At 38.0% G+C, this 144,179-nt stretch overlaps 3 protein-coding genes and 1 long non-coding RNA gene across 9 annotated transcripts; 3 read left to right on the forward strand and 1 right to left on the reverse strand.

The window, feature by feature from the left end:
* The first annotated feature begins 5,445 nt into the window (after positions 1 to 5,445).
* oafa (OAF homolog a (Drosophila)) lies at positions 5,446 to 26,053 on the forward strand. The gene is made up of 4 exons (XM_027173971.2): positions 5,446 to 6,054; positions 21,805 to 21,939; positions 22,709 to 22,889; positions 23,911 to 26,053. The coding sequence occupies exons 1-4, from the start codon at positions 5,845 to 5,847 to the stop codon at positions 24,183 to 24,185; spliced, it is 801 nt and encodes a 266-aa protein (XP_027029772.1). The 5' UTR covers positions 5,446 to 5,844; the 3' UTR covers positions 24,186 to 26,053.
* On the reverse strand, positions 21,810 to 46,900 carry LOC113660458. Its single transcript, XR_003444809.2, has 3 exons — positions 46,415 to 46,900; positions 22,108 to 22,211; positions 21,810 to 21,951 (listed from the first exon to the last, which is right to left on the reverse strand). It is a non-coding gene; the product is annotated as an uncharacterized LOC113660458 (long non-coding RNA).
* On the forward strand, positions 27,934 to 30,605 carry tlcd5a (TLC domain containing 5a). 3 transcript variants are annotated; one of them, XM_047820841.1, is made up of 4 exons: positions 27,993 to 28,089; positions 28,589 to 28,772; positions 28,849 to 29,058; positions 29,354 to 30,605. In XM_047820841.1, the coding sequence occupies exons 3-4, from the start codon at positions 28,863 to 28,865 to the stop codon at positions 29,887 to 29,889; spliced, it is 732 nt and encodes a 243-aa protein (XP_047676797.1). In that variant the 5' UTR covers positions 27,993 to 28,089; positions 28,589 to 28,772; positions 28,849 to 28,862; the 3' UTR covers positions 29,890 to 30,605. The 3 variants fall into 3 exon arrangements, with proteins under 3 accessions (XP_047676795.1, XP_047676796.1, XP_047676797.1); XM_047820839.1 differs by lacking the exon at positions 28,589 to 28,772 and having other exon boundaries at positions 27,934 to 28,089; XM_047820840.1 differs by lacking the exon at positions 28,589 to 28,772 and having other exon boundaries at positions 27,962 to 28,080.
* Positions 32,476 to 86,760, forward strand: arhgef12a (Rho guanine nucleotide exchange factor (GEF) 12a). 4 transcript variants are annotated; one of them, XM_027173969.2, is made up of 39 exons: positions 32,476 to 33,709; positions 50,387 to 50,407; positions 52,387 to 52,481; positions 59,550 to 59,648; positions 60,291 to 60,340; positions 61,523 to 61,580; positions 63,013 to 63,176; positions 63,420 to 63,497; positions 63,977 to 64,057; positions 66,793 to 67,017; positions 67,130 to 67,228; positions 67,320 to 67,430; positions 68,523 to 68,621; positions 68,935 to 68,977; positions 69,960 to 70,065; positions 70,837 to 70,974; positions 71,059 to 71,091; positions 71,532 to 71,646; positions 71,750 to 71,867; positions 72,844 to 73,050; positions 75,666 to 75,795; positions 76,563 to 76,598; positions 76,752 to 76,885; positions 77,017 to 77,163; positions 77,254 to 77,339; positions 77,451 to 77,576; positions 78,901 to 79,015; positions 80,576 to 80,676; positions 81,081 to 81,158; positions 81,581 to 81,656; positions 81,800 to 81,967; positions 82,045 to 82,132; positions 82,280 to 82,357; positions 82,459 to 82,538; positions 82,633 to 82,800; positions 83,830 to 83,991; positions 84,404 to 84,618; positions 84,743 to 84,809; positions 86,083 to 86,760. In XM_027173969.2, exons 1-39 carry the CDS (start codon positions 33,678 to 33,680, stop codon positions 86,091 to 86,093), a joined length of 4,038 nt encoding a protein of 1,345 aa, XP_027029770.2. In that variant the 5' UTR covers positions 32,476 to 33,677; the 3' UTR covers positions 86,094 to 86,760. The 4 variants fall into 4 exon arrangements, with proteins under 4 accessions (XP_027029770.2, XP_027029768.2, XP_027029769.2 ...); XM_027173967.2 differs by having other exon boundaries at positions 32,477 to 33,709; positions 84,401 to 84,618; XM_027173968.2 differs by having other exon boundaries at positions 32,477 to 33,709; positions 84,401 to 84,618; positions 86,178 to 86,760.
* The last annotated feature ends 57,419 nt before the right edge of the window (positions 86,761 to 144,179 follow it).

Here is a 144,179-nt window from a genome sequence, read left to right on the forward strand (position 1 = left end):
TACCTCTTTTTTTGTGTGTGACAAAAATTGCACTACAAATGCACATTCAATCACATCTAGACTTTGTTTATAATAGTCAATAACCGGTATAGTTCATTTCAATCAGATTTATATAATTCTGTTCTTAGTCTATTCCATTTTGATTTTTTGACACTGACAGTCAAAAAAGCATTTCATTAAATGTCGTATTGTGTATGGTTGTACACAATACAAATTTTATTTGTATTTGAATTTGAAGATTCTTCCATCTTCATTCACTGCTTTATTCTGGTCCACACGCCAAATAGGACACCGGTCCATTACAAGCTCATTCACACCTCAGTTTATCGTATGTAGTTCATAAGCTGCAGTTTTTCGGTATGAAATGCTTGTGTAAGCAAGTAATGTTTTTAAGCTCTCAAGTGATGGTACAGAAAACATTTGCCCAATTGTTGGGAATTTGAGAGTTCAAAACTCAGCAATGCCATATCTATGTCCAGGAGTCCAAAAGAGTAAAATTGGCTATAATCTCTGGATGAGAACGATCATATTCTCTTTCCTATTAGTCAGTTAATTGTCTAGCCTCTGTGGGTTCATGAATGAAGATAGAAGAAGAAGATATTTGATTTACCTCAGATGAGAAGTCAAACATTTTTTCCATTTTTTTAAACATGTTCAACCTCTGATTGTTCAAATGACAAAGTGGTGAAAAAAACATTCATTCATTCATTCATTCATTCATTCATTCATTCATTCACTCATTCATTACCGCTTATCCGAACTTCTCGGGTCACGGGGATCAGGCGTCATCGGGCATCAAGGCAGGATACACCCTGGACGAAGTGCCAACCCATCACAGGGCACACACACTCTCATTCACTCACGCAATCACACACTACGGACAATTTTCCAGAGATGCCAATCAACCTACCATGCATGTCATTGGACCGGAGAGGAAACCGGAGTACCCGGAGGAAACCCCCGAGGCACGGGGAGAACATGCAAACTCCACACACACAAGGCGGAGGCGGGAATCAAACCCCCAACCCTGGAGGTGTGAGGCGAACGTGCTAACTACTAAGCCACCGTTCATCTTTTGTTAGCAACAATATGGCCAACTAATTGGGATGAATGGTGCATATTTTGCTATACACTAAACTGTATAATCATACTATAAATGTTATAGATTGAACAAGCAAATATGTCTGTAGGTTGATTGATCTAAAGCATATATACAGCATTTAAAGGTAAGCGTGGTACAGCATTTAAATGTACTGGTGTTCCCTGCTGATGCTGTGAGCGACCATTTTGAGTTGATGTCACATGCTGAGTTTAGAGTTTAGGAGATAATCAGTGAGTAGGAGTTCCTCATTGAGGAGGCATTTCTTTTGTTTCTTACTTGGAAATGCTACCTTATGATCTTTAGTTGAATGGCTTTATGTCTCTAGACAGCATGTGATAACTTCACCCATCCAGGATGGTCTCTGTTATGTGTCAAGCCCCTCACCCCCTTCAACTTTAGTCAACTGCTTGGTCATGATATGAGTAAAACAGTCTTTTGTTAGCTAAGTTAGTTTTTTTTCAGCAGTGCTTCAATGAGAAATAGTGCCAAATGTTATATTCATAATAAATAAATGAATATTCATGTTGATTTGGAAAAGAGACTCAAGAGACTCGCCTTTTTGGAAGCACCACCAGGCAAATATGTTGAGCTGCCAGAGAAAAAGAAAAGAGCTTTTATAAAGCATTTACTGTGGTACCTTTTTCAATGAAACTGAAGCTTCACAAGCCCTTATGATTTTCTGCTGATTATTATGGAACGGAAACAGCTAGGGAATGGGGACAGGAGTTGTCAGCGCATGTCCCACTTAAAATATTGACATTATTGTACTGTGCTTCAAACTTACAATTTGCTTACAACAAACATGCATGACTTATCTGCTACATGCAAAGAAATGACATAAAAGCAGTACAGCATGCATCTGTTAGTCTTTCTGGAATAATCAGCACTTTACTGTAGACTGTGTTGCTTCCTCTGGAATATGATCTCCTCAAAAAAAAAAAACTGAAATGACTTGGAAAGGAGAATTTAAGAAATACTGAAAATTTTATTACATCTGGAAATATCAGTCAAAGCATAATGGCTTTATCATGTCTTATATAAATATTCAACCCCTTTGAACTTTTTTGCACATTGTGCAATATTACAACCTGGAATTTCTGATGACACCAGAACAAATTTCCTTTGTCTTTTTATCTTTGCGCATCAATATGAAAAACCTCCTTTGGTTATAGTATCTCCTTTATCCATAAACCTTAATTGAAGCAATAGATACATTTGAAGTCAGTGTTTAACCTGTATAAGTATAAAATAACTTTGAGACAATTACACATATTCAAGATAAGCTGGTGTCTTAACAACTTCGTAACAGTGTCAAGAACAAATGTAAAAAAGACAGAATACAAGACAAACTGTATGAAGCGTGAATAACGCAATCTGAAGTGACATAAATATGTAACTACAGAAAAGTAAAAAGATGGACCATGAATTAGAAAAGCTTATGTCCATGTGACTAACATCTGCAACAGACAGACAGATCTGGCACACAGATGGTGTCAGTAAGCTACTTTTTTAGTTCCAATACAGACCAATAACTTGGCTCTTTTATGGCTATGGAAGTGTTTTAGTGGTTTAAACACTCTTCTGCTATATAAGTAAGATGGGGCTGTAGAGTAGCGTGTGTGTGTGTGTGTGTGTGTGTGTGTGTGTGTGTGTGTGTGTGTGTGTGTGTGTGTGTGTGTGTGTGTGTGTGTGTGTGTGTGTGTGTTTGTGTTTGTGTGAAGGCATGTTTTTATGTCTTGATGAGCACCAAACATCCCCACAGGGATAGGAATATTTGATAGATTTTCCCCTTGTGGCTGAACTCCCCCATGGTGCAGTTTTTTAACTGCTATTTATATATGTAAAAACTAAAGTAAGTGTGTGTGAGTGTGTGTGTGTGTGTGTGTGTGTGTGTGTGTGTGTGTGTGTGTGTGTGTGTGTGTGTGTGTGTGTGTGTGTGTGTGTGTGTGTGTGTGAGTGCGCGCGTGTGTGTGTGTGTACAATTGTCTGATGACTGTATGACTTGAGCGCCGAGTTAATCATAAACACAATGTAAACAATGTGATAAGGACAGAATAAACTCTGCAGTGTACTATGGACGCTGAGGACCATAGAGTTTAATAACATTGCGTGTAATATTTAACTTCCCTATACTTTCATATATAAAGGAAAACAGGAGAAGAAAAATATAACCGTGTCAAAAATATTGATGTATAACTGCCAGCAAAGTTGCATCTATTTTGGCTTCAAAATCCCACAAAAGGAGATATGTTTACCTGACCCCTTCCTCACACTGCAATGACCAGAGTACTGGGCCACATGACACTGTTTGATGACATTCAGAGCCTGTGTGTTTGCTCTCTGTCCTCCATCACAACCCTCCTCCACACACTCCCACTCTTGCATGGTTTTCTCCATGGTGGCCTACCCTACCTGGGCCACCCAGCGAGAAGCTCAGCACCTGGAAAGACGAGCAATCTAGTGCAAAGTCTGAGGAGCGTCTTCTCATTCTGAAGCAATTCACTAGTTTCAATGTGTCACTTTGATCACTGTAAACATTTCCAGATGTTGCTCTTGATGTGTGGCACTATCTTTTTTTTTTTGCAGTGTTGTCAGATGCTCCCTAAGGGATGTAATAAAAAATAAAGCAGTGGAGACATTTTAATTACCAGTGTTGGCAGACAGCATGAATAGGCTATAGTGCATTCACTAAATAATTTACGGCCAAAATATTTGTCACTATACGTCCCAGTGGGTTAAAAAAAAAACGTCTTCCGGATACACAATACCGTTCATTTATATACATACATATATAGGAAAAAGAATCATTAGAGTATGCCAGTGCCAGTAAAGCAAAAAGTAAGTATAGTACAGAAGTTTTCAGAGAACTATACTTCATAATTCATAACATTTCTTTTTTTCAGTATTTCATAGCAGTGTTAAGTTTCCAAATCTGATTGATTAATTTTCTGTAACAGCATGCCTCAGGTAGTAGTGCTTTTTGTTTTTTCAGTAAAATAACAAGCATTTTTCTTTTATTAAATAGAGAAAAAATGATGGGCAAAGACATGACCATTTACAGCTGTCCTGACTTAAAGGACAACAGAAATGTATAACGGGACATTTGCACATTACACAAGCATATTGCTGATTATTTTCCTTTATCAACACACTTTATTATATTTATTACTCATTTAATTCCTATGCATGGTTTATTGGATGATTGTAATAAAAGTTTGTCATTTATAGGATAAGCTCAGTGAGGATGAAAATGTACCATTTTTCATTCATTTATAAAAATAAATGTTTGTTGGAACATTGCTGTGGAATGAGAGGAATTAAACACATATATCTGGGACATGCGGTTCTAGAAGTCTTTTTATGGAATATAACAGTAATTCTGCTTTCAGTTAGGCTGCATCACACTACCATGTGGCTGATTATTTGTATCTTGTAATTGCATGCTTCAGTAAGCTAGCTGCACATCTGGAACCTGTAAATCATTCTTCCATTTTTTGTAATTCATTCATTTTATCCTGTCATGATATAACTGTGATGGGGCATCAAGAAACTGCTCTTCTTTGTTGTTTGCATAATACCATTGCTACTACCACGTTTGTAGTCGTTTCAGGAGTTTAGTATTATCATCTACATTATGTTGGATTTTCAAACTCAATGAAATTTGATTTTTTTGGGGGGTTTTTGACATTACCAAAGCTTTGTTGAATACAGCACACTTTGCTAATCATTGATTTTGACTCAAGACCAAAAATGATACTTTGGTGGATGCAATCACTATATTAAGGCTCTTAATCATTAGTATATTGTTCTAGTATAAGAGGAATAAAACACTTTAGGTCATGCTTTATTTCCTTATGTTTGTTTTATAAGCGGATTGAATTTTTATTTTTAAACTCAAGACCGAAGATGATCCTTTGATGGCAGCGATCACTACCTTAAGGCTCTTAATCATTAGTATATTGTTCTGGTATAAGTGGAATAAAACACGCCAGGTCACGGTTTATTTCCTTATGTTTATTTTATGTGCTGACTGTATTTTGTTTTTAAACTCAAGACCGAAGATGATCCTTTGATGGCTGCGATCACTACCTTAAGGCTCTTAATCATTAGTATATTGTTCTGGTATAAGTGGAATGTTTGCTTCATGGGCTGATTGTATTTTTTTTTTTTAAAGTTGGCATTTTTAAGACGAGTTGAGTGAGGATTTGTCAGGGCACTGTGCCTTTAAGAGCTGGCAGCTCAGAAACTTTGGAGGCCGCTTGAGTGCGGAGTTGCACTTTGGCTTGGTGAAGGAAGTGGCAGCTCTCGGACGGCGCGTTCAAGTCAAAAAAAGCGAGGAGGTGGAGGTGTAGGAGGAGGAGGAGGAGGAGGAGGAGGAGGTAAACAGAAACTACAACTGAAGTAAGCTTGAAGCGCAGTTAGTGTGAGCTGCCACTCGCGTAAGCAGCGTGTTTGCTTTCAGTCACGTCCTTCTCACAGCTCACCGAGTCAAACGCTGAGATTCATCGACAACTTCTTTGTTTGTTTACATTATAGACGGATGGTTTCTGTCATTCCGGCACGAGAACATGGATGAAAAGCTTTAAGAAAACCCCTGTGAGGTTGTTGGGGTTTGTGTGTATGTGTGTGGGAACTCGGTGGAATGAGGCGAATCGGTTCACCGCCGCTTCACTCGGAGACGGTTCTGTGGCTCGTCTCTGTGCGCTTTGCGGTTTGAGTGCGCGTTTTCGCTTCGTTTTGGGATGTTTGCGCGTTCATTAGGAGTCATCTTGTTCCTCTGGGCTTTAGTGCTCAGAGCTGGTTTGTGCTCCGAGCTAAAAGTAAGGGTTCGACTCTCTAATGGCCAAATCGCTGAAGAGCTGCTGGAGGCGGACAGTGACAGAGACTCCATCACAGTGGAGTACCGGCAATCTGATGGCACACTCATCACTTTCGTGGCAGATTTTAAACAGGTGAGATCAGGAAAACTCCCAAACACACCGTCTTCATTCATATTACATCATATCTATCTTTTCAATAGAACTCAGCTGAGATCCTTTGATCACTGGTATGATTACTGTTAATTGTTCTTAATATTTACGCACACGTGTTTTGTCCTTAAAAAATAAAAAGTTTATAAAAAGTGCGTCAGTATGCTTTCAAAACTTTAGGTGCCACCAAATAATGTTTTTGAGCAACATCAATAAAGAACTATATGGATTTTTTTTTAAGTGGACGACTTTTTTGGTGGAAAAACTGTTTTCAATTGTTGTTGTTCTTTTGTTTGGAGACTTCCCTTAAGCCACTGTGTGCACTGTGTGTTTTTCTTTAGGTATATATATACACACACAAATATTTGTAGTAGGAAAGAGTTCAGATGGCATATTTCATATTATAATATTTTCATATTATGAAAAGCAAAGCATCTGTTTTAAGGATTTAAAGGTGATCCCAGAAGTGCACACTAAAAATGAAGCATATATTTTTCCAAAGACTGTAGACATTTCGACATGCCCGGAGCAACTAAAAACTGTCAGTGATTTATCATTACCTTGATGTATTTTATTAAAGCTGTGGGGTCGATCCTGAGCTTTGGTTACTGTCTATGGATGCTTTTCCCCTGTCTGTGTTGAGGTTGTCTGTTTTCCTCCCACCTCAATAAAACATGCCATTATGTGGATTGGCTATGATAAATTGCTTATAGGTGTTAAGTAGTGTGTAAATGTGTGTGCTCTTTGATAGACTGACTTAGAGTGTATCCCCTCTTCCAGATCCACTATGAATGAATGCATGAATGAAAGAAATTTGTCTGACAATTTCTAACAGGCCTATAACCCTATAACCATATGCACAATATCAGACCTTTTATTTATGAAAGAAGCTGTGAATTAAATTACTTTTGGGAACTCTCAGACACAATTACATGAATTAGGTCTTATCTGAACTTGTAGCAATAAGATCCATGTTTCCAGCTTGACCCAAGGCTAGCTCTCACCGGATCTCCTCCCGGTGATGTACCTCCTTCCTGCTGACTTTAGTTTCAACCCAACTTGTGCACTGCCTGATTGAGCAACCTCTATAATAATACTCCATTTTCTCAGGTCTTTTAGATTGTGTTGTATGTATCACTTATTCAGTCATCAAAAACATTTATGGCCGAATGATATTACTGTATGCAATAACCATTTTGGATGCTTCATAAATGTGATTGATTTACATATGTCTCTAAGATTAGTAGTTTAACTCCCGCAGTAGGAATGCTGACTGTCATTTTCCTTTTTTTTCACTCAGCCTCTTTCTTTTTCCACTTTTTATCAGTTCCACACAGAGTCCCGTCTCCTTCTTTCCCCTCACATGTGTTTCTCATCTATGTCATCTGCAAGGATTTATGGAAACTTGAATTAACTCTGACTTGCAGCTGCCTTCTCGGATTTACTGCTTACTGGTTAGCGAGTAATTTTACGGCAATGCCAAAAGATAGACTTTCATACAGCCAGACAATGCTGCGTGTCAAGTAGCTGTGTAGACACCAGGTCTCCAGGCATGACTGGGGCTGTCAAATTAACTTTTGTGCACTTTCATTTGAAAAGATCTCAGTGTTGTTGTTGATTTTCCAATTACTGGATCTACCAACATGAACCTGATGAGTCTTTGTGTGTTTCTACTGTGCCTGTTAAAGTTGTTAGAGTTTTTTAGATTTTGCCAAAATTTGCTTCACTTCTGTACTTTGTCCAGCTGAATAAAGTTGTAAAGTTATATATAAATGCATATTTATTAACCAAAGGGCAACCATTGTATGCTTGGCATGACAAGTTTTTGCAAAACAAAAGGGTTTTTTTTCAGTGATGGACTTAAAAGGACTGTGAAACATTGAGCTTTGCAGTGTAAAGGAATTGTCGTTTGTCTTCTTGGCAGATCCATTTGGCTGGGAATCAAACAGGACACGGATAAATGCAACAAACTGGATTCCTGTGTATATTTATTAGATCCTTGAGCTCTTGTTCCATATAGGAGGGGTTCAGAAATGTAGCCATTTTCTTGTTCTAAATGTATGATGTCTTGGAAGAGATTCTATGAGATTTTATGGCTGCCCAGTGTTATCTTAATATTATCGTCTGCATTAGAAATCACAATTTGTGAGTGCTATACATTACTGCTTGTTATATCATGCAACTAAAAGTTCAAGGCATATCACTATCAAAATAAGCACAACATATTTACTGTAAGGAATGAAACATGACTGACTGCATTGTTATAGATATCCTTGTCACCCTCAAGTGGATTATTTTCCCAATGCAATGCATCCTGAAATGTTTATTCCAATGATTTACTAATGACTACAATTTATAGTTTATTAATGAGCCACACACCCTTTATTTGAACCAAACTGCAATAAATTTAGCAGCTTTACAGAAATATAAAAATGTAGAATTTTAATTTCCCCCAAATGAGCAAGCCATGTGGCAAGGACATGAGGAATGGTGACACCAGATAGATAACTTTAAATCCTGCTTTATTTTCATTAAGAGTTGCATATATTGTTCAGGAAAGTTTAGTTGGCATTAGAGCATCTCGTTCCCACACCAACATTTTCCCTCAGTCACTTTTGCAAATTGATAAGACACAAAAACGCAACATTTAAAGCGCTCCTTCGCCAAGGCTCGCCAATGGCACGGACACCCAAGACACCTCCCATAAAATGAGAAATAATAAAGGATAAATCTTTGAAAGCTTTGCAAAATTAATAGCACTTAACAAATTAACACCATGATAGAAGTCTCTGTGATGATTCTGTGTATGGTGGTGTGTGTGATCAAGAAAATGTTAAGTTTGAAGACCATCGATCTCACCTTACGACCAAAGGTTATCCTTTAGGATGTGCAAATTGTGCCTGTGACAGCTGACCAAATTTCGTAAAGCGTAAAGTTGGCTTGGGTGATACTGTAGCTTATTAAATGAAAGACATGTTCTCTTGTGAAAGTGTGATTAAAATAGGCTCAATAATAATAATATTAATCACTAGAATCCTAATTCTCACACAAACCCTACTCTACCAGCCCGCACTGCTCCTAGGTGATTGGGATGCATCAAAACAAATCAGAGGTGTCTGAGGTAACAGGGCAGTAATGTCACAGAGTCCCAAGAATGTGCTATAAACATGCAAGTGTGAATACTCACACTGGCATTGTCTTAAATCATTCTTTTATCCAGTTCTAACTGTATCATGTTTCTGGGTTCCCTCCCTTCATGCCCTTAGGCTGTTTAATATCCAGGCTGTGTTCAAAGGAAAAGAGGCGACTATGGAAAAAGCCTACACAGTATGCGCTGATGAATGTGAATTGATTCATTTCACCTCACACCCACTGCTGAGTGTAGTATCTGGCCCTTTTGTGCATTTCCACACTGGGGTATCCTTGAAATACTTGGCAGTGACCCATCCTTCCTTCTTATTTTTCTTCTTCTTCCTTGTCTTTTATCGAAGCTACATATATTGCAGTAACCTTGGCCATGGTGCTGGAAACCTGCACATCATCAATACGAATGTAATGGGTGTTTTTTTTTTTCATTCAGTTTAAAAAAAAACCTACTTGTTGTTTCCTGGTATTCCATTTTCATTCCTAAGACTTTGTAAGGCCAGTAATCTAGCAACGACTAACAAATGTCTTACTTAGATTTACATTGATTCAGTTCCTGGCACTTTTATCCACCATGGCAGAACCTGCTGTAGATCTAAAACTTTCAGATGAGATGATTACAGTGATTCAAATGCCACAAGATACAACTTTTAAGAAAAAGAAAGGTGTAGCTAAAAACGTCAATTTATATGAAAAACATAGTCTTAGGGCATTTTGCTTTGTGTTTTCTCACTTGGTTTAGTTTGTTTAGATTATTTTATATAAACAAGAATGATTGATTGATTTCTCAAATGCATGCAATCATGTTTGTTATATATATACATATATATAAAACGAGTTTCGGTCACAGACCTGATGCCTATGAACTGTTGGTATCTGATCATATGGCACAAAAAATTGGAAACACTTCAGGAGTCTTGAAGTTGTCATCTGATCGGTTGGATTCTACAAGATTTCCAGGAGATGTGTCACATTTTCTAAAAGTCCACAAGCTGTCAAGACGTTCTACTTGTCTCATGGAAAAAGGAATCTGTCACTTTCTATCGCAGCTGTGACAATAAGCACTTATGAGTTCCAGCCTAAACACTGGATTTTCAAAATTATGTAAAGTCTACAGTCTTTACAGTATGTAAATTGTAAAGTCTGTGTCTCTTCTCTGAAGCCACTTTGTTGTCCAGATGACACATTGATTCCCACTCAAATTTGTTACACTAAAAATCAGGGATACATTAATGCACACGAAAATACTTTTCACATATCTCGGGTTAGGAAGTTAGGATCATAGTTCAGGGTCAGTCATGGTACAGTGCCTGGAGAGAGAGGGTTGGAGAGAGAGGGTTAAGAGCCTTGCTCAAGGAACCAACAGAGACTGCTTGGTGGTGCTGCCCTTCCCTTCCAATCAACAACCCAGAGCCTTAACCATCTGAGCCACCTGTAACCCATCAATATAATGAATACAGTTCAAAAGAAAGCCACAACAAGCTAATGAGCTGTCAACTATCCATCTTGAATGCTATGAGCAGAACCTTGGAACATAAACAGGTTTACTCTGATCAGTGAGAGAACCGTTTCCCTGCGCAAACACATGTAACTCTGGCATGTAAAAGCAAACTAGGCCAAAAAGAAAATACAACATTGTACCAATTGAAGTTCACAAGTTTGGAGCAAAGCACTTATCTATACGTCTGAAAATACGGTTAATCTCGGCTCCAGCAGAACAGTATGATATGACATGCTAAGTGACTTCACAGGTGGTCAATAAAACCAGTGTATTGTCTTCAGGAAAATAGCAAATGACTCATCCAGTACCAAAGAAAACGGATAGTTGAGTCCACAGACTGTGCTCGTCATTGTTGTTTCATTGTTGACTGTATAGTAAGGGTTTTATCTCTGTGTGCTTATGTGCTTGTATATCTACATGGGCTGCCTGCCATTATCCTGCCTTGCCTTGTTTGGCAACAGGAAACTCAGGATGTGGAGTCGCATTCATTAGAGTAAACCCCCCGCACCAACATGTTTATTGCCTGAAAGGTTTGTGTTCTCTGTCTGGATGCAGAACTCTTCCAAACAGTGGTGTCACTTGCATGGACATGTCGTGGGTGTTTTGTGCTCATGTCACTCTTTCCACACAGAGAGGGATGTGTTTAGATGCCTTCAAATTAGGCAATATGAAAAGTAACCTTGTGCTGCTGAGTCACTCTATTTTCATTTCCAGAAATCGAATGTGACTGTGACTTCATGTGAACTTGCGTCGATTATGAGTAATGTAACCGAATAGACTGAATAGAAACTGAACATTTTTGCGAAATCCTTTGCAACCTTTGGCCATTTATGTCAAATAGGTATTATCAGCACTTCCTCTCCTATTAGTAGGTTTGCCTCAACTAACGTTAAAAATGACTCAATTGGGTTTGACAACGCATACATGATTTACTTGGCCTAGGAACATGAAGATAGAGCTAATATAATAAGCATAGATTATATAGCGGTAGATAAATAACTTGCTTGGGAGAAACAGATTTTGTATACAGTAGATGAGTGTTGATTTAACGGACAATGGCTTTTTTTATTTTTACTTCATTCATCCAATCATCAGAGAATGCTGAGCTAAAGCTCTACTGACATGTACATTAACATTTATGCCGTTTGGCAGAGTCTCTTATCCAGAAGTTCTTTGAAGTCTCAATGAATACATCTATGGTGGTTCACTGGGTCACGGACTAATAACATAAGTTTAAAAACACTATTTGAGAGGTAATACAGCAAATAAAAGTACACAGACAACGCAAGTTTTAGTTTTAAGTGTCCGTTTAAGTACTTCAGGACGAGAGGTTTTTGGACGTTTGGTGGAAGACCGTTTGCTCTCAGACATCTTGAGGTAGTTTATTCCACTTTCCAGATATCAAAACAGAGACGAGTCTCGATACGTACTGCTTTGTACCCTGTGAGATGGTGGAACGAATCGAGTAGTGGTGAATTCTGGGTTGGGATAAGTGCATTGAAGTAAGTTGTTACTGGTTCGTTTTTGCCATTGTAGGAAACCATCAAGGCATGTGCAAAGTAAACATTCTAGTTGATGTTTGTTTAAACTTAGCGTGTCACATGGTTTATATGTATATTACTGTGCAGAGCCACAAGACGCCACAAAATGGTCTGGATGTTGGTAGGAATTCTTATTTGGCATAGTTCACTTGAACAGATGCTGAACAGTATTTACAGAATAAGGTAGGAAGGTAAGGTATGTAGAAAAAAGTAACAAATTTCAACAAAAATAAAGCAACTTTACATAACTAGTGCTAACAGAACATACAGTCTGTTACAGGTGAGTATGCATCTGTTACACCATAGCACATGACTGACATGTTAGCTAAAAAAACATTTTTGCCTATTTGTTTAGGGCTTAAACAGGATGTGCTATCGATTCAAGTACTATTTTCTTTTCTTTCTGGTCGATAAAGTTAATTCATTTTAATCTAGGTAATTGAGATAAGCATAACATGACACATGAGGCAGTCCCATGACGGTGATCTTGTGTTAACATAATAACATATTAATGATTGATAGATTAAATATTAATGTTATTATGTTCAGCAAAGCTTTTCAGTCCCCAGTGTCTTGAATTTCAGTTTCAGCCAAGAATTTTCATCACTAGTTAAATCACATTTTCATAGCATCCTGACCGCACACTCGCATGACTTTTCGGAAAATATCTGACCACTCGGTTTGCTTTCCCTGAGCTGTGATGGCTGCTCTCACAGCTGCCTAAACAAAGATCTCAGCAGTCTCCTAACCAGTTTGGAATTATTTTCCCATCCATTGTGTCAACTGCAAGCGCTTTCCCCGAGGACACCTCAGCGGCTCTATTCACCATACTCTGATATCTTTATTCAGACTGGAGCCAAGCCTTGTTGGCCTTTTGAGTGCCACAGATAATGAAAGAGTCCTGATCCCAGAGAGATCAGCAGACGAAGCTAAGCGCAATGCCTCCTCATGACCCGGTACTCGGAAACACATTCCACCCATGACAGTGATTGAGTGTGTTGTGTTAAGGTTAGAACTGCCATTCATGGTACCATGGTGTCACTTCTGATTGGAGATTACTGTGAGGAAATTCTTTAATGTTGGTGCTGGTGGTCTGGTGTATATTCAGTTCTGTATTTTCATGATCTAAACTTTCTTCTTCTTCTTTTTTTTTTTTTGTAGAAACCCTGGTCAAATCTGTTTCTTTGCCCAACCCTTAAAATTATTTTTATTCATCAACTTCCATCGGTTTTCTGTTCGGGTTCCCTATTTCAACAAAGCGTCTTTGTAGATCCGAAAATGCTTCAGCAGGAAGACCGTCATGTTCCTGAAGTTTAAAAACCTCACATGTGTACCTCCTCCACTCTCCGGCTTCACCCCCTCTTTCTCTTGTGCAACAGTTTGGCACGATAAGCACCGTTGAAATATTGATCTGAGTGTGTGGATATTATGAAACCAGTTTCATGAACTTGATTTATTATTGAGTGTGTGTGCAAAAACTACAAGAGAGTTTTCCGCCGAGATGGGGGGTGCTGGGGGTGGGGAAGTTAATTAGCCGTGCTACACCATGCAGTGTTTTTGGCTTCCGTGCTCATTAGGTCTTGCTAGGTCACGCGTGTTTTGGGGCTGCTTGGAGGAGAAAAGGCTTCAGTAAAGCAGAACAGTCAATGTTCCATTGAGCACAAACAGGCAGTCGGCTGAAAGCAAACAGTCTTCTGTTAGCCACACAAGTAGAGGTCACAGATCACATGTCACAAAGCGGATGCTACTGGAGTGTCATTTTCTAATGTCCCTTGTTGAATGTGACCTCAGAGAAGTACTACTCTTGATGCTTCCTCTTGTGGTTTGTTTCTGCTTTTAGCGAAACGTTTTCTGACCCCAGGCCTGGGAAGCTTGCGGATTGCTCGACGACCAAGCCGAGTCGGCTTTAACAATTAGCAGGCAAAACACGATTGTGAAACACCGACTTTGTTGTTGTATAAGAAATATCCAAATCTGTGTCCCTCTTTGCTTCCATTTGGGTTTCCATGTTAAGCAGGATTATGCTTTAACATGTTTCCTCCTTCACATTCTTGGTGTAATTAGCCTCAACTCAAGCATTTCTCGCCAGCTTGGCTTCCTCCCCCCTTTTACGTGCCATTGTGAGAAATCCCTAGTCTTTTACAAGTAGAGTTTAAAAGGACGCTTCGCACCTGTGCCTTTTCACTAGGCCGCTTCATCCGCTATAGTGCAAATACCTCCGCTGTAGACGAATGACCCATAATCCCCAGCGCTTCTGCGAGAGCAATGTCACACAATACCATTTTTCTTAATTTCTCTTAGCAAGCATTAAACCACCCTAACCGTAAACATATTAATCTCTAAACTTTCTGCTCGCCTTACAGTTTGTTTGCTTGATTCTTTGGCTCCATGCCACAGTTAATTCTCAGGCTTTTCTTTCTGCATATATGCTTTGCTAGATTAAACCTGATGGATATTTATATTTGTGAGATTTTTTTTTTCCCCCAGCTCAATGGACAAAGGTTTGACCAAGCAGGCAGATTGGGGTGTCAGGTGAGCAGGCCTCATTAAAGAGACCTGCACAGTGAGGGGGCTGGAAAACAGGAAGTGCAGCAAGCTCTCCTGGGATGTTCCAGATAAAGCTGCATTATACATGATAAGAGACAGCTGTGTGCCTGCTGAGGGAGGTGTTCAGACCCCCCATACACACAAAATAAACGTCACGAATATTAGTTTGTCCTTAAGGCGATGTTCATGAGTTCAGCTCCTCTCTGTAAAATGCAGGTCGCCTACAAGTACGTGTGCGCAAGAGAACCCTCGGGCTGTTTAAGCAGCTTGTTTTCCTTCCATGTTCAAAGAGACCGTTTAACAAAGGCACTTAATATAACTTCCACGTCAATTGTGTGCTCGATTTGGCCATTTAACAATGCCACAAAGTCCTCAGACATCATTATATAACCGGCATACAGAGCAAGCTTCTTAATTCTGTTCAAGTTGCTATTTTAACATCTGCTAGAAAAGTTCAAATAGAGAAACCTGAGAACAGAATAAATTGAAGTGCAATAAAGAAACCTTCAAAGTGCGTCACTGTTTATTAATTAAACTACTGTATATCATAAAATGTGGGGGATGTCATTTTAGAGCCCTATAGTTACTATGTAGTAAATTACAGCACCAGTGTAATTTATCAGACTGCATGTAATAAAATGCATGTCATGTGAGAGAGTCTGGATGGCTGTAGAGTACAAAAAAGTACTTGTTAAGACCGAAATGCCAAGATGTTTGTGGCACCGATTGTTGGGATTCTGATTCACTAATGACCAGCAGTGTTGGTCATTTGCCATGCATTTAGAAATGACTCAAGCCATCATGGTTATATTGTGTTATTATGAACGGCTGGCCAAAAAAGTATTCCATACAGTTTATTTTTCTTCATCTTAACTTTAAAAGAGGGGAAAGCAGAGCTGGGGAAGGAACGACTATTCCTGGCCATGATGATGCAAGCGAAAAGAGAAACGCACTTGTCTCACACACAATAAACAACCTTTGGTGTAACTATAAAATATTAGAATGTTTAATAAGTCATTTGTTAATGAATTACAAACTTTGTAAACATTGATACTTTTAAAAGGAAACCCTTTGGCACAAATGGTATAACGGAAGCTGTAGGTCACACATGGATGCCCTTGCGGTTAAACGTCCCGGGCATGGATTTTTTGCAGGTTCTCACCCTTTTTCACCGAGCGATCTCATGCTGTAGACTTGTGCTGCTGTGCCTGTGCAAACCATGATGCTCATATTCATCCTTTTCAGCACACTCCATTCTGTTTGACATTATAATACACAATTGTCCAAGAGTAAAGATTTGTAATCTCACTATTAAGAGAACGGGTTCTGGTGTGCGTCTGGTTCTTCTCATGGTTTCTTCCTTGTGTCCTTTCTGGAAGTTTTTTTTTAATTACGGTTATAACCTTTTGGTTGTAAACTGAGCTCTTAAAAGATATAAATCTACATCCGGATTTTTGTAAAGCCACGTCGTGACAATGCCAGTGGCACAAAAAAAAAACACTATTCAAATAATATTGTATTGAATTCAAATGAATGGAAGCATTACACCATTCTGATGATTATTTTCCTATAGCAACACGTTCTGTCGTGTTTTATTCCTTGCTTACATTGCGTACACAACATTCCGGTTTTTCAGCTAGACTTTGTCCGCTTTGTGCCGAGCTGCTCACAATCTGATTGGCTGTGCACACTTCCTTGTATACCTGCTTACGTTCAGTGGATTCCAGCAGGCACTTTTGAACTCCACTTTTTTTTGCCAAATTGGGATCCTTTATACTAACCTGTATCCACAGTTTATGTACACCTGACCATCACACGTGCTTTTCGAACATCTCATTCTAGATTGAACCCCCCTTTGCTGTCTTAATAGTCTCTATTCTCCTAAAGAGGCTTACCACTAGATTTTGAACCGTGGCTGTGGGATTTGTGCTCATTCGGCCTCAAAAGCATTAGTGAGGTCAGGTATGCCCCTTTTCCACCAGAAATAACCGGGTGCTGTTTTCAGAGCTAGTGCTGGTGCTGGTTCAATGCACCAGCTGGCGAGCTTTCTAAGAACCGGTTTGCTTTTCCATGGGCTAGAGAGCCATCACAGAGTCAAGTGTTACGTCACTGTATACGTCTCATCTTTCCCAGCAACGTTAGCGCAGCAGCGGCAAACACAAACACATCAACAATGGCGGATGTTGCTTTACTGTTAATGCTCATGGCTTTGTGAGCCTACATTGGCATCCAAACATGGCGAATTCAATGTGTACGTGCAGTTCCATGTAATTTGTTTAAACGGAGGTTGTAATCGAGAAAGTACATAAAATTATTTTATGATTAACACAGAAAAAAGTTAGCCTTAGCATGTGGCTTCCTACTATCATGTGTGCTGATAATTGATCATATTGCGGTAAAGTAGAAGTGTATAAAATATTAGTATACTTAAGGTACATTATCAAACGCGCTAACAGTAGCCCCGCCCCCAGCCCCGACACAAGCGGTTCTTAAGTCTAGACCAGCAATGTTTTGGTGCTACTTAAGAACCACTTTTCCTGGTTCAGAGCCGGTGCTTTGGGTGTCGAAAAACAAAGAACTGATTTGAAATTAGTCTCTGGCTCCGAACCAGCACTCAAACTGCCTCGGTGGAAAAGGGGCATAAGAAGTGTCTGGGGTGCAGTCAACATTCCAGTTGATCCCAAAGGTGTTCAGTCATAGTCAGGGTTCTATGTAGGACCCGCAGGTTTTTCTGCAATGTGCAATTTTTGCACATTTCTTTTTAGTCTGCTGCTACAAACAAACGCTGTATGGACGACCTACAACATTTTGTGTGTTCATATTCATAGCATGATACTGTTGCACTTTATTCATTACAAAACTGTCTTGCACTGGTTGCACACTTAGTTCTGTGTTGTCTCATGTAGTTTTATGTAGCTCCACGGTCCTGCAGGAACGTTGTTTTATTTTACATTGTACTTTACCAGCTGCAAATGGTTGTAATGACAAAAAGATTCTTGATTTGTCTTTACATGAGCAACCATGACATGTCTTCATCGCCCTTGCTTGGTGCATAGGGGCATTGTCATGGCTGAAAATGTTTGGGTCACACTGTTGCATACACTGACATCCTGTTTAAATGTGTGATTCACACTTTGTAAAAACATTTCGGGGAAGAACGAACATATGGGTGTGAAGTTTTTAGCATCCACAAAGCCATATAATGTAATCAGTGTTTTTGCCCAAACTGTTCTTGGCCTTTTTTTTTTAAACCAAACTCCAATATCAACCTCATAAAACTTGTTGTAGTCTGGTGCAAGTTTAGATCATCAAGAAACAGAATATGGGGCTGAAGCCAGGATGCTAAAGCTGTTCTGTGTAGTGTAGCTAGCATGGTCTCGGTTACTACTTGCACGATGGTCATGCTTGTGAACTGGTACGCTCATACTAGCTGATTTTCAGCGTCAGACCTGACAATTAAAACACGGCTCAGAATGTGTTGGCTCGTTAAAGTGTTGGAAATGGGGCAGAGACTGAAGGTCAACGTGGCTTTGCAGTGGTGTGTGGTATGGGTTTAGAGTGGTGTGCTGTGTATGTAAAATCTGTAGATTTTCTTGAATATTTATTTCATTTCTATTATATTTATCAGTGTTATGGTTGTTTTTAAGTTGTGATGTCTTAATTAAAGTTGATATTGTTCAGAATGGCCTGGTGCCATACTGGCCTTTGCACCACCGGTCTGTCTCTTCATGCTTGATCCACAATCGGTCCACAGTTTGAGAATGAGTTAGCATTCGGTGCTGTGTGGTGAGACATGCCAAGCTCTGCTGGTAGCTGGCTCTCGACCGGCAATAAGACAGATGATGGCATATTTCAAACAAACACTCCACAGGCACTAGCAGAAGTACAGGCCCCTGATGTTTTTCTTGCTTTTGGAGATGACACCCAACCAGTTAAAATAAACCTGCTGTGCATCATGGTTTGTGTTTAGTCTTGTGACTTGCTTCTTCTTAGTGCTGATATTTTACCAAGGTGGAACTGAGGGTGTCTGTTGCACCACTATTTACTACACTGTGTGTGTGTGTGTGTTTGTGTGTGTGTGTGTGTGTGTGTGTGTGTGTGTGTGTGTGTGTGTGTGTGTGTGTGTGTGTGTGTGTGTATTATCGTTGTGTTTGTGTCAGTCTCTTTATGTTTGTGGGTGTGGGTCTGTGAGTCTGTATGTGAATTTGTCTGTGTGTGTGTGTGTGTGTGTGTGTGTTTGTGTGCTTATATGTGTTTGTGACTATCTTTGTGTGTGGGTGTTTTGCGAGTATCTGTTTGAGAGAGGCTGTGCTTGCAAGTCTGTGTGTGTGTGTGTGTGTGTGTGTGTGTGTGTGTGTGTGTGTGTGTGTGTGTGTGTGTGTGTGTGTGTGTGTGTGTGTGTGTGTGTGTGTGTGTGTGTGTGCGTGTGTGACAGTCCGTATGTGAATCGGTGTTTGTGTCAGTCTCTTTGTGTTTTGTGGGTGTGGATTTGTGAGTCTGTATGTGAATTTGTCTTTGTGTGTGTGTGCGTGCGTGCTTACCAATGGGAGAAGGAAAGATGGACAGAGAGTCTACGGAAGAGGCAGAGTGAATGAGAGAGTCAAAGAGTCAACTGATATATGGGTTGGTCATGATGAGGACCAGCAGGCTGCAATGTGTTTGACAGGGGACTGAAACTGGAGTCCACAGTGAATAAATAATAGGAATAAAGGATAAACATTAGGATAACGAGAGGAAATTGTCAGTCAGTGAAGATACGGCTTTTTGCATAACAACAATAAAGACTCTGATATATTGATGTGATGTCACCAGAGCAGAGTAATGACAAACCTGTGTATTGTATCTGCGTTTATAAGCACAGTCGGGTCAATTAGTTCTTTTCTCATTCCCTTTCTCCATAACTGGGAGGTCTTCTTTCATCTCTTGTGTTCCACTGATTGTTCTGTCATCTGAGACATGTGTATTCAGGAGTCATGTCCCGTGGCACCATGGTCTCTTTACGGGCCAGTTCTTTTCCCCCACTGACGCGAAAAATCTGGACGTTTTGATCAGCGCTCAAATGAAATAGCAGAAAAGGCTGAGGGTTTCTTGGCTGCCTGTGTGTCTGGACTGTAGGGAGATATCTGCTAACTGCATGCAGAGGTGTTTTGTTATTTTGCTGACATTGAAACGTTCTGTGCGGAAAGTTGGAGGTGATTAATCTCCAGACCAAAAAAATGTCAGCTGGTCTCTGTTAGTTTTGATTGTGCAGAAAGAACAAGGCTCCTGAAGGCCTCTGCTTCTGCTGCCCTTATGCTCTGAGACCTTGGTGTGTGACCGTGTGTGACCGTGTGTGTGTGTGTGTGTGTGTGTGTGTGTGCGTGTGTGTGTGTGTGTGTGTGTGTGTGGGACAGACAGTTGATGAATGAATAGTGCTCTCGCGCTTGTCTGTAGCTTCCCATCATTCCCTCACATGGAACTCTTTATAGATACAGAATCCTTGCCAGGGTTCCGGTCGTGTTGCCAGTGGTAACCCTGTAATGTTCTGAAATATACAGCGCCTCTCCACTTCTCTGGCTCAGAACTCTATAAATCTGTTACTCACACACTAAACTCTGTCTGCTGTTTCCTCACTTAAGGGCAACTTTTAAAAAAAAGTTTCCTCACACTCTACCAAGAACTTGTACACAACCAATTGTGCATATATAGTATACATAGCATTTAATTTGAGCTTTGGTTCGTTATCACGCTGGGATTTATTTTTCCATTATTTAACCGGCTTAACAAAGGCCTAACTAAAGAGTTCAGTCCTGGCTTAAGAGAAGATATATTGGATATCTTCGATATCTATCCCTATCTATGTCTATTTATATCTATGTCTATATCTATATCATGTCTAATATTTTCTCATCAGCTTCATGGTTTGGGGTAAAATAAGTGGGCTTGAATGTTTGTTTTTTTATTTTATTTAAAATTCTTTTCCCCTATTATAAAAGGCAATAAAGTAATAACTTCAGAAGAAAAATACAAACATTTTGGAATGACCAAAATGTAGACTTTTTAAAGTGTCCACGCTCCTGCGTTGTCTCCTCAACAAAACATAGAAGAGCTCTTATACACTGAGCACAGATAACTGATGACAGATGACTACAGATAAGCATTTAAAATGATTGACATGTTGAACAGAACTGCCTGAATTGATCTGAGACTTTTTTCCTCAATAATGTTGGCACGAACAGAGATCACTCAAGTTATGGGACAACGATGTGTTTTAATGTCGTGAGGGACTTTTACCACAGGCAACAAGTCAGTTTATCAGCATCGTCCATGTCAGGATATGCCATTGATCAGCAGTGAAGCAATTCTGATTGTAAATTTGACTTAGATTATACGTGTAGAGGTAGCCGGGGTTTCCTTCTGTGGAAACTCGATGGAATATTTAAATGCAGCTTTTCCTTTTGTTATTCAGCAGAACTGCACTATAAAGCAAAATGTTTCTGGATGACTGAACTTCACAACCATATGTGGTTCTTCCCAAAACATGTTGCCACAATGTTAAAAGCATGCACTTGTCTTGAATGTCTATTTATGCTGTAGAATTACAATTATCTTGGAATTGGTTCCTAAACACATGGTTTGCCAAGCTTGGACTGGAAGAACTTGACTGTCCTACACAAAACCCTGACCTCAACCCAACTGAACCTCTTTGGAATGAATGACTACATCTCCTCAGGCAAAATCAGTGCCTGACCTCACTAATGCTCTTGTGGATGAATGCCATGAAATCCTCACAGCCACCCTTTAAAATATAGAGGATGGCCTTGGTAGAATAGTGTAGACAAGTGGAGGTTATTATAACGGAGTGGGATAAATATGGAATGAGATGTTCACAAAATAAAATGTGGGTATTGGATGGTCAGGTGTCTATATACTTTTGGCCATATAGTGCAGATATAGAGAAGGGTTTTTTCCAGGCCACCTCACATATGAATACAAAATTGTGTTTCCCTTTTTGGTCAGGATGTGAAGATCTTCCGGGCATTGATTCTAGGAGAATTGGAGAGAGGGCAAAACCAGTACCAGGCACTGTGCTTCATCACACGCCTCAGCCACAATGAGATCATCTCCAGCGAGTCCATGGCCAGACTCCGGCAGGTCAGTGTCCTCCTTCAGAGACACACAGCAGGGAGAAAGAAGAGAGTGAGCCTGGAGGGGTGTCTCAGAGAATCAGGGGTTTAAATTGATTATAAGAATAATAATATTACATACACTAGTCTATGAAGTAGTTTGGGGATAAAGCAACATAAATAAATATCCACCCACCTAGCAGCATTTCCTCCTCATACCCCTTCATAAATTAACCTCAGATCAAATGAAATGGTTTAAAAGACATTTGTGCTGTTTACATTTTCTTGGTCAGGAAGAACCTGAAGAGAGAAACAAAGCTAAAGATTAATTTTTTATACCACCATATCCGTTTTCTGGCTTAGTACAGGGGTGAGCAGAGATTAGACTAAGGAACCAGGAGCAGATTAACATTAACGATTAACATTGACAGGTACACATGCTAATGTAAACATCATTGAAGCAGCATTACTGCTTGCAAGTGCAGCTTTATTTTGTGTGTGTGTGTGGGGGGGGGGGTACCTTGTACAGGTCAGATTCTCAATCTTTTTTTACCCCTATTTGAGTTGGCGTACTGTATGTGTGTGTACATGTGTGTTTGTGTGTGTACACGTGCGTGTGTGCGTGTGTGTGTGTGTGTGTGTTCCAAGGTGCGTGGTTATTACATGATGCAAAGGGCAGACCTATAATGATTGCTTTTAGGGTCAGAGCTTAAAATGTGTAACCAAAATGAAGCTTTTGTGTTAGTTTGAACATGCTGGCAAGTTTAGTTACTGAATTCGCATTGGGTTGTGCACAGAAAAACCCATACACCGTAAGAACGGCGGAGGAGAAGAAGCCAACAGAGACGCTCAGCATGAACGTGGCGGTTAACGTGATGCTGGCATGGCAGCTGAGTTCCCTCGTCTACAACACATGCAGTGTGGCGCACGACGCCGTGTACACGCGTGAGACCGACATGCACCACTGGCTGGACACAGGCAAGTGCTTCTAATTATAGCCTGCCAAAAACACACACTCTAATTGAGTCTACTGCCATTTTCCTTTTAAAGGATCTGGCCCAGTCATTTTCATTCTTTAGTGTCAGCATAACTGCAAATAGCAAATACACAAATGTACATATACAGTGAAATGGCATACTTTATTTCCAGTGTACACAGATGTGGAGTGTTTCTGTAATGTTAGTGTTAGAAACATTAAAAACAACAGCTGAGAATGTAGAAAGTTGAAGAATGTATTATTTGACATTTGCCTCCATGGTACAAATAACACCGCAATGCTTTATTTCATCACACACTAACCTTCAATTATGGGCTTGGGAGGACGCTTGAGATTCTAGAGGAGAACTTGGAGCTCAGTACAAAATGAGAAAATAGTGTGCCTGAATAATGTTAAATAAATGTCTGGCATAATAATTGTTCATATGAGTAGAATCTTGTGTTAAAAACAAACAATTAGAAATGGGATGTGATAGAAAAGGAAAAATCTGTCGCAATAATGTAACGACATGTAGATTGGGTTTAAAATACTTTAGAATACAAAATGTGTGAAAACTCTTTGACATGGGAGTGCGTACAATGTGGCTTAAGTAGCTTAGTGGTTAGCACATTTGCCTCATACCTCTAGGGTTGGAGGTTTGATTCCCAGGGTTTCCTCCAGGTACTCCAGTTTCCTCCCCCAGTCCATAAAGCATTTGTGCGATTGTGCCCTGTAATGTGTTGCTGCCCCATCCAGGGTGTCTTGTGCTCCCTAAACACCCCGTGCTCCCCCCCCCCCACACCCCCCCCCATGACCCCGTACACAAAAAGTGATACAGAAAATGATTCCGTTTATTGACTGTTTAACTTCGCCATACATTTTAATCATAAGTGAGTTTTGTATGAACACTTTTCTTTTCTCAGTACACTGAAATGTAAAAATGCTGTTTGTATTAATCTCACATCCACTACAGTTTTCGTTTAAGTATGCATTGTTCTAAATGCCTGTGCCCTGTTTTTGTAGGTATTGAGAGCTCCGTGTTTGAGACTCTACCGCAGGCTGTTGAGGTTCCTGGACTGAAGAGCTGCCGCTCCGTGACGGATCTTTGGCAGGCCTGCTCCTGCAGTTACAGCATGAGGCTCGAGTGGTACCCATGTCTGCTCAAGTACTGCCGAAACAAGGATTCCTCAGGACACAGTGCCCCGTACAAGTGCGGCATCAAGAGCTGCAGCAAAGGCTATGACTTTACATACTACACGCCTCATAAACAGCTGTGTCTGTGGGAGGAGGAGACTTAGCGATGCATGCTCAGCTTCACAACGCCAATTTTTTTTTTTTTTGTTCACTCTTTGTTTGAGCCCCGAGCTATTTGAACTCAACTATCCATGCTTGAGAGTATGCATGACATAATCTTGCAGAAAACATAACACGAAGAACAGCTTTGTTTCTGTGAGTTCTTGTGAAATTTCAGCAGACTTTTCAAAAGGTTTCACTACGATTAACGGATTAACGGAGGTGGAAGGAGCGTCTACAGAACCTGCCGATCCACTTCCTGTAGACCAAGCAACTGTGAATCAAGTGATAGTCTAACAAGCTGTAATCTGTTGATTACCAAAAACATGTTCAGCAAGGATTTTCTGTTCACTATGTCTTCTAATTTATTGTTTGCTATGGGAAATTATTGAAAAAAGCACAAGTCTAATTTACATGTTCGAAAACATGTTCCTCACTTTTTTTTTAATAAGTATTTTGTTGCCCTTAGGTATCATGATCAGACTGATGATGTTATGAAGAATTGGGATAAGATTTCCTTTGCTGATATTTCAGTGCAGTATGAAACACTATCTCACTGTTGGGTTATAACTGTTTGTTTCACTCTTATTAAGTTCTGCGTATTTTAAAGAAAAATCCACCCTGAACAACTTGCCTTTTAACCTTTACAATTAACCTGTGACCTCCTGAGTTTAGTTAAATGGCTGCATCAGCCACAATGCTGTTCAATTACACCAATAGTCGTGCTAAAAGGATTAGTCTGCATGCCTGACTAAGGAGAGCATTGCAGTAGTGCTTTAATCCTTTTAGCATGTGGAGCGGTCTCACATCCTCCTAACAGATGCTAATACCATCGTCATCTACTAGATCGATAACTGGCCAAGCTTTATCTCGGCATAAGTGTGTCATGATATAGTATAATATAGATGCAATACATTCTGGAACTTTTGAGTCTAGCATTTGCTGTCTCTAATATTGCTAGGATGATTTTCATATTAATACGACATAAATGTCACTGGAAAATGGCAGATTGGGAAAATGCTCTTTAGGAGAAATTTCTCAGCAATTAAACACTGTTATAGTGTCTTGCTAAGACGTCATAGCAGGAGATTATTACTTATTACTAAACTATCCAAAAATACAACACTAACGAATGAATTGGCACTGAATAACAAACCCAATCAGATTCTAAATCTAAACATATTTCAGGGTAGAGTTTTTCTTACTGTTTATTTTTGTTATTATTATAAGGTTCTTGGAAATTAACATCACCAGTATTTTAATTTTCTTACAAAAACCCATTTTGATATGGGAAGCATTTTTGCCCCCTAACTATTCATTTAGTAGCCATGATTTCAAGGATATATATCTGCAGTGTGTTCAAAACAGACACCAATATTGTATTCACGGTTTTCCACCCAACACCGCCACCTCGTGGTGATTTTGTTTTCAACAAAACACAACAGTTGATCCCCAAATTACCGCAAGTGTTCTTGCTTAATAAACCGTTATAATCAAGCCAGCACATGTTTAACTATTATCAAGCAGGACCAAAAATAATATTGTGCTGAGAGAGCTTTGATTTAGCAAAGAATTCATTCTCTTAATTTGCAATTGTATTTTTCTATAGAAATGTGTTAATTGTTTACTGTACTAAAACAACTGATTCAGTTAATACAATCTCTTGCAAAAAAGTAAGGCAATGAGAAATTCTCAATGCCAAATTATACCTGCCCAAATTTAATTATGGGTATTTAAAGTGCCTTGACACATCAGTGTTTACTGATTTATTTTATAGGTAGATGTTATAGAATTGTGTAAAAAAATATTTTTTTACGAAAATGTTAAATGAGTATGAAGTAATAATTTGAAATAAAATCTATGTTCCAGAAAACCTTCAGCGTTATCTTTTTGATTGCAAATTATGAACCAGATGAAGTTCACAAGTTTTTAGAAGGACAAATATAGAACAATAAAGAACAAAATGTTTGTGTGTGTGTGTGTGTGTGTGTGTGTGTGTCCTGCCATAGACTGGTCGCCCGTTCATGCTCGTTATTTACAGGATAAGCTTGGAATCCACTGCAACCATGACCAGAATAAAGTGCTTACTGAAGAAGAGTGAATAGGAACAGCAGAAATGGTTAGTAAATCCTGGCCCCTTGGGCAGGATCCTAGGCATGGCTTCCTCTAAACCTTGCTAAGCATGAAATAATCCAACAAATCATCCAGTGAACAAACAGTGCAGCTCTTAAAAGACTGTCAGCATTGACTGCTGAAGACCATTAGTCTTCTTTGTCTTACTTTTGATGAAAATCTTTTTCCATCCTCTTTTATAGCTCTACTTTACAGCAGTTAGGCTTTTACAGACCACTCATTGGATAAAAATTCAGGCCCAGGCCATTATTACATCTCTGATTTACAGTCATTTTAGATTCTGTGATTATATTTATGGGTTCTTATTGTATGCATTGTGTTGTGGCAGAATATCGAATCCATCACTATATAAAAGGGAATAAAACACATTGGATCTTATGGTTATTAGAAAAAAAAATGGTAGTAACGACCATTTGTATTGTATCACACTATTCCGATTACTTTCTAAAAATTTCACATCTTGTTTTCTTATTCCTCAAACATTGCATTATATTATTCTTGTTGTATGGAGGTTTGTAACAGTCTGCTAGATTTCAAAATTCAAGTTACATTGTGTTACAGTAGTTTTTAAAGTCAACTCCAGGATTATTAAGTTTCAGTGAGGTGTAGCCACAGGGGCTGTGATTAGAGCGGAGGAAGTCACAAAGACTCCACCATCCTTGTTGCACAGACATGAGAAATGTGTCTATAGAAACACTGAAATGTCAAGTTTTAAATGGACAGATATGGTAAACACCCACTTATAAGTTCCCTAAGGAACTATATGGCAACATGAGCCACATAGACTCTAGGGGCTGGACAGTTGTCTCCCCATGTTTGATCAATATTCATGGTTGTTGACACTCCCTTGAAAACAGCCTTTCTCAAACAAAAAGTGGCATACAAATGTTAATGATTTCATTGTTTTATGTGAACGAATGAACAGGATGGTTTTCACACCAACGTTGTAACAAAGACTCAGTTAAAACAGACGAAAACAATTATGTACATAATCCAGGGCATAAAAGTCTGATATATGTTTTATGAATCTGTCTCAACATCTCAAATAAATAAATAAATAAATAAATAAATAAATAAATAAATAATTCTAAGCTTAAAAATTACAAACATACACATGCATGTTGCTGAATATAGTGTGGTAAGAGTTTTCTATTAATATGCATTAGGTAACTGAAATAGGAAGAATGTTCATCTCAATGGTCTTTAAAAAAAGGCATTAGACCTCTAAGGGTTTAAACAGATTGAATCTAAACTTCCGTAACCCAAAAACAAGCTTAAGTAATGTCAACTGAACTTGAATAAAAAAGCTCTATTATGTATAAGGCTAATTAGTGCTAATTTATAGTCAGATATTTGTATTGTTGGATTATATTCATGGGATAAAATAAATGAACATGAAGTAAATATGAAGTAAATTTAAAAAAAAAGAATAAATAAAACAAACAAACAAACAAACAAACAAACAAACAAACAAATAAATAAATAAATAAATAAATAAATAAATAAATAAATACTGAAAAGTTTAAGAACACCAAGTTTATACAGCAGAAATGTGCAGTGGAGTTTCCGAACCACCAGGGGCCGCTGTTGTTTTTAGACGTGTGGGCTGAGGGCGGAGCTTCAGGTCTCTTTTGGCTTCTATTCTGCCTTTGTTTGACGGTGCCTCGCTCCCCGTCTCCATGGAGACGAGGGAGCAGAAGGCGGTGACAGATTATGATGCAGACACAGGCGGATACGGCCATTATTGGGAAGCCACCGAGCTACAATGTAATTCAGGTGATTATTGCTTTTAATGGATGGTTGTATTCATGTGCAGGGTGCTGAAGGTTAAAAAAACAAACAAAAAAAAAACAGACATTTTAATTAACCGGCGTTAAAACAGTGTAGAAATTGATTAAAACGGACGAATGAGTAGAAAGTAGCTGACATGAGGAATGTATTTTGTTGTGTTTACATTAATAATGAATGTAAAGATATATACATTGCTTCGAATTGTGTTACAAATGGTACAATCTAAGGAATAAACGCACTATTATTTTTATACAATGCTTGTAATCCAGGGTATTAATGAAGAATCAAGTCTAATATTAATATAAAAACATAATTATATAATGATCATGATTGTACTGTTATGTTTTGATGTTTATAATATTATGAGGCACACATTCTTTTCCCTATATAATATAATTGGTATACTTGGTCTATGGATGGTTAAAGCCACAGTGGAACATCTAACTTTTTTTGGTATGTGAGACTTGCTGCTTTTTTGCCATAGTAACTTTTGGTCTAAATGCTGAAATCAACCAGATCCTAAGTGTTTCTCAATCCTTGCTGGGCATTGCTACTGTGTTCCTACACACATGCACACATGGGAGTGGTCTGAGGTCAGAGAAGGACTTCAAGTATTGATGTGATTATATAAAGCTTTGATTGTTTAGAAGTCTCACCAGAGTCTCTGGGTAAGTTTATTTGACATGACATTGCTTCGATTCGGCACTAAGAAAGCCTAGTGATATTTGTTTGTCAAAATCTTAGCCCACAGCTCAAAGATGTCGCCACTGGTTCTTGGAGTAGGTGTTTGCTTGGCTGGGTGGATTGCTCTGTATGCACTGCTGTGTTACACAAACGGCTCTTGTGGCTATGAATGGAACTGTCGGCTGGTCACACTGTTTCACGGCATCCTTGCAGTGTGTATAACTGCCTATATAGGCTACGTAGATGGACCATGGCCTTTCACCTACCCAGGTAAAAAAATCCAGTACACTAGAGATTAACCTTACAAGTAACCATGACTGATTATTGGATTGCCGTTTGATTTGTCTGGTGCTCTTTTATTGTAGAAATATACGATGTATAGATATTTAGGATTGTAGCAACCGACAGGTTTATACAGTACATAGATTTTATAGTACTTTCATTTTTAGTTTCTAACATAAAATGACAATGGAAAATACTTTCCAATAGGAACTATTATTAAAGTTTTCTTTACAAAATGTATTTTTTTTTTGGTACATATTTATACTATTTAATGTAATTCTAGGCACAAAGAACACCCCTCTCCAAATCACAGCAATGGTGGTCAGTCTTGGCTACTTCATCTTCGACATGGCCTGGTGTGTATACTTCCAGACTGAGGGTCTGGTAATGCTTGCGCATCACACCATGAGCATCCTGGGTATTCTGCTGACCCTGTGGCTGGGTGAATCAGGCATCGAGTCCTGCGCTGTGATCTTTGGCAGTGAGATCACTAACCCGCTGCTGCAGACCCGGTGGTTCTTGAAGCACTCTGGCCGCTACAACACTTTCCTGGGTGACTTGGTGGACGTACTGTTTGTGTTCTTGTTCGTCATTATGCGAGTATTCGTGGGCGGTGCCATGCTGTACTGCGAGCTGATCTCACCCAGGCCAAAGTTCATTATCAAGTGTGGTGGCGTGGCCATGTACATCTTGTCGTGGGTGTTCGTAGCTGACATTTTCCGTTTTGCATACCGTAAAAGCAGCGTGAAATTCCAGCACTGGAAGAGTCCAGTGCAAGTAAATACCGATGCCAACAGCCACGCAATTAAGAGAGACTAGTAGGGAAGTCTCTTCAACCTGGACATCATTTTTATCAGAATATACACCTCTACAGGTATTAATCAGATATCAACTTTGACTAACTTTGTTAACTATGTTTTTTATGAACATGAATGTAGAGGTATATGACAGAGACGGCTTTTATAATTGATTTACACTTGAAATAGTAGTTTTGCTTAATTGTTTAAGGAAATAATTATTTTTCGATTTTTTTAACCTCAAATTTTTAACTTTTGTAATAAAACACTAACTTGGCCAAGTCTTTTTTAGTCAGAATTTCAAAAGCCCTTCAAGCTTGATCCTGTAGAGAGTCTCCTAAGTCTCTTGCTCAGAACACTGAAGCATGGAAAATGTTTTTTTTTTTTAATGGTTATTACATAGAAATCCTTCAAATGAATTCTTAAACTAACATGATCCACGGAATTGGATGTTAAACTTAGAAGTCATTTTTCTGTTATGTCTTTTTTTTTTAACTCTATAACACACTGTATTAATAAGCAACACACTGTGAAGCATTCAAAAGTTTGCTTGCGTGAAATTAATTTTGTAATATCGTAATGTTGAAAAGCCACATTCGAGTTTTGACACTTTTTTAACTTGTGCAATATTCTGTGTGCATTTATTGTGGTGTTTACATTGTTTTTGTAAACCTAAGGATTTCAAATAATTTTGACAGTGATAATAAATGCCATTTCACTTCTTTTTGCACTAAAAAATTGTGTTTATTGTTTTTAAACAAAAACCAAAAAAAAAAAAAGGTTTGAGTCTATTCGGTTAGTAGTTATTAATAATCAGTCCAAAAAAGCCTGAACAAAAGATTTATGTAGTACTGAGGATGACCACCAGGTGGAGACATTGTACGCATGTTTGATGACTAAGCCACGTCCCAAACTTACTACATGTACACTAATATCATGGCATAGTTTTCTGTACAGTTTGGGCATAGCAATTGCATTGAATATAATTTGTAGAAAATTGTTTATGTATTTACAGTATGTTTATTTTGGGGTTATGTAGGATTATAATGAATTGTAAAATATTATTAGTTCAACCAGGAAAGCATGAGGCAGATTACTCATATTTGGGTGTGAAGTAAATATCTTATCATTTTCATAATATTTCTCATTGGCAATAATTTAATCTCAGTTTTGTAGATAGATTTATATATTTCCAGATGTAGTTTAGAAACTAGAATAATTTGTGTAGTGTTTAAATTGTTTAAGCTTTTTTTGCTTAAAAAAGACATGGGACAGGCAAAGATAAATTTATAGTTGAAAAAAAAAAACAGTAAACCCAACATATTCTCTCTCTCTCTCTCTCTCTCTCTCACACACACACACACACACACACACACACACACACACACACACACACACACACACACACAAACAGAAGATAGAAGTAGTTATTTGCATAGTAAAAAGGCTTTACATTGCAAAGTCTTTGTTAACAGTTAAATCACACACACACACATTTATACACAATTCAAATAAAGTAATAGCAATAAAAATGCTGAAAAAATGCATTTTACATTCTTAAAACCCGTCAACGTGCAGTGACCACTAGGTAAGTATCACTACAGGTGAGTATTAGTACAGGTCAGTATTAATACAGGTAAGTATTATTACAGGTCAGTATCGCTACAATATTAGTACAGTATCAGTATTAGTACAGGTAGGCATCACTACAAGTGAGTATTAGTACAGGTAAGTATTATTACAGGTAAGTATCACTACAGGTCAGCATTAGTACAGGTAAGTATCACTACAGGTCAGTATTAGTACAGGTAAGTATCACTACAGGTCAGTATTAGTACAGGTAAGTTATCACTACAGGTCAGCATTAGTACAGGTAAGTATCACTACAGGTCAGTATTAGTACAGGTAAGTATCACTACAGGTCAGTATTAGTACAGGTAAGTATCACTACAGGTCAGTATTAGTACAGGTAAGTATCACTACAGGTCAGTATTAGTACAGGTAAGTATCACTACAGGTCAGTATTAGTACAGGTAAGTATCACTACAGGTCAGTATTAGTACAGGTCAGTATTAGTACAGTATCGTACAGACAATCTTATAAATGCGTCCTTGACCCATGCCAATTTTGTGTAAATTCACATTATTAACATATTGTAATAAGCCATAATGTCCCACCAAACTCAAGAGTTATATTTCAGTAAAATAAAAAACATTGTTGTGAGCTATAGTGGTTAGCTGTGCTGCCCCTTCTGACTCAAGAGAATGAGTGTGTGTGTGTGTGTGTGTGTGTGAGAGAGAGAGAGAGAGTTTGTGTGTGTGAGAGAGAGAGATAGTGAGAGAGAGAGAGTGTGTGTAAGAGAAAAAGAGAGTGTTTGTGTGAGTGAGTGAGAGATAGAGAGAGAGAGTGCGTGTGTATGTGTGAGAAAGAGAGAGAGAGTGCGTGTGTATGTGTGAGAAAGAGAGAGAGAGAAAGAGAGAGAGTGTGTGTATGTGAGAAAGAGAGAGAGAGAGAGAGAGAGAGAGAGAGAGAGAGAGAGAGAGAGAGAGAGCGTGCGTGCGTGCGTGCGTGCGTGTGTGTGAGAAAGAGAGAGTGCGTGTGTGAGAGAGAGAGAGAGAGAGAGAGAGAGACGGTGTCAGCTCCGACTCTTTAACTCGACACCGCCGGACACACAGCTCGGCTCGGCTCGGCTCGGCTCAGCAGACCACACTTTCCCTATTATCTGGATTATCCGGAACGCAGTCGCTTTGTTTTGTTTTTTTCCTTTGGAAACACATTACAACGGACAAGTCTTACAAAATTAGTGTTACATTTGTTTCAGCGCACTTTGGTTTTCTCAACCCGAGCGTTTTTGTTTTTCAAGCTGTTTGTTTGCGCTTCATGGGAAAATCTCTGCACAGAAAGATTCACCCAAACTATCTATTGATGCCCGAACACAACAACAATAACAACTTTCTCTCTTTTAAAACAAATAACAGACACGGACAACAACACAAACGTGTGTCAGATTGATTTGTTTTGAAACGGCTCCCTCTTTCGCACTAACCTTCTGGATGCTAGCCGGAGTTAGCTTTAGCTTTAGTAGCTCTAACAACTGTTTTGGAGGCCTTGCAGAATGCAAATGTAACATGTGTGTATGTGACTTTTAGATTATAAACTGAGTTATTTATGCAGGGAAACAAATAGCTAAATTTTGTGCTGCTTTACATTTCGCGTTTGACGCCATTTTTTTGTCACACAGTAGAGAAGGAACAAGTTCTTGGTCTCTATATTGGATGTAAACAGAAAAATCTGGTTTGAAATATTCGAATAATCGCGTCACTCGCGTTGAGTTGTAGGGAAATGTAGGATAAGTTAAAACCCTCGTGGAGAGGAAAGTTTAAGAAAGCAAAGAATTCAGGTTTCAGATTACAGTCAAGCTGTTTACACTTACAACCGACTGGAACTGTCGACTAGTCAAGTGCAAGTGCTAGTTTTGCCTTCAGTTTCATCTGATCATCCATGCAGGAGTTTGGAAAAAAAAATTCGAGTATTTTTTTTTCCATCCCTTTAAATTGTACCTTGTTTCTTGTCTTGAGATAAACATGAGATAAAGTTACAGAAAGATGGTCTAGATTTTTCCCTCTCTTAATTATCATTTTATTTATTTATTTTTTTTTTGAATTTTTTTTGTTTATTTTTGTTTTATTTTTTTTATTTAATTTAATTTAATATTTTTTTGCTCTCCATCTCACTGATGCTCTGCACTGACCTGACAATAAATATGCCGGTTGGATTTAAATCTCAGAAAAGCTGTAAAACAGAAGCCCAATGAGCGACACACAGCCAACACTCAGTGAAAGGTAAGATCCATTTTAATCCATTCAAGTTTCCCTTACAGGATTCACTGTGCACATATTACAGCACGGCTCGCATGTGAACACACCGACTTTAGGATGTTATCAATCTTATCTACACTTTAAGACTTACGGTTGATGAGGATTGCAGCCGGAAACATGTCAGTAAATAAACAGTGATGTTAAAATATGTTTGGTTACTGAACAGATGAAGTGATATGGATTTAACAGCTAAAAGAGTCGATTAATACCGTGTATATGCGGGTAAGGATGATGTTATGGAATTTATTCAACCACTGAATTTTTCGTCATTTTCAGTCACTGCTTTATCCTGGTGAGGGTCATGATGGAACCAGAGCTTATCCCATGATGATGATAATAATAATAATAATAATAACAATAAAATGCTCAATACACACAGAACATGAATGAACATGAATGAAAGAACATGAACTACATTATATAACAATTATATAATAGTTAACTCTCAAATAACAAACGTTGCCTAAACTAATTTTCTTTTCTTGAGTTACACACTATTTACTTAGCCTTATTACATGCAATTTTGTAGTGTTTGTTAAATGTTTTTTATTTGTAAAAGTTTCCTCTTGTGGTAAATGTGTGAATAATGTCACTGTTAGCATCGTTGTCGTTTACTATTCTAGCCGACGTAGCTGACAGGTTTGTGCCGTGCGCATGGGTGTGGTGAGAAGTTCCAGTTCACAACAGACTCTCTTTTCAGAGCTCAGTAACTTTTTGTTTGGGGTTTTTTTCCCATGCATGGTGTGAGTTATTAAAAAAAAAAAAAAAAAGACTTCGTGTCTGACACTACAGAAAGGTCACTTGTGTCTGTTTTTATGCTCCTTTATTACTAGTAGGACATTTTGGTTCTCTTTTAGCTGAAAAAGTCAGTGAACTGTGGCAGTCTGCTCCGTGTAACCCTCTAAGTTTCATATCTCCTGTTGCTAAAATGGATACTGACCATTCAACCGTGTACCTAAGTCATCTTACACGGGTCCAAATCTATCAAATGGATAACGATCAGTCGATCTTTTTATTTTGAGTCTTGTATTCATGCCCAGTGTTCTCAGGATGGTCTTTGGATCTAAAGTGACCATGACTAGGGTTATTGAGATGCAGAAATTTCTTTGTGGGTCTCACCGTGTTTACCTGAGAACTTCTGACCTACAAACCTATAGATTCCGTTTTTTTTTTGTTTTTTTTTAAATTTCAATTGGCTTAGAAACAGCCAATGAGAATCTGGAAGGCAATCAAAAATCATCTAATGTCATGCACAGCAGATTCCTGAATCCGAGTTCTAATCATCCATATTAGTGTTAGAGGGTATGTGGATAAATGTGAGCACAATAATAGTGCTTTTGTAAGAAATGACCTGGCATGTCATTACCCAACTGGTCATACTGGTCATTACCCAACTGGTCATACCATTCTCACAAAAATAACGCAGGATTTGAGATTAGGCTTCATTGGGGATCTTTCTTGGTGGCATTTCCACATAACACCAGCTAGTGAAGTCGTGTAGCATCAGTGATTCTGGGAAAAAAAATCTTGTATAATCTATTGACGGGTTGTGATTTCTACAAAATTAAAATACTAAAAACGTATAAATAAATAAATGGCTATCTCTGGATTATACATTGAGCATCACAGATGTAGAGAAACCATAAAGATCTTGTAGCCATATTACTGACTCTGTGGTAATGCTTGTTAGAAGAAGCTTATGCAACATTGTAGAAATACCAGTGCAATTTTTTTTGCAGAATTTACTGTCTCGGGGAAGAAGATAGTTGACAAAGGGGTTTCAGTAACAAATGAACAAACCTGGATTGAGAACCTATACTAGTTTGTGTATAAATAACTGAGAGAGGAAAAGTACATGTGCTCTAATTTTTTTGATGAAAGAGCTATTTATTTGTTTTCTTGTCACTCAGAGAAGGTTGCATAACATCGTAAGGGAAATTTGACTCGGACCTTTACATGGTTGAAATTTGGACGTGTGTTCCTTTTATTTTGTCAGATCGGTCATGACACGGCATCTTTGGTGATTTTCACAATCGGTTGGTCTGGTTTCAGTCTCACCCGATTCTGTCCAGCTCCATTGCATTTGCATTCATCTCACGTTATCAGAAACGTGCGTGGAGAACACAAGGATTTTTTTTACACAATAAAAACATGTGATTTACTACAATGATATTTTGATTATTGAAAGCTCCTTAATGTTACTAGTTCTAAATCAAAACATGGGAAAGGGAAAACATATGGAAAATATAGCTGCAAGCAGCGAGGGCGGGCCCTCGCACGTTTTTTTATCGCTATACGCTGCCTCCCAGAAAACGATGCATGGTGGGCAAGTGCATCAAGTGGGTAAATATCAGTGTCACTGATATCACTTTCACAATTTTGCATTAGATTCAATCGCATGAATCCTCTAAATGCATACATAATTGCCCGATCTGTGCACAAACGTTTGTTTTTTCATTACAGGGGGCGCTACAGAGACCCCTGCAACGCCCGTATTCCAGCCTTTGCCCAAGCCTAGCGTCGCCCGACTCTGACATGTGTGCCAAATTTCAAGTTTTCGAGCATGTTAAGGGACCCCAATTGGCCAATGTGTGCTAAAAAAAAAATAATAATAATAAACCCGAGCAAAAAGAATAGGGCTTCACACCATTGGTGCTCGGGCCCTAAATATAAATTGAATACATATTTAATATAATTTCATTGAGTTTTCTTTTATTCATGGTTTGGTTTATTAGTATTTATTATATACATCACACACACACACACGTGAATGGAGCATCTGTGACGTGGAATCGTTTACATGCAGCAGGCACTGCACCGAACGGTCATTTTCAAAATATTCAAAGGCGAGATGGACAGATTTAGGAAGCACAACAAATTTGTTTCCAGAGAAATTTGGAACTTCCGAAGAAATCACCCTTAAAGAGTGTGCCAAAGTTTAGATAACACACAGCATCACAACACCACAGCTAGCACTGCAGAAGTAAACAAAAGCATTTGAAAAATCCCTCCTTACAAGGAAAATAAGTAATGAGGGTGTTCTGAGGAAGGCAAATAGAAAGCGCTGATCCTCATTATGACTTGTACTCACTTATCTGATAACCATCTTTCCATGTTAGATTATTTTCATTTTTGAAATCATTTTGTTGTACACTTTGATAACATTTTCTGCTATGTTATAAGCAGTCCCTGTTATGCTCACGTTCACACACACAGTTTTTAGCGCTTCAGGTCTCCAGTCTTTGCCGTACAGTACCATGAAGTCACCAGTAAGCTTTACTTGTACTGGTTGCCATGGTAATAACTTTTATTAGTCGGTGGCACAACTTATGTTCCAAGTCAGTTTTCTTTTTCACGGATTCTGGAGAGAGATTCGGTGTTTGTGTTGGAACTGCATCATATCCTACGAGATGAAAGGGAAGCAGTACGTGCTTTATGCCGCAGCCGCGCTACTGTTCACTCCCATCAGGAGTCGCTGCAAAAAATCGCTTCATATTTGCACAAAGTTCAACCTGTCTTACTATGTCGTGTATCTGAACACACCCACAGCTAGTCACCAGTGGTCCCTATCTCTGTCACATCACTGGAAGTCACCTGCTCTCATAGAAAACCAACTTTAGTGACTTTGTAGCTGTGAGTCTCTGTATTTGTGAACACTGCATCATTCAGTATGATTCAGTTTTATTTGTTTAGCACTTTTATCATTGTCACAAACAGCTTTATTGGAATCTGAAATGGTTGAATACCACGATTTTTCCCCAACATACAAGCCAGATGCACTGGCAAGGAAAAACTCTGAAAACCTGACAGGAACCCATACTCATTATTCCTTTTTTCTTTTTTTTAAAAGCTGTATTTTCATCACTGTACAATTGACATGTTGAGTAATATTTAAAATACTATCGTCTTAAGAAAACTTGTGATAAAATAGTGGATTGTGACCGAGCCTTAAAATATTTATCAGACTTTTATCAGATATTTATCATAAATCACCAAAACACCAATACAGACTAAGAGAAACTAACGAGTCAATAATCCTAATGATCATCATCTTACAAAGTTAGCTGTGGATTTCCACATAACTACAAATTCCTGATTCTGAAAAGATTGCTTGTCTTGCATGTACATAAATTAACGTATACAGTAAAAAACACGAACGAAAAACCACCTGTGTCGCACTACGATGAAGCGCAACATGTTTATGCATACGTACCAGATAAATACTTTTTTTTTTAAATTGAACTCAATAAGAAACAGGTTATAATTCATTTATATGGTTAATAAACATATTTCTCCTCCAGACAAGTATGAATAAAAAGGAAATAGGAACCGAGGAAAAACAGCGTTTTATACTGGCTTGTATTTTGGCCTGGAGAAGAACCACACCTATTAGCACCTGTAGTCTAGCTGACAAAAGTGCTCCTGAAAGCTTCTCCACACGCCTAGTAACACGAAAGTTGAGCAATGTAAATAGAAGTGTGTAAGCCTGGCAGCAGGTGAGTCAGAAGCTTTGTCAATGTGCTTTTTGTAATTCTGGGTGTAGCCCGAGCCTGCAGGAGCAGGGGGCAAAGCACTACACCGGCTCCTTTTGCTTCTGCACACTCTCCAGGGATCGAGTCGCATGTGTGACTTCTTTTAGTCCGTGTGAGAGGAAAAGGCATGTTTGGAATAAATAGGTGTATGAAATTCATACTGTCACAGACTGAATTAATCCAGAAACCTCAAACTTGACAAAAACTCTACTAGCCAGAGAATAAAGCAGTCTGTATTTCGGTATCTTTGTATAAAGAGAACTCGTGTCTGTTAGACGGTATGTGAACTTTTTTGGACATGTTGCTCACATTCCTCCCTCAGTCCAAAGACGTGCATTGAAGACTAATCGGCATCTCTACAATTGATTTGCACACCATCCAAGGTGTCTACCACCCTGTGCCCAGAGTCCTCTCGGACAGTCTCCAGGTTCCCTGCATCTCTATGTAGAATAAGTGGTACAGAAAATAAATAGATTGATGGCTGGACATTTACTCCAAATATTTAGGGTAAAAACATCTCTTTCCTTATGTATTGTATTGTACAAGATTTTCAACATCTGAATATATGATATTCAAACATAATGACAGATCAGGTTTTATATTTCGTCACTACACAAACACCGGACAGATCGGAAAACCACACACTTTTTGTGACATTGTGTATGTACGAACAAAAAAATTACTACAGATCTTACAAGAAGAGCTTGATGTGCTAGTTGTGCTATAGCACCTTGCTGCAAAAATAAAACCTATAATGTCAAAATCTGTAACATTACAGAGAGAAGTGGTGAAGCCAAATTAAGACTTGATATAAGCCATTAGGCATTGTGCAACTGCAAGGCCATACTAATGATTTCTTCTGCACTCTGGTATAACAAATGAACTTTATTAAATTAACAGTTTGTCCGTCTACTAGTCTCTCCAGGATTTCGAAATATTCCAATTGCCGTAATAAAAGCAAAATCAAGCAAACTCCTTGCTATTCGTAGGAGCTTGCAGTTCTTCAAAATTACCGCAATTTTCCACAGATTTGGTCCAAGACGTTCTCTGTGCTCTGTGCTGTTAGTGTTGTTTGTACTCTGTCATCAATACATGATATTTTCATTACATCCTGCTAAGTGTGGATCATTTTGTATTAAAATGAAAGCAGTGCTGTGGGGGAATCGGAGTCATGAGTGTTTCCAGTCAGTCCTTTTAGCTGTTTTTGCTTTACGACCGGTTTCAACAGCTTTAAACACTCTCTGCTATTATGAGTAATTAAAGTATTTTTAGGTCATTTTTCATTCCTTATTGGTTGCTCTAACTATAAAGTCGACTTGTGTTTTGACAGTGCTAGGATTTATACACACAAAACAACAAAAACTACACTTACAGTCCACTTTTAATAGGAAAACCGGTACACCTGCATTTCAACTACTCATTTATGCAGTTATCCAGTCTGCCAGTCATGTGAAAGCAACACAGTGCATATAGAGAATGTTGGTGCCAGAAGGGCTGGTTTGAGTATTTCAGAAACATCTGATCTCCAGGGATTTTTTTTTTTTTTTTTTTTTAGAGTTTGATCGATTGCAAAAAAAGAAAATCAAATGATAAAATAAAAAATCCTGCATGTTGAAGTTCTGCAGGCTATGCAATGGTTTTGAGCTGACAGGAAGTCTGACATTATAGTAACTTGTTTAATCACTCTTAACAACCATGGTGAGCAGAAAAGCATCTCAAAATGCACAACACATCACACCTTGAGCTGGATGATCTACAACAGCTGAAGACAACACCACATTCAACTCCTGTCGACCAAAAACAGGAATCTGAGGCTGTCATGGGTACTCTGAGGTGCACAATGAGATGATTTTCAGCTCACCATGGTTCTAATGAGTGACTATTTGAGTTACTGTAAATTCAAACAAGCCCAGCTGGTACCAGCAATCATGCCACGCTTAAAGTCCAAGAGATCACATCTTGTCCTCATTTTGATGTTTGATAGGAACATTAACTGAGACCTGTATTTACATGATTGTATATTTTGTACTGCTGTTATATAATTGTCTGATTAGATGTATGCATACATATGCTTACATATGCTTATGCTACAACTGGTGTTGAGTGCATGGTGAATGTATATATCTTTAGTGAGTCTCTCTGGAAGCAGCATGATTCAAAAATTGTGTGAGAAAAGGAAGTAGAAGAGGAGCCAGAAAGGAAAAACCATTGATCGAAGAGGAAGGTCCATTAGGATAATGGGAGCCTGTCTAAACCGCATCAATATCTTATAGCCTGTCACATTATCAGTCTACATAGTTAATGTTCTTTATCTCCTTACAAAAATGCATACATTTATTATTATTATTATTATTATTATTATTATTATTATTATTATTATTATTATTATTATTTATTAGCCAATATTATTAGAGTCCAGATATTTGTTTGCTTTTGTTTTAATATTTTTTCAAATATTCATAAAAATAAAAATCTAGATTTTTTTAAACAATAATAAAAATATTTTGACTAACTTTTAATATTGAAAACAATAATAATAATAATAATAATATTTCAGAGCTCAAAAATGTGACAAACAAAATCGTTGAATAAAATTTCAATTAAACTTCTGTAAATGTTAATTAATATTATTGATGTTTATTTATGCATTATTAAAATAGAAGGGAGAATTAAGCAAAACCCCCATTGGAACTAGAGGATGCTTTTGCTGACAAAGCAGTGGTGGTGAACTGTTGTACTTTTGCAACTTTGCCTGGGCAAACATGATCTGCATGGAAGAGTCATCAGATTGGAAGAGTCATCAGAAGACTATGTGCTGAAGAAGAATGTTACTAGAACAGCTTCTGCCAGGCTATTAAAATATGCAGTTATGCCTGCTATGTTGCTACTCCTAGCTAACTACTCCCTGATACTGCAGTCCTGCCCAATCTAACACACCCACATCAGTTCAGGAACAGCTGATAATTAGTTATTTAGTTGAGTCATCTGGAGATAATGTAATATGCAGGACTGTCGATACTCCAAGACCTAAGTTGGGAACCTGTTGTCAAGCATGAGGAATCGTACATCATTCATCGTCATTAAGGGTTGTGATTGGGCTTATTGGAGCAGAAAGAGAAGGTATCTTCAAGCCCTGAACCACTCAGTAATGTTGTTAAGATGAAGTGTGCATGCAACCATACACATCTTTCTTTATCTGACATAACCGTAACTGACACATCATCCACCAAACGTTCCTTTCTTATTCTCTATGTGTCTCTCTCCTTTCTCCTGGATCTATTGATATTAATAAGCATGCACATCTGCCGCAAGAAGAGGTTATTTCAAGAATAACGTAGAAATAGTAAAAAAAAAAAAAAACTATCTATGATCGTAAAAATGGGTGGGGGCACGGTGGCTTAGTGGTTACTGTAGCATGTTTTGCCTTGCACCTCTGGGGGTTTGAATCCCGTCTATGCGCTTTTGTTTGTAAAGTTTGCATGGTTTCCTTTGGTTTCAAAGACATGTGTTGTAAGTTGTTCGTTGTGTGTGTTTGTTTAATTGTGCCCTGCATTGGTTTGCAGTCTGTCCAGGGTGTCCCCCGCCTTTTCCCTCACACCCCCTTGGATAGAATCCAGGCTCCCTATATATGATGCCTGGTACAGAAAATGATTGTATCATAAAACTGTAATTGAATAATATGCTGTAGCAAAAACAGGCCACATATCATACCTCACATGACTCTAAATGAACCCTTGAGTATCTTTGTATCTACTTTATCAGTGTCGTATAATCAAATGCGTGTTTGCCACCCATCTGTTGTAATGAATTATAAATGCAGTGAAATAAAGTAAACCAGGCTTCATAGAATTAACATTGCATTATCCTACTTATCACGTTTAGAGATGTGCTCTGAAAATTGTTGGACAGTTGCTGTTGTGTTACTTCATTTATTTCTGTTTATCTCACATGCTTGATATTAACACTAGAAACTGTTCTTTTTTGTTGTTCTATTGAAGCTCACGGTAAGCATACGGTTAAGTACTGTATGCAGTAAATTAGAAAATTGACCTGAACCTCTTTCCCAAGCACTTCTGTCTTTATAAATGTTTTGTTTTTCGCCAAGGTTTCATTATGTAGCCCGTTCTCATTACTCTGTCATTAGTTGGGGTTAAGTGTATTGGCCCAGTGACTTTGCTCTGACAAATTTGCTAACACTTGAGAAAGGAAACCAGTATGCTATAAGTTCTGCTTTTCGCTTCCTTTTCGATGGAAACCCTGTGCAGAATAACAACAGCAGCTGTTTATGAGAACACCTTCGTTTTCAGTAGTGTGGCTATGGAACATTCAGGACAGATGAGCTCTGTCTTAGATTATTGTGCTTCATCAGAAATGGTGTGTTAAGTGTAGCTGTAACAGTGTGGTGTGAGGTAAGGGGAAAGTGGTGATGTCATTGGTTTAAAGCACAATTCTGCTGACTTATAAATATTATGTGCTCAGTGTTTGAGCAGACAACACCAACATCTCTCTCTCTCTCCCCCTCACATATTCTCACTCTCGCACACTCACACAATCTTCTTTTGTCTGCCTGACTCACATACAACCCTTATTCCTTTCAGCTTCTCATTCCTGCTTGTTTCCAGAGCAGGAATAAAATTTCAGGAACAAGATTAGGAACAGGGGTAGACAAAGTACTGAGAAACGATGCAGTGAAAGTGTAGAGAACCTGAAATAAAAAGCGAGAATATCCAGTCAAAAGAGTGTAATTAAGTTAAAGTAAAAAAACAAATCATGCTGCTACTTTTAAATGTACTCAAGTATGGAAAATGGCCTCTTTGTACGAAGAATATTTATTGTTTTTTTCAAATAACCAACAATAAAAAATTTATTCATCTGGAAAACAAGGATAGATCATTTCATAAGCACAAACTACACAAATATTAAATGTTTTTAACTGATAAATTTTCTCATGTGAAAAGAAATGTATTTCTTGTCTAAAACTCTGATGATGAATGTTTTATATAATTTTTTTACACTGTTTTGCCTGGAAAAATTATCCTGTCTCTAGCTAGAATTTGATTTGCTATTTAATGAATGATGAGTTATAAATTCAATGAAGCTGGTAGCTTTTAGGGAGGCAAATGAGACCCCTCATTTGCTTGCTCCAGCATGAAACATTTTACATTTTGGTAGTTGCTTCTTCAACTGCAGCGGGTTTTGTGGTTTGTCCATCTTCAAGCACACATGGATTGGTGTAGTGTGAACTACAGTGTGTAAAAGTTTTGGTACAAGAAACATCACACTGAGGGTCTGCCTTGTTTAGTCCGGTTGAATCGTACCAGAGTTCGATTGCTCATTTGGTGCGGTTCGTTTGGGCAGGTGAGAATGCAGCCATCGAACTCTGGTGCGCACCAAAAGCAGACCAAACAAGCGTACCGAGACCTCCTTGAAGAGGTGGTCTCGGTACGCTTTCAAACGAACTCTGGTATGGTTCGTTTGTGGTGAGAACACGGTCCGAGATCGAATAGACCTAACTGCAAAAAGTATTGCGCATTTTGGACTAAACCAGCTGCCGTAGTGGGTCGTTGGCAATATTTTCGGAAGATAAGCATGTCACAGTTTCGCAAAAGTAATGCTCGCCGCCTCCTGAAGTGTCTTGCGATGCATCTTTGCCGTTTGCAGTGCATTAAAATGATATTTTCAAGCCGCATCCACGCTTCATTCTGAAAATAAAGACTTTGCATGCTGAATACAAGCGATGTAGTAGATTACAACCACGAAGATAATTGCAGCGTGCATTCGTCTCTCCATGGTGTACTGTATGCTGTATTTTCCTGTATTTTCCTCATTTTGTTTACTTCCGGAGTTTCGTTGAAATTTCCCGCATGTTTATTCTGACCAATCGAGAAGCAGTTTAGGAAATACGCTCAAATACATGTGGCCAATGAGTGATGTGGATGTTATCACATGACTGCATTTTGGTTCGTTTCAACTGGTGCGGAACAGAATGATCAGTGTGGTGTGAAAAGGAACCAAAAACTGCTAAAAAGCTATAATGTATCATTTTTTGCTTTTGGTCCAGACCAAATGAACTGAACTCTAGGTGTGAAAGCACCCTGAGAAATAAAAAAAACCCTGTCACTTCTTTTAGATTTTGCATATATTTATCTACATGTTAGATACTAGTTAAAGAGATAATAAAAAGGAAAAAAAGAATTACATAACGTGTAATGTGCATCATGATGCATGGTACATGTGGTACAGAATGTGCAAACATTACAGGATGGAAAGAGATGGTTTTAATGTCCAGGTGAGTTACAAGCAGTAACAGTAAAATGCAGTGTGCAGAATGACGATGGAGTCAATGAGACTTTATGGAATCTTAAGACTTCTGTGAGACAGACATGTCTGTATCGAGAAGTCTGATGGTCTGAGAGAAGAGGCCTTTCTTGAAACTCTTAATTTTAGCCAGCAAAGTGCAGAAGCTCTGTTCTGACCGCGAGAAGTTCACAGCAAATTTGGAATTAGCATGATATATTGAAAAAAGTTACCATACTACACTCAAATATAGTAATTATTATATTAAATGTGGGGTGCACAATGTTTGAAAGCCAATGTTGACATTTGAAATCACCGAAACAAACACGGCCCTAACCCAAATAAGTGTCACCCCTGTTTTGATAGCTCCGCCCCCACACATACATACGTAACCCAGGCAACTATTATGGCAGAACCTGCTGGGGCAGCTGGATGAGGGGATATTTTTTATCAATAAATGAACTCAATGAGTAATACTATTGTAATACAAATGCGTTTTTGTAGTCTTGTGTGTTGTACCATGAAAGGTTTAGCTCAGTTTCACGCGGAAGACGACGTTCAACTCCTAGAACCCGAGGCGGAGGTAATGGCAGGTATCTGCCATGTCAATGTTTCAATCGCTTTCTGCTAATGCCAGACATGTGCACTGAATACTCTCTATGCCGCATATTGACAAGACACGCCCCTTTCTGCTCATTGGGTACACGTTTGTTTTGTTTGTCAGCCCGACTCAGTTTTCTGAAGAGTACAAGTTTCATAAGTACTATAGTATGAATATGCCAAATTAAGACTTAATCAGGCTAACTGTAAAAATGATTTGGAAAACTACTCTGGTTTAATCTGGGCATTGAAACATCTTGCAATGTAATCAAAAAGAAATATTATAATCAAGTATAATTATTGCATATAAAACTGCATGGACATAAATGTTCTCTTTCTGCTGGTCATGCTGTTTCTCACGGTGTTGTGTAGTGGTTAGTAATACCATTTTCAGCCTGGTCTGACTAAGTGTTTTTTTTCCATTACCACACAAACCCTCAACTGACTGGTGGAGCTGCCCATTCTCACACTTCCTGCGGCCTTCAAACTTAACTCCACCCGCAGCTTAAATCCACTAGCTCACTGGAAATTCACCGTCCACTGTACCAGTCTAACTTGCTAATGATGTAGATTGTTGTTTACTGTTTATTAGAAAATGTCATATTTTTCAGAAAACTCTTTGTAGGCAATTAGCAGCCTCCCGGGATTTTGTGGCGATTTTTCGCAATTGTTGCGGCAAAATAAAAACGCATGATTTTGCTACAGCCTATTTTCAGAATTTAAAAATTCTTCCTTTAAACTCCTGCTAGTGAAGACACGTACGTAATTAGTTTCTATGATAGCTGTACTCGTGTGTGAGTGAATCCTACCGAATGTGTGTTGTGACGACATCACACGATGCATTTAGGCTCAAATCTGTGGAAAATCTGTGGTCATCCAGAAATTCTAGAATAAAATAAATAACAGGAAAACAAAAAACCTCCTTTTGAGGTTTAAAGGAGAGTACATTTGGGAGTAATAGTATTATCAGATGTGTAGTCGGGAACTGCTTGCTGGCAGCGGCGATCCGAATCTTAAGTAAGATACGTGTAGTAAAAAAAAAAAATCCTTATCAGACCATTTTACAAATTCACCATCTGACGTTCACTTAATATTTTCTCTGGTATTTTCTCCTTGAATCTGCTGCTTAAAGTGTAAGAACACATCATAAGTTCTGACCATGTACAAAAGAGCAAAAAACAAACATCAAATGAAAGCAGTTTGTCATCAACATTATCTGTAGTGTTAAATTTGACTTTACCTTATGTGTCTTTTAATGCTTTTGAAGTCAGAAGCTTTGTCCTTTCTTCTCTCTTGACTAAAAATCCAAAGTAGTGTTTTTACAAAAAGCAAACACAGTTCAGAGGTCCACAGACCCCACTTTGAAACCACTGCTCTGTAGTATAGAGCATAATATATGGATATTATACTTATATTATCATCTCCAGACATAGACAATCTGTTCAGTGCAGTCTGTTTTAATGTGCCAGTAGTTCTGCTTTAAATCATACACAGGAAAGGAATAACAGAAGTGAAATGATATGGTTATTACCCAACCAGCTTGTTTGTGCTTACTTTTCCATTTCTGCCCCATAGCCTGCAGACTTCGGGGGGGGAAACACCATGGAACGTATTGCATGCTCGCACATAAACAGCCCATTCAGTGCCTTCTGACTTCTCTCAAAGGGATTTTGTTCAGCGAGAACTCGCTGCAGACTAAAAAGCTGTCAGATTGGGCTCACACTTTCTGCCTCAAGTGGATTTGTCTTGTATCTTTTCCCATTTCTGCTCTTTACGCATGGTGGTGTATAGCCTTCTGATGATGGGGAACAGTTATTAACAAATAAACTTGATCCATGAGAGTTTTTGTCCTCAGACTGCAGCTGTAGTCTTAAAGGGGCAATAGTCTTTTTAACATAAAACGTGCTATAAAAAATAATAATTTTAGGCCATCCTTAAAAATATTCTTGTTTGCCGTAACCTGACCGACCCTGTCAATTTAGGACCGACTCAAATATTTATTTTTTTTTGCTTTAAGTCCGACCGACTTGTCGGTTGTAAATTTGTGTAACGAAGGTTACGTTCTTTCTTTTAAATAAAAACCCGTGACGTCATCTATGTTTACACTATTGGTTAACGGATGTCACACTATGGCCTGTGCGTTCGCTTCATCTCATTCTCTCATTCACTGTCAGAGTCAACGGTTCGCGCTTGGTAATGGTGGCTGCGGCCGCAGTAAACATGTTTGCGGTCACCATTCAATGTCATACGGGTTTGGGCACCATAATACAGCTAAAAAATTCATTAAAAAAAGCTCGACACCGCTTTAACTTGGCACGAAGTTCTGGAAAAACTGTGCCCAGCATCAAAATAAGGTTTGCAATGATGCGCCCGAAGGCACGGGTCGAAGACCCAGTTAGTGACGTAACGATATGCTAATTTGTTTAAATTCATACCTACGTTTTTTTTTTTAACATTGAAACTTGGGGGAAAAAAATATATAGACCTACCTACCAACCTTTTTTTTTTTTTTTTTTAACTGTTACTGTAAACCAAAATATTTTTAAGGATGGCCTTAGTTCCAAAGTGTGTTATGTGGATGAGAAAACCTTTAGTGTTATGCAGGCAGCTTGTCTGTTATTGTCCTGTCAGTTTATTTTACAGACCCTCCCCTTCACTCCGCTCTCTTATCAGTCTGATTGAGTTATCGCATACGAGTATATTAAAAGCGCAGTCATCTTCTTCTGCTCAAAAAAAAGCAGGGCACGAGTCAGTGGACATATGAATCTAGGACAGTTTGTGAAGGTGTTTTAAACTCAAATGGAAGGCCCCTCTGACATGGTTAATGTTAGACAAGTAGATAGTTAACTATATGTATTACAGACACCACCGACCCTTTCTTTTTCAGAAATGGGACAATCCATTTTTTTTTTAGCCAAAATAAAAATGATTTCTTTTACCATAACAAGATTAAATTGGCCTGCAATTAAGCGATAGATTTTCGTAGAATAATGTAATGGTGGTGATGATTAGAAATTGATTACATACTTTTTAGTCAGCGCGCAGAAGTGTTAATACTTCGTTGAACAGCAGAACAGAGAAAATGTTGGCTACGTGGGCAATAGACAAAAAAAATCATCTACTCACTATGCAGCTGATATTATCCCACTGTTTTGTATTTTTCACCTAAAATTGTGGAAATGCTCATTTTCTTTTTTTTTTTTTTTTTTTTTTTTAAATACTGTCTCTTCTAGATGATTATTTTATTTTATGGGAAATCACAAGTAGGTGCATGTCAATATCATACAATCCTAATGGAATCCTGTAAGCCCCAAGAGTAGACAGACTACTTCTAATGTGTAAAACGGGATTAATTTGGGCACAGAGATAGTATTGCCCATCCTGCATATGCGTGTAAAAAACAAAACTAAACAGTAATGCTAATGAGTGAGGGGCCATCTGAACATTTTGATATTGTTTCAACTATAATGTTATAAGGTTAGTGTTTGTCCATCGACCTCCATCAATTCCCTGCTTCCCCTCTCAAAGGTAAATGTGATAGTATTGTCAATCAATACTTAGGGAGCACAATAGGATGACAGCATGTGAGCCCTGTTTATAATGATGTAACTTGGCTATCAAGCAGTTAACTGGATTAGTGGGCAAATCCACAGCTCAGGATGAAGTGTTAGTGCTATCTCACACACACCCACACACAGGAGATTTCATACCTCACCTTGAAAAATAAAAAAAAACTATTAATGTACCAGGGAAAAGTCCTCGTTCATAACAGTCCAATGACGTCCTTGGTGATTCCTCCAGCCATTGTATGTTCTGACGGTGTGCTTTGTGTGCATAGACGGTACAAGACGAAGTGCAAGTTGGATCAAGGAGAAAATAAAATACAAGTAGGCTGTCAAAGCTCCAATTTGAACTCATGTACAAAATTTCCTGTCAGTACAGTCAATTATACTACTATTCTTTCTTCTTTTATACTTTTAAAATCCAGAATTTGCATTCAGTCTTATTAGTGCACTCTAAAACCTATTGAAATAAACTACAAAAAATTATATTACTACATGTTTGCATTTAGGCCATCCTTAAAAATATTCTAGTTTGCAGTAACCCGTCCAACCCTGTCAATTTAGGACCGACTCAATTTTAATTTTTTTTTTGCTTTGAGTCCGACCGACTTGCCGGTTGTAAATTTGCGTTAAGACTCTCTTCAAACAACTAATACAAAAGCAATAAAGTAATATTACTTATATTTTAGTAAGAATTGTAAATATATAAATTGTCTAGGCCTACATACAAACGAAGGCTACGTTCTTTCTTTTAAATAAAAACCTGTGACATCATCTATGTTTACACTATTGGTTAACGGATGTCACACTATGGCCTGTGCGTTCGCTTCGTCTCATTCTCTCATTCACTGTCAGAGTCAACGGTTCGAGCTTGGTAATGATGGCTGCGGCTGCAGTAAACAACATGTTCGCGGTCACCGTTCAAAGTCATACGGTTTCGGGCACCAAAATACATCTAAAAAATTCATTAAAACAGCTCGACACCGCTTTAACTTGGCGGTTGCAAATGAGGTTTGCAATGATGTGCCCGAAGGCACGGGTTGAAGACCCAGTCAGTGACATCACGATATGCTAATTTGTTTAAATTCATACCTACGTAATCACCATCACCATTGAGGTGAACTGATTGAAAAGGTTTATACATATGAACGAAACAGTGATGAGAGCTATCGAGTTCAAGTGATTGGCCACAGGGAGCGTGATTCCATAATTTCTGGCTACGTGCTTCTTGTGATCATAATCTAGGTTCTGTCTCAAACCCATAAGGAAAAGCATGTGTCCTAGTTTGTGATTTCTATGGAGCTTCATAGAAATGCATACCAATTTTAAGCATTAATAAATGTTTTAACATTATATGCATTTTTTTGGTTAAAGTTTCATCGTAATATTTTTTTTAAAGATGTATACAGTATATATGTTATAATGTTGTCCATGATATTACAAATATTGTATGTAAAAATATTTTTGGGTTATCAGTTGAAAGCTTTGTGGTTATGAAGCCCGTTATGAATAACATAGACAGGTACTTTGTTCTGCTTGTGCTTGAGAGGTAGCCTGAATATTTAAGACAAACAACCAAACAAAAGAAAGTGTTCAGATGAATATGTTCCTGAATCTTCTTTTTTTTTCCCCCTCTTCTTTTCCCACAGGTTTTCCAAAAAAGTAATCCGGTAAGTGATTTCAAATGAAGTTTCATGTCTGGTTTTGCCAACTTTTTTTTCCATGGAGAAAAAGCCTGGCTGAGGCACAGGAAGGATTGTCAGGCTGCTTAGTGAGCGAGCACTATATAGAGATCCTGAGCGATACAGAAGGGCACAAAAGGCCTATTTTGCAGAATTGCACATCTCTAACTGATTCAGAGAATAGGGAGCTTGTACAAAGAAGGCTAGATCAGGGGTTTAGGAAAAAGTGCAGTGCATTGACAAAACTCTGTTTATCACGTATATAGTACACAGCCTGCCAGGTTTTTTTTTCCCTATTTCTTTCTTATAGGAATCTGATCTATCCTGCTATGAGCCATAGCATTAAAACCACCTGCCTAATATTGTGTAGCTCTTCCTTGTGCCACCAAAACAGCTCTGACGCATCAAGTCATGGACTCCACAAGATCTGAAGATGTGCCGTGTTGTCTGACACCAAGAGTTTATTTAACTCTTTGTCAGTTTATATTGTGAATCGAGACCTTCTCACTTCAGATCGGACTTGTTTGTCCAGCACATCCCACGGATGCTTGATCTGATTGAGGTCACGGGAATTTGAAGCCTAAGTCTACACCTTGAATACTTTATGTTGCTTAAACCATTCCTGGACAATTTTTATGTACTAACCATTGCACATTATGAACCCCCTACAAAACCTACCATTTTGGAGAAATGGCTCCGACCCACTCGCCTAGCCGTCATAAGTTGGCCCAAATAAGTATAAGCGCTCAGATCGTTGCGTTTGCCCATTTTTCCTGATTTTAACACATCAACATTGAGAACTGACTGTTCACTTGTTGCTTATTATATCACACCCATTAACAGGTGCCAGTGTAAAGAGATAATCATGTGCTTCATGTCACTCTTCTGTGGTTATAATGTTATGCCTGATCAGTGTACATTATGTAATGAACTTAGATGTGTTTGAATTTTAAAAAACAAAACCGACATTTAAACCAAATTTGACTGATCAGGAATGAACGGAAACATGTCTCACAGTAGAAACGAAACCGCTCAGTCCAGTGCTCAGTTCTAATATTATTAAGCACGGCTGCTCTTTGTTCTCCTTGGCTTCATACAGTATTTTGTCAGCCCCCTGCAGCCTGCATGAAAGTAAAAACTGGTCACTCACATGACACAGATAGACTTCACTGTCTTTAGTCAGTCTGGGTTTAATAAGTGACTCTCAAAACCGATTTCCCATGAGAAAGAAACAAACTAAGGGCGGGTTTGCGCTTTATTCCTTTTTCTGTTGAAGCACAGATTGTGACATAGAGAGGGGGTTTATGGGTAAGCATGGCATACATGTGCACGCCTCCAGAACCCTAACAGTGTTGCACACCAAGTCAGCTTCAGCTGAAAACTGATTGGTGGAAGCACAGTGAGGCGGGTCTGATCGCACACCAACAAAACCTTGTGCCTCTCCTTCAGCTGGCTTTAATTAGTGATAATGTTAGCAATATAACGTTGGTCTACAGTCCTGGCTTTGCTCTGGTGTAATAGCTAGTTGAAGGAAAAAAATTGTTGAGCTAGCTTCTTACTCACATAATTGTTATTAGATATTATTTCTTTGAAGCTTTTTTTTTTTTTTAAAGTGTTCTATAAGTTAACTCTTTTTTTTTTTTTTAAACACACACTATTCACAGTTCCCAAACTATTTGCTTTGGAGTTTACTTGAATACATAATGGCAGGCTATCAGTGATTTCTGAGCTCGGATTTCATCCGCAGCAGTATTTTTCTTCTTCTCTGTTCATTCTGCAGTGAAATGCGAGCCTGTCATGCCAGAGACTTATGTGACCACCCACACATTTGACAAAAAATACTTTTTATACTTTTATTTTGACGTTTATAAATGATGCCTTACATGTTTGCTTCTTGTACTGTTCAGTTAGATGAACAAAAGAACGAGCGTCGACCCCTAACCCTTCATGCCATTTGTCTTTTGCAGAAACAATAGCATTCTCAGCAAAGAGCATTCCCCGGACAAAAAGCCCAAAAGTGACAAGACTTCCATTTTTTCAGCACAAGATTTTGACTCTACAGGTAAACCCTTTTCTTTTTCCTCTCTCTCTCTCTCTCTCTCTTTCAGCCCTTGCTCCACGTTTAGCATCTTTTTCCCGCCCTTTTCAGAGATCCGAATGAGGTGCGGTCTTTCAGGCTGGAAAAGTGTGCACTGTGTGTGGTTTACGCAGGGAACTGAAGTGCTCTGTGCTTCTCACACTAATTCTGAGCTCTCAGAATGGCAGCGGTTGTCCTCTGTTCAAGGCCCAGACACCGAGTCATTGCTGAGGCTCTGACTCAAACAGTGCTGTGATTCAACCTTCCTGACCATAAACTATGCATATGTTCCTGGCCCTGTTTATTGCCAGCAAGAAGATATTATCAGAGATGGGAGACACCTTATTTTTTTCCCCAGCCGCTTTTACTGAACAGAAAATAGGATTTGTGCAGGACTTTAATGCGGTGTTTACATTAGGTCACGACATCGACGTTTAAGGATTATATGAAGGAGGAAAATGAGGTTTTCATGCAGAGCTGTCAAAAAAATAAAAAATTAGGGTGAATGGGAAAGGATTATTTTTTTTTTCTTTTCTCCCCAAGTCTTTTCCTGTAATCTGCTGTCTGTAATCGTTTCCTGAAGCAGTTTCCATGGAAGTAGCCATTATTCTGTGCTTGACTTTGTCTCTCTTTTAGAAATCAGAATGAGAGATAAGAAACACACTAATCATTTTAATTAACACTAGTGTAATTAACACTATTGCATTTCAACTTTTGGGAGGTTACAAGAATATCTCCTCTAGCTTAACTGATTTTATTATGTATAGTAGTGCAAAGAAAGTGTGCTTGTAATCATGTGAAAGTATGGAAAATATTTCACCAGCCTAACATTTAATCTTTTCTGTTTTGTGTGGTGTGAACTGCATTGTCGAGAGACTGCAGTCTCTCCTGTCCTTTGTTTTGTTTTTTGTTTTTTTAACAGGACAGTCCAGGATTTTATGATTTTGTGATCAGTTATTAACACAAAATCAAATGAAATATGTGATATATAAAGCCTACTACTACTACTAATAATAATAATAATAATATTATTTTATTTTATTTTTTTTAAATCGCTGCAAAATATTTCCATGAGTATACTTATTGTGTGACATCTTCACGACACAATCAGCCAAAGCCCTCTCTTATTAAAGTGTGGAACATGAGTACAGATAGCATTGATAGTATTGACATATGTGGCTTCACTTTAAAAGAACTTTCTTTAAAAGAAGAATCACGTGCGTTTAATTTAACCAATTCACATAGCTGTATACAAAAATTTCACAACAAAAATTGCAACTTAATAAATTATACACACTTACCTTAACTTGCATACTGTCACAGTCGATTAATAATTAACAATTTACAAGTTAGCAATACAAAATGATTGTTTTGACAAAAAAACTTTTTTTTACTAATCATATTTCTACTTGTACAGTAAAAGCAGAACTGACATAGAACACCACATATCTGCTTAAAATGAGGCGTTGCTATAGACTGTTAAAGAAACCAAACAAAACAATCAGCATGAGGGGACAAATTTATATATGCAATACTCTGAGAGCTGATTTATACTTCTGCAAGCGCGGCAGGACATCATGGAAAGACGTTTGCGTAGAATGAAGCTTTTAAAGACATCATCAGCATGAGAAACTAACAGCATGACTCAAATTTTTAGAAACATTTTTTCTTCAGTTTTATCTGAGGCTCAGAAGGGACACCGGCAGATTTGGGGTCACGCAGCATGGCTCTTTGTTTATTATTTATTTGTTCACTTTAATATATTTGTTTTTTTCTTTTTTTAGTTTTAAATGTATGTTTATGGCATGTAGCAGATGCTCTTATCCAGAGTGACCTGCATTTATCTCATTTATACAGCTGAGCAGTTGAGGGTAAAGGGCCTTTCTCAAGGGCCCAGCAGTGGCGAATTGCTGGAATTTGAACTCACAGTCTTCTGATCCTTCACCACTGACCTACCACATCCTCCACTTTAACTCTTTCACAGACACACAAACACACAGCTATGTTGCCACACACACACCTCCACATGCTCTCTTCTCATTTATCATGAAACACAAAACACTTTTTTTATTACTTGTACACAGGTGTCCCCTGAAATCTTTTTTTTCTTGACACCGCCTCCTCATAAAAACACAACACACGGCTAAAACCCACATTCCCAGAGATTTTTTTAGAAATTGACTGGAGAACATGAGCACATCTCTAGACTGTGGGGAAACTTTACTGGATGTTCATCCACCCATTGATAAATCTATCAAATTTTTATACAGCTTATTATACACAGGGTCACAGGGCAGGGAACTTGTAGCCTTTTCCCGAGGACAGCCTGGACAGGATTGCAACCCATCACATGGTACAATCACAAATTTAAACGTGTCTATGGACAATTCAGTCTTTGGCCTTTGGTAAGAAAACTGAGGACCAGGAAGCACAGGAATAAAATTCTCACAAGAAAGAGGTGGGAAAACTGAGGACCAAGTGTAGTCACTTTTATCGTCACATCACCACAGCACTGGTTCCTTGGTGAGTGAAATTCTTGGGAGCGTACTCCAGAAATTGCAGAAACAATTAACATACAGATAATGTAATTAACAGGTGAAAATGTGCAATATGCTCATACATATAGCCAGTACACACAGTGTACTAGGCAAGGCAAGGCAAGTTTATTTGTATAGCACATTTCATACACAGAGGTCATTCAAAGTGCTTTACATAGAAATTAGAAAACAGTTTATAAAAGAGAAAAAGAAATATATATGAAAAATTAGAAACACGATAAAATCATAACAAAAACAAATAACAATTAAAGAAAATAAATGTGATTTTAATAAAAACAGTTTAAAATATGTTAAAAAGAATAAAACAGGAGTAAAAGTGATTTGGATAAAAAAAGTGCAGTCAGTGTGAAGCAGCACGGTGCTCATTCAGTAAATGCAGAGTTAAACAGATGTGTTTTTAATCTTGATTTTAAAGTGTCTACTGTTGAAGCACATCTGATCTCTTCTGGAAGCTGATTCCAGCTATAGGTGGCATAATAACTAAATGCTGACGCACCTTGTTTTGAGTGAACCCTTGGTATCTCTAACTGACCTGATCCTAATGATCTGAGTAGTCTGCTTGGTTTATATTCAATTAGCATATCTGTAATGTATTTCGGTCCTAAGCCTTGAATTTATAAGCGTGATTTATAAACCAGTAACAATACTTTAAAATCTATTCTAAATGTAACTGGAAGCCAGTGTAAGGACCTGAGGACTGGAGTGATGTGCTCGGATTTTTTGGTTCTGGTCAGAATTCTGGCAGCAGCGTTCTGTATGAGCTGCAGCTGTCTAATGGTCTTTTTGGGGATCAAAACTATTAAACTATTAGACATACTTACAGTAGCACTACACATTATATGCAATATGTACTATTATTATATTATTATATATTATTATATATATACCAAATAGCACAGGAATAAAATTCTCACAACAAAGAGGCGGGAATAGCACCAACAACCCTGGAGGTGCGAGGCAAGCTTTCGAAGACCTAGTATCAGAGTTAATGGATGTGATGAGGAAAAAATCTACAGTAAATGTATTTAGAACAATATTACATCGTGACCCTCTGTAAAACCCAAAAAATAAAGGTGAATGTTTCCAGGTACACAGCTCACCCCTTCACCAACCAATCAGGGTTCACCTGAAGGTCCTGGGTACATAGAAATGCAGATCCACCTCCTCATTCGCACCTGGGGCCATTCACAAGAGTGTAAAAAGAAGACATTAGCATTAACACAGAAACAGGCATGAGGGTTACATTATATCATTTACCCAGAGGGAAACTTGCATCCAGATCTGAGTGTTACTATATAATTTAGCAACATCACAATTACAAGAGCGGGGGTGAAATTACACTGATTTACTGAATACACTGTGATTGCCAGCGAGCATGAAGCCGCAGGCTGAATGCTGTAGCGTGCCCATTATTCCGTGTATATTCAGAATGACTGCGAGTGCAACATTGCTGTTCTAACAGTGCTATAAACCGGAAATTTATAATTGAGTAGCTGATATTTTGGACACCATATTTTACAATATGTGTTGTTGATTTTTAAAATAGATCCTGAAGAATCTACACTACACTCATTTTAAAGAGGTCCGCAAACCGGTTAGCTCATTTTGATTTGTACATTTCTGTGAAAGTGCCCGCTTTTGCATCTTTCATACTTTAAGGGAAGGTTACATTTTCCAGAAAATTTTGCTTTTAGTCTTGCGAACTCATAGTGAACTAGGAAGTATAATTTTGTGTGGTGAACACAGACCATCAGAGTTTGTTCACAAACAGTAATATCATCCCAGTGTGGTTATTAAATATTAACATTCTTAGAACGTAGCTCATCCAATAAAATTGGTGGACGGGAACTAACTGCTATATAAAATTGAATAATGAAGAGTCGGCTTCTCTTATCTACGTTCCTCTCTCCTGCTTCTTCCTCCGACTTATGATTCCAACCCAGAATGTCAACATTTCCCCCCGTTTACACTAACTTAATCCTCAATATTTATAACAAGTGTTACTGAGTCTGTATTCAATATAGCAGTACCTTCCACCCAGAAATATTCAATTCAAGTTTATTTGTATAGCGCTTTTTACAATGGGCTTTGTCTCAAAGCAGCTTTACAGAACATAAACATAGAACAGAAGGTAAACATAAAGAGAAATATAGATAATTAATATAGTAAAAATTCAAGATGTATATAGTTCACAGTGTGTGTATGTATGTATGTGTATGTATTTATCCCCAAAGAGCAAGTCTGAGGTGACTCAGGAAGCAGTGGCAAGGAAAAACTCCCTTAAATTGGTAAGGAAGAAACCTTGAGAGGAACCAGACTCAAAGGGGAACCCATCCTCATATGGGTGACACTAGAGGGTGTGATTGTAAATATACAGTCAAACAAATGTTGAATTGGTGTAAGGATCACATGGAGTTCACATCTCCTCTTGGTATCAGTGTGTCCAACTGGAGCTGGTAGATCTGTAGATGTCTCAGGATTCTCAGAGTCAGCCTCATCTCAGTGGAGGTCCAGAATCTTCATCGTATGGAAGATGATCGGAGCTGGTACAATGTCTGGATGCCTCAGGATGGGTGTGAAAGAGAAAAGCAGTGTAGAATGATTAACATATCTGTTGTTCATAAAAATGTGCAAGTCTAATGTAATGGTGCATAATTTTATGGGATGTATTGTGTGTGTGTGTGTGTGTGTGTGTGTGTGTGTATGTGTATGTGTGTGTGTGTGTGTGTGTGTGTGTGTGTGTGTGTGTGTGTGTGTGTGTGTGTGTATGCATGCCTGACTAAAGAGATGAGTTTTTAATCTGCTTTTGAACTGGGAAAGTGTGTCAGAGCCCCGAACACTATCAGGAAAATAGGCTTTTACAAAAAAAATTAATAAAGACTCTAAGCATTGCATCAGTACTCATTGTTGAGAAAGCTGCTTATGTAGTATTATCAGTCCATATTTAACTTTATTTATTTTTCCTCTCTTTACAAATTGGCTGTGAATATTACTCATATATCATGTATCTACATTAGTTACCCTGGATCTCTAGTGTAGTAATCTGCTTTGCTTTGATTGCTCTGGTTAATCATGAATTAAAGCCATATTGTGGTGGTTTTGTGTCATTTGTTTAAAAGCATTAACACAGGACTTGCGTCACATAGCATCACGTCATTTCAGTTGTTGGTATTATAGCATTTTTTTTTTCACAAGTAGAGGAAATCAGCATGTAGGACAGATATGAGATACAGATATCAGCATCAATGCATCTCTGAGTGTGTTTATTTTGGCCCTCTCGAGTCTATATCAGTGCTTGAGACCTTGAACAGGGATGAAGCCCTGCTCTGTGATTTCCTGATGAAATGCTGATATATTTTTGTTGGATTAAAATCTATGCTAAAATGACTATGCGTACTCTACACTACTCTGGACTTTATTCTACTCTGCTCGGTCTGTGTGTAAAAAAACAAGATGATGATGTCCTTTGGTTAGTTTGCTATGGTCTAGAACTTGGTCACACTGCTGAAACCTTTCCTCAATTCCTCGGCTCATTGTGATAAAATCTTTTAATCCCTTAAAAACATAGGCCAATAAAACACCAGCTAGCTAGAGCTAACGTCCCAAATTGATTGGCACATACTCTACTGTAGTACCTGTGTCAAACTAGGAAGTGCAAAATAATTTTTTATGAGGTGAGCACAGACCTATTCACCGTGAAACGTCTCAGTGTGGTTGTAGTAAATATAAGCACTCTTGAAAAGCCAGAAAAGCTAGTGTGACTTTGTGTAGTGATTTTACCACCATGTGTGTTCTGCTGGATTTTTGCCTGACTCGATCTTTGTAGGCCCACAGCCAAGGCAAGTAATTAAGAAAAACATTTGCATGTTGTTTTGATGAAACACACTAACGGCACAGAGGTACATCAAACAAAAATTTTGCAGCTTCTCCTCTTGTCTGTGTCAGAATTCCGTCCAGGGAATATTCCTCACCTCCCATCGCCTCACTGCTCAAAGGACAGGCTCCGGATGCGCAGTGATGTTTGTGGTTTCTTTAAATGTGACAGGTCAAAATAAATTATAGGTGTCCGGCAGGCTTCTCCACTGTGCCACATGTATGTTTCACTATGTAGTTTTCTTCTCATCTGCTTTAATTATTTCACTTATTTCATGGTAGTTTAGTGGTTTTCCTGCCCCCTTAAGGTTATAGGTTTGAATCCCACTTCTGCCCTGTGTGCACGTTTGCCCTGTTTGCTTATTCTCCCCTTGCCTCAAAGGTTTCTTCCAACTATTCTGTTTTCCTCCCACAGTCCAAAGGTTGCAGGATGAATGGAATCTCTAAATTGTCTGTAGGTTGTGCGAATGTGTGTAATTGAGGGGTTGGCGCTTGATCCAACGTTGCCTGCCTTGTGGCTCCTGGTTTCCAAAAAGCAGAAGAGACAATTGACTTATGGATATTGAATTGCTGACTTAAACTTTCTCTTGCATTTAGCTCATTCTCCTTTATTTCTGTTCAGGGCTGGTTCAGAGATGTGTGATCATTCAAAAAGATGAGAACGGATTCGGTCTGACAGTGAGTGGAGACAACCCTGTGTTTGTGCAGCTCGTCAAAGAGGGTAAGTGGATTCTATCTCTCAGGCTGGAGGCTGATATGGTTTTCAGCAGGTCAGCAGATGAACTGTTATGCTGTGAGCACTACCAATTAGAGGAAATAAGCATAAGCCTAGTGCAGGGTTCCTGTCCCCCCTTAAACCTAGCTTCAATCTTAAAACTTTGTCTTTACACACCAATCACATGGTGCACTGGGATAAAAATAAAATCAATCACTCTCCCATATTCTATTTATATATTCGGTTACATGTTATAATGCAGGGTTTGTTCTGTCAAATCTTGTTTTTGACATTATGGAAATTTCAGATAAAGTGCAGAGGAGGAATGATTGAGCGTGTGTGTGTGTAATGACACACTTAAATACACCTCCCTGTAATATTGTTCTCAGCGTTATCCCATAATCAGCAGTCTTCTCAGGGTGGAGCCCTGAGCCACGTATGCTCTTAACTTGCAGTGAGAAATGACTAGAACATGCTGTGCTTCTCCATTTCTTTCAAGTACAGGGCTTTTTAGCAAATAAGAAATTCTTGAAAGCAATTTTCCTAATGAAGGAGGTGCATAGAAACTATGTGAAATTATTAAAAGTGACTCAGACACTCAGACTCTAATGAATATATAATGTGTGCTCACATCCTCTCTCTTTGTAGATGGAGCTGCTATGCGTGCAGGGGTTCAGACCGGGGACAGGATCATTAAGGTGAGTTTACAATGCAATTACAGCAGCTTTTGGCTCGTCTGAGAAGTGTCACAGGAAATTTATCATCTACTTAGCATAGTTACAAGTGAACATCTTAACAAATTAACAAGCTTTATTTGATCATGTATGTACAATGGTAATGCATGTTTATAATATTTACTGTCACAGTAATGAAGCTGAGACAGATACAAGTTTATGTTAAGCAGCTTTAATATAGCCATAACAATAAAATTACCGAAAAAACACAAGACAGACTCGAAGTCAAGAAAACGGACACAGGTCAGGTGACTGGTAAACTGGATACACAGGGCTAGACGAAAACAGGAAATTAGAGGTAGAAATGGAGTCGAATCAAAACACAAGGTGAAATGTATAGGTATAGACTGTGTATGTGTGACACAGACAAAGAGAGAGAGAGAGACTGAGAGAGAGAGAGGCAGAGAGAGAGAGGCAGAGAGAGAGCGAGACAGAGACTCCAAACATGTGAGTCTAGTTAGTTAGAGTGAGCGTGAGTTTGGGGAGTGGAAGCTGATGTTTGTAGGCCAGGGTACATGCTGGGAGCTGGAGGTTATAGAATGAGTTTACACATATTATGCACATTATAAAATGATCTTTCATCTTAAGAAAATATTATGTTCGCAACGCAATGATACAAACTAGATCAAATTAAAGGACCCCAGCCATTTACTATCACTTATTTATAGGATGCAGGTCTGATCAGATTAAATTAGAAATCTAAGCAGAGATTAGATGCATGATTTTGATGACATCTCAGCTGCAGTGTGTCGCATAATACCCAGTGCTTGTGTGTTATTAGCGTTAATTATAGGCATCGTTTCAGGCTTTTACAGTGTGGTAGCAAAAGGATAAGAAACCCAAATGTGAGTTAGTTGGATCTGATATATGAGCAGAAAAAGAACAAAATAAACAGGACAGGAATTTACCTGGTCCACCACTGTCTTTCTGTAATTCTATAATTCTATTACCACACACATTTCTGTGTTTAGCCTGCCACCTGCTGGCCACCATTGTGCATAACAAGATAACAAGCACAAACGCTGTGAATTATTGGCGTATATTAAATCTGTAGATGTGTTTAAATATTTAGGGCAAAAGAACAAGCTTTGTGCCTTCAGACTACATGATCATCAGTAATTCTTTTGTTTTTTTTGCTTTTTTTAGGTCAATGGCACCTTGGTGACACAATCAAACCATGTAGAAGTGGTGAAGTTAATCAAAGGTTAGTTTTTAAAATTTACCTTAAATTTAGTTTGTTGTTTGTTGAATGTTTAACTACTTTTATCAATTTGCTGATGTTTCATTTTGCCAAAAATTGGAAAACAACCTATTAAACATTTTCAGTCAGTAAAACAAGTGAATTATTTATTCATCTAAAGTCTATAAAATAAAATCATTCACGACAATGTTGGCTTTTACTGTGAGAGGTTTTCACTTCTGTTTGAATAACTGTATACAGAATTTTATTGGTTTTAGTGTTTGTGGTTATTAAAAAGCAATTGGGTCACTTCAGAGGGAAGAAATGGGTTTGATATGAACATTTCAATATCCTGTGTGGAAAAAAGCTAACTGAACTTTTCTATGAATATTTTGCCTCTAGTAGGCTAAATAAAAACAGAAAAAATGACCAATTCTTAAAGCAAAGGTCCAGTAGTTTCATATGAGCCATTAATCTTCACTGCAGAGTGTGACATAACAAAGAAATTCATTTCTGAGTTTTAACACCCCAAAACAGGCACAATTTCCAAATTTGGCCACTGGTATGAAGTAAAATATAATCTCACGTATTCAGAGCTGTCATTGTTAAATTAGAGTGTAAAAACTGAATGTTACGAGAGAATATATCTCGGTTTCTTTCTCCAGATGTGAGCCAAGTAGCAGAGAGTACACAGCTCAGCAAAAATTTGCAATGGTCTCTGAATAGTAATCAGAACTTATAGTAGTACCAGAAGTCCCACCTTGTTTTTTTTTTTTTGGCTCACCAAATTTCACAGATCAAAGCTGATTTGCGATCTTTTTGCAATATTTTAGTAATCGAGTGATCGTCTATTCCATCGATTTATTGAGTATTCGGATAAGAAGTACTTTTTTTTTTTTTATTAAAGAGGAATACTAAATATGCAAAAGACAAATGGACAACTAATTTGTTTCCTTTTTAGAAAAATGGACATTTTTATTGCTGAAATTGCATACATTAATAACCGTGAAACCCATTTAGTGCATTTTAATTGCCATAAAATTCCACTCTTTTGGAATGACAAATTTGGCACTAGTGTCTTTAAGCCACTCTGCAATATTTGCAGCTGTGTGTCTCTCACTTTAAGGGGCCTCGTGTGTGAGTGTGTGTGTGTCTTACAGAGTGTGAGACTGTGAACATGAATGACGCTTAGGCTTTCACAAAACTAAGCTAATTTAGGGACGTCGGCTAGATACGTTGTGTCTACTCTGCTCAGTGGGCTTGATGTGAGGACTGAATGATTTTGGATGAGCTGTTGAAGCATTGAACTTGTACTGTTGTTGTATGCCAATTCAATCTTACAGAAAACACACTGTATACCACACTTATACCAAAAATCATAAACGTTGATAGATGTTAGCGTACAAGTCCACCAGCACAGTCACCTGTACTGATCCTACCTCTTTATTCTCTTCAGCTGGCTCCTACGTGGCACTCACTGTGTTGGGCCGACCGCCCGGGTTACCCCAGATCCCTCTTTCAGAGGTCAATTTGAACCTAGAGTCACTAGATGATAATGAGACATCTTCAGTCTCATTCCCACAATCTCCACCACAGATCCGGTGCAAACGGGAATACAAGGTAACAAAACACAATGTCTCATCACTACTAACCTGGATGTTTTATTCTCGTTCCTTAGTGGAACTGTGCAAATGCATCTAACCGCTATTCACGATTTTGCTCTTATTCATCTGTTTGTTGCAGTTTGTGACAATTATAAAGTGTAAAGTGTAGGATTTGTGATTTTATTTGTGTTTTTGTGATTTGGTGCTTTATATGAGCTCTTTATTGCTACCTTTTATATCTCCTGCCTTGAACATTAAGGAAGAGAACAGCATCTTGAACAGCCTAAAAGTGGACAACATAGAGAAGACACTGACTAAAGAAAGACAGGATTTCCAGGTCAGAATTTCCCTGTTGATTTGTTCTAGCTGGAAGCTTAATTGCTCTGCAGCATTTTGACAATTTTGTAATCTTGTAAAATAAAGCATTGTAAACCGACTCACACTAAGTATTACATTGTAGTACACTGTCTATAATACTAGCGTTCTTAGAAGTTTGTGTTCACATTCGGGTTCTATTATAAACACTGTATGTGATGCAGGCCAACTGCTCTAAATATGACCTTGGCTGATAAAGAATGATGCATTTCCTGTTGTGGTCAGCTGCAGTGTAGAAGAACACTGAGGGGGTCGTGTGTCTTGTATTATGCTCATTGTTAGTCTCTAATGAGCACAGGACTGTATGTTATTACTTTCGTTTTCTTCACGCATTCTGACTGGAGATTGGTTGTTGACCTAATTGACAAATTCAGTAGATCAAATTTTTTAAGGATGGCATTGTACTGACTTTTTTTTTTTCTTTGCTTATACAACATGAAGGAAGAATATGTGAAGAATCCCGCTCTCCGGCTACTAAGGGACATCCAGGAAGCCAAAAAAACCCCACACAGAGTTACACAGGTACTTCACGCCACATTATTTTATCTGATGTGACTTACAAGCAGATTAAAAGGTGCTGTCAGTGATGTATCTACAATGTTATGATGAATTTTGCTGTATTGCACACACATCACAATACTGAGTAAGTAAATAAGTATTTGTTTAGTATTCATAATTTTTCTGGCTTTTTGAAGTGTATACATAGCTATATTTAGGTGAAAGATACAATTCAATAATAATAATAATAATAATGTCTTGGTATAAAATAAAAATGTATACAATAAAATCCATAATAATAACACATTGCTGGATCAAGTGCTATTTTATAATCTGCCACATAATAGTGGTTGTGTTAGGAACAGCTTGGAAAGTTTCACTGACAGACCACCAGAGGGCGATGTGGTAGCACCTGTTCTATGTTGTTAAAGTTTTGTTTTGTCATGTGTTCTTTGTTTGTTTTGTTTTTCCATGCATGTTTTAGCTCCGACCAATCTATTATGTTTTCCTAACATTTTTAGTTGTACCTGTTCCTCATATTCTCCTGATTATCACTCTTATATATACAATATATACATCTGTCGAGTTGTACTCATCATTACTGAGCCTTTTGGTTGATTTCAGTTGATGTTTGGATGTCAGGTTTCTGGTCAGGTTTCTGTTTTACTTCATTTGGTAGTGTTTTCTGTAATGCCCTTTTGATTTCTGTGTGTTCATTTGAGTGTATTTTCAGTTTTATTTTGGCTTGTTAGTGTCCGTGTGCTTCGCTTATGTGATTGCTTGCCATCATCATATAGATCATATAGATCTCATAATAATTTTCATTAATGAATCAGTTTTTATTTGATATATGTTTTAGTCCTTATTTTCTATCTTTTTTTTTATTTTATTTTTTATTTTTATTTTTTTAGTTTAATGACAGCTGCTTTGTTTAAAGTTGGTGGTATAGACCACCGTAGACCACCGTATTTTTTATTTTTTTTGGACACGTAACTTAATCAGTGTTGAAGTGAACTTGTAGTTAAATACTTGAGCATGCCCACAGCTTGGCTTTTAACACCTTGGATCCTGCTGTAGTTCAAACTCTCCCAGCTTACTGTGAAAATGCTGCGTCAGTGAATCGCGGATTTATTGATGGACATGAAACAATGGGTGTTACCGGGGATAAATCACTACAGGAGCAAATCAGTTCTTACCTCACTTCCAGTTTTAACACAAACTACAATGGCTCCAAGGATGTAGGCCTCCTGAAATGAGCAGATAACATCGCTGTCTTGGTGGAGTCACAGTTATCTGAGGGACTGAATTTCAGAGGTGCCAGCATCTGCTGCTTAACTGTAGAGTTGTTTATTATTTTTTCTTTTTTATTGCTACAGAAGTGGAGATAAACTTGACCTTGAATGGAAGCTAGTTCAATAAAGGAGAAATAATGAAGAAAGGACATTGGACTTGTAGGAGGCATGTGTGTATGGGAACTTATTAGCCTTGGCCCTGTGAGCACCTCAAAAACTAGTGGGAGGTTTTTCTTGTTGGTATTAACATGGCGTAGCTTCTAATGATTACTATTTTTTCTGCAATGTAGCAATCTTACCAACATTGGTACCTCAGACCTCATCATTGCCCCCTTAACACATGGCTTCAGGGTGTTTACTGTGAACTCACTCCTGTGCATCACCACATCCAGGGGCCAGAAGTGTGAGTGAAGAAAGCAGCCGAGGATGTTCATTTTAAGAAAGTTCTTTCCACAGATTCTATTTATCCGGTTTTGCACTGCAATCATTGAGTCCATCCCCTTCAATAACCGCATGGTTCAGCTCCTTCACCTCACAGGGAGGAGTGCATAATCTAGACAACAAAAGGGATCATTAGATGTAATCTGCCATCGCTTCAGGACATATACAGCTGGAGGGCCAGCAATCACGCATACTTATCAACCATAGAGGACAAATGGCACACGAAACCAGTGTCACATGGATATAATTGTAGGAATCTGAAAAATAATGTACCATTCAATGCCTGTCATTGCATGATAAATATCACACTGTATGTGCGTTGTCTAAAATATTAATTCGATTTCTTTAATGGTTAAAAGGTAGTGTATCGGTAGTGTGTTTTGGGTCATTACTTGCTGCAAGATGAATTAATGTGACTAGATTAGTTTTACTTTTTAACCCTTAGTTCTGTGTTGTTTTATGTACTTCTGTATCTTTGTCACACAGAGATCCTTGAGGAATGTTGTTTCATTTCACTACATACTGCATCAGCTATATATTCCCAATTGACAATAAAAGCCCCCCAATTAGGTTGGATGTATTTCTCTGTAAAAAGGCAGACAGAACGTTTCTGTAGACTTGAAGATTAGTGAGCCTGTTCTAGAAGCAGTCAATCAAGCCATAGCCATGACACTACCTCCACCTTTTAGGATGAATGAGCTCTCCACATTTGGCCTTTCCAATAAATCTTGGTTCCAGAACTTTTTCAGCTCATTTCTTTGTCAATCTGGTTTCGTGATTCTTACTGCTAACAAATGCTTTGCCTCATTATTTTTCTCAATGTCTTCTTCAAACCGTTGATTTTGATATTTTCACCCTTGCCCTGTGCAGATGATGTCACTGACTGTTTTTTTTGGGGGGGTTTCTCTTCACAGCTCTCACAATGTTTCTGTCATTGTCTGTTGTTTTTCTTGCAGTCGGTCTAAAAGAGTTTATTAGGCAACAAAAAACCCCTGTGAGTCACAACAAAAATGGTTTGTTTTACAGGATGGCCTGCCTCTAGGAGACGCCGAGGGTGCTTGTGTGGCGGATGCAGACGAGGCCAGTTCAGATAGCTTGTGGAGCCCTGTAAGTGTATCACAGATCCTGCCTCGCCGCCACTCAGCTTCACCTAAGACTGTTGGACAGAAAGACTGGAACTGTCCGAAGATCTCACAACGAAACAGCTTCAACTCATGCTCTTCACATGAGAATGCAGACACCTCTGACTTGGTGAGAACTTGATCATGTGATCCAAACAACATTAAGTTCCATACACAAGTAATTCATTTTCACACAGTGATGAACTTCCTATGACAGAACTACTTTGTCCTGTCTTGTGCAGGACTCACACCTCAACCCCGGGGTGAAAAATGCTTCATCCCGACTTGTCTCACAGATCATTGGAGTTGAGGATGATTACTTTGACACAGAACAGGAGCAGGTACATTTCAGCTCTCAGTTCTCCACTTGTTCGGTTTATTTTGAATTATCATTCAAAACCACCTTGGCTTCTTTGCCTCTGTGTGTTCTAGATGAATGTGCAGTGTAACTGTTTCCAGAGTTTGGAGCTGCTTAAGAGTCGACCTGCACACCTTGCAGCTTTCCTGCATCATGTGGTGTCCCAGTTTGACCCTGCTTCAGTGGTAATAACCCTATAACAACTGTCTTTTTTATGACTGCATTTGAATTATAATCAAGTTATTATTATTATTATTAATTATTATTATTATTAGGAATTCAGTACAGCAATACAGTATTCACAAGTGTTGAGCAGCGAACTAAGTGTACAAAGAAATTCACACCACTCACGTTATATTAAACCTAACGACAACAACATGAGGATTTCTTAGCCAGCAGCGCTCAACGAGGTCACCGACAAAGGTTTCGGGTGCAATGCAAATAATGAAAAATTCTTTACTTACAGATGTTCAGAAGTCTTTGCTGAAGTAAAATAAATCCTGCTTCCTCCATCGCAATCCTACTGGATCCATGTAGCTAAAGTAGCTAATGCACTTCATTGGAAATCAGCTATGTAAACTGGAGCATGTAAACAGAGCTATATTATATGATGCCCCTGATATTCCAATTGCTTGATATTGGGGTTTCCAAACTAGGGGTCACAAGCACAGAAAATGAAAGGAGGTCAAAGGATTATGGTTGCAGAAAACACCATTTCAGGTCTCTTGTCTGAAAATTTCATACAAAGTACGTTATGTAGTTCGGATAAGCGGTAGAAAATGAGTGAGTGAGAGTGAGTACGTTATGTAATTCAGTGTGAGGATTAACAAGTAAGAAAATATATTTAATTATATTCATTTTGACCACAAACCACAGGAAAGTCTCTTAAGCCAATTTCTCAGAAAGACATGCCAAAACATGGAATATGTGTGATCCCTCTGTTTAGTCTGTCTAAAAATCTAGCTGCTGCATGTTACACAAGCTGCAAGTGAGATAAGGAAGTGTGACGAAGGGCAGCGTTCGGTGAATTACAGCGTCATTGTAATACATCTAGCCACATTGTAACAAGACTAAGAATCACAGTTTCCCAGTAGAGAAAAAACGATTTTAATTGAAATCAGAAATAAAATCTGAAATGAAGGAAGCTACCAATAGCATCAGCACTAATCTGCTTATTAAGTATATTAGACTCAAGATAGCTCCAGGATTCATTCCTCTATCTCGTAACATCTAAGATCTTTTTATTTTTATACCTACGTTTCTTCTCTTCTGCACAGCTTTGCTATCTTTACACTGACCTCTACAAGCAGACCAACTCGAAAGAAACCAGGCGCATCTTCATGGACATCTATACCTTCTTCATTGACAGGAGTGCTGTGAGTAAAACTCTCGCTTTCATACTCGTGTTCTTAAAGTCAAAGCTGAATCTGAGCATCTGAGCAGGAACTAGCATGTTCCTGCTCAGCATCTCTCCTAACAAGCTAGCTTGTGACCTGGAATTTGTCTATTTTTATATTACCTATATGCTGGTCTAACATGGTTTTACATATTGTTTATTAGCACGTACATATTAGTGAAGTGTAATTGCAGCAGCATTTCTTGTGGAGATTTCTTGCGCCTGCAGTTGCTTCACAGTCGGATAAAAATTACGACGCTAATTATTTAACATGATCTTTTTTTATTTAACAGAACTTAAAAGTAACCGTGCCTGAATCGATCTCTTCTGAACTCGGTAAGTTTGCATCGAAATTAAAAGTTTTATTCTAATAGATGCAGAATAATAACGAGCAAAACACGTCTAGATTATAATTAGCTGTTTTTGAGTTAAGTGTTATTTGTTCTTCGAGCGTTTCTCGCAGGCGAACAATTATTCTCTGGTAGACTGCATGTTGTGTTATGGGTTTCGATGTGTTGTGTTGGTGGTCTACTTTAACCTCCAATATACAGCATGTAATACTTTATTAGGCCACGTTCACACTGCAGGTAAAAGTTTCCCAAATCTGATTTTGGGGGTCAAGTGCCCAGGTCAGACTTTTCAGTAGTAGTGTGAACATTCAGATTTGGCCCAGATCTGATTTTTTTCCTGAATCAGAACCAAATTAGTTTTTTTCCAATGTGGCCGCAGTGTGAACAACCAAGGCGGATTTGATGCGACTTTTACGTCAAGCTACAGTACATCAACATTCGTCACAATTATGCGCCGGCATAAACGTGACTGGTAACGTGTGTGTGTTAAGAGTGTTATATAAAGTGGTTATGTGAACCAGCTCATAATGTTTGCATTGAATACATCACATTATAGCATTACATGATGTGTTTGCTTGTACCAGATGATGCAATACTTCCTCCATAACCTCGCCAACTTTTTAGCGCAATGGCGTGCTGCTTGTGACGTCATTGTTATTGTTTGTTTGGGTCGGTACGAAACAGCAAACTGTTCACACTGGTATCTGATATAGGCCACATTTTAAAAGGTAATGTGAACAGCCAAACAAAAAATATTAGATCTGAGCAAAATACCCGAATTGAGCATTAAGACTTGCAGTGTGAACGTGGCCTTAGATCTCTGTGTAGGTAGTGCGAGTCTGTATATGCTTGTGTAGGGATAAGCGTTTGAAATGCATGTTTGAAGGCTTCCTCAAACCAAGAAACAAAAACCTCTGTGTCTTTTATTCTACACGAATGACCGAGAGTCACGTCTGTGGTGTTTCTAGATCGGAGGAGGCCAGAGCTGATTCCCGAGGAGCTGCACAGACAATATGTTCAGACAATGCAGGACACCCTTCTTCCTGAAGTGAACAAAATTCTAGAAGACTTTAGGTGAGTGCGGTGTGATTCTATGTTTGCATTCAGCTCAGAAAGTAAGTCATTCTGAATACTGGATTTATCACCTTTCTTAAGGCTGATGAAATTTCCACTGGTGATGTGCTTTCTGCCTTATCTTTTATTCAGATATCTTTAATCAGTTCATAAACAGATGATTGTTGAAACTCTAGGAGACTGGAAATAAGCGTGATTAATAAAGCATGGATAATTATCAACAAAGTCTAGAGCAGAAGTCTGTAGTTTGGCAAAAGTTTGGCAAAAGTTACTTCTACAGCGGCATACAAGGTTATTTATATATTTGTGGGCAGGCAGTATGAAGGTTCTACTGGATCTACATTATATGGTCAATACAGGTGTTTTCAACCATGCAACCCATAACTCATGTTTACATACAGTAGATCTGCATGATTTTATGAATCCTATCGATATAGAGTGGATAAAGTTTGCAGGGGTGTTCCTAATAAATCGGCCATGAAAATGATTACTCTCATGTTAAGCTTCATAAAATAATGTAAAGAACGTTAAGGGCCGGGGCAGGGGGTTTAAGGGAAAACATTTTCATTTAAATATTACTTTTGTGACTGGTTGTGTTGAGCTGCGTTATTTATTAACAATTGACATCGTTTTCAAGTCCAAAGAATGATCTAATATCAGGATATATACAATTCATTATTTATTTAAATGTAACCTTATGTAATAATTTTATGTACAATGTAATATTTAATTTTACATTGTGTGTGTGTGTGTGTGTGTGTGTTCATGCAGGCAGAAGCACAGTATGGGACTGACTTTAGCTGAGGCAGAGCTAGCTCATCTGGACACAGAGCAGGTAAAAGACGCCACTGCGACGGAGAGAGAGAGATCCTGTGCCGAGAACATCCTCACCAAAATCGATGACGTTCTGTAAGAGTCATTTCCAATACCATAAAGGCTGAACATCTTGCTTTAGAAAGCTCGTTCTCTAAACCCATGTGTTTTATGCAACAGGTTGTCCACGCTAGCCGCAGAAGAGGAAAAGTGGTAAGGAAATCCTTTCATGTCCACCTTACACAAACATAAAGTCACCGCATCTTATAATGAGCCAGCGGGCCATCTGCACATGTCATTGGGAGATTTTGAATCGGATCTTAAGTCAGAAGTGTTTATTTAACATTATGGGGTACACATAGTGACACACAGGGAAACATATGTGAGATGCCATCTGGCTTTAAAAGTCTTGATGTAGAGAGAGAGAGTAATGGAGAGTGCAGTTGGAGACATGGTACAGTAAGAGCTTTATGGGGCAGAAGAATGTGTCTACATTGAGCTTTTCATACCCAACAAGCTTGAAGCTAGCATATGGTAATGTAAATGTACAGATTCCGCATAAGCACGCGACAGATTTTCAGATCTGCCGTGTCTCATTCTAGTGCAAGGTCAGAACGATCCTCCAATTGTGTGAAATGTTTTCATTCCCGCAGTACAACTATACAGTATGTGATCTACTTCTACTTGAAGCACCTGGGTGTGAGAGGCAAAGAGCAGCGTAACTTAGAGTCTAAACGTGTGCGCATAAATTTCCTGCCCAAGATTAAGGTAGGTTTACGCTACGTTCTTTCATCATTCCATACTGGATTCTGTAAATTGAATGAAATACAATGGTTGGTTTTAAGGCACTCACTTGAAGGAGTGTTTTTAGTCTGGATACTTACCGAAGACCAGTAAGCTGGAGAAAGAAGGAGAAGAAAAGGTGAAAAAGCCTCGTTTCAATATCCTGGGGCCTCAGCGTCGGCCAAGCCGCATTGATACAACACCTGGTAATATTGATTATATTGTCCTGTTTACAATCTCTAAGTGCTGTACAGACAAAAGTCTTCCTGTTCGACTTCATATTGAACTTTTTTTTTTTTTTGATAAGTTCAGGGGGCATGGTAGCTCTGTGGTTTGGAGTTTCCTACCTCTGCTTTATGTATCTGAGTACTCTGGTTTTATCGGAGTACTCTGGTTTCCCCTACGCCAAATATAATATATAAGGGCCTTTTTACACCTGGTCACTTCATGTGTTTTCTCTGATCCGATAGTTTTCTCTGATATCTGATTTGGTTAAAACTGTTCCATTTACATTAGGCCACATAAATGCGTCTTGGCAAATCAGATATCAATCCTATCTTTCTACTCCCGCCCAAAATGCAAATATATTTTACCTCGTTTCCGGGGTAATGGAAATGGAACACGCTTTGGTGTGTGTGGTTTTCAGAATGCAATCAAAAAGAAGACGAAAAAAACTTATGATGGTTATGCTATAAAAAACAGCATTTACTGTTTGCTGCATTTTTGCTGGCAGCAGAAATGCATTTGTTTGTGGAGCGATGCACGAATCGTGAGTGACTTACTTCCGTTTGGGAGGAGTATAGTGCTGACGTATGTGGCTTGAACAACCAGATTTATTTACAGCTGTCCAGTTCCATCTGAAATGCATGCCAGACCACCTCCTGATGCGGTTTGAACGATCGCATTTATATCTGTCTCAAAAAACATTTCAGAGGGCATTTAGACCTGGTCTTTTTACGATCCGATCACAGAAAACGCATTAAGTGACCAGGGGTAAAAAGCCCCTGAGATATAAGTTCTAAGCAGATTGCCATCTCTAAATTGATCCCTGTGCAGAATAAGCAGAGCAGAAGATAAATGGATGGATGGCTTTATAAAAACTTTATGCTAACTATTTGAGCCAGTATCAAATCTGTATCAAGTACTCTTGCAATATCAGTGTGCCGGTTTGTGTCTGAGCAGTAGGTCGCACCATGGATGGAAGCAAGCCAAGACCTCAGAAGCAGCTCTCACAGCCAGCAATGGGAAAGAGTGATGTCGTAGACATTGGGCGTTTAAGGGGAAGCCTGTCGAGCGAGGGCTCGGACCTCATCCACAGCCCCACAGTCATCAGCAACATTCCTCCTTTCAGTCCTGTCTCAGATACAGCCTTCAGAGACACAGACTGCAGTGAGTACTGGAACTGTACTAAAAAAAAATCTCTCTCAAAAAAATCTAGATTAGAGGTACAAACAACTCCAGAATTATTAGCACCCACAGTACAGATACATGTATGTAGCATACTATGAAAATTTGAGACATCACATTTCTGGAAGCAAGTATATTCTAACAAAAGTGGAGTTATTGATCTGCATTTACTACTTAACAGCATCGAGTCGTCTTCTATAATGCTTAGGAAAATTAGAGAATACAGAGCAAGGAATCTGAGACAGACCAGTCCTCAATAAAATCAGATCACCAGAATATTCCGGAAAAGAAAAAAACAAGCACCAAAAGCTCCAGAGTTCCAAACATATTACCTTACCATCTACATCTAGGCCCATTCACACCAACAGAACAACCCACGGTTTGAAATTGAGCAATTAAAGTATACCTCACTATGACCTGCTTCACCCATTCAGAAATCTCTAGTTCCTCCAGGATTCTCAGTGCTTTTCAGGACACGCCTGTTCAGGGATCAAAGAAAAGGTGTCATGTTCGAAGTGGTTTAACACAGCTAGTTGTAAACATCAGGAAATGAAAGCTGGAAACCTTCTCTTATCATCTTTTATCCATTTCTCGATCTTAAATCAAAATGTCTTCAACATATAGCGAAAACGTTTCGCTATAAAAGCGAACGGACGGTGCCGTTCCAATACTTTTGGTGCAGGCGGCGTAATGGTTGCTCATCTATTTTTCTCAGCGATAGCCAACTCCAATACGGAAATGAAATTCAGAGATGTTCCCTCTGGTGGTTTTTGCCTGACATTTCCCAGCTGTTTCAGATATATGTAACTAAGCTCCTTTTCCCCACAGCCACCTGTGTGAGCTTATCTTTTTAAGCCTTGCATGAAAAGCAAAGTAGAGCAGAGCTCAAATAGCTTTGTGTACATAGTGATTGATTCTACTGAGAACACTGATACTAGCTCTAGGCCGTAATAAGCACTGTGTATTGTATTTGACTTGACAAATCACCGGGCTTGTATTAGATGATACATACAGTACAAGCCCTGTATGTAATAAACTAGCTTCAGTTTTTATGGAAACATTGTGATCTTGGTGAGATATTGCTTTAAGTTCAGGATTTTATTTGTTCCATTACTCCACTGCCTTAAATCACTTTCCTGCGTACCTTTTGTGCATCACTGGGACATGTACCACAACAAAAGACGACAAAACTTTTGTCAGTTTTTAATACTTTGTAATACGTCAAGACGTTACTCTGATCGATGTAATTTTATTAGTTAGTAAGTAATTAAGTCGATATTATTCATAAAATCCATTTATAACAAAGTTCTATATGTACATACTTTATTATATTTACTATAGTACAAGGTGCTTATATTTATACCAATTTCTGCTTTTCTTGGCTTTAGATAATAAGATATGCATATACAGTCTAAATAAATATTTAAACATTGACAAAATTATTGTTATTTAACTATGTAGTAGTAAGTTAACATACTGAAGCTGAAATGAAGCTATATATATATATATATATATATATATATATATATATATATATATATACATTTTATGAGTCTCGTTCCCTCTCGTTATGTTAAGTAAAAGTAAATGGACAAACATTAACATTTATTAAGTTCATTTAAATTAATTGTAAACAAGAAGTGTGAAGTATGTTGTAGATCTATGTGATCTGAGACTCAGCAGTCATGTCATATCATAGTATACTATACAAGCTTGAAATAGTTTCATCTTTTATCATGTGGCATAAAATACATTGTGTGTCATACATTTTGTGTGTCTTCTTCAATCTTATTGGCTTTTTGTCAAGGGAACTTCAGGATAGCAGAGGATAACTAACAAAGATGAAACAAACACACACAAACGTAACCGGTTCATGACGTTAAACAGGTTCATGAAGTTGAAAGCCAATGTGAATAAATAGGTTTTGAGCATGGGCTTAAAAACTGAAAGAGACGTCACTGTTTTAATTGATGTCAGCAGATTATTTCACAGCTTTGGGTTTGGCAAAATCTTGAGCTCTATAATCTGGATTTGGGGACAGAGAGCAATCCAAGATCCCCAGATGTAATTAGTCTGGGTGTATGGTGTCGGCTCAGCGCATCAGATAGATGTTCAAATGCTTGGTTATGCACTGATTTAGAATAAATAATAACATTTTAAAATCTATTCTCAATTGACTGGCAGTGAGAACAGAATAGGGGTAATGTGTTCCTATTTACATCTTCACACCCAAAGCCTGGCCGTGACATTCTGGACTATTTGAAGGCACGCTATAGATGACGGATTTACTTCGCAAAAGGAATTGCAATAATCTAGGCATGACAAAATGAAGGAATAAATGACTTTTTCAGAGTTCCTGAAAGTGAGGAAATTTTCACAAAGCAGTATTGATGGATTGACCGCTGTCAAACAGAAAGACAAAATATATATCTACAGTATATTGGTATTACCCTATGATAATTATTTCTGAGGTCCACAACAGACATGAGAGTGAATTTCAGGCAATCAGTGCAGACACATATGTTAACATACACATATGTTAAGAAGGCTTAGGAACTGTGATTGATTTTTATTTAATTTATTTGTTTAATCCAAAGGCATGAGCCCACCTTCCATGCCCCAGCGGCCGAGTGACTGTATGCAGGCTGGGGAAGGCCTGGACATGACATACTCACCATGTGAATACAGTACCTACAATGCAGAGCATCTTGATGAGGATGGAGACAGGTACACAGTCAGGAATCTCACTCTGCTCTGGATTTAAATACATTTCCCTCCACTATACTGTGGAAAGCTTTACAGCCTATTTTACACTCTGCAGTTTTAATGGTTTTATATGACTATTGCTGGTCACACTGTACTGGATCTTCTCATAATAAATATCGACCAAAATCTATAGACGGACACTGTGATAACGTGTAAGACCGTGCTGACGATCCTCTAACGATAGATCTACGATTATAGAAAATGACGTGACGTCTACAGTAAAGAAAACAAATTTGAAATAAAATGATTTTGGAGCCATTCCTAGAAGCTGTACTTTTATTTTCTGTTTCTTGTACACATCTCTCTTTTTTTTCCTGTCATAATAGAACTGTAGGGATATTGGTTTAAATCTCACATCGCTGTTACACTTCACCATTGCTAACGTATTCACGACTTTCTTGTCATCTCAAGCCGTCTTCCTGTCGGTGGATTTTAGTCGAGTGGAGCCGCACTCACACTGAGATTTCCATCAAAATATTTCTGACACTTCCAGAACATTATTCGCATTAAGCACGTCTCATTATGCTTTCCGAGATGGCCGATCTCAACTCATGATCAAAGGATTCTGTTATGAAATGTGATTTTTGTCTGTGACAGCAAATCAGGCTGAAAATCATACAGGGTGAAGTAATATGCAAAATACAATAGAATCAGTTCTATGTCTGTTCGATGTACCTGAGAGAAATAAGTAGGTATTTTTTTATTTTATTTTTTCTCTCCTTTTTCAGATTTTTGGATGTGGGCACACCAAAGCTGAGCAGAAGGTATTTCTTCTGCTTGCCCTTTTTCTGTGTCAACATTTAATCTTTGTTTCAGTTTCAGACAATTCAATTTGGTGTTTTTATGAGCACTTCTGTTAGAAACCTTTCTGTCATTCTCATCATTTCATCACTTTCATTCTCTGTTTACTCTCTCAGGCTAGAGGAGACTCTGAGCGAGGACGACGGTGTTTACTCTGACATGGATCTTCCAAACTGGCAGCAGCTTGTGAAGATGGAGGTTCTAGCTGAACTGACACCGCAGGAGATCAAGAGACAGGAAGTTATTAACGGTCAGACGGGGATCTTTATTTGAACACTGAGGACACATTGAATTTATATAACATGAAATACTCTAGGAACTTTCTAGAAAGTGCCATTTAAAATGAGAAATAATCATGTATGCGATGTTTCATTATCTCAGAGCTGTTCTACACGGAGCGTGCACATGTGCGTATGCTGAAAGTCCTAGACAATGTCTTCTACCAAAAGTTGACCCGTGATAACATACTACCACCTGCTGACATTAAAAACATTTTCAGCAACCTGGAGGACATCATCCAGCTCCATGGTAATAAAAAATACTCACCTGTCACATGAGGACATTCGTACATACTGTGCACCATACCTCTTCTGACTTCTTTTCTACACTTCACCCCAGTGATGATTTCGGAGCAGATGGCAGCCATACGCAAGAGGAACGAAACGTCAGTGGTTGACCAAATCGGAGACGATTTGCTGTCTTGGGTAAGTCCTACATATTGTAATAACAAGGAGTAAAAGTAAGTGTGACAAAGTTTCTCTTCTGGCTCGGTTCGAAATCTGTCCTGTAAAACCCTGTTTGAATTTCGTATCCAGTTCAGCAAAGAAGAGGAGGAAAAGATGAAACATGCAGTTGGCACCTTCTGCAGCAACCAGCCCTTCGCTCTAGAGCTCATCAAAAGCCGGCAAAAGAAGGACCAGCGATTCCAGACCTTCATGCATGTAAGGGCAGCACTTCCTGGTTCAGTGCGTGGCTGACCATGGTTTTGGTTTTACACACACACACACACACACACACACACACACACACACACACACACACACACACACACGCACACCAGGAGGTTGTAAATGAGCCAGGATGTTTACCCTAGAGGCAGCATGGAGGCGCAGCAAGGAGCCTCGCTGCATCACAGCTTCAGGGTCACATTGCTTTGCATTGAGTACGAAGAACACCAATTTTTTTTTGTTTGTGACAGAAATTAAAAAGCAAGAACCTTTGCTTGCTTTAATATTGCTGTGTCTACTGCTAAAAAAACAGTTTTTCTTATTTGTTGCGAATCTGAACTCAGTTCAAGCTCACTGGCTGTTCATTCTAATTTTTTTTTTTTTTTTTTGGTGACCAGAAGTAATTGCTTTAGAGGAAAATATATAAATGCACATCACAGGATTGAACATTTGGAGGGTTTAATTGGAGTGAATTGTTGTGTAATTTAAGCTCTTTGGCTTGTTGAAGAGCTCATGTGGGAGATTCAGCCACACATTCTGGACAGTTTTATGCATACTGCTTTATTTGCTGATGCCCAGAACTGCTTTCTGCAGGAAAAATGAGTATATAAACTGAATAACAGATGCAGTGAGTGATGTATTTCAGTTCATTTTTGACAAACACTCACTGGTCACATTGATAGAAACATCTATACTCCTGCTTATTCCTGCAGGAATCGGATTATAATGCTTGATATCATCAGGTACGGGTCAAGATTAACGAGGAACATTAAAATGAATGATTTTTCTCAAAAAGATGTTTCCTTCCTTTTATTTTTTATTTTTTATCCTCATCGTTCTGTGTACATTCTAGAAAACCCAGATTAGATTAGACATTTCTGAAGACTCAGTTGGTCAAAGTCACTGAAATCAAATATTTTCTCCTTTCTGATATGTGATGTGAGCATTAAGCTTAACAGTGCATTCATTTCTAATGTCTTACATTAAGCTTAATCTGTATCTATATGATTTTATGCATTATGATTAGATTATTGCATGAATGAACAGGTGTACAGTTGTTGTTATTAAACTGGCCAGTGGGTGACAAACTTAAACAAATATGTCTCACTGCAACTGTTATTCAGTTTATATCCTCATTTTTCATGCAGAGAGCATTTCGTTCTAGCCATCGGTCAGTGCAAGAGGTGCTTTCAAACGAGTCCTGACGGCAACACAAGATTTGTGTTTGTTTTTGTGGCATGGTTTGATACGGCTTTTGCCATCTACTAGCATTGTTTTCCTGACCTAGGGTTAGAGCTGCTGTTTTCCCTGTGTGCAGGAGGCAGAAAGTAATCGGATGTGCCGGAGGCTACAGCTGAAAGATATCATTCCTACCGAGATGCAAAGACTTACCAAGTACCCGTTGCTGCTGGAGAACATCGCCAAGTACACTGGTACATAACACACCAACACTCATTCTTACTTAAAAGATACATGTATTTAGAATCTGCATACACAACTGTAAAGCTATGTTCACACACACACACACACAGTGATTTTTATTGATGCAACTCACCAGTCGCTGTATTATTAAATCACCAATAAGCTTTTTTTTTTTTTTTTTTTAAACTTCTGGTTGTTATAGTAACCAGTTTATCAGTGTTTGGATTTCGAAATCATGGTTCTTGTTGCTTAAATGAAATATCTTGGAGAGGAATTAGGTATTTGTATATAAATTCATCAGTGATTATCTGCATCATATCACACAAGATGAAAGAGAAGCAGTGTCACGGATCACGTCACTCTACCGTCTTCACTCCCATTGGAAATCACTGTAGCATTTGCATCATATTTGATGTTTGCATAAATAAACTTTTCTTTTTTTTTAAAGAAACTTTGTCACATCACTGGACATTCCAGCATCTAGTCACTATTGGCCTTGTCGCTCATGTCACTGAAAATAGTCTGCTTTTATTGAAAATGTATGCGTGTCAGGGACAGGTGCCTCCAATAGAACAAAAAAAAAAAAAAACAGACCCAAATGCAGGGATAGAAGACAGACAGGGGTTATTAATAAAACAACAAATCAACAGACAACAGAAAATAAAAAACAGAACACCGGGTAACAGATATTGCACGACAAGAAGGACTCCAAAAAAAAAAAACACACACACACAAGAGAACAGGTTTAAATAGGGGAGGTAATTAGTGAAACATAAGGATCCCTAACCAGAGGCAGGAATGGGCTAAGGATCGGGCAGGGCACACACACATGAAAACACAAAACATAAACAAAGCACATGGCACAAGTCATAAACAAACCAAGGTGCATCCAGGCAGGGAATTGTTCGTCATCATGACAATGAGCTTATATTGCTTTGTAGCTGTAAGTCGATGCGTGTGTAAACATAGCATTATTCTCTTTCCTATATATTCTATTTTGCTCCTCACTTACACATGTAAGCAATTAACACACACACACGCACGCAAATCCAAACTAACTCATTTTGATGCAACTTCATGCCCCTCTGTTTAGTGCTATTTCTCAGTGATGCATTTAGAACAGTGTGAGCGATGGCTCTGCCCTTCTTCTGGCCTTCTCCTCTGTTCTGACCGCCAGCAGTTGGAAGGGCTGCCAGAGGACTTACCCACCCCAGCCACACTCAGCCATTTCCAGCCCAGCTCTCAGTAATGAGGCTTATTCAGTGTGGGCACTGGCTGTTATCCAGACAATTCTGCATCACAAATGGCCTGTTTTTTGATTATTAATTCATAATCTGTCTGCTTTGGAGCCGTTAAACTGGCCCAATCATTTTCCTGAAAATGCCACAACAAACTAAATGTAAAATGTGCAAATTAGAGATACTAATATTGCCTCATTTGTCTAAGCCTGAGAGCGAGTTCTGTTCAAGCAATCTGTTCATGTACTAGGGAAAACTGAGCCACCTGGCAATCCCAGGTAGTTCTTAAAAAACCATCTTCTCCTATGTGTCCATCTATCCCTCTGTCTCCAGGTGATCTGGGGGAGAAAGTCAAGGTTACGAAAGCAGCTGATTGTTGCCGAAAGATCCTGAACCACGTTAATCAAGCAGTGAAGGAGTCAGAAAATAAACAGGTAATCACTTTGACCTGATTGAGCTGCCATTTTAACTTTCTTCACCAAGCCTCTGCAACCACATCACTAAGAAAACCCTGAAGTGTTGCTCAGATAGAAGACAACGTCTTTCCTTTTGGGCTTCTGCTCTTACTTCAACAATCACTTTTTTCATTTTTCTGACTGCTCCCAATACACAAAGAAAGTTATCTGAGCTATTGCAGTCCCCTCTGTATTACACTACACTTCTTACACATATAAATCCTAATATATTCACTGTTCTAGTATATTCGACGTTTCACGTTGGCCTCGTCTTTCATTTTTCATTTCCATGTTAATTACGCCATCAATGGTTTTGTATTTAAGCATGTTGGATTTATGATGTCTCAATGGTAAAATGTTTTTTTGTGCTATAAATTATTCAGCATCTGGAGGACTACCAGAGACGCCTGGACCTCTCATCTCTGAAGCAGAGTGAGAATCAGCTCATTTCCGAGTTTAAGGTCTGCCATATTATTCAGCCGTGTTTGGTTAATAAACATTTATTAGAGTTTATTAAAAAAAATCTTTTCCACTGAAAGGTTTCAGCTGTAAATGATCTAAAATGGAAATTTCAGCTTCGGAACAAAATCAGAAGAAAATATTAAGTACAAATTTTACAAACTGTTTTTAATGATAACGTTAATTAGACGGCGATTAAAAAGTGCCGATGGTTTCCTGTGCTGTTCAGGCACAGATCAGTACAAACGTATTCAAACATTTTAAACAGCAGATCAACAGTATAGAAAAACAAATCATGTGAAACTACTTATTATACCTCTTCAGGGTTGGCAAGTCTATTAATCATGTCAACAGTGTACACACTGGAATGGAGGCTTGCTAATATACACATATATATTATGCATAATTTAATCTTATTTTTCAGAATCTAGATCTTACCAAGAGGAAGTTAATCCATGAAGGTCCACTGACTTGGAAACTGAATAAAGACAAGACTGTTGGTAAGACCCAGTTACAGTCTATTTTAATGTTGTTTAATACTGTATATGTATAGTAGTATTAAGATATATGTACTATTTGATCACTTAGTAAGGGGCTTATAGGCATATATATCGGGCGGTATATGCATTTTTTTTTTACACAGAGTTATACACACTGCTCCTTGAGGACATCCTGGTGCTGTTGCAGAAACAAGACGAGAGACTTGTTCTGAAATGCCACATTAAGAACCGTGCAGGTTCAGTCGACTCACAGCACACCTTCAGCCCTGTCATCAAGCTCAACACTGTACTGGTGCGCTCAGTGGCCACAGGTAAGCGCAGGTAAGACACACATATACAGGCACAAAGTGTGGAGTGGTGTCAGTTAACACCGTTTTTCCATAAACAGACAACAGGTCCTTCTTCGTGCTCTCCATGTCGGATAACGGAGCTCAGATCTATGAACTGATGGCCCAGACAGTGTCTGAACAGAGAATGTAAGTGCTGCGACTGCAAGTCGCTCATTTCAGATTTCTTGTCTTTTTTTTTCTCCACTTTTCATTTTCTGCCTCATTTTGTTCCTGTTTTATTTTCCCCAGCAGTACCTCAAACTTTCATTCTCTTGTTTATTCTTTCTCCCTTAGATGGCAAAGGCATATCATTCAGCGAGCAGAGGCAATGAAGTCCAGGCCTCACGGCGTCATTCCTTTGCCTCAGTCTTCGTAAGTGAACTTCCTTTCTCCTCTACACTCCATTCACTGCAAGCTTCTAAGTCCAAGTATTCAGTGACTCAGATGTTTCACATTTAACCTGTATTTCTTAGAGGAGAGACAAATGGAGTTGGAGGTGGTAAACTTGCCAAAGCTTCAGAGAGTGAGTGTGTGAGCAGTGCTCAGGCCTCAGGTAACTACAGCTTCTTGTTATTTTGTAATGATGTCAGTGATCCCAGCTCCTGTTATCTTCAGTCACTGTGTGTGCCTGGACATTGTGTTTTCAGGTAAAGCCTGCGATGCAGTATCTGATCGTGCCTCAAACAATGAGGAGCAGGAGCAAACTCGAGCACATGGCCAAGATGAAAGCTGTTATCCCGAAGCCGAGCTGCTGGATGGCTGTGAGACAGATGCCCCATCCTCTTCCTGCAGAGCCGATGAAGCTCTAAAAACCTGTGAGTAACCCCAAATGCTCCTGCAGAACGTTTAGCAAGCCTGTCACTCAAAATGTTTTACCAGCCCTGCCTGCTTTCTCAGACAGTTTTGCCACCTCTGTCTAATTCCTTCAATAAGTTTGACTAACCCAACCCAACCTCCTCCTATAGAAAGTTGACCAGACCCACCTACTCCCACAGAATATTTAACCAACCCCTCTCACACAAAGTTTGACCAATCTCATTCTTCTGTCAATTCTGTATGATTCCCTAGAAGCTATGACCCACTCTTACATAAATTTTTACTGGTCCCCTCACCCCTAGAGAAAGTTTGACCAGTCCCCTTACTCTTAAAGAAAGTATGACCAGTCCTCTCACTCCTAAAATATGACCAGTCCTCTCACTCCTAAAGAAAGTATGACCAGTCCTCTCCCTCCTAGAGAAAGTATGACCAGTCCTCTCCCTCCTAGAGAAAGTATGACCAGTCCTCTCCCTCCTAGAGAAAGTATGACCAGTCCTACACCATGCCCAGAGAGAGTTTAACCAGTCCCATGCACTAACACAGACATTTCGGTCAATTCCACATGCTCTCCAGATGTTTTGACCAGTTCCTTTGACACCAACTCCTAAAAAAATTTCTGATCAGTCCCTCTCACTCACCGAGAAAGTTTCCAATCCTGCCTGCTCCGGAAGAAAGTTGGACTAATGTAGCTCTGAGTTTTTATTTCCTGGAAAAACAAATAATAATTTAAACCACATCATCTCTGACCAAGATGAAGCAATTATTACAGTGAAATGAATTAATTTCTGCTGCAGGCATATCTGACCAAAGACAGTGTTAGAAATGTTGTCATCATGTCAGTTACACTAGCTACAACAAAATGTTCTTAAAATTGTGTGATCAGAGTGTTTGAACATGGACACGTGCTTTTCATCAAATTAGCTTGATTAAATAAGTGGTGTTTGTGTGTGTGTGTGTGTGTGTGTGTGTGTGTGTGTGTGTGTGTGTGTGTGTGTGTGTGCGCGTGTTACACATTTCTGTTTTCTCAGTGGCGGCTCTAAAGCAGGTACTGGTAACTCAGCTGATGGCCCAGAACGACGATGAGCGAATGGGTCGGCGAATCCTCAGGACAACATCTTTGCGCACATCATGCAGGACTCAGGACGCTTCCTCGGGAGACACGGGTTTTTATGAAGGCACTGAGGACTATGGTGAGTGATCGAGTTTAGAAATTGTATTAGATAAAAACAGAACTGTAGGACTGAGGACGTTTAGATGTAAAAAAAAAAAAAAAAAAAAAGATACAAATAATAAAATTGTTTAATAAAATGGTTCATTAAAAAGTTGAATTCTATTATCTAAATCGAGGTCTTATTCAAGTGTGCTTGAAATATGTGCATGTCTACAAAGGGTTCTAGGCATTTCAAATGTACACTGGCTTCATGTAATGGATGTCCAGCTGTGGTTGCCTTGACTAATAGGCATGACGTGTGTGTGTGTGTGTGTGTGTGTGTGTGTGTGTGTGTGTGTGTGTGTGTGTGTGTGTGTGTGTGTGTGTGTGTGTGTGTGTGTGTGTGTGTGTGTGTGTGTGTGTGTGTGTGTGTGTGTGTGTGTGAGAAGCAGGATACCTGGTGCTGCAGGGCTCTGGTGGCTCTGAGAGCAGCACTGATGATGGAGTTCAGTACCGGAGGAAAGAGTTGGGTCTTTCCCGTGGCTGCACTGCTGACTCGGGTATCAGCCTCAGGTTTTCATCATCCTCAGCAGAGAGCGTATGTGGCATCAGCAGACAGGTTCTCACATACCTGCGCTCTCTACAAACCAACCTCAATCACCTCAAGGTCTGTTCACACACATACACACACAAAAAATGTCTGTAGCTCTGTCTCTTGAAGACATGGCAGAGGAAAATACCAATTATGATGGGTGTTGTTAGAGTGTTATCTGTGATCAATGTGTTTTCAGGAGTTAGAAAGCAGATATTATCTGTTACGCCAAAAACAAGAATCAGCAGAAACAGGGGGAAACAAAGGTAGAGTATTATTTTAATTACATTAATAGCAATGATAAGTTGTTATATTTTATATATTGCAGTAGTTTTATTTACATTGTACAAACACAATCCTTAATCCTTGAGCGACTACAGGTTATTGTTTTTTTAATCAATTTTGTCAAATATTACCGCATTAATTACTGATAACAAGTATGTTCTTGTCAATACCGGAAAGACATTTATAGATTCAAACAGCGTCAGGATGAAAAGCATTTTCAGAATTGGTGAAAGAAGATTTAGAGAGATACACGAACCAGGAAGAGAACCATGGGTTTCCTCCAGCCTGCTAAAACATACCATTTGCTGGAGTGCCTACATGTGAATAAAAGTGTGTTAATGTTTGTGGCTGTGTTCACACCTTACACCCGGTGATACCCTTTGGCTACGCTGCACACAGGTGGTGGGTGGATGAATGAATGAAATAATCAGTGTTCATCAATCCACAATAAGACAAACTGTCTACAATAGAGGAATACGATAGGGAATGATCACATCAAACACACAAGCAGCTATGCTAATGTCGTAGAATGGAACTGAAGAGTAACAGAAGACCCCAAGAAGTTTCTAGAACTTGATGAGGGCTCTGGGTCCACTGTGGAAAAACTAATGGTGATAGGTGATAGAATATTGTTAACATAAAGCTACCATAAGGACGACTACTTTCCAAAAACAAGCATTTCTTCACATCGCAGCTTTGCAAAGGCACCAAGTACTTGCAATCCTTGACAGAAAAATGTTCAAAATCTATTTAGCTGTGTGTCACTGGTAGGGTAATAGAAGATAATTCATGCAGCGTGACAGAAATTACAAAAGTAAATGAACAATCTGTTTGAATAGTAGAAAATTTTGGTTTCGGAATACCCAAGAACATGTCAGAGTCAGGACCTTCATTTTGATGGCATAAGCTCCTGAAGACTATTCATGAAAGAAATGTTGAACTGAAAGATTTCTTGCTCTCTCTACTTTGTGCATGCATCAGCAGCAGCTGCTTGAAACATTTGGTGGAGGTTACTGCTGACAAAGGAAGCCACCAGTTATTAGAGACGAGGGTTCATTTCCTTTTTCCTGCATGGGCTGTGAATTATTAATCAATCTGTTCAATAAAGGCAGGACGAGTACAAATGTTTGTGGGTTAATAATTTAGGCTGTGAGTTTTTTCTAGTATTGTAAGTTGGAGGAAGAATAAATACAGGACATTCCAGAGGAATTGTAAATAAATGTTTATGATTTGTCCCTACTTCTCTTCATTTAGATAAGAAATAAAGTTTGTGGAGTTTTCTTTGCTCAAATTAACCCGAGGACACTACAGACTTCACTAGACTCCGCAACTCTTCTTGTCTTGCACAGAAAACGAGTGATGAAGAGCAAAACAGCAGCATTTCGACAAAGTGTCTACTCTCCATTAAAGTAAGTTAGGAAAGATGGACGGTCCTGTCTACACCTAGCTTGTTCCTGCAACACTGTCTCAGTCCAGCCAGAATGGATTGTCCAGTCCTGCCCATCACCCTTAAACCAACAAGAATGATGAACAAATGTGTGCTTACAAATATAAAAATAATGTAAATATATATAAAACGTTCAAGATTTTCAAGTAATGATGTAACATTTTAATCCTAGATATATTTATTTTATTTCCATACCAAGTCGTTTGCAAGGTTTTTTTTGCTTCAGGATGTGACTTGCATTCAAGTGTCAGTGTGTGCTGTTGCTATGTATATCAGAAGACCCTCTCTGAGAGGCCTCTACTCACATCTGTTGTATAAAAGTGCACTAGATTGCCTCCTCTTCTGCTTCAAGAGGTTGAAGAGCTCTAGCTGAGACGAGGAGAGCCTGAAACCAGAACAGTCCAAATAACTGCCTGCAAATGCAGAATATATAACCAGTGAGGTGAATAGTGATGCAAATGTGGAAATAAACACGCAGTGACTAAGCTCTTTGTGTGTGTGTTTTTTTTTATTATTATTCAGCCGTTTGCCATAATGTTGCAAGAGCAGCGTTTTTGTGGCACGTTGTGTTAGATCGAGTAGGATATTGCTCCTGTTGTCATTAAAATCACAAAAGCCATGACTTTTAAATGTCAAGCACAGAGAAATATATCGCTTGCTGTTCCCGAATCAATCCTGGAATCAGTGTCCGCTGTGTAAGGAATAAAACACACTAGGGTGTGCTGTTAGTGGAAAATAATACATGCTGGGGGAATGTGATGAAGGCTGAATTCCAGAAGATTCTCTTACCACCCAGAATTTGATTATTTTCTAATAACAGCACATCCTGAAGTGTCATATTCAGCAGCAGTTTTCCAACAATACCAATGTATTGTTTATTAAAGAACAACGTATTGTTCTTTTAAATATTTATAGTTGCATTTATTGTTGTGGAACTTCTGTGAGACAAGTATTTTCCTGATAGCACTTACGTTATAGCAACCTTTCCTTCACTGGCTTTTCTCTGTCTCTGATTCAGCTGACATAAAAATGAGCATGGAAAGCTTGGAAAATATGATAGTTATAACATAAATGTAACTAAACAAACATCATCTAATTTAACCAAAACATAATTTATTAGCCAATGACATGTTAAGAATTTGCTTGTTATTTGCATTGAATTATTGCAGACTTTCAGCCATACAGATTCTTGTGAATTAGCTGTTACCATGGAAACAATAACATAGTACAACTTACAGCTTTGACCGCAGCTCTGATCCCAAATTTGGTGGATGTTTAACGTGAGTAATTTTGTGTAACATCCCATGCTTTCACAGCAATGCAGGTTGTAATCCTATTGATAGGTTTGTATGAGCATGATCTAATACGTTATTGTTTCTATAGCAACAACTCCTATACAGAGCCTTGTATGGTGTATAATAAGCACGGTAATTAACAAATGTATAATCCTTGATGTGGTGACAATTACTGTAAGGAATTGGTTGTCTTGACAAATGCATTGTTATTATCGTTCAAGTCCATTTTATATCAAGCTGAGGTATTATTTATTTCAATAAACAGGATACTGGAATGGCAATGACTGTTTATAGCTGCTATAATGTAAATGGACAGGAAGTCAGTTGTCTCATGGATGTAAATGTAACTATATGTAATCATAAACACAACTGGTTACATCATTCCATTATGTAACAATTATTGGCTATTATTGGTTATTGGCTGTTGTAGTCAAAAAAACAAACGGTTCAGTATTTGTGTGTTATTTCCTTTGATTTTCTTTATACCTTAACCTTCATATCACATCAACACTGGTAGCGTCCGCATAATTCATTTATTTGGCTTTAATATGTTCTGTGTTTTTTCAATAGGGGGCAGCAGGGGCCTGTTTTCTGTTTAGAGATGAGTACACCACAAAATCTGTCAGTCAGTCAGAACATTTGGTTTACCCTGTTTGCAGTTTTTACTCTGTGGTACTTACTCTACTTAACGAAGTAGATCAAAAATCTAGACTCGTCTAAAACGCTTTTGGAACCTGGTCAGAAGACACAAAAATAGAAGTTCAGCTTGTCATGTTTGTGCAATGAATCGTCATGCGTATAATCCCAGAACTCCATATACCCAGCGAATCAGTGAGATTCAGTGTTGTGATATGGAAAGGCTTCTCTGCACATCATCACGGGAAGCATGACTGGAGCAGTGTACCAGGGCATAGAAAATCTCATATGAATTGGGGAGAAGATGGATGGTTCATCACGAGAAAAAACTCAAACATACCGCCAAAATAACTAAAGAATGCCTAGTCAACCTAACATAAATCCCATTATAGAGGATTTTAAAGGATTTTCAAATTGCAAGTCCAACAGAGCAACCTCTGGGAATTGAAGACAATTGCCAAGAGGAATGGACCAAAATTGAACCACAATGTTGCAAAAACCTTCTTACTGTAGACATCTTGAAGCTGTCATTGCCAATAACAGATTTGCAAAATGTTGAAATGTTGTTAATTTGCAGTATATCTGAATATATCCCTATTTACTTATACTTATGCATACTTCCTATAGATTTATTTGGATCTATGCACAGATGATATACAGTATAAAATAGCAAAAACACTATATACTTCTGTATACCGACTTGCCATCTCCGTGTGTTTACAGCAGATGGCCAGTTAACCATAGCGCCGTGCAACTGATCAACTCTGACTGCCAGAAATCAGAATAAAGAAAATACCTTTCTTCAACTCCTCTTCACCGTTTCCATTTGTACAGTGTTGGGGTTACAGACACAGTGTCCTGTCTGCTGCTTATGGCTCAGTCCCGGATGACTGCGCTCCTTATTTATTGCGGACAAGCCAACATGCTTTCATATTTTATTGAATTTCTGTGACACAGTGAAATAGTTTATTTCTACCAAGAGCAGCTGTAAGGCTGGAATTCTGCTTAACTGTGGTAGAATGATGCCATGAATGAGATCACTTGAGTGAAGACACCCTCATGGTCAATGCACTTAGAAGATTATGTGCACTTCACATGGGAATAATCAATGAAACATCAAGTTCAAACTGCTAGGTTGTGTGATGTGATGTGTGTATTCATGTAGAATTATTGGACATTTGTAGCCTGCTGTCTATGCATCTTGATGTCTGACTTAAAGATACAGCCTGGTGACATAATGTTTAACCTTTCAATTTTGGTCCATTCCTCATGGCAATTAACATTATAGTTAGAAAGAGTTCATACTGTGTACTAGTTTATATTATACTGTATTACAGTAGCTCGTTTGAGAGTTTTAGGTTTTAGCAGACCATTTAAAAAAACTCATAATCCTTCTGAAGCATTGTTATGAGCTCAGATCAACATGAACCCTGTGCTACTGCTAACAGACCTTGCAGACCAGAGGATATGGCTAACAAGGGTCTTCCTGCAAACACTGAGAGCAGTCTTGGCCATGCTCCAACCCACCTGCCTTAAAGAGTCAACATTCAATTTAGAAGCCTTTTGTCACCTATCAAATATTCACATCTTTTGGTCAAGATATGAGACATAACACTACTGTATGACTGTTGGGCTGCATGATGCAAATGATGAATGGGGAATGTGTTCAGACTCTGCAGTAGTCTAGTGCAGCGTGATCGGATTTAAACGATCGATGTATTTTTCCTCTTTCACCCTCCTAGTTTCTGCTGAATTCTGATAACAGACTCTCACTAATCTCTATGGGGCAGTGATTGACTTTGCATCTAGGATGCACATTTATTTGGTTGTTAATCTCTGATCTTGATGTTAAGATCTAGTTTTGGTTGGCCTAGTAGTTAAAAATATACAAGCACATGAATCAAAAAGGTTATGCAGTCAAGATGACAGTGTATATGTTTTAAAAGATGTAAACAGATCTAAGATCCCCAACCATGCTAAAGAGTGTCATTTTACTCATAGATTATGAAGTTTGAGAGAAAGTCCATTACCACCTGTGAAAATCATTAAAAAAAAAACCATTTCATTGTTTCTCTGCTTGTGATGGCATTTCCACAATGCTGATGCCTATACAGCAACCCTCAAATCCACCGGTTCAAGATCCTATGTAGGACCTTCTACTACTAGCTCACCAAGAGTATCAAGCTCCATATTCATCTTCAGCAATTGACATGACATTGAATTGTGTCTGTGGAACCCAGAAAGGAATCCCAAAGGAAAACATACAGTCTATAATACTAGTGTTAGTGATCCTCATCTCTCTCTCTCTCTCTCTCTCTCTCTCTCTCTCTCTCTCTCTCTCTCTCTCTCTCTCTCTCTCTCTCTCTCTTTCAGTGGCATTGTGACCTGTACGACCTCTCTGGGATCATTCTATTACAGATACTTTTTTTTTATATTATATATATATATATATTTTTTTTCTACTTCAATTTTTCATCAGTACCACATTACCTGCTTTAATTATAGACAATACCATCTAGCACATAGAATTCCCTGTAGAGGAATAGATTTAGAGAATAGATTTCCTCATAGAAATGATCGTTTCCCCTGACTCTCATGTTGAATCACAAAAGCCAGGCAGACCAAGTGTCAGTCACACGTCATCATCATGGGTACATGAATGGGCAGGTCAAGTCTGTTTTGATACACAGATAATACACTGTTTTAAAAACACATGATTATTTCTCACTGTCAATAAAGGCACCACATTTCATGACCCTAATACTGTTTTTTCTCTACCTTGCTGACTCAAGTCTCAGCTTCCACTTTCCATGCTGCAAGCCTCAATCAAGTCTAGCTGTGATTAGCCTTAAAGAGTCATTCAGTTTTCAGTTGGAGCCTTTCACACCTCCTTCAAGGACTTTCAAGCACATTTCCAGAGTCATGAAGAGCTGATCTCCAAGGCATTTTACTTTAACACCCAAACCAAGAAACATGATTTTTAATGACTAACATGATTTAGCAAGAATCAATTTAACTTGGTGCTCTTTGGGGGACCTGCTATTTTGTGCAGAGTGAACACAGAGCGAACAATGTCAATAACTCTATCCAAACATCTTAGAGTTCTTACCATTTTTAAAATTTTTTTAATTTTAAGGACAGTCACTCATATGCAGCAAAAAAGAGTTAAATATCTGACGTTAATCAACGGCTGGTTTCAGGAGGTCTTGCAGCAATAAAATAAAATATATACTTCAGCCAACTACTGCCCATAAGGGCAAACCTATTAACTGAATTTTTCAGCTGAAAAGAAATAGAACATATCATTAAATCAGGAAATTAGGAGTTACACTTGTGCTTAGAATTGTACATAAGTTGCTCAAATGCACCTGGTTACACAATTGCCAATGACTATATAGTATAGACTTATAGAAGGAAAATGTTTTATAATTGTACTGGTAGCACCCTGATGAGGATCGGTTCCCTTTTAAGTCTGGTTCGCGCACAGTATGACATTTAGTTCTGAACTTAACATGATTAATTTGCTGAACTCTTCATGTGATGCCTATTAATTATAGTGTTAAGCTTTTCCGTTGCACATTCAGTTTCAGGTGTAGGTGCATGCTGAGTGCCTGAAAGGCTGCCAGAAACATTCAATTTCTGGTTAAATTGAGTAGTTTTATATTCTGTCTAGGAAAAAAAAAGTCTGCCAAGAAAAATCTAATTTGCTATGCCCAACAGCAAAAAAAACATTACACAAATGGAGAAAAATTGCATTTAATCTGGTTATAAATAGCCAGTGAACTGTATCATGTATTGTGCATGGTTCTACTTCACTTAATTAGCAGCAGCAAAAAAGATCTGTTGCCTTTTCTTCTTCAAGAAAAAAAAAACAATATCACAGAAACGCATTCAATGCATTCTGTATAATAGTAAAATGTATTAATATACCTGAAGTGAAGCAATGTGCAGGCAGCAAAATCAGATAAATCCATATGCATGTCTTTAATAGACCTTTTGGACACTTCCATGATACAAATGCAAAAGTGTAAGTAACAGCATTTCAAAACTAATGAGCAAATACAGCTTACAATCACTGCAGTGTCCCTAAATGCACATATTATTTAATTAAACATTAATAATTGATTTTTCATTACAAGGATGCACTTGTAAAAATAAATGGACTATATATATATATATATATATATATATATATATATATATATATATATATATATATATATATATATATATATATATATATAAAATTTGTACTATTCACAGAAATGGAGGAGAAACTTTTAAGAGGCAGGAGATATTTTCTAATTAATAGTGTCTGTAGGCATCTTTGTATGACAAAATGCTTTTGACAAATAAGTATTCGCCAACAGTTTTTTTTTCTTGGTAGCTCCTGTCTGATATTAAAGTGTAATATTTTAAAATGAATCATATTTCCCCCAAAATAAAGCAGACAAAATTAATAGTATATTCCATGCTGCTTAAATGCAGCTAAGCTCCTACTGTAACTAGGGGGGCCTGTGCCTATCTCAGGCGTCATCGGGCATCGAGGCAGGATACACCCTGGATGGAGTGTGAACCCATCGCAGGGCACACACACACACACACACACACACACACACACACACACACACACACACACACACACACACACACACACACACACACACACACACACTCTCTCATTCACACACACACACACACACACACACACACTCTCTCATTCACACACTACAAACAATTTACCAGAAATGCCAATCAACCTACCATGCATGTCTTTGGACCGGGGGAGGAAACCGGAGTACCCGGAGGAAACCCCCGAGGCACGGGGAGAACATGCAAACTCCACACACACAAGGCGGAGGCGGGAATCGAATCCCCGGCCCTGGAGGTGTGAGGCAAACGTGCTAACCACTAATCCACCGTGCCCCCTTGATTTCTATACAGTATTTATCAATTAAATAAAAAAGAAACCTAGTTAAGGATTAGGCTACTGGCCACTATGGTACAGATCTGAACACTGTTGCCTGATGTTGACTGGCTGGTAAAAATATATTTGAGTTTAAAATGCTGTAAGTCATGTTCATTATTGTTTTACAGGTTGGCACTTGTTTATAAGGTTCAGCCCCTTTGAGATCCTCTCAATCAGTATATATAAAAGCTGTGAGTCCAGGCGGGAAGAGCGAGAAGCACCAGCACTTGAACCCTGAAGCTCTTACTGACTCTTAGTGAAGTCGTATATCTGGGTGGAACCCAAAGAGACTCATTAAGTGAATGTTTTTCAGCAAGGCATCAACTTTTCTCCCATTATTACACAGTGTACATTGTCTACTCTAGAAACCCTGTGAATCTGTGCAACAATGCATTTCTATCAGATATATGTCTATGGGCTTCAGAGGAGATTTTTAAACAAGTTGTACTCCACCAAAACAAGTTTGTATTAACTGAATGAGCAGCATGATACTGCAGTGAGACGTTTGAAATTTTGATTAGATGAAATGTTGAAAATTACCATGAATAATAGTATAAATAGGATAAATTGATAAGCATTTCATTTATTTAAATCACATGGAGGGGGCACGGTGGCTTAGGGGTTAGCACGTTCGCCTCACACCTCCAGGGTTGGGGTTCGATTTCCGCCTCCGCCTCTGTATGCGGAGTTTGCATGTTCTCCCCGCTTTCTTTCCCAGTCCAAAGACATGCATGGTAGGTTGATTGGCATCTCTGGAAAATTGTCCGTAGTGTGTGAATGAGTGTGTGTGTGCCCTGTGATGGGTTGGCACGCCATCCAGGGTGTATCCTGCCTTGATGCCCGATGACGCCTGCGATAGGCACAGGCTATCCGTGACCTTTGGATAAGCGGTAGAAAATGAGTGAGTAAATCACATGTATTATATATACAGTACATCTTAATTGTAAATTTGCCAGCAATTGCAAATTACCGCTACAGAAATGGCATGTTCCAATAAATGTAGTTGTAGATTAAGTTTCTATCTATATGGTCATCTTTTTTTCTTGATTTGAGCTCTAACACAAAATCTGTTATCATTCTTTACAAAGTGACATCTTATTACCCCACTGTCAGAAAACAAGCTGTGTTGGCTCAGTGTTAAACAGGCTGTCCATGGAGACTGTGTTGACTCAGTCAGCTGTGATGCACTCTGACCTCATGCTTTCCTTTCTCACTGAGAGCTGCATCCATGCTCTGTGGAAAGAACACCAGCAATAGATGCACAAAGCATCTCTTCCATATAATACTACCAATAAATCTGTGGCTATGACAAGTGTTCTATCCTCAAACCATCTCAGTGAGAATTGAACAACTCATCTGTGTCTTAAATGGATTCAGCGTTCAAAGCTGTCACATCTGATAGTGCCAACATCACTGCTTTTGGTATATTTTAATATCCTCCAGTTTATTGCTGTCAGTCAGTTTGTTCCAAACTGCTATTTAAAAAAAAACAACCTTTCAATCTATAGCTTTACACCAAGACCAGCTACTCTCTTTTATTACTAGTGTAGCAAGTAAAAGCTATATTAGAAGTGGCACTTAATTAGGAATACATATATGGACAAGCTGCTTCAGTCATATTTTGCATAAATTATCAGAAGGTTGAGTGATCTCAATGCCTTTGACCATGGCATGGATGCTGCTGATAGACAGGCTGAGTAGGGTTGAGTATTTCAGAAACTGTAATCTCCTGGGATTTTCACACTATATTATCTTTACAGAATGGTGTGAAGAATAAAAAGAAAATAAAAAAATTAAATGGCACAGGTGCATTCGCTGATGAGAGAGGTATGAGGAGTATGGCCGGACAGGGTTTCATTGATACAGTAAGTCAAACAACCACTCTGTACAACCATGGTATGCCAAAAGGCATGCACTTCTAACCTTGAGGTGAGCGAGTTACAACAGCAGAAGACTACATCAGGTTCCACTGCTGTAAGCAATGAAAATATAGGACAGGATTTACAAGATACCACAAATGCATATACTAAGATTTTCTTGTAGCTGCTGCTAAAAAAGTTATTATTATTTTCCAAGGACATGATCATCTGGATTCAATGCTCAAACCCCGAATGACTTCTGTTCATATTTGAATACTTGAATGAATGAATTTAGTCCAAATTTGCGATTAAATTTAGGCCTTTTATAACTGAAAGAAAACATGGCCATGATTTGAAGGATAAGCTGCCTAAGAGTTATAAGATGTTTATTAGTAAGTGAGAATTAATCGGTAATGTGCACCTTTTATTTTGCATAATGTCCAATTAGTAGTATTTACAGAATCACTGGAAATGACTAAAATTAATGTTATCTTTAACAATTATCGATTTTTTTTTCAACTAAAACAAATAGATATGATATAATGCATGCATATTTCTGTAAAATATACAGGAATTGTCTTACAAGGTTAAGCTCTTTTTAGTATATACACCATTACGGTAAGCCACCTAATGAATGTGCATGTCTGCCCACAAGTGACCTGCAAAAATTTAATCATTAAATTACTGTAATTATGTAAGGAATTAAGAGGTCCACTTAATTACAATGCTGAATATGACCTTTCAAATGAGTCCTCTCTGTGTTCTACCCGAGGTTAGTGACAAAAAGTTACCGCCTGGGCCACATCAACTGGGTATTCTATAATCTTTACAAAGACTTCCTTAAGCTTTGTCCTTACCAAAGGACATGAAAAACATCCCACATTACATTGTGCCTGTAATTAGTAATTAGTTTTACAGATAATACGTAGGCAACCCTACAGTCATGGGCAAACAGAGGATATATTCTTTTTTCGCAGAGCAGAGAGGGTTAATGGACTTACTTACTTAAAAGTCCAACAGTGGCAGCTTGGTTGTGCTGAGGCAGAAAACTTCAACCTTCTGATCATTAACCCTGAGCCTTTACCACTGAGCCACTACTACTACCAACCCGTGCGTCATAAAACACATGCAGCTTCTCCATATTTGTACATATACAAGTGTATGTTGGTATGTAATAAATCCCTGTGTCTGCTTAGTCAAACATGGAAAATCACCAATCTTAGTTTTACATTGGCTGCATACTAACCACACAGCAGCTGTCCGCTGACAGTAAAATGTCATTTATAATCTAGGCATTCTATTCAAAATAGTTTATTTGCATCAAAAGGGAAACAAAGCTAAAACTAGCTTCAGTCCACATTTTCTATCCTGCATTTTTTTTCTTTGTGCTTGTATAAAGGAAGTGATATAGACACTACTGAAGTTCTAGATCTAGCCTCTCTTTGCTGATAGAATAATTTCTAGTCTTCTGGGAGAGCTTTCCACTAGATTTTAGAACGTGGCTGTTCAGAACGTGGCTATTCAGTCACAAAAGCATTAGTGAGCTCAGGCAAAGGTGATGGGTAAAAAGGTCTGGGGTGCAGTCTGTGTTCCAGTTCATCCCAAAGGTGTTTAGTGGGATTGAGGTCAGGGCTGTTACTCAGGTTCTTCCAAGTGAACACTGGCAAGCTATGTCTTCATGGAGCTTACTTTTTGCAGAGGTACATTACCATGCTGGAACAGGTCTTAGATCCAGTGAAGGGGTATTGTACTGTTACAGCATATAAAGACTGCGCTTCCAACTTTGTGACAACATATTGGTGAAGAAACACATGGTGTCGATGTGCTTCTTCATGTTTCTCTGGTGCTTCCCACAGTGTATCCCACAGTGTGCCAGGTTGGGATATATCATAATTTTAGCATGGCTACATAGAGGCATAGGGTGGTGATGGTTAACATGGCAAAATAAGCTCTGTTATCCTAAGTATATATTTAGAAGATCTCTCAGCTGAACATGTTACAATGAGCAAAACTGAAACCAGCCCAGATGCAGAGAGAGCTCACAAGGTTCTGTTTGCATTTTCGACTTTAAAATATGTGCTGGGGCAGAAGAGAAAAATAAAAACTCTCATACAGACTTACCCCGAGTTTGCTGTCTTCCTCTAGAGGCATGATTCTGAAGTTGCTACAAACAAGATTTTATTATTTTATGCATACATGACAGTTTGAAGACTTAGTTATTAAGCAACAGGAATAATACTTAAATGGTTGGGTTTTTTTTTAAAGGAAGCATACAGTCCCAATTAATGTAACATATAGACTTTAATATAGTTACACTTTCTGTTGATTTACCTCCAGTTTGTTTTATATATTAGGGTAAAATAGCCATATTTAGGTAATTATTACTGAGCTAGAAGAAATCTAGTACACATAACAAGGGAAAGACTGGGGCCTGCCTTTAAGACTTTAAAATGGGAGTCACAGTTTTGTCAGTTTTACATGTCATTACTGTTTCTTAAAAACTTATTCACTGTGAGCGAGCATACAAATCTGAGTCAGTTATGTGAACAGAATTGTTTTTGCTTTTTTATGCTTTTAGGGAATATTTCATTTATTTCTAAAGTGACAAAAAGGTCACTTTATTTTTGTGGTTAGGGTAAAAGGGATGCTAGTTTTAATTCTTGCATTGGTAGAACTGATGTCATCTCTATGAAATATTTAAAGAGATTATTTAACTTTAAACATTATATCTAATGCAGTCAATGCTAAATACAACACAGAACCTGAAGATAACTGTAAGTGGATTATTATGAAAATGGAACGGCTCCTGAAACAGGAGCTTTGAATAATGCACATTGCATACCATAGCTGACTATTTGTGAAGTCATTTTAAAACCTTTTTAGTTAGCCTCGTGTATCCCTTAATGTCACAACATTCATAACATTTTTAACTACACAGTGGCTGTAGAATGACAGCAGCAAGCAGCTTTAATATCGATAATTGCTTCTGGTGAACTCAGAAACCTATAAGTAATATAGCTAAATCCATGGTAATAGTAATTAACTCATATATTTTGTTTTTTATGCTTGTTTTATTACTTTGCAGTTCATTTGGATGATTATGTTTTAGACATAAGTATAATTAGCTTATATGTTAAGCTTATTTATAGAGATCGTGTAAAACTTTAAAGGCTGGAGGTTTGCCTAGTCAATGTCATCTATTTTTGTTCGTCAAAACACTATCCAGAGCTGCTCTACCTGTAAGCAAGATCATAGGTCAGTAATAGGTCATGCTCATTTTTCCTGCATGTCCTTTCAGAAGCCATTTATCAAATAAAAAGCCAACAGGATACCTTTTACAACATGATCACTGCACCGCTGCTTTACCCATTATGGTGTCTTAATGTAGGCGGTGTGTATGTATGGAAAATGAACATATTCAGTTTAAAATAAAACGGTTTAAAATACAACAAAATTGAGTTTTGAAGAAATAAAAAACTTTTAGTAGAGAGCTGCTGTACAGCAGGGGTTCTTAGATGGTTTTATTATGGAATTAAATAAAGAAATGAATAAATAAAAACAATGCAAAACCTTCTATGGGTTATTAAATGTAGATAATAATAGTAATCATTTATTTATTGGTTGCACATAATTTTTACATTTTTAAAATATCCACTCACAGAACCCATTTGCATTCAAATGTTTTATTCAATTCCAGTTAACAGCTAGATATTATGTTTTTTCTGGTTGTATTTCAATAAATTGCTCAGTGATGTATTGCTTATCTCTTTACTCCAGCCTACATTTTTCATTAACGGTTGCTGTTGCCTGTTACAAGCTTATCCATGTGCTTTTGATTCTATCTCTTTCGACATTTTCACAGCATATAGCTGTCTGAAGATGAGGGGAAGATGCAGTGTGCCATTCTTGAGAATTTAGCAACTAGCATTTCTGAGCACTTACAAGGAGGATGCTTATGGATATATTTATACGTGCATACATGTATACGTGTGTATTGAAATGGTATGTTCAATAGGCCTCTAGACATTCTTTTACTAATGGAAAGTGCTAGAATCATCAATTTCTCATGACAGCCATCTGCAAGTCTTTGACCTGTGATAACGCATGGCTGTGTTGCCCTATAGTAATGATGAAAAGTTTGTTCTACTGAAAAATGACTGTAGCATTCACAATCTCTACTGCACATGCACAGGCTGCATAATTTCAAGCTTATTATTGTTTATTTAGGGATGCCTAATGCATCATTCAGTTCTATGTGTGAAGCCTAGATATCATTGTAGTTAGAGAACTACCATGTGACCATCTTTTGTTAGTTCAGCAATTAATACATAGATTAATTGAAAGAACTCACAGATTCGGTTTTGTTTCTTGATTCTGCTTGTGGGTTTGCAACTATCAGTTATTCAGTATCTCCCCAATACACCCTTTTTCATAGCACTGTTCAGTATAAACTCTATAGATTGCTGCTTGTAAAAATCACAGGAGATCAAAAGATTATGAAAGATTTAAAGTTTCTAAAAACCAACCTGTCTGATCTAACATCCATGCCACGATCAGAGTCACAGACATCATGCTTTTTCTTCATTCTGATGTTTGATGTGAACATTAACTTATTTTGTAACGCATTGATGAAAACAGAGTCATCGCAATTGTTGTTTGTCAGAGACACTTAGATCCTTACACATGCCCATTTTTCCTACTTTCAACACATCAACTATGAGAACTGAATGTTTTCTGCCTAATATATCCCTCTACTTGAGAGGTGTTACTGTAACAAGATAATCAATGTTATTAATGTCATCTGTAAGTGTTTTTAACATTTTGGCTCTTTAGTGTACACTACGCCAGGTAAACCTACAGTTTTCCATCTCATTTTCATCTCTCAATTGCCAATTTCCCAGCATCATTGTTTAAGCCAGCACCACTATACAGTATTAAATCATTATAGGCAGGATAAGTATGTCCCATTATGTTCCAAAAAGCCATTTATTACAGTAGTTTAAATATCATGTGTAATGTACACTAGTCTTTTTGATTACACTAAATGCCACCTTCAGATTATCTTTTACCGGACATGACTGCTGTTTTCCATTTTCAGAAGGATCAAATAGATCCCGAGCTGACTAAGCTCATTACCATACAGCTCTTCTAAAACATGAACTGAGAGTCAAATGTTTCTGAATACTATACTGTAGAATCTGTATATGCAGTATACTGTAGTTGAAACACTGAAGGGTTTAAGTTGTTAAATACAAATATGTACACTGTAACAAAATGGTGTAAGCACATGGCCAAATTCCAAAAGTACCATACCGTTTTCCCTTAAAATGGTACTATAATGTAGAAAACAATGCATTATGGGAAATATTTATGTGCAACTTACTGTTACCCATACTATATACTGTAAATAGCGTTGCATTCTCGGAGTGATGTTTGGAATCAACAGCAAACAGCACATTCAAATACGAGACAGCAGCATTTCTCAAAGTGGCATGGCAACAGGCATGGAGCCAACTCTGGAATTTCTTTTCCAGGATTATTCATCCGAATCCTGTATTTTAGAAGCACATTACACGGTAAGGTGAATTCATTTAATCTATCTGCTAACTTCACATTAGCTACTAAAGAAACTGGAACAGATTAGTAACATTAGCTTACAGTTAAGATAAAATAGCTTGCGATCCTCGACGAGAAGTATTGTTGTCTGTGTGTGCAGCCTAGGAAACAATTCCTATGTCCTATAGGGAAACAATAACAAATTGCTGAAGCCATTTTTTTCCTGTGTTGTTGTTAGTGAGTTGTGATTAGGACACAATGAAATAAAACGTTTGTGGTTTTTTTATTGGCGGTTTTGATTGTTGTTGCAGTTGCTATCAAAATGTTGCTATGACAGGTCTATGCTAGTGAATGTAGCACTTGGTTTTCAAGTGTGCCTTGTGTGACCGCAAAAAGACATTTCAAAGTTGAAATTTCAGAGTTTAAATTCAATGCTTAAAGACATTATGAAGTAGTTCAAGTTCATTCTGAATCAAGATTATGTGGTGTAATTGAGCTATTTTGACACGTTGACGTCGCAGTGCCACTTGTGAGAATCTGACACATTTTTCTCTTATCTAAAATTTCATATGAAAGAAATGCATACAGGGCAATTGATGTGCTGAAACTCAAGATCTCTTAAAGGATTGCCATACCAAGACACTGTAAAGAATAAAAACTGTGTTCAAAAATAACTTGAACACGTGCACTTGTTAATTGTGTTGAGCCAGTGTCCATTTGCTTGGGACAAAATGAGGCAGGCAGAGAGTGCTTTGCTTAAGCACTTTGCAGAGAGAACCTGCTTAATTACTACACCTTACCTGAATACACTGTGGGTGGCATGGCATTAATTGTTCTCTACCTTCCTCTTACTGTAAGCAATGTCTACTTTAGATACTGAAATCAGGGGCATCATTCTCAATCATTGGCAAATCTTTCAGAAGATACTCTATTGCAACTAATTTCTAGGCTCAAATGCTCTGGCCTAGAATTAAAGGAAGACCTGAAATATGAACAACAGGGCGACATGTCTGACCTATTGCCTGTTATTCTCCTCTTGGAAGCTTTTGAATGCATTTAAATTAGGTAATACAATGTGACTCCACATGTAGATGGATAGTGGATATAATCAAGCCTTGAAACATGAATGCCATCAAATAACACTGGTAAGTTTTGGTTGTGAGCAGTTTTTTATAATTCTACAGGCAACTTGTGAGGTTGCCATCTTTCAAGTCATTTACTAATGACTGCTTTCTTTATTTTAGAGACAAATACAGTCTGGATCCACAGTGTTTCCAAGCCCTGCATCACTCTCCACCTCATCAACACTGGAAAGCAGTTTACCATTATCAAGCTTATCATCCACAGCCACTTGTCTAGCCTATCAGAGTTGAGCAACCCAAGCAGTAGAAGGTTTCCATCCCAGATATCCAAAACATGGCCGGAAACATTTCAAGTGCCATGGGATTGAATGCCACTGGGAATCTAGTCAGCCATTGCAGATGGAAAAAGACCTTCCCCTGCAGATTGGTGGCAGATGGTGAGAGCGATGGTAGACATCGATGAGGAAACATGAGGCTAACCAAACACACTTCCAGTGTTTCACCATTAGCCAAAGAATCGTGAGGCAGACGGCTCACTCGGTCACTCCTTATTAAGTGACTTAATTTTTATTGCCTTGAATTGTTGCCATCTTAAAATGAATCTTTATGAAGCTAACATTCCCACTACAATACTATTGATTGTTCCCTGTAGTAGTATGCCACAGTTACTGATGTTGAGAGGACCTTTAAGATACTGCTCAGTATTTATTCATTGAAATGACATATTGTGTATTTCATATCAGGTGAGCTTTTTAAAGTTATTTGTATCCCATGTAGACAAGATGCTTTCCTAAATTACTATTCCTTGTTTCAGAATGTGTGGCTGCTGAACACTGGGTGATCAGCCTTGAGTGTCAGGTCCCATTTGAGGGCATCCATCAGCCATATAGCACCGAGAGGAGGATGCCTGTACATTTGAATTCATTCAAAGGTAAGGCTTGTGTTGCCAAACAGACCTGCTTCACAGCATGCATTTTGACAAGAAATTGTAGGGTTAACACAGCTGTTACTGATGATTTTAGTTAAGGTTTCATTTCCTTAATGTCTAACAGAGCCAGAGAATCAATGTGAGGAATAAAATATAAAGACTAAATAAACAGTGACAAGAACTACAGCCAATCAGATCAATTCAAAGAAAGTGACAATAACTATGATATGAGATTAAGTCTCATATCATATAGATATTTCTTTTTTGTTAGGTAACTCAAAAAAAATGTAAAAAGACATTTATTTTAAGTAGATGTCCAACAGATATACAGAAAGTTCAGTTACTTCACAGAAAACACTTCAAGTCATACTCTGTATGCTGTCCATGAGCTCATAGGGTTTTCAGATGGTGTATCTACTTGTAAAATAGAAAACTCTGATCTGATGGATTATATAAAATAATGAGTATGACTTGAAGTATTTTCTGTAAAGTATCTCAATGAATTACGTATTTAGATTATTTTCATATAGAGCTGATATTTATCTTTCTGTATTTCTTTTAGCAATCTAGTCAAAATAAGTGTATTTTAATGCATTCTTTGGATACCCTTTAAAACATTTTAATCAGTCTGAAATGAGACATAGTGGTGATATTATGTATCTGACTGGCTGTAGTTCCTGTCACTGTTTAAGAATTTTGATTTGTCGAAGGCGTCTTGAATTTCTCTCTCACTCTGATAGTGGAATAGGATTGCATAGTTACCATATGATCTGTTGCTGGTAGGATTTATCCTATCATATATTATTTTCCACTGCTTGTTCTGTTATTATACATCTTGAAGGAGACCTGAGGGACAAAACATCATCTAAATAAAAGGAAAATGAGTATGGAGCAATGATTTTTTCCCCCTATGCTATTTCAAAGACTTTTTTCAATGATCAGCATCTTACTACAACCCATGCTGTGTGTTCCCCAGCCCTACTTTCTATAATAGCAGATCTTATTTTTACTCAACCTCTAATCTCAGACTATTGTGGTTGTCAGGCGATACATTGAAATCAACTCAGATAGAGGGACCAAGGCCAGCTGTGGTAAGGTAGTCTCCAAAAGGACAGGGAGAGTTGTTCGGAAGAAGTCTGTCAGTCAACTGCTATGTGTCCACTCTTCTGAAAAACCTTATAAACTTTGAGTGGAATTTCATTGGTCAATGAGAGCTCTCTACTTAGTTCACAGCCATGGTTGGCTCCCAATTTATGTCCTAGTTTATATCCAACCTTTTTTCTTTCTACAAAATATGCTAAACTCCACAAAAATGTGAGGATTTTTGTTATTCTGATATGTTCATTCATTCATTCATTCATTCATTCATTCATTCATTCATTCATTCATTCACTCATATTCTACTGCTTATCCGAACTACTCGTGTCACTCGGGAGCCTGTGCCTATCTCAGGCGTCATCGGACATCAAGGCAGGATACACACTGGATGGAGTGCCAACCCTTCTGATATGTTTTGCATACTTAAATTTACAACTGTAATGGGGAAAAAACTGTTAGTATTAACAATTAAGTAACAAATAAATTAAGCAAACAAATAAATTTTGGGTTACATAATTCCTTGTCATGTTGTCCAGGCCTCTTCTTTCCATATATATGTAGTTTTAATTAACTGTATCATTGACTATATTTTGTATAAAATACCACAGTAAAATCGCTAATCAAGTTTGCAGTAAAGACAGTTTTTATTTCACAGTAATTGTCAATGCTGTCCTTAATATGGGCTATTTACAAAAATGACTACATGGTATTTATTTGAATTAGGATGAAATGACATTGCAAGCGTTAGAAAAAAAAACAATATTGTGCCCTACCACTAGTGTAGTGTAATGTAATGGCAACCCTGCTGCCAGTAGTCTACTGTGAAATCAAGAAAATACAGTAATGTACTGTAATTCAGTAATCAGCATAATTACCATAACATACTGTAAAATAGATAACAGTAGGAAAACTGTAAAATTAACAGTAAACCACTGGCAACCCTGCTGCCTGTATTTTACTGTTTATTTACATGACATTTGTTTACATGTGTAGGTATTAGATGGAAAGCTTATTTCTTTTTTAAGCCTTTTTTAATTGCCAGTAATGGATAATGTCAGATAAAGACGACAGTTCTTTTACACAATGACTGTGAGTGCATGGTGATTGAGAAATGGTGTAAGTGATCAAAATGAAGTACTTGAGTGGTCAATGTTGGTAGGTTTTGGTGCACTAAAGGAAATTAGTGGATCTGAGTGAGCTGACAGTATAAAAAAGGTAAAGAAAACGACAGTGTATGGCTGTATTATAATTAAAACTTTTTTCCTTTCAGATTAATGTACATAGGCTGGATGTAGCCTGTTTAAGTGCAATCACATTTGTGAAATAGAATCAAAGAAATGTTGAGATCTTCTGACAGGTAGTATTAGCTTCTGACAAGGTATTTCATTACAGAACGCATGATGAGTAGGCTCTGCAAAATCGTGCAATGATTCACAGTTTCCTCTATTTCACATTAATTTAAAACCTCTGATGACTGTCACAAAAGTTTTCTATTGCTCTATTCACAATGGGCCATCTGCTTTGCCAATGAATTGTGCGGTTTACGAGGGTTGTTAATCGCTCACAGAAGCCTGTGTCAAAAAAAAAACACTTTAAACCGTGAACATCTTGAATTTTATTTTAGATTTTTCATTAGAAATGAATAACTTTGTCCTTTCTGGAAGAAATATGTTTTTGGAAGAGACTTTGAAATAGAACATTTCATAATGCTGCTGGTGTTGCATCATTCTACTTCACATTAATTAATCTCAGGCTGGTCTTTTAGCTGTAATCAGTCAGTTAGCGCTTAATGTGACTGCCTGAACAAGCAGAAGTGGTCATGCATCACTGACTTGCTTCAGTGGAACTGTGCAGTTTCATTAAGAACTAGTCACCTAATGTTACTTAGCAGGTGACAGTACAAGTCTGTGTGAAGGAAAAATGGCTGCCTTGAAATAATCTCACAATGTGGTGCATTCACTGAACCATTCACTGAACTGTAGTCTGAATCTGAATCCCCTGAATCCTCTGCTTATTTCCTACTTTTGTCCTGTATTAAAGCATACTGTGTTCCTCCATGGAGTGCATCCCATTGTGTGTGCTCCAACATGTGTGACAGCCAAGCAAAGCCTCGACTTGACTTCAGCAGTTGTGCATTTTCTCCATAATTACTTCATATTCTAAGATGAAGCCCCATGACCATTGTTTCTGTAAGAAGTACACCAAAGCTTGCACACCATAGTAGGTCACAGATTCACAGGCAGTGTGCTGCTTGTTCAGACTCTCACAGTAAGCTCTACTTGGTTGGTAGTAGCTAAAAGAGGAGGTTCTGTCTTTTTGTCATTTTTTATACTGCATTTGAATTGAAATATTGACATTAAAGTATGTCATTACATACTGGATGCACAATTTTAATTAGTTCTGAGAAAAGAATTTTAATTATGTTTGGAGACAGAGGCTTAGGTTTGCTTGGAGCTGTGAAGACTAATATTGATCAAATAGAAACTACTGTATTTTCTAACTAAACACTCAGGAAGCATTTTTCCGGTTGTATCCTATCTGTCAATGATATTTCAATTCATAATTAAGCTATAATAAGAACATTTTTAGGGGTAACTGGGCTCTAGTGAGTTTTGAATGTAACAATATTACACACACACACACACACACACACACACACACACACACACACACACACACACACACACACACACACACACACACACACACACACACACGCACACACACACCTCTTCACCTTCTTAAGGCCATGTTTTGCTATTTTTTATCTTTTACACAGAGCTGCACTAAAATCTGTACTAAAATTAACCTGCAGATTCCTACAGAATTGAATGCTTTAAATTTGCATTATTCTTTTCATTGCACACTGTCTCTCATTTGTAAATGGGTCACATAATGCAGTGCAGTGTCATTTGTTCACTGTCTCAATAAGCTAAGCAGCCTACATGTGCAGTTAGGAAGCTTTTAACCATCTCTTTTCAAGGCTAATGAACAAACAGGAGGAAATCGTTATGTAATAAATAAAAACACAATTAAAAACATTCAGAGATCTTTTTGTAACAGGAAATGCACCGATAATTAGAGCTTTTTCTTAAATTTCTTCTGAAACCAGTGTATATTGTTTTATTTATTCGGTGGAGTAATATGCAGTTAAAGAGGTACAAATTGGTGAAGTTTGTCGCTGTTACACAGAAAGTAATAAACAGATGGAATTATGTGGGGTTTTTTGTTTTTGTTATTTTCCTTTTGTTCTGTATGATCTGATAAGTGCTTAAAGTACTTTGTAGCAAGTAAAGAATGGAGACACTCTATCCTTTATGTATGGAGTATACAGTATATTATGGCTTTCGAGTGAAATATGGCTTTTTGCATAAGGCTGCGCTCCATGTTTAGCTATGAAATGACTGACCTGTATATCTTCACCTGCTAAGAGGTCAAAATGCTGCTATGAGCATTTCTTGCTTTTGGGAATTAAGCATTTGCAATCATGGTGAGGCAGAGATAAATCATATCTGTCGTTTACATGTACTTCTTCAGCACAGAGCAGAATCATTGTGATTGCTCTGTAAATGCTCTAAACTGTGGTGTTTAAGGGTAGTACTGGGTCATTATCAGGAATTGTGGAAGTGTTTTTAAATAATCTGCATATTGCTGAAGAATTCATTGAATTCAGTAGTGACTTGACAAATAGATGCAACTTTACAATTAAATGCAAACAAGTGCCTTAAAATCATGGGTTTTTTTTATCAGTTGGGGTTAGGTTCAGTAACAAAGTTGACACAAGACTAAGAGGGTCTAACAGCAACAATGAATAGGATTTTGCTGCAAATATATCTTTCTTTTTCTTTCCTGCTTTTGAAAGCAACACTGATATGTACATGAATCCTTTCTTTTGTTAATTTTTTTTTTCAGGAAAGATCAAAATTTCTATTCTATTTTTACATTTGTCATCTATATAATTTATTAACAATTAACTTGTAAAAAGATAATTTTAGAGGAACTGTACACTATTCGCTTTAAACAACAAAACATATATTATATATCAACGCATATATTATATGCATGCAATTATAGCATTTATTTCATTATTACAGGTTAAACAGGTATATATATGTGTGTGTGTGTGTGTGTGTGTGTGTGTGTGTGTGTGTGTGTGTGTGTGTGTGTGTGTGCCCTTATCCTTTTTTTTTCTTTATTTTCGTTATTATCAACAATATTTGCTCCTAAAGTTCAATTAGAAATGAATTTTAACTGTGTCATTTCTTATAATCACAAGAAAGGAAGAATTTATTATCAAAGGTGAGATTTGGTGAGAAGAGCAGAGTGTCTGTTAGAGTTATGTGGACAACGACTATAATTGTTTTCATGACCATTTTTCAGATACATTTATTACTTTTCAATCAATTGAGCTCGTTAAAACTCTTATAAACAGAGGATTTGAATTTCTGTTTTTTAAAACATTATACAGAACATTCTGGGACCAGTTTGGGATAAGGACTCATTACAAATTCGAAGAGAAAAAACCTTAAAAGAAATACTGAAATAATATATTTTGTCTGTATGTAAGAAAAGATCAAGCTTTAAATAAGAGCTTAGGAGACATTTATTATTCAGAATGAATGGGTTTGAACTTTTGAACATTTTAAAGGGTAACTTTTTCGTATTACTCAGGAACATAGTCTTCTTCTAAATGAGTGGATATAGTTATTTTAATTAGCCAGTAGCACTCTACCCTACTTTATTCAGTTCATTCAGCATCCCCATTTTAGTGAATCTTCTTTATCATTCTAATGACTACAACAGTGGTCCATTCTCAAACCAAAGCTCAGGGTTTATTAAACCATAAAATATATGTAAATACAGTTGATGAGGCAGATAATACTTTGCTTTGTTCACATTTATGCAGCTGTGTACATTATTAAGACACTAATTATTGGGTCACATATGGTATATGTATATATGAAATATATATGTGGTATAACCCAACAATAATATTGTTTGACAAACAACATCTAAAAAATAACTTTGGCATGGACAAGAAGCCCAAAAAGCCTCCAAGACAGTAAGTCTTAAGACCAGCTACTAGTGTACAAAATTAAGCAGTGAGTTAAGTGGAAGAAAATAAGCAAAACATTTGATGGTGTTATTAGTTATGCAGCACTAAACTACGAATAAACCGTCTGTCAGCTGTCTAATGCGGCCCAAGAAGCGTATGGTATTTGATCTATTTAAAAGTGCCACTAACCTAATTCAGTAGTATTGTATATTACAAGTAGATAAACTCTTACTTTTAAAAGTACCATAAAAATGAAAGCACCTTAAAAATATTTATTCGCTTTATTATATGAGGGTTTTGCTTTATTCAAAGGGTTGACAGCAGCAGCAATATTCATGATGTGTACGAACACACAAAAAATCAAAATCAAACCGAAAAAAGAAAAATTCTCAGAAATCACAAAAAGAAGTCAATTTCTGAATCCTTTCACAGTGGATATGTCAAGCCAAGTAAATAAGAGATCAATCTTTACTTTGACAGTCTTTTACTGTCATCACTTTGCATGCTACTTGAAGATCTGGTCTTAAAACCTGTTGGTATTTTGGTAAATTAGATTTCCATAATTTGACACATCTCTACTATTTGTAACACTTAAGTGATGCCATCTGTTTCTTTCTACACTCTCCCCTCGGAACATATTTCAGCAAATTAGCTATCAGCAGGAGAAGTGTGACTGAACTGAAGTCATTGCAGGGTGAACCACCGGTTTTCTTGTAATTAGAACTCTGTTTCATTGGATCATGTGTCATTTGCTCACAGGTCTGCCTGGAGTCACACTAAGTGATTCATACATACCAATTTATCATAAAACATAGCTGTTCTAGATACAGGTCTGCAGGTAATTGCTATTGTAGATCCTCTCAGGAAGAGAATGAGAGGTTAGAGAGAAGGAAAAAACGCAATAACAACGAAAGAAGTATATTGGTCTGTACATCAAATATTTTTCCAACACATGCAACCAAATTATTCATCCCTTGTCTGTTGCTGTGTGTGTGTGTGTGTGTGTGTGTGTGTGTGTGTGTGTGTGTGTGTGTGTGTGTGTGTGTGTGTGTGTGTGTGTGTGTGTGTGTGTGTGTGTGTTTGTGTGTGCCTGTGTGTGTGTGTGTGTGTGAGAGAGAGAGAGAGAGAGAGAGAGAGAGAGAGAGAGAGAGAGAGAGAGAGAGAGAGAGAGAGAGGGATAGACCTTCATGTATAATGCTTACGTATATTACCTTATTTATTCAGGCAAGTAATGATTGTGTTTGTCTGCACTCATGAGGATATGCTTAATAGCCATTGTGTGTACTTGGTCTTCACAGATAAAAACATATAACATTGCACTGCTGGAGTACAGGCAGAGAGTGTACAGTTTATGTCAGATCAGCCATCTATTAACACCCTATTCAGTAATAACATGTTCAGTGTGCTGAAACCTCCACTTAACCTTCACAAACTCACCTACAGCACACTGCCTCATACGTCACGATGATTGTTTTCCACTTGCAATTTTAGATTTTGCCGTATTCATAATTACTACTATACATTGTGTGTATTATATTGCTAGGCAATTACTAATTACAATGAGTAGTTAGAAAGTTGCTTTTAAGCTATGGATATGAATGGATATGATCCATATCATCCATATGATACACGCCCCTCAATTTTAAACACCGTGCTTTGATAATCATTTTTCATCATATTGACTTCATCTTGATTAAGATATGAATGACTGTTTACTTAGAATGCATACGTTAGGATCAGCGTGGTCCGGTGACATGCTGTAGAATTCTTCATGATCTTAAACTCCTTGTCAGTATTACTTTATTTAGATCAAATGTAGCTATGGGTGTCTTAAAGGCTAATCACACTTGAAACAGCTAACCTCGGGTTATCTTGTTTCACATTTTATACTCAAAATACTTTACCTAGGGTTAACAATTAATCCTGAGTATTTAGATCTGACTTTCACGTTTCACATTGTACACACACACAAAACCCTGGGTTATAACTCTTATTTGCATATTTTTGCGTCAGTGAGAAAAAAAGGACAGCTCTGCCGTTCTGCACCGTTCTGAGTAGGTATTGTTAGCTTTGTAAACTTTTTTGGCCTTTACATTATTAAATTTATTAGTGTCTTGTATTAACCCCACTCTGCAGCTCACACTTCTATGTTGTTCAGCACCTGACACTACCGAGCCATATTTGTTAAGTGTTGCATCGTCCTTGTTTTTATGTGATATGACGCATGCGCTGTTAAGTTTCTTTTTGGGTGTCTGTTGCTACGCATCTAAGCAACCATATCTTTTCTCACTGTACATGCTTTGCACCACAATTCGGGATTAACTCTGCAAAAGCAGCGTGATCCCTGAAACCTTCCTCCTCCTTCACCAGAGGATGAACATCACTGGATATTCAAAATGCTTCTAAAACTAATTCTACTTTGGGATTTGCTGTGTGTCTCGAATAAAAGACACACAGGTTCTTAGCACAGACAAGAACAAGCATTTTATAATTTATCTTCATCAGACCTGTCTATGTAGCAGGTAATATTCAAATTTTGTTCACCAGAATGCATTATTTTTCAACTTGCTGCAAATAGAAGGACTCTATAAAACTGTTATTTTGCGAACAAAAGGGTGAATATAACTCTCATGTGGTGGGTGACAGAAATTCAATTGATCAATGAAACTTCTTAGGTTGACAAATACACTTTTGTATTGCACCAAACTCCTAATCCATCACTCTGCAATCACTTGGTACTCTGAAGTGCTTCTCAGGCAGCACAGTGATGAAGTATGTAGCCTCTGGGTTCTCTGGTTTCATCCTTCGTTTTAAAAAATGCTTGTAGAAACCTCATTTTATATAAAATTTATTTAAGCCAACAACAGAAAGACTTATCTGAACTTTTCATTCAGTATACACAAACTAATTTTTTTTATTGACAAAAGTCTGATATAAAATTAATCGCGTCACTTTTGGCTTTCCGTATGCATTTTTTTTTATGTCTATTGGAATATATAACACAGTTTTCATGGTTGAATATAAAGCCTTCAATTGTGGGGCATCTCAGAGAGCAGAAATAGGTTTGATACCAGGGAATTTTATTTAGAACATTTCTAAGAATATGTTGCCCCTAGTAGGCGAGTTAAAAACAGAAATACTTCTGAAAAAAAATTCTTAAAGCCTTAAGGACTTACTTTCATATGAGCCATTAACCACAAATGCGGAGTGTGACGTGACCAAAAAATTCAACAGTGAACATGAACATGGACATTCCATTTTTTGGCCTCTGGTAAAAAGATTTAAAGGGCTACAAATAGATTTCTGTGACAGTATGAGCTGTATGCCAATCATAAATTATACAAGCTCACTTCCTGAGTTTTATCCGATAATAACATACAGTATTGATGGGTGCAGCCTTGTTGAGCTGGGAGGCTTTCTCACAGTCAGCATCAGAATCTGGAGTACTCGATTCTGAATGTTCTTTAGGTGTTTGTAATGGGTCTTACTGGTGTCAGTCATGCAGGGGCAGAACAGAAAGCAGAAAGTAGAGTAAATATTATTTATTAATAATACTCAATTTCAAATAAACAGATGATGTCAAATTGCATGTAATCCAAAATGATTAAAAACATTTTTTGGAAAGAAATCATGCGCTGTTTTATAAGATGGTGGAAGCCTTACTGTTATTTTGATTCATTAATGTTAAGTGATTAATATGATTAATGTGATAATTGTAATTAACTCTATTCAGGCTACAATATACTGGCAATATACTTGGCTCTAAAGAGATCGGTTGCCATTTTCTCATTTTCTTTTTAATAACCCACTTGCGTTTTTCAAGCTTATAGTTAAGTGGTTGAAATGAGACGCATCATATCCAAATATATCGAAATGTAGTTAACTAGTGACAAAACTTTATCTAAAATACCAGCAAAGATTGGAATCTGATAGAATGTCTGTTGGCTATTTGACTTCCAATAGTTCCGATACTTCTCTCTACTACCAAACAGTGATGCACAGTAGCACAAACACATGAGCTCCTGTGGAGTCATAAATCTGCACTGCACTGAAGAAGTATAAACCAGCTTTTAGTGTGCAATGCACCAGTTTGATGAGAAAGTTTTCTTTTTTTTCAGCAGGGGATGAATAAGATGTGTATGTGATATGTCGTCTGCATGCTTCCTTTTATTCACAAGCCCTACAATCTGCTAATGTCTGTAGTATAGGCAGAACAGTAGAACTTTACAGGTGCTCCATCCAGATGCAGAAAATTCTCCATACATCTTCCTTTAAAATTCAGTTTGATTTGCTTTAATTTTCCAAGCTTTTATGCCCTAAAGGCATTTACTGTAAGTGGTGTGAAGTAATTTAACATGACAGCCAAGATCACCAAACATCACTCTTTTTCTTCTATACTCTCCTTGCTGCTCTCTGCACCACACAGATATCAGTATAATTTATGTAGGTTAAATATACAGTATGATAAATCCCACATGTGGACTGATCAAAGAGAAATCAGCATCTTGAAATCATGTTAAAAATCAGTACTTAGTCTTAGACTTTTCTTAGACCATTTATACAAAAGTGAGCTATTCTGCTCCTTCTCACTCTGCAGTGACAATTTATAAGTAAAAAAAATGCTACCCAGAACCATTATCAGATCGTTAGATCAGTAAATCATATCAGTACATCATATAGACATGTCAATCAAATCACTTTATTGTCACTTGACCATAACTATATTATTGTCACCTGACCATAAGTATATAGGTTTTGACAATCTTAGAACTCAATATACAGATAATATACAATGCACAGTTCCTAACATACAGTGTACAAGCACCGCAAAGTACATCTATGTTTATGGCATTCGGCAGATGCCCTTATCCAGAGTGACTTACACTACAGAACAATTAAAGGATCCAACACCCCAACACCTCACCCTAATGAGCCAGTAAAATTCACAGCGCACATACAGTACACACATAGGCAGGTACACAGATTGCAGACGAGCTGCATAATATACAGTAATGCACATGGAATGTAAAGATGTATAGGAATATAATGAATAGTCAGTGGCTGATGTCAGGCTGTCAGTCTACCAGTCAGAGTCCAGAGAAAATGTTGTAGATGCCACCTGATGTAGATGTCCTAGAGGGTAGGTAGCTCACTACAGAATGATTTGAGAATCTGAACTCCCTCACTCATCTTCACCACTGCATCAGGGTGAGTTTACCATGTGAGGTTCTCAGAGATATGAACAACAAAGAACTTGAAGCTGTTGACCTGCTCTACTGGTGGTCCACCACGTGTAATGTAAGTGTACTCCCTATCCTGTCTATAAGGTCCTTAGTCTATTTGATGTTATACAAGAGATTGTTTTCCTGGCACCAGTGTGTCTCATCATTGTATCGTTGTATTATCTGCAGGCTTTACGATGACTTTGGAACTGTAAGTGGCCAAACAAATGTCAGAAAGGGGAATTTTCTCATTGTGCAGGGCACTTGCATATATTAAAATGGGAATATGTGATGGCTGATGTTTCGACTCCTCATGGATGAGCTGTACAGAGCTTTCAGTGGTTCAGAATCTCAATCTGGACGTTAAGAACCCAAACATGTTCTATGAAGTTCCTGGCTGTTTCGGTGCTAATGAATGCTGAAATAGAAATAGGTTATAAACACAAAAACAACCTGGTGGACACCCTATGGATATAAAAGTAGACTTGAGGACACCTTAAGGACACAGAAATAGACCTGTGGATATCTGGAAAAACAGACCTGTGGAAAAACAGACCTGGAGACACTTTGACGACACAACAACAGAAATGGGGACAGCCTAAGGACACAAAAACAGACCTGGGGACACCTTATGGGTACAAAAACAGACCTGGGGACACCGTAAGGAAGAAATCAATGTCCTTAGAAAAGAAACAGACAGTGTGTCTTTGGCATTACGAATTCAGTAATCTGGATGTTTTGTTGGGTTCAAAGTGGTTTTTCATAGAAAAAATTATTTTTGTGCCAAAGACAAAGTTACATTTTCCTGTCTTATTCCCACTAGTTCTGGTTTTCTTATTGCATAATAAAGCACAGCTTTGTGGAATGTCTGGGCTATGGTTGTCCTATGAACCACTTCTTCCTTTTGAGCCATCTGAGCTGCGGTTGCCAGTAGCACCCTCAGGGTTACTGTACCTTTGGGCTTTGCCCTATACATCATTATTGCCTTTTGTTGGTTGTAACAACTGTGGCATTTTATTTCCAATTTTTAAATAATGTATTTAACCGTTTAAAAGTTTAAAAGTTCAAGATATTTTAATAACTACACCTTGACTAACACTTTTTCAAAATTTTATCCCAGACTTGATTAGATCACTTCTTGGTGCTACTTGTTTGTATGTGAAAAATTTTTGTTACTAAAATGTTAATAAGAATTTGAAAATGCAATGTGCTCAAATGTATCAAATGTGAGTTTGATATACAATCAATAAGTCTACATACAATGTCATGCCATTTTGTCTGAGTCAACACACACAGAAATGGCATTTCCATGTGAATGAGCATTTTGCCTTTCACTCTAACAATATTAATAAGCTACAAGGGGGATGACTCAGTGTGTATAATTGCAGAGACTTAATTAACTGTTGGCCTTTCTAAGCTGTTTCCTTGGTGCCTGCTGGAACTACTGGGTTTCAGCTAAGAATTTGAGTCTCCAAATAATATTAATGGATAAAATATTAGCGAGTAAAATGTTTGGTGTGATGAGTGGTTGTCAAATTTATTAATTCAGCCAGAAGGGCATGTAATTACAGAGTATACAGTTTCCCATTGCGATATAATTTACTGTTTGATTTTCAGGCTCAGTGCCAAAATCTGAGTAGAAACAGTAATGTTGAAGGGGGAAGGGTGAGAATGAGGTGTGTATCATCAGCATACTGGTATGATGTGATGTAAATGTGAGGATATAACCTTACAAAGATAGTGTGTATAGAGAAGATAGAAAATGGACCAAGCATTGAAAGGTGTGGGACTACAGAGGAAAATTTGCATGGAGCTGGTGTAGACCCTGTTTATGTCACTTGATTTGACGGTAATGAAATTAATTAATAAAATCTGATTTCTGTGATTGCGTGAGTGAATGAGAGTGTGTGTGTGTGTGTGTGCCCTGCGATGGGTTGGCACTCCGTCCAGGGTGTATCCTGCCTTCATGCCCGATGACGCCTGAGATAGGCACAGGCTCCCCGTGACCCGAGGTAGCTCGGATAAAGCGGTAGAAAATGAATGAATGAATGAATGAATGATTTCTGTGAGGATGAAAAGGACAGTCTTGTGATTGAAGGTTAACTATTGCCATTTAGTAGTTGTTGGCTCAACTATTAGAGTTGTGCTACAAAACAAGCAAAAAGAACAACTCCACTAGATTTAAAGGAAAAAGACTGGAGCAAAAGGATCCGGGACAGTTTTTCTTACCACACCAATTAAATGTGTTGATGTTGTGATCATCATTTCCACTGAAATATTTCAATTAATTTGAAACATACTAGATCAAATCTGCTTGAAAACCCCATATTTAGGTTTTACACTTAATATTGCTGATGATTCACTTTTTTTCTTTTTATGGCTTACCTGCCTTTAAGATTACATCTGTTTAGAGACCCATTGTAATGACCAGTTTCATATATATTTGGAATTCCTTATTTAATTGCTATTCCCTCTTTTGTTTTTACTTCAGAGTTTAAATTATTATTGATCAGTTTTTTTAGTTTTCTCAGACACACAAATGATAACTGAAAATTCCTGTGTGCTTAATCATTATGAGCGATCAGTATTTGAATACAGAATTCACTACAGAACTACACATGTGGACAAAATTGTTGGTACCCTTCGGTCAATGAAAGAAAAACTCACAGTGGTCACAGAAAAATCTTTAATCTGACAAAAGTAATAATAAATAAAAATATTTATGAATGTTAACCAATGAAAGTCAGACATTGCTTTTCAAACATGCTTCAACTGAATTATTTAAAAAAAAAAAAAAAACTCATGGAACAGGCCTAGACAAAAATGATGGTACCCCAACTTAATATTTTGTGGCACAACCTTGAGTCAATCACTGCAATCAAATGATTCCTGTAACTGTCAATGAGACTCCTGCACCTCTCAGCAGGTATTTTGGCCCACTCCTCATGAGCAAACAGCTCCAGTTGTTTCCGGTTTGATGGGTGTATTTTAAAGACAGCATGTTTCAGCTCCTTCCAAAGATGCTCAATAGTATTGAGGTCAGGGCTCATAGAAGGCCACTTTAGAATAGTCCAATGTTTTCCTCTTAGCCATTCTTGGGTGTTTTTAGCTGTGCTTTTGGTCATTGTCCTTTTGCAAGGCCCATAACCTGCAACTGAGACCAAGCTTTCTGACACTAGCCAGCACATTTCTCTCTAGAATCCCTTGATAGTCTTCAGATTTCATTGTACCCTGCACAGATTCAAGACACCCTGCGCCAGATGCAGCAAAGCAGCCCCAGAACATAACAGAGCCTCCTCCATGTTTCACAGTAGGGACAGTGTTCCTTACTGCCGTAGACTTTAGTAAGCTCATAATGCTGTCTGTATTCTTACAATTTTTCAGTCTACTCTAAAAAAAAAACCTTACATTTTTATACAAGGTATATACTGTAGGAGTGTGTAATGCATGTCGTTATTAATAAGTCGTGTTGTATTTGTCACAAAAGACGTGGACATTTTGTTATAGAGAAAAATAATGAAAATATCAGTAACACGTTTATGATGAGACACAGTCACATATTGATTCAGCAGTTATCAAAGCTGCTTTTGTGGAGCAATGTAGTGCAGTGAGATAAATAATAATTCTGGTTCATGTATACACTTTCATCTGTCAGAGGTAACACAATAAAAGGAGAACATGCAATTAAATGTCACTTTCCCAGTGGCTGATTTTCAGTTGGGCTTTTAATGGCAGCATAATGTATTTTTAGTGAAAAATACATGATATGTTATTTGTATACAGGTCATAGGGTCATGCTTAATGTATTGTGCTTTTACTTATGAAGCCTTTAAGTTAGATAATAATATTACATTCATTAAAGTATACCTAAACTAATCACCCAACAAGTATAAACTATGCTGCACACTATCTTCCTTTACGCATTGTAGCTCATGATTTTCTCTGGTGTATTAAGGTTATGAAAGAAATAAAAACATTTTAGCTTTTTCATTTTTAGCAATATTGCCTATTTTTTTAATTAAAAAAAAGTAAAATAGGTCTTCTTTTTAACTTTTTTTCTTTTACTTTTTCTCCCATATAGTCTCTGCATTATTGCTCTCACTTCCCACATTAACATCACCAATATACAAAAAGGTTTAAGCTGCAGAATAAATCCAAGCTTCATTTTGTGTCTTTTTAAAAACCACTATTGATTTCTTTTTTCAATCCTAATGAAACTGAGTTGCAACCATACGGCTTTTACTGAAGAGTTTTAGGTTACATTAATAACACAGTACATTTGTCCTTGGACCAAGTATGAACAAATCTAATCATAAATTTCATAATTTTATGAAAATATTTGTCTACTAATATTTCTGCAGTTGAACCCACATTTAAGTTTTAATATCATATACTTGGTACTTTATTTTTTATTCTGAAAGTAAGTTTGTTGTTGCCAAGCTGAATGTGTGTGAATGCATGTGTGTGTGAGTATGAGAGACTGAACAGCAAGCTGGCTCATCTGTGTCCCATTACCTAATGATTATTTGTACTTTATCCTTGCTTTGTGTTGCGTGAGAAAAATCCAATCTTAATCCAAATCCCAGTCATGAGCACATGAAATAAAATCTGATATATAGCTGTTCACTTAGGAAGCAAAAGTAATTGTGAATCAGTTTCACTTGATTTGATGCAAATGAAAGTGAAAACAGAAGCACTGGAAAGGCAAAAGCAAGACAACGCACGAAATGGGAATGATTTGGCAGGTGGTGGCCACAGACAATTGCTCTCTCTAAAACCTTATTCCTTCCTGACTGTTTTGTTCCTAGTTTTGTGCTTTTTAAGGTCCTTATCACTACAGTACTTTTAGCATGACGCAGTACCTGCAACCCAATGATTGCACAGGTAGTCCGTCTCCTTCAAGAAGCACATCCATAAACATGCTCTCAAAGAAGGTATGGTGTGTCTCCCAGTACATTTTCTAAAGAAAGCATGGAGGAGATAAAAGGATCAATAGACAAGGAGAGTTGGACAGGGATGTGAAAGTGCAACAACTCACCACAACAGACCTTACTCTTAAACAGTGGGTCTTGGGTTCTTCCTGGTGCACGACAATGCCCGGCCTTATGTGGCCAGGGTGTGTAGATAGTTCCTGTCTGACAAAGGCAGTGATGCAATTGACTGGCCCTCACTGTACTTTGGCTCAAACAAATTCAATTCAATTCAATTCAAGTTTATTTGTATAGCGCTTTTTACAATAGACATTGTCTCAAAGCAGCTTTACAGAACATAAACATAGAGCAGAAGGTAAACATAATTAATGATAAAGGAAATAACGAATAATAAAAGAAATAAGAATTAACAGAATAAAAATTCTAGATTATTATTTTATATATCTATATATAGTTCACAATGTGTATGTATTTATTCCCCTATGAGCAAGTCTGAGATGACTCAGGCAGCAGTGGCAAGGAAAAACTCCCTTAAATTGGTAAAGGAAGAAACCTTGAGAGGAACCGGACTCAAGGGGGAACCCATCCTCATATGGGTGACACTGGGGTGTGATTGTAATATACAGTCAGTTAAATGTTGTATTGTTGTAAGGATCATGGACTTCGGATCTCCTTAGTATCACAGAGTCTAACTGGAGATGTCTCAGGATTCTTAGAGTCGGCCTCGGCTCAGTGGACGTCCAAAGGCTTCGTCCCACAAAGGACGTTGGGAGCTGGTACAGTGTCTGGAAGCCTCGGGATAGGTACAAAGAGAGAAGCAGTGGAAAGGGATTAACATATCTGCTGTTCATAAAAATGTGCAGGTCTGATGTACTAGTGCATGATACTATAGGATTTTATGTGTGCGCCTGACTAAAGAGATGAGTTTTTAATCTACGTTTAAACTGGGAAAGTGTGTCTGAGCCCCGGACACTATCAGGAAGACTATTCCAAAGTTTGGGAATAGCTAGATAAGAAAACGCCCTACCACCTTTAGTAGACTTAGATATTCTGGGAACTACCAAAAGTCCTGAGTTTTGTGATCTCAGAGAGCATGAAGGATTGTAACGTGTTAGAAGCCTAGTTAGATACATGAGAGCTAAACCATTAAGAGCCTTGTACGTAAGTAGCAGCAGTTTGTAATCAATTCTAAACTTAACAGGTAGCCAGTGTAGAGATGATAAAATTGGGGTTATATGGTCATACTTTCTTGTCCTAGTGCAGGACAACCACCTAGTAATGCATTACAATAGTCCAGTCTAGAGGTCATGAATGCATGAACTAGCTTCTCAGCATCAGATACAGACAGGATGTTTCTCAGCTTGGCAATATTTCTAAGGTGGAAGAAGGCTGTTTTGGTAGTATGAGCGATATGATTTTTATAAGACAAGTTGCTGTCTAATATAACACTGAGGTCTTTCACTGTCGAGCTACTAGTAACAGTACATCCCTCTAAATGGGAGTTAAGTTGTGAAAGTTTCTGTGCACTGGTTTTTGGACCTATGAGTAGTATTTCTGTCTTATCAGAGTTTAACAATAGAAAGTTGCAGCTCATCCAGTCTTTTATCTCTCTAAGGCATTGAGTTAATCAGCATAACAATTGAAACTAATCCCATGTCTTCTAATAATGTTCCTTAATGGAAGCATGTATATAGAGAAAAGCAGAGGTCCTAGAACTGATCCTTGAGGGACCCCATAACCATAAAACTGGTAATAAACTGGAGGATTCACCATTTAATTCTACAAAATGGTATCGCTCTGACAGGTAGGATCTAAACCAACTTAAAGCCTGACCATGAATACCTGTGTAATTTTGTAAGCGATCTAGAAGAATGTTGTGGTCTATAGTGTCGAATGCAGCACTAAGGTCAAGTAGAACTAATAGTGACATACAGTCTTGGTCCGAAGCTAAGAACAAGTCGTTTGTAACTTTAACAAGTGCAGTTTCTGTGCTATGATGGGGCCTGAAACCTGACTGAAACTATTCAAGGATGTTGCTCTCCTGTAAGAAGGAGCTCAGTTGAACAGACACAACCTTTTCAAGTATTTTAGACATAAACGGAAGGTGTGAGATAGGTCTGTAATTTGATAGTTCATTAGGATCTAAGTTAGGTTTTTTGATTTACAGTATTTACAGAAATTACAGTATTGGGCCATACTGTCAGTTCATTATAAAATGTTATATAAAAGCAATATTGCACCAATTTTGGCACAGTTGTGATTTGGCTGGTGTACTATTCTGATATTCAGTATAAAAGCACTCTTGTTTGTGTGCTATCACTTAATTATAGCATGATAATCTAAAGGTTCATTTGGGAACAAGGATTTAGAAACAAGTCAAAAGTGTTTACTTACATTACAGCAAATATAGCAAGCAAGATGTTGAAAAGTTTAATAAAAGCCCAGGTCTTTAGTTACAAAGACTTCGTATTTAGAAAGATTAAGGCAACACATTTAAGATAAAATCTGGCACTGGGCAGTTTATATGATTAGTAAATGTATAGGTCAAGAACAGATTGTGGGGGGCTCAGTGGCTTAGTGGTTAGCACGTTCGCCTCACACCTCCAGGGTTAGGGGTTCGACACCCGTCTCCGCCTTGTGTGTGTGTGGGGTTTGCATGTTCTCCCCGTTCCTCGGGGGTTTCCTCTGCATACTCCGGTTTCCTCCCCCGGTCCAAAGACATGCATGGTAGGTTGATTGGCATCTCTGGAAAATTGTCCGTAGTGTGTGATTGTGTGAGTGAATGAGAGTGTGTGTGTGTCCTGCGATGGGTTGGCACTCCGTCCAGGGTGTATCCTGCCTCGATGCCCGATGACGCCTGAGATAGGCACAGGCTCCCTGTAACCCGAGAATAGTTCAGATAAGCGGTAGAAAATGAATGAATGAATGAATGAATGAAGTACAGATTGTGAGAAAAATGAAGAACAGAGCCATGACATATGGCACAGTTAGAGAAATATCTAGAGTCTACAGAAAATACACAAAGGCTACATTAATAATACTGCAAGTGAAGTTAATGTAGTGTAGTAATTAGTTAATTCTTCTATGTGCAAGTTCATAACTGTACAGTAAATGTACTGTAAATAACTCTGTAGTGAAAGCATTTTGAGCAATGTACAGCATTATCTATTTTAATCACACATACTATCATATCCACATATGTACCAATCCTAGAAGGCTAAGCCATCCAGCAACACCTCTGCTCATGATACACCACAGGGCAGCTAAAGCTCAGTGAATTCAGTGAAACCCAAGTTTACCATCTCGCCCAAGAGGGTCCATTGTTCTCCTGGTCATCGACAAATGTGGCATTGTTTGGATTGTTTGGCAGATGAGATAACCTGCTCTTGGACTTGGGGAGTTGTTGTTTTGCCAAGTCCAACAAGCGCTTCAAAGCACAGGTAAATACAGGAATGTGTCAAATTGACAACAGTTTAATACAATAACCTTAGTATTCCGTGTAGCGGAGAATGGGTCCATTTAGCTCATTGCAAAATGACATGCCAGAGGTGCTGCTTGGAGCAGGATGCTCAGAGTGTTTTTTGTCATCCATTAAAGTGCATTTGTCCTTAACAAGTCATTGAGGTCATTGTGATCTCTGAAGGATATAATCTCTGCCAAGATGCAGAGAGTCAGCAAGTACAATCTGCTGCTGAAGAATAAAGAAACAAAAAAAAATGTTTTTATGAGGCTCAACACATGATGTTCCAGAGAAGATGTGTCTATTTTGATGGTTTAGATTTTTAATTATAAGTAACTCAAAACTATCAAATCTATGTATTACAAAATGATTGGTCACATTGGTGTCAAATGTGAATGATTAAGATGTTTTATTTGTGATGCAATCTATCAAAAATCCATCCAGAAATACTTTAATCTATACTAGACTTTTAACTGCTTTGTGTTAAACACTATATTACACTCTATACTATACTGTATATATATATATATATACTGTACTGTACTGTATAATAAAAAAATCCGCTGTATACTGTATGTTATAAATGCTAATATAAATATAAGTGCTTTTGTTTTTGTTTTGTGTATCACCTGTGTTTGCCCCAGCCTATCCTCAACCCCCCCCCATTATTTATACCAGTTGTCTTGTGTCTGTTCCTTGTCTCATTGTTCCTTGTCTCTTGTTTGCTGTTGTTTTTGTTTCTGTGTCAGTGTTCCTGTATCCGTGTTCCTGCGTTTTATGTTCCTAGTTCCCAGTGTTTCTAGCCTTGTTTTTTTTTCTTTATTGTTATTCATGCAAATGGGTCTGTATTTTATCTGTTAAGACACCCCCGCTATCTGACAGACCTGCCTCACTGTGTGCCTCGCTCCCCCACCTGCCTTGCTGTGTACCTTGTTCCCCCCACCTGCATCGTCATGTTCCTCACACCCCCCACCTGCCTGGCTGTGTTCCTTGCTCCCCCACTTGCCTCGCCGTATTCCTCACTCTACCCACCTGCCTCACCGTGTTCCTCGCTCCCACCACCTGCCTTGCCATGTTCATTGCTCCGCCCACCTGCCTTGCCATGTTCCTCGATCCCCCACCTTTCTCTCCGTGTTCCTCGATCTCCCCACCTGCCTCGCCGTGTTCCTCATTCTCCCACCTGCCTCACTGTGTTTCTCGCTCTCCTATCTGCCTCGCTATGTTCCTCTCTCTCCCACCTGTCTTGTCGTGTTCCTCTCTCCCCCACCTGCCTCGCTGTATTCCTTGCTCTCCCCACCTGCCTCGCTCCTCCCTGATTATAACCAGGTTCACTGCCCTTTTGGACTTTCGAGCGTGATTCTGGATCGACGCGTCGGGAGCCTTGCCTTGAGGATGGGGGGGGTTACTGTCAGGAACAGCTTGTACTTCTTTCTGAACACAAGGGGGATGTTCTGTTTTATGCCATGTGCTTTTGTTTTGTGCAATACCTGTGTTTGCCCCACCATATCCTTAATTTGTTCCCACCACTGCACACCTGTTCCTTATGTTTCAGTGATTGTTCTTCTTATTTATACCAGTTGTCTTGTGTCTGTTTTTGCTTGGTCTTTGTCTCTTGTTTGCTGTTATTTTTTGTTTCTATGTCAGTGTTCCTGTTTCCGTGTTCCTGCGTTTTATGATCCTAGTTCCTAGTCTTTCTAGCCTTGGTTATTTTTCCCTAAATAGAACCCTTTTTATGTTATTCCTGCATATGGGTTTGTATTTTATCTGTTAAGACACCCCCGCTATCTGACAGTAAGCTTTTTCTGTGTTCTATGATTTCCACTCACCTTTCAAAAAACAGTAGGTGTGTATCATTAATACACTTAATTACACATTACATCTGTAAACCTGCTTATTCACACAATTATCATTTTAGCCAATCATGTGTTGGCCTGGGTACTCTGGTTTCCTCCAACGGTCCAGAGACATGCATGGTAGGTTGATTGACATCTCTGGAAAATTGTCCGTAGTGTGTGATTGTTTGAGTAAATGAGAGTGTGTGTGTGCCCTGCGATGGGTTGGCACTCCGTCCAGGGTGTATCCTGCCTTGATGCCCGATGACGCCTGAGAAAGGTCCCCTGTGACGCGAGAAGTTCAGATAAGCGGTAGAAAATTAATCAATGAATGAATGTGTTGGCCTCACACTACATACAATATCGCACATACAAGCCAAATGCTTCAGTTAATGCATCAATAATCAATAGATTTTTGGCCAATAGGAGTAGAACTTAATGTAGTCTTCTGCTGTTGTTGCCCATCTGCCTCAAGGTTTTTTGTGTTGTCTCTACAGTTCCTATTTAAGTGCCTAATTTGTGTACATCACACAAACTATTCTTACTTACACATACCCAGTCATTACTACCCCACATACAAACACATATAAACTCCTAAATTTATCACCCAGTCTCATCCCTGGTTATTCAGAGATCTCACATTCTGCCACGAACAGCTTGCTTACAATGCCTTACACACATTTAGCCATTTCTATTTTAGCTCTCATTAATAGAGATTATTTCCAGCACTACCAGTACTTTCCAAGCACTTCTGAATTACAGATGGGCTGTGATTAAACAGTGATTATTATTTCAAAAATATCTGAAATGGGCTAATGCACCTTTTGGGAGACTTTTTGCTCTGCCAGTTTAATTTTTGTCCACTTGGCAACTTGGCACTCTGAACAAACTACAATGAACAAAATGTAGAACTGCAATTAAGAGGCACTAATGCCCTCTCATTTGTCTTAGTCTGGAAATGGAATCTGTTCGAGCAATCTGTACATACGCTAGGGAAATATGAGCCATTTGGCTGGCTTTGTTCGTATTTATTGTGTGTGTGTGCTGTGCTGACTGCCTATGCACATATGGAGAGTGGAAAGACAAAGAGGGGAAAAGCAACTGATTGCTTTTGCAAGATCTTTAACCGTATTACTCAGGTCACAGTTGGACACAGTAAGCAGTTTTGGGTAACAGTATGATTTGATCTGCATTTCCTCCTGCTTCAGCTGTTTGTTGTGATTTTGATGACTTCTCTAGCTGGAGAAACCATTCACATTCTGTTTTTCGACACCTTTAGGAAGCAGGATTAATAAATGGTTGTGTAAACACAAAATCAATGCTTTGCAATGACTATCCCGCTCTCCATTTTTAACCCTATTGAAAACATGTCATCTGAATTGAAGCTATAAAAGTAAATATCTGGACCCATATAGTCAAATAGCATTAAGTGCATGTGTTATAAACCTTCTGAGCAGAGGATACATGGCTGTTGCTGCACTTCTTCAACTTCTGCATTCTCATTTTCTTGTTCTCTCTTAAAATTTTTGCTACTTGACTTCTTATCTAACTCCCTTTCTTGCTCTGTCACTCTCTAGATTTCTCTTTGTCTAGCAGCTCTTTCATTTTCTATGTCAGTCATTTTTCTTGCACCAACTCCCTCCCTCCTTCCCTCCCTCCCTCAAGTGACATCGGCATATCACTCAGAGAATGAAGGCAATGAACACCAGACCAATCTCTGTCACTCTCTTGTATCACACTGTAAAGGCACTTCGCTTTTCTCTCTGCAGGCCTATGAGCCAAAATATATGTGTGTATATATTTACATTTCTGACATTTAGCAAACACCTTTATCAGTGTGACTTACATTTTATACAACTGAGGGTTAGGGGCCTTGCTCAGGGGCCCAGCAGTGGCAGCTTGGTGGACCAGGGACTCAAACTCATGAGCTACTACTACTACATCCCGCAGCCCATACCACATAAGTATAATCAATCACACCAGTGCATTGTATTTCTGTGTAATTCAAGGAGAAGGTAGGGGAGTCAAGCATATGTCATCCCCCCTCTCTCTAACCTGATTAGGATCTCTGATTTAGTACTGGAGCAATTAAAGTATGATCCCTGGAAGCATGCCTTCAGTCATCTACAATACTGTATAGCGTGAATGTGAAGCCAAGATCTCATTAAATTTCCCATTTTCCCATTTACTTTAAAAAAATGTTATTCAAGATTGCATTGGGTTAAAAGAGTACAGCTTAACAGCTCTTATAATATATAACCCAGTTATTGGTTTCAAAGAGACTCTGAGAAATACCTTTCCATTAAGCTTATCTCATGACTCGTTAATAAAAAAAACTTCACTTGTATATGGCCGTGTATTAGCACTCACATGCGTTGTATGAATCATGCTCACAGAAGGTAAATCCCTGACCCCTGTAAAATGACTTGGTCAGTGCTTTTTTCTGATCAGTACTAGAGTACTGTGTTTTTAATCTTAGTGGTTTCTACAGTATGATATCCCAAGACAGGGCCTTTGTGCTCAAGCTGCATAACTTGCATTGATCATTTGTGCATACTGGTGCATACTACTAAGACTAAGACCTTTTTAAGGGATTTGCCTACTAAGGCCTCTGTATCGCCATTCTAGCTAAACATATTTTGATGTCTATGTTTATCAAGTACATTAAACTTTCCACTTTGGTCCATATCCATAAATGTAGGATGCCTCTTACAAAACAGCAAAAAAGTTTAGAAAATGTGATGATATGTATATTTTTATTCTGACTGTATTCAACACATTAGCTTGCAATTGACACTTGTAAGTACTAGCCTGACATGATATGGTTGTATTCATTCACAATTCAGACATCACTGTCACACAGCTAGTCTGGGAAGTTAACTATGAGGTGATGCAAACGGACAGGGGAAACATGTCAGAACTACTTCACATCTATTTCCTTAAAATGAAGTGATGTGGTTCCTTAGGCTCCGGTGACAGTGATGAGAGATGTGTTTGGATATGTTTGTTTCCCTTCCCTGGATTATAGAACATCAAGACCCCTTTGGCATGTTTCTACACAGCAATTGATATTTGATAGCTGAACACACAAGAAAAGTGATCGGGTAGAATTGAGCAAAAATCAGGAGATGAGCAAAAAGTAAAAATGCCAATGAGCACGTTCTCAGACAATATACAGTAGTATCTGTTTTACAAAGGGTGCTTGGTTAAAATCTGATGCCGATATGATCAGTGTATATTCAACGCACTTGAAAGGCTGATCTTGCATTTATCCAGCACTGGATTTAATCAGGCACTACTGGCAGATAATTTACCTCAATAGGTATACGGAAGGAAACAAATAAATCCCTACTATGTTTGGTAATAGTAATTTCACAATTCTGCTTGGATTCTTCAGAGCACAAAGCATGTTTCAGTGACTACTTGTGTTTATTCACAAGTGAATATTTCAGTGAATATTTGTGTTTAATACATCAGAATTAGAATTGTATTGATTTTATTCACTATGTACATGTATTAGAAAGTGTTCTTTGCGAATGATTTATGTTTTTCTTGGTGTTATGGTGGAGGTAGATGATGATATTGTGATGAATTAGAAGCAGAAGATGAGCAATCCATTTCCTGCTTACTGTAATAGTGAATGCAAACCACACAATTCCAAAACAGCAAGCAGAGATCAGAGGTGAAACAACAGGCAGAATATACACAAAAGGAATAGCAGCAAAGTAGAAAATAGACTAAAAAAAACAATCCAAAGAGCAAAAAACGAAGGAAGAGGAAAACAGGTCATACACGGAAAACAGAATTATAGCAAAGGTTCTCTCTGTTGATTTGGATGAGGTGCCGGTGATGCCGATACAGAAATCACACTCCTAGGAACACCTACTTCAGACGACCTCATAGTCTAGGGCCTGGCCAACTAGGTGGTTTTGGTTTAATTGGGTCGTTAGAGAAGGGTCAAGAATGTCACCGACATTGACCCAGAAGTATTGTAGGTGGCCTCTCCTTCTTCTGAAGTCTATGGTAGTGTGTACAAAGTATGCTTGGCTTCCTTCAGTCTCTAATTGGGCCATCAGAAAGGTGGTGGTATTGCTGGTGTTGGTATTGGGTTGAGCCGGTTTGAGAAGGGAGGCGTGAAATGTGGGGGATATACAATAAGAACCTGCCAGCTGAAGGTGGCAAAACACTGGGTTGACTTGGCGCAAAACCTTGAATGGTCCTATAAACTTTGGGCTGAGCATTTTGCATTGGAGTTTCAAGCAAAGGTTTCTTGTGGAGAGCAAGACAAGCTGGCCAGATTGATATTGCGGGTTTGTTGGTGTCGGCAGTTGGCCTGGCTCTCTTGATATCTGATTGCCCTTTGTAGCCGTATGTATGCACTCTCCCAGACCTCTCTATTGCACCTGAACTAGTCCTCTTCAGCTGTGACTTCTAATGGTTCTCTTCATGACAAAAACAACAGACGTTGGTATCCCAGCATGCACTGAAACAGAGTGAGGCCAGTGGATGATTGGATAAGGGAGTTCTGAGCATATTCATCCCAAGGTAGGAATTTACTCCACCGGTGCTGTTTTTAAATACAGTGGTATACAGTAGGTGACGGCCCAGCTCGTGGTTGAGGCATTCTGCTTGGCCATTGTATTGGGGACAGTTATCTGGATTTTAGACTGATATTTATGTTTAGGCTGTAGCAGAAGGCCCTCAGACCCTGGATGTAAATTGCATCCCTGATTGGAAACACAATGTCCTGTGATAAGTCCATAACCACAAAATACATAATTAAACAGTTCTTTAGTTGTCTCCATGACTATGGGAAGGCCCTTGAGGGGTACCAACTTGTAGGCTTTTGTGAAACTACAGTATTAATAATGACCAAGATGGCAATGTGGCCCTGAGTCTATCACAATGTGTGACCATGGGTGATGTGCCATCGGTAATAGTTCAAGGAGACCTGAAGCCAATTGTCAGGGAGTTCTGGAATGCAAGCTTGAACAAATTGTCTGATGTCTGCTGTCTGCTGTTAGTGTGGGCACCAGGCCCCCTCTAGCCAGTGCCTCCACTCCTCAAGTGCTTTCTTAATTGAGAGCAGCTCATGGTTGAACACATCATAATTTGACCCAGCTAGAGTAAGTTTTCTACAATAGAAATGTGGCCCCTCTGCCACAGGATGAGGCGTTTACTTCCAGGATGGGGACCATGGTAAACCAGTGCTTGGTTGTGGACGTCGCTCGGCCCTCTCTGGCTGCGTCGCTGTGTGCCTTGCCGTGTGCCTCGCCTCCCCATCGGCTTTGCCGTGTGTCTCGCCCCCCCATTGGTTTTGCCGTGTGCCTTGCTCCCCCCAGACAGGCATGTCCCTGCTTCTAAAAAGTGCCAAGCCACCCTTGAAGCTTGAAGCTAATAAACTTGATCAATAAGAATATCATAATCATGTGTGTTTGATGTATATTGTAGTTAAGTGCATGTCCTTGATTCTGCTCATGCACACCGCCAAATGTAAGTAGCTAAAATGAATAAATAAATAAATAAATACTCCTAAGCACTCCTAAGATAATTAGATCATTTTGTGTTAGGAAAGTATTTGGCTTTAATTTCTGTTAGTGGCTTTAGGAAAAATAATAAATAAATAAATAAATAAATAAATAAATAAATAAATAAATATTCTGTATTCTTTGTAAAAAGAATAATGATTTGTTCCACAGACAAACATGTCAGAGTTATCTTCAAACAACTCTGGAATACCATTAAAAGCTGTGATGCTGTGAATTTTTTTTTTCAACTGTAACTTGCTCTAAAAAGCTCTTTTTTGATAGGTATAAATGCAGCTAGCCAATCAGGTCACAGTCTTCAAGATTATGAAAGCTTGTGGTTAGAAAGTTCAGCCCACTCCCCATGGAAACTTGGGTTAGATCATCTTATCATCTTGTTGTCAGGAATGATTTTAAATAACCTCAATATCTTCACAGTTAGTACCGAATGAATCTGTTGTCTTGGGGTCTTAGTGTCTTGGCTATAACACTTCCTACTGACATGTTGGTTTTTTTCATTCAACATTTTCTTTCATTACAAATATACAGATATTTGACAAATTAACGGAAAACCAGCATAAGGTGAGTATGAGTAACTTTTCCTAATCTAAGACGGTGTTAATGTAACCGAAACCAAATGCAGTATTTTATTTGTAATGTGTTCTAAACAAATACAAATACAGAACATATTTCAGTCCATGATTTTTTATTAGCTTTTAAAGCTTGTCAGTAATATGGATAAAACTAGAGGTGTGAACTGAACTTGAACTGTGATCCTGTGTGATACATCAAAAATTCATGTGAGCAGGAGATTTCAAGCTCATAAAGGTACAAGCATGAGGTCACATATCTAGCTTATGTGACAAATAATTAAATTGCGATGGAGACATTTCAGTTGTCTTGACGTTTTTAACACTGGTCGGTGATGCTTTTGTGTATTGTCTTTTGTGTAATCTCTTTTTTTTTTCTTGCAATGTTTGCACTAGGTTGAACAGATGCACTTTATGTATCTAGGACTAACTTGCTTAAGTCCTTAGCTCTGTCTTTCTCTATGTAGCTCTGTTTGTGTTTCATGTAGCACCAGGGTCATGGAGAAACTTTGTCTCATTTCACTTGTACTGCGTCAGCTATATATGGTTGAAATGACCATAAAAGCATCTTGACTTGATTTTACTTGTATTTTGAGATATATGTGGCCTGCTCATATTTTTCATATGTACACTTTAGAAATTTCTCTGGAACAGTATGAAACAGTATATCATAATAACAGTAATAAGGGTATAAGATTATAATTTAGTTTAATATTTGGACTTTGGGTGCAGAAATTAGAAGGATGATCTCCTTCCTTCTGAGGACAGACCTTGACCTCATTTCTCTCTGTTTACTGGCACACTGGTGTTCCATCTTCCCGGGAGAATGGACATCGACTTATCTGACATTTTCAATCAGTATAAACAAATGAATTATTTCATTGCCACAAGCCTGATATAAAATTATCGAGGATACTTTTGGCTTTCAGTGTGAGATGTTTTAAACCATTCTCTGAAAATTTTACCTCAGTAGGCTAGGTAAAAACAGAAAAAACCCTCCAGTGTGTAGTGTGACATGAAAAAGGAAGCCAATGCTGGACATGGACAACACAAAACAGATGCAGTTCTAGTTTTTGGTAAAAAAAATAATTTATGTGAAATTCAAATCTGGAGAAAAATCTGGATAATGTGTCATGTAGCTTGAATAAAAATAAATAAAAACAAATAAATAAAAATTTAATTGGCTGTACTACTCTTTCCAGTGGTTTATAAAATGTTATTATATTTAGGGGTTGAAATATGAGTAACATTTCAAATAAATTTCAAGTGTAAATGATTACAAATCATCTTATTTGCAAATGCTCCAAAAACCTGTTTTTAATTGAAAGACATTTCAGAGTTCTAAAAATATTTGTATCTCTAATCTAATTTTAATTTTAAACATATGTGGATTAATTGTGTGATGAGACATTGTGACCTCTCTTCCAGGGAGTTTCCCCAAGAGTAATATGGCCAGTATAATCCTTTAATCCCCCAGCAAACCTGGTATCACTCCAATGCAGAGCTATAAAGACTACAAAGCATTCTAAAAGTGCTGATCTGCAGCAAAATAAGGGTGAAAGTGAAAAAACTGAGCTGCAGATTCTTCACTGTGGACATAAAATGCACATGCATGCATAATTATTTAAATAAATGTATCTGTAGAGATATTAATTGTATTCAAAGACTGAATAACGTGAGAGCTTATTCTATATTTTCTATTTAAATATTCATGATCCACATTCATCTTTGACTGTGGACAAAATCTTAAAAAATAAATGGCAATTTAGACTTAAGTCATAGGCAGTATTGGCCCTGTTTTTCTCTCTGTTTGTTCTGCAATGAAATTTGGATTTAGAAATTTCCAATGAAAATTTTCTGCACCTGTTGGATGTCATGTGCAAGTCTGAAGGAAAACATCTACATGACTGACCATACATAAGGTCACGTGTTCACAAATATATGAACATAAGTAAATGTTTTAAATTAAGTGTTAGGACCCAAACCATGCCAGTAAGATGCTTAACTGCTTACAGCCTTCCAGTGCTTAACTCATTTCCCCAAAGGGCAATGAATAGAATTTGAGCTGTCCATGTCAATTCACGCTCCGCATAGGTGCTTAATGGCTCATGTGAAAGTATACACTACAATTTCCTTAGTGTCTACTTTCATGAGGTCCAAAAAACAAAAATCTTTGTTTTTCATCATACGAATTTTTGTATATTCAAAGTAAATGGTGATATAAACCTATTTCTGCTGTGTGAGAGCTGACAAATTAAAGGGATAACAACAGTGGCTCTGTTAACCCTTTATCTCATTCCATTCCATTATACTGGATTTTTTTCGTTGGGTTTTCAGTGTAACACATTTTTACCTTAAACAGAAAATATATACTCACTGACAAATATTCAGAGACTGCTATCGAGTTACATTATAACTATAGCACATAAACATTTAGCCAACAATGTTATATCACTTCACTGTGCACGTCCAGGTTCTCGGGAGTACAAATGATTTTTGCTCACTAAATTGTTAATGTAATGCATTTTGTAATGATAACAGATCAATCTGCTTATAAAGCAGCACAGATGAATTCTCTGAAAGTATATTCATTGTCTCTAGCTGCAGTTCTGATGTAGTGCCAGCTAGAGGGCATAGGGAAAGTTGAATCTTTAAACACTTGTAATATGGGATCGATTTTACAGTAACAGCTCATTCAATAGGATTCACATGGGCAGGGCTTGTAGTAAGCAAGGTTGTTATATAACAAAGAACAATGTTGTGTTAGTTTAAGTATTTCAGGAAGAGGTATAAGAAATGTAAAAGATTAACACAGAGCACATGGAAAAAATGCAACTTGATATCTCTTTATTTTTTATTTCATTATTATTCTGTTCATTTTACTTTGTCCATTGTGTGAGCAAGTTGTTAAAACTTATTGATTTTCTTTTAAGAACAAAAAAAATGTCAATTGTTTAGGTTTTGATAAGGCCAGTAGGGGGCAGCCATAGTTTGCTTTCTATAGTCCACCTGTACAAGAAAGACTCAATTTTGGTTTTTGTTGTTATTGTTGTTGTTTTTCTGTTTTGTTTGTTTACTTGTTTAGTTGTGTTCTTCTCAGTGTGGAATATAAAATATTATTCCATCTTTCCTGTCATGGCACATTCTAATTATTTATTATTTCAGCACTTATTTATTATTGTGCTTCCATTATGCAAATGATTTCTCTTTTTATTCTTTGCGATCATGACACCGGATTTATTTTAAGCAGTCTTGGAGTCTCTGAAAGCCTGAACGCAAAGTGTTTGTTTGTGTGGGGGCATATTTTTTTACTAAATGTCACAAAAATAGGAATGCCCGATAGATTTAACCTTGCATATACCCATGAGGAAATATATTCAAATGTTTCTTACTGTGTTACATTTAAACCACATTGCAGTTAAGGAGAGATAAACAAAAATGAGAAGGGCAGGGTGTAATTAATGGTTGCACACTTCATGCTCACCTATTACCTAATTAAAGCTGGAAGGTGGGGTGATGGGGGACACGTTGGCTTAGTGGTTAGCACGTTTGACTCACAACTCCAGGGTTGGGGGTTCGATTCCTGCATCCGCCTTGTGTGTGCGGAGTTTGCATGTTCTCCCCATGCCTCGGGGGTTTCCTCCGGGTACTCCGGTTTCCTCCACCGGTCCAAAGACATGCATGGTAGGTTGATTGGCATCTCTGGAAAATTGTTCATAGTGTGTGATTGTGTGAGTGAATGAGAGTGTGTTTGTGCGCTGCGATGGGTTGGCACTCTGTCGAGGGTGTATTCTGCCTTGATGCCCAATGACAACTGAGATAGGCACAGGCTCCCCGTGACCCGAGGTAGTTCGGATAAGCGGTAGAAAATGAGTGAGAGAGTGAGTGAGTGAGGTGGGGTGATGACTGTTGTGTCTTCTCTCTATCCCTATCTTGCCTTTTCCCAAAGAGAAAATTATTTGAGATATGTTACAAATAGTGTGATGCGCCATGTGGTCAGTGACGTTGCTGTCTTTTTATGTCATTGCTATTTTTGTTTCTTTAATCAGTGAGTACAGTTCTTTAATGTTTGCCATTTATTTGTCAAAAGAATGTACAAGTTTAATCAATTCTAAATTGCCATTTGAGTGTGACCTTTTTTTCCTAATTCGTTCTTTACACAGATTTTTAATCTATTTGAAGTTTCCATACACACCTACATACACCTATAGTGGCTGCTTTTGGAAGTCACTTCTGAGCTGTGCCAGGATGTTTTGGATTGTTAGAATTGTCCAAAATCTCTGCTGTGTGAGATCCAGCCTGTCTAAGCCACTTACCTGCATGAATAACAAATAAAATCATATTTGCAACTGCTGGTTTGGTTCTGTGGCAGCGAGAGGAGAGAACTAGTGCTGCTTCCTCTCTCTCTCTCTCTCTCTCTCTCTCTCTCTCTCTCTCTCTCTCTCTCTCTCTCTCTCTCTCTCTCTCTCTCTGTGTGTGTGTGTGTGTGTGTGTGTGTGTGTGTGTGTGTGTGTGTGTGTGTGTGTGTGTGTGTGTGTGTGTGTGTGTGTGTGCGCACTCATCTTTTGTTTTGCTGTAGATGCTGGTGTTTGTGTTTGTGCATGCATGAATGTGTGTGCGTGTGTGTGTGTGTGTGTGTGTGTGTGAGAGAGAGAGAGAGAGAGAGAGAGAGAGAGAGAGAGAGAGAGAGAGAGAGAGAGAGAGAGAGAGAGAGAGATCAGTCCTAATGTCATATTTACCAGTAAGGATTTGGTGCATTTGCTCCTAATTTGTGCTTCAATTTTCTCCAGAAGACAAGTCAATGCTTCCAGCCCAATTTCAACCACTGCAGCATGCTGCTTGAGCTCTTTAGACCATCATTATCGGCAACACAAAAGCGCAGAAGCTTATTTCCTGATTTCTCCCCTACATACATGGATGTTTGCATGGTCAGTTAACTGCATAGAGTGCACAGGTAAATACATTTCAAATTAAAAATACGTTTAAATAAATAGAGAGAGAGATTTGAAGCTAAGACTGCTCTGCTTTTTTTTGTTTTGTTTGTTTGTTTTTTGTCATTTTTACTGATGCTCACTTTATTTGCCTTTACAGTCAATGATGCCAGCATTTAAACAGCAGAGTTATTTAATGGCAAATATAGACATAGTTGTTTTTTTTGCTAGTCCGGCAGATTTCACATAACATTAATGCCGGAATACAGATACAGTCTGGCATGTAAGTCTCACTGTCCTTGACAGCATCACATAAATCACGCTTTCTGTTGTGAGTAATTGGACAGAAGGGAGAGAGTATACAGCAAAAGCTTTATGTTGCCATCTTAGTTTGTTCCAGTGATTTGCATTAGCATGAAGTTGATTACAAACACAGTCATGAATCATCAGCTGACATTTTTATTTCTTAACAACTTTCTTAGTGTAATCTCTCAGCCAGAGATTATGACTATACTGTGTAGTGATAAAAAATAAAACAAATATTTTAGTTAATTGTCTCATTGATTCTTTAAACTCTAGCCTATTTTCAAGCATTTAATTATTGATGGGTTTTTAACATTGCAATCACTATAACAGTTTGGTTCTTTTCCAAACTGTTGCCACAATGAAGGAAGTAATCGATTATATTGGATGTCTTTATACGCTGTAGAGTTTCAAGTTCCCTTCACTGGAATTATGACAATGCACCTGTGCACAAAGCAAGCTCCATGAAGACATACTTTATCAGGATTAATGTGAAGGAACTCGAGTGTCCTGCATAGAGCTCTGACTGGAACTCTGACTGCACACCAGACCTCCTCAACTAACATCAGTGCTTGACCTCCTAATGCTCTAGCGACTGAATCACCACAAATAACAACAGCAACTTTCTGAAATCTAGTGGAAAGACTTTACAGAATTCTGGAGGTTATTATAACAGAAATTGGAACTAACATCTACACTGGGATGTTCACAGCACGCATGGTTCTAATAATATAATGTATTTGCTTATTTGGCTGATAAGTATATCAGAATTAACTTACAGTTGAGCTAGGACAACTATTTAATATTTAAAGTTTGAGGGTTTTATTTAATGACCCAACTGTGACAGTTTGGGCAGTTGTGGTTATGCCCACAACCCTCTGATCAGCAACCCAAATCTATAATCTAGTGCCTCTGAGATTTCCCCTTGTCTTTATTTCACATGTAAATACTGACAGCAAAAAAAAAGATTAAAATATTGAATAAAAATAAATAAATAAATAAATGTTTTTTTTTATCTCTTAGAATTAGTGCAGTTTTGCATGCATATAAAACTTTGATCTGGGAATACACGACCTTCGATGAAAGCACGTTCTCTGATTGCTGGTTGCAAGAGTTCTTTAATAGCAAACAAAACATGGCTTGTACATTTTGCTCAGGGCCAAATAGAATATTTGTTTTTCATTGATTTATAATCCAAATGACATGGGAAATTATTACATGTTTGTAATACATGAACTTAATAATATTTAGTTGTTGTTGTTTTTAATTTATTTTGCTTAATCTGTTATCTGTGATTTGAACTCCCAGCTCAAGAAACATCCATTTCTCTACTTCTGACGTCTTAATGTGTGTCTCTCCTGCAGATGGGGTTAAGGATAGACGTTGTAGACCTAGTGTGAATGCATCATCATCGACAGTGCTGTATGTGCTGCTGCACACTATTTCACGCTTTCAGCTTTTGAGAAAAAAACAAAACTAAGGAAACACTGGAAATAAATATTGATTCATTCATTTGTTCATCTTCATTGATTGCTTTATCTTAGTCAGTATTGTTGTCGCGCTAGTAGCACTGGATGGGATTGAGGCAGAAATGCCATTGCATGCTATTTCAGGGAGTAACATGTACTGAACATTCACAGACACACTACTGGAAAGTATCTGGAGCTCAGGATAGACTAAAGGACCCTGAGTCATGAATCTTCCCTCACGCTGAGAGCCGAGCTTTGAAGCACGTGTGCCGGCACACAAAGCCACAGTACGATATTCCACTTCCACTTCTTTTCTGCTTTGTTCTTTGTTTACATTGCCATGTTTGTTTTGATTTTCCACCTCATCTTGTCATTGCTTGGTTCACACATGTCCTTATTACCTCAACCTGTTTTGAGTTTTGCCTTGTCATTATTTCACTTATTTGAACCCTTCTGTGATTATTAGTCTTCGCAAAGTAATCGTTCAGCTTTTCTGTGCTTGTGATATTACCAAGACTGATTGTTTGATCTAGATTTCACCGTTATTTGACTTTTTAGACCATAATGTCCTTTTAGCCAATCGACAGACATGTGGTTGTTTTGTTCCGGTTTTTGCAGGAAGTTAATTTGTATATACATTAATGCTGGAATTTTCTGACTTTTTTATACAAAACTGACCCGCACTTGCACTGTGCTTTTCAGAATCTATTATTCCTGACACAGGGGGATGTGAGGTACCAAAACTCTGAAGAAAAAAAATCTCAGAATCTCAGTAAATAAAATTCGGATAATGAAATATAAAATGAACTCCTTTTTATTTATTTATCTATCTATTTTTATAAACCAATGCTTATTGAACTGCATGGAAAACATGAGCAAGACACAAAATGTTTTTTATTGTTTACTTTTTTTTTTTTTTTTTAAATATTTATGCAGCGCATTGGCATCGTCTATGGACGCTTGTGAGTGGTTTCACTGCGGAAGAATGATGCTAAGAATGACATGACCTCTGCATTGAGTGATCCTTAGGGCCATCCGACTAACCTCAGACAGTGTGAGAAATCAATGACAGCCTGTTGGCTAGGTGCAGCACTGTGTAATTAGTGTGGAGAGATGGTCCAGATAGTGTGCACATGTGCAACTCAGAGTGCATAATTAAGCACACATACTGACCTCAGTGATGAATCATCCACATAGCCATCCACAAGTCTCACCAGGTTGCTGCAGACTCAGGAGTATGGCCAAGATCTCATCAAGATGTTGTTTTTATTTTAAAAAATCATAAAACATGCTCTTCTTTCCTGCCTTCTACGGATGCTCTGTTGATCTGAGAACTCGATTTCTCAAGTTTTAGACTTAGCAAATCAGTTTTGCCTTATCTTTATTTTAACTAAAAGATCGTTTGAATGCTTGGATCGAAGTATTCAAGTAAATTTGTACCAGTTTCAGAAAGTTCCTTATTTAGAAAGGTCTATAAGCAACTAACATGACTAAATAGAGATGACATTTACTTTTTCATGCTTTACACCATTAACGTTATATAAGACAACGTGAAGTGCTTGTTTTGTTTCGCTGTGTCATTGATGTTACTGCTCATGCTTTGAAAACTCAGGATCTAAACTAGGTGAGCACATTTTAAACAAATTTTTTCTAATGGCATCGGCTCCTGGAGTTATTATCTATGGACCTATTTGCACATGATGCTTTATCATAAAGTCAATTAGAGGAATAGTTTAGTGATATAAACCATCATGACTCAGCATTTATTTATGACTGAATGAATATAATAACAGTGTCATGCAAGCAACCTGTACACTCCCAGGTTAATAGTCTTAATTTCTCCTGCAAGGTTAATTTCTGACCAACTGTATCATATCAACATCATTACATGTGTTTTGAACTTGTATCTTTGAAATAAAATCATAATCCAAAAGCATCTCTGCCCATTTATTAAAAAATGTCATGGACTTAACAATCAGATCAAAAATCCTTTCTGAAATCAATCGCTGTCTTTCAGTAGCTAGTCTCTAGTTCAACGAGCCGCCTTCAGCTAAATTATTTATACAAATGCATTAGATTGGATCTGGTAGAGAAACAGTGATAGCTCATGCTTAGAAAATAAGAGGCATGGAATTACAGCTATTTCTATTCCATACACCGATCAGCTCTTCTACAGTATTTTTTGAGGTTTATATATATATATATATATATATATATATATATATATATTATTTTATTTTATTTGGTGGGTTGAATTGATAATCCTGAGTTAGACTGTCAGCTAGGAAAAGAGCAGGTCTTAACTTTGCTCATTTAAAAGCTTGTGACTGGTTTCTAAACTCCTCCTCAGATCAGGTGAAGTAATCTGATCTAGCTGAAGCAGTGTCAGGGAAGGTAGATCAATAAAAACTTAGGGCCAAGAACAGGAGGAAATCCTCAGACCTGGGGGCTTACAACATCTTGAGAAATGAGAATGACTTTTGTTCCTTTTTCTGTGACTTAGATCTAGACCTGGATCTTGTCCAACTTGTTTCCTATTGTAAAACATTTAACAGATCCATGACTGTGGGAAAAGAATCTCTGTTTGTAGACCTGCTTCTGTTTGTGTAGATAAACACAGAAACACTGGCAGAAAACCCTTTTTTTAGCAACAGGTTTGTTTTGCATATGGTCTATTAAATGTCATTAGCTCTTATCAGGGACAGCTAAAAAGATTTCAGTGATGGTAGACGTGTAGACGTTGCTCCTTAAGGTTCTTATTTAGGTTAGGTATGATGGGGAAAGGAAAACTCAACCCTGATACACATTTAAAATGTTCATTTTGAAACATCTCTAATGTGTTTAGCAATTTTTTGGGCAAATTTGTTGGTTGGTGCTGTATTCTATGTTCTTTGGTGCTATATTAGTGTGCAGTTAGTATAGTGCTTAATAGGAGTAATTAGATTACGCTCTTAGCTCAAAACAAACGAGCTAGAACATCTTTTCTTACTCACTGTTTGCTATCGAATTTCAGTGTCATATTAATGAGAAATCCAATGGTGAATTAGTAAATTGAACAGAAGTTTGACGTCAAGTTCCAGAATGCAATACAGCTATAATATGATGTCACAGCTAAGAGTCGTCTGCATTGGTTGTAAAGCTTAGCAAACATGGTAGTGTGGATATTAGAATGAAAATAAAAGATGTGGGATATGATCTGGTTGAGCAGATTTATACAGATGAGAAGGTGAAAAGCTGGAAAGACTGAAGGACTAAAGTGCTGCTGCATTGCTCTCTTCAGTTAATGATGAAGCAAGAGCTAATTCAAGAGCTAATCCACTGCGGCACCATTATGTTTAGTCAAACAGCATTGTGGGAAACGGTTAACCAAAGTAAAAATAGATCAATGTGCCAAATATGTTATCGTATTAAAAATCTTTGTCACTGAACATCATATTTTATGCAAGTCATTCAGGCTGGATTGTTCTTTTAAGAGATGACAGTAATGTCTCTGATGGCTATAGTGTGATGAAGTTGCCTGATTACAACTGGCATTAATGTTGTATTCTATCCTCATTGAAGGAAATTGTGTCTGTTTGCTTTTGATGGACCAAAATCAGGCCTACATAACATCTGGCCTGAGATCTGGATCTCGAGTAAACCACTGAAACAACACAGCGCTTATACTCTAGGCAATGGTGACATATGGATGGTTTACATTACTAATTATTTGTTATTAGTTTAAGAGTTTTTTTGCTTGTAAGATCATGAAGAGTGAGAGTTTCTATATTCTATATTCATCTATATGGGTTCCGGCTGCATCTACCATTTCTGGTAAAGGCATATACAGTATACTACACATTTAGTTCTTTTATAATCAACATGATAATATTTTGTAGCTTCAAAGGCAGGGCTGTTAAAATGGTCCCCATGTTGAAGCATCACAATTTGAAAGCATCCTATAACAGCTGGATATCTCAGACGGTTGATGCAAACACAATAACACAGCAGAGTGTTAAAGCTACAAATAATCCCCAAGCACCAGCACCTTCTTATGCATTGCTAATGATTTATTCAGATACCCTGTTTTATTCTGACCTGCCTGAGTTCACTACTGATACGGAGGTATTGAACTCGTCATGATCTCTCTCTCTCTCTCTCTCTCTCTCTCTCTCTCTCTCTCTCTCTCTCTCTCTCTCTCTCTCAAATGTCTGTTTGTCTGTCTCTCTGGCCAAACAGTTTTGGTTTAAGAGTTTTAGAATGCATGTCAGCATCCACTATGTAGCTGTGACTATACATTAATCATGGCAGCATCTTCAATTACTTTATCAGGGGTCTTTTCCTGGCTTAATATTAAAAGGACCACATCGGCTGAGTTGAGTCTGCTTTGCTAGTCTCTCTCTCTCTCTCTCTCTCTCTCTCTCTCTCTCTCTCTCTCTCTCTCTCTCTCTCTCTCTCTCTCTCTCTTTCTGTGTGAAGAAAGCCAGCTGTAGTCATACAGCTACTGCATTAGCTGAGTCACAATGCTGCTTTGGCAAGAACAGCCCTGCCATCAAACCCTCACGGTGCAATTTAAAAAGTAATATCCTGAGAAGGTCACTTGTGCTTGGTATTAGTGTTGCAGAGATCTGTTTGAGATATGGCCACTACCTCATCTGATCTATCTTTTAAGGAAGATCCATTTGTGCCTGTCTTCTCACTCAGTGCCAGCTCTGCTGCCGGTACAACTGTGTGTTAGAAAGAAATCGAATCATATCACAATATAATGTGTCTTTTGTTTCTGCAGTTTTATTTCAAGACAATGTTTCTTTAAAAGTAGTCGTAATTGTCAAACCACTCACTGCATTCATATGTTAAGTATTTTGTGTTAACTGCCGGGGATTGATCTGCATGGTCAGCCAGCGACTCATAGGATTGCTGTGGCTGGGGCCACCTGGAGACTGTCATGCCTTCCTCGAACCATTGCATCAGTCAGCTGTATGGTATGGTCTGGTCTTTATAAGCAATCATTTGAAGACTCTGGCATTAAGGAAAAGTGTAGGATCCATGGTGAACTCAGCGTTCAGTGCTGACCCATTAGTTCCATGTAAACTGTTGTGGAAAGGACATTATTTACATTTACATTATTTACTGTCCAATATCACCCAAATTAGGATGGGTTTACTTACCACCGTCGCCTCCGGCTTGCTCATTAGGGAAAGATGTTAGAGATATATAGTATTTTATTTATAGTATATATAGTATATTGTGTGAGTGAATGAGAGTGTGTGTGTGTGCCCTGCGATGGGTTGGCACTCTGTCCAGGGTGTATCCTGCCTTGATGCCCGATGACGCCCCGTGACACGAGAAGTTCGGATAAGTGGTAGAAAATGAATGAATGAGTGAGTGAGTATATAAAGTATTTTACTTCATTTTTATTTTTTATTTAATTTTAAATGCAAGTATTTTTTCTTCTGTTTCTATACTTCTGTAAAGCTGTTTTTTCTATTTGAACTGTAAAGTACATTATACAAATAAATTACATTGGAAAAAAATGTATATGTTTTTACTGATATTCTGATCCTACACAAATCTGTGTTGATATGTAACATGATAAGCAATCTACAAAAAAAAACAAACAAACAAACACACACACAGACACAACACACACACACACACACACACCCACACACACACACACACACACACACCACACACTAGTCTCACTAGCCATTGTGGTCCATTGCCCTGTTTTATAAAACTAAATAGGACAATGTATGTATTGTATGTAGATTATTCGTATTTGTCACATCAAAACATATCATGCACTCTGCTTCACTGCGGCCTACAAACATGGCCGCCATGGACTCACAATCCCATCAACCACTTGCACAGTCACCATCTTTCTAATTGTGTTCACCTGTGTTTGTGTTTAACACTGATTATAATTACCTCTGTTACAGTTTGCAGTTTGTAAAGTATTCATTCACTTCTCTCACAGTTGTGACGTTACCAAGCCTCCCTATTGCTCTTGACTGGTTTTTGTATTTTATATTTTTTCTGTTCTCGACTACCTAGGCTGATTGGATACTGTTCATAGCCTGATTGACCTGTAACTATTTTGACCCTGCCTGACATCTGGTGGATTATTCAAGTCTAGTTTAATTTTTCCCCCCATATTTTTTCACTCTGTTCCTATTAGTTTTAACTGTAACCTAATTTGATAAATCCTGCATTTGCATCCTACCCCAACATGTCTGCAAAGTGCACAGCATAGAGGTGTAAGGGTAAGTACGGGGATTGGTTAAGTTTTCACAGTGATGGGTTAGATCTTATACATATCTCAAACAACTTAATGCCTTCATAGGCTATATCTCAGTTGTGCTGACACACTATACCTGTGTTAGAATGTTTAAGCTTCAGTCTGTGCATTAATATTTAAATACCTCATTAAAAGCAGACCCAGATGGCAGTAGAAGTTGTTCTACTCAAGATATTACTTGTACTAATTAAGGCTACTTTTGTACACATTGAGACAGTATAAAAATATCAAATAATGCTAGGAATCTGAATTTTATTTTGAAAATAATTGTGTCCATGTAATTGAATGCTAATTAAAACACTAGGGCTAAGTGTTTTATAAAGAAAGTAGACCGATTTTGTATTCCAGTATTGATCATGTCTATCCTAGGAACTCTATGGGCAAGGTAGGAATACATGCTGGAAACCAATCCATTATAGAACACCATACACACCCCCGTTCCGTGATTATCTGATTAAGCCACCTACTGGCATGGTTTTGGGAAGTGGAGAGAACTTCACAAATCTAAAGAAAACCCATGAAACAGACCTGGATCTTTAAGGCAAAAACACTGCCTACTGTGTTACTCTGTTGATCTGAATGCAGAACATGGGAACTTGAGAGGGTCTCATTTTGCAACCATTTTATATAACCAGTTGCATTTTAATCGTGGTCACGATACCACGATACTAGTAGTAGAGTTAACCCTGCAATGCATACATTAGGTCAGAAGAGCTCCATGACCTCATTTGCCTCTTCCATATCATCCATTTTTCATTTATGCCCCATCTTTTCTAGCATTTCTTATTGTTTGGATTAAAATCAGCAGTGGCTGTAAGTTGCCACCACAGAGAGAAGCATGATTTAAAAATCAATACAAATGCATTCTGATAAAACACATTT

The sequence above is a fragment of the Tachysurus fulvidraco genome, chromosome 11 (assembly GCF_022655615.1).
Source record: "Tachysurus fulvidraco isolate hzauxx_2018 chromosome 11, HZAU_PFXX_2.0, whole genome shotgun sequence".
NCBI classification, from domain to species: domain Eukaryota; kingdom Metazoa; phylum Chordata; class Actinopteri; order Siluriformes; family Bagridae; genus Tachysurus; species Tachysurus fulvidraco.

What these genes read in the sequence shown, in the direction of transcription:
- oafa (XM_027173971.2), top strand. Translation starts at nt 5,845, where the DNA reads ATGTTTGCGCGTTCATTAGGAGTCATCTTGTTCCTCTGGGCTTTAGTG. An exon ending in TCGTGGCAGATTTTAAACAG is followed by an intron (nt 6,055 to 21,804) that starts GTGAGATCAGGA and finishes CTTTTTGGTCAG; the next exon opens with GATGTGAAGATCTTCCGGGC. An exon ending in CCATGGCCAGACTCCGGCAG is followed by an intron (nt 21,940 to 22,708) that starts GTCAGTGTCCTC and finishes GGTTGTGCACAG; the next exon opens with AAAAACCCATACACCGTAAG.
- tlcd5a (XM_047820839.1), top strand. Translation starts at nt 27,993, where the DNA reads ATGGAGACGAGGGAGCAGAAGGCGGTGACAGATTATGATGCAGACACA. An exon ending in CGAGCTACAATGTAATTCAG is followed by an intron (nt 28,090 to 28,848) that starts GTGATTATTGCT and finishes TCAAAATCTTAG; the next exon opens with CCCACAGCTCAAAGATGTCG. An exon ending in ATGGCCTTTCACCTACCCAG is followed by an intron (nt 29,059 to 29,353) that starts GTAAAAAAATCC and finishes ATGTAATTCTAG; the next exon opens with GCACAAAGAACACCCCTCTC.
- arhgef12a (XM_027173967.2), top strand. Translation starts at nt 33,678, where the DNA reads ATGAGCGACACACAGCCAACACTCAGTGAAAG. An exon ending in GGTGCAAACGGGAATACAAG is followed by an intron (nt 63,177 to 63,419) that starts GTAACAAAACAC and finishes TTGAACATTAAG; the next exon opens with GAAGAGAACAGCATCTTGAA. An exon ending in GAGACAGGAAGTTATTAACG is followed by an intron (nt 76,886 to 77,016) that starts GTCAGACGGGGA and finishes TCATTATCTCAG; the next exon opens with AGCTGTTCTACACGGAGCGT.